This window comes from Pelobates fuscus, chromosome 6, assembly GCF_036172605.1.
Source record: "Pelobates fuscus isolate aPelFus1 chromosome 6, aPelFus1.pri, whole genome shotgun sequence".
NCBI classification, from domain to species: Eukaryota; Metazoa; Chordata; class Amphibia; order Anura; family Pelobatidae; genus Pelobates; species Pelobates fuscus.
In genome coordinates, this window is record NC_086322.1 from 104,080,488 (window position 1) to 104,224,666 (window position 144,179).

Consider the following 144,179-nt stretch of genomic DNA (forward strand, 5'->3'; position numbering starts at 1 on the left):
ACATTCAAATGTATTTTGCACCTTTAAAGTGATGTGTAAAGTTAATGGTAAAAATCCCAATAAAATCCATTTTAATTCCACGTAGTACACTACCAAATGTGTAAATGTCCAGGACATGTAATTATTTATTGCAAGGTACTGTAGATATTAACTATTTACATCCCAGTTGTTAATCTCATTATCATGTTTACACATTGAAGCAATACTAAGGATCAGGTACAGTAACTTTACGTTTGGCTCTCATTATTTCTTTGTTTTGTTTGGTTACATTTAGTGTTCTCCCTCATTTTGCTCCTATTCCCATAAGCATTGTACTATCCACAATAACCATTGACTCTTAATCTCTTCCTATACCATGGGCAGTGAGTCCACACAAAACTGGTTTGCCAGTTATAGTCATGAAGTGTAATAATAAAGGACTGGTAAAAGACCTGTTAGTAAATAAGTATGTGCCTTGTTGTGTTTGTTCTGTTTCTATAGAAAGCAGGTCAAAGGCCATTGTTGGTCAATTGTCTGTTTGATTGTACATGTTCTTGTGATTATGCATAATGGATGTTTACTTACAAATGTATCTATCTATATACACAATAACTGAGAAACTTCAATGGTAAAACACAAGTGGTTTATCTGATATAAAAAGGCTTACAGTTTATAGTTTACCTAGACAAGAGGTGAGCCAAGGGTAACTGACATCAGGGTGAAAGAGTTTTAAGTGCCATATATTGATGTAACTATATTGATTTTCCCTTTCCTCATCGTGTCCCTTCCCTTCATATGTATGCTCCTTTTATATAATCCATGCCTTTCATATTAAAGGGTATCATAAAAAACATAGACCTCAATTTAAATATTTTTGGATACGATGTATAAATTGTTTAATATTTTGGATAAACTCTTAAAAAATTTTTTTCAAAATATTAAAATATCAAAAAATGTATAATGCATAAAAAATATTCATCACAAAATATATAAAAAAATGTTTTTCATAATATTACATTATTTTAACGTCCTCAAAAATCTATAGAAACATGATCATTGGTAATGATGATTAGACATAACATTGCTGATTTGGTGAAGCCCACTTCCTCAAATCCAAGAGCAGTCTAAAAGTTCAGAATTCTTACATTTTCCTATTTGGTTTTGACAGAATCATATGTACCATCGGCGTGTGAAAAGAGTTAATAATGAGCCTGGCTCGGCAGAGGAAAGTCCGTATGTACTGGAGCACACAGAATCTTTTTTACTAAAGGTAACTGCCTACAATGGAGACAGAGGATAAAATAATCTAGAAAATTACTGACTTCACAAAGTGTCACATTCCAGAAAGAGAGGTGTTCAGAATTGAAAGTTTGTGTGCCGAATAACAATAGGCATGCATAAATCGATCAATAGAAGGATTTTATTGTCTGATTTTCAGATCACAATTATCATTGTAACTGACAAAGAAACTAATGTTAACAAACATAAGAGTGAAGAGATACCTGTTCAAATGAGTTTTGTTTTTACAATGTAACTAGTAGTTTGTCTTTTAGTATTGAGTATGGTGACTTACATGTAAGAGAAACATAGAATGTGACGGCAGATTAGAACCATTTGGCCCATCTAGTCTGCCCAATTTTCTAAATACTTTCATAATAATTATTCCCTGGCCTTCTCTTAAGTGTAGGATAGCCTTATGCCTATCCCACGCATGCTTAAACTCCCTCACTGTGTTAACCTCTACCACTTCAGCTGGAAAGCCATGTGACCACTGTGTTAACCTCTACCACTTCAGCTGGAAACCTCTACCACTTCAGCTGGAAAGCCATGTGACCACCCCACCTCTCTGTAAAGTAATACTTCCTGAAATTATTTTTATACCCGTGCCCATCTACTTTAAGACTATGTCCTCTTGTTGTTGTAGTTTTTCTTATTTTGAATATTATCTCCTCCTTTACTGTGTTAATTTCCTTTATGTATTTAAATGTTTCTATCATATCCCCCCTGTCTCGTCTTTCCTCCAAGCTATACATGTTAAGATCCTTTAGCCTTTCCTGGTAAGTTTTATCCTGCAATCCATGAACCAGTTTAGTAGCCCTTCTTTGAACTCTCTCTAAGGTATCAATATCCTTCTGAAGATATGGTCTCCAGTACTGCGAACAATACTCCAAGTGAGGTCTCACCAGTGTTCTGTACAATGGCATGAGCACTTCCCTCTTTCTACTGCTAATACCTCTCCCTATACAACAAGCATTATGTTAGCCTTTCCTGCTGCTCTGTTACATTATCTGCCTACCTTTAAGTCATCAGAAATAATTACCCCTAAATCGCTTTCCTCAGATGTTGAGGTTAGGACTCTATCAAAATGTGAGTTGCCACAACTCTGACCATTTTTCTAGTTTACCTAAATAAATTTGCTATTGGCGTATCCCTCCTGGAACATTAACCCTGTTGCAAATCTTGGTATCATCAGCAAAAATACATACCTTACCATCAAGACCTTCTGCAATATCACTAATAAAAATATTAAAGAGAATGGGTCCAAGTACAGATCCCTGAGGTACCCACAGGTGACAAGCCTATTTTGCCTGTCACTCAGCCACTGCCTTACCCATTCAAAAATATTGGAATCCAAACTTAAAGATTGCAGTTTATTGATAAGCCTTCTATGTGCAACAGTGTCAAAAGAATTACTGAAATCTAGGTAAGCAATGTCTACTGCACCACTCTGATCTATTACTTTAGTTATCCAATCAAAAAAATCAATAAGATTAGTTTGGCATGATCTCCCTGAAGTAAACCCATGTTGTCTCTGATCTTGAAATCCATGTGATTTTAGATGTTCAACAATCCTTTAACATGGTTTCCATCACTTTACCCACTACTGAAGTAAGGCTTACTGGCCTATAGTTGCCCGACTCCTCCCTACTCCCTTTCTTCTGAATGGGCACAACATTCGCTAATTTCCAATCTTCTGGGACTACTCCTGTTTACAATGATTTGTTAAATAAATCTGTTAATGTTTTTGCTAGTACACTACTAGCAGAGGTATGTTTTATATATCCACGTCTGCTAATGAAACGCTTGCATCCTTCCTATTTTGATAATAGAACAAGCAAGCTTTGCTGTTGTGGTATGTCAGAGACTGGTGACCTTCTCCTTTTCGCTGTTCGTACCCTTACCGTTAACTTGCACTTCCAAGACTTCTCCTTTGGTACAGTTTGCCTATCCCCATGTTGTTGTGTTTTTATACCCCACCTCTTGTTTGAGAATGGCCCTCATGAATCTGTTGTTCCTGTAACATTTTGTAATTGTCACATTTAATTTTAAATTTCCACCTTTATAATATTGCAAAACACTGCAAAATAAGTTTCTGCTAAATAAATGCCAATAATAATAATAATAATAACTGCCAGATTTTCTACCACGAACAAATATGTGTTGTTCCTGTCCAATTTCATCCATATATGTCCATAAGCATACTTTGCTTAACTTCCCCCAAAGCCCAACCTTTTATCCAGGGTCATCTAGGACATAAATCCAGACCTGCTTGATTTGATGCAGATCACTATCTGCTTCCCATTTTCCATTGATGTTTAACATGGGGATATGCAAACTGTACCAAAGCAGAAGTCTTGGAAGTGCAAGTTAGCGGTAAGGGTACGAACAGCGGAAAGGAGAAGGTCACCAGCAGAGAGGAGAGACCTACAAACCAGTGAAGAAATGTAACATGGATTAGAGTTGTTTAGAGCTTTATAGGTAAGGGTTAGTATTTTAAACTGGCTCCTATATGGCACAGAAAGCCAATGTAAAGATTGACAGAGGGGCGAGTTGTGAGAGGAGCGACAGGAAAGGAAAATCAGCCTGGCAGCAGGATTCATTACAGACTGTAGCAAGGCAGCACCGTTTCTGGGGAGACTAGTTATGAGAGAATTACAGCAATCAATACGAGAGATGTACAGCATTTAGAGTTTTGTTAGTTTGATATTCGGATATTTTTCTGCTCCGAATTCAGGAATTTTGCAGAAGGCCTGATAGGCCCAAATTTGATCGTATTGCACTTCTGTATGAAATTAATCTCCAAGACTAGTGATCATTGTCTTACCTGTAAGCCACTTTTGACAATCTGTCAGGAGTAATCTAGAACTGAGACTTATTTTCAATAGAACTCGAGCAAGTAAAAAAAGTGAATTTGTTTTTTACATTTTCTCATTTTGTAACAATTTACCCACCTGGGTATTCTTATGGTTTATACAACAATACTTACATCTTAGGTTACAAAATACCGTATTCTATATTATTCTAAATAATTCTATATTGAATGGTTAGAGCAAAACATCACTGTCATAGAAGCAGGAAATACAGGTTCGATTACCAGACAGACCACCACGCCAGTAAAAGTCCTTGGGAAAGAGTCTACTAACTATGTATTTGCCTACCTCAGATCCTCATAGATTGTAAGCTCGTTTGAAGAGGGTATTCTCTCACTTATCTATCATTGTAAAGTGCTGCAGCACTTTACAATGATATGTACATGCTAATGCTAATGCTAATTCTATGTACATGCTAATAATAATCCATTTCATATCCATTCATATGACCTTTGTGATTGAGTTGCAGTTCTGTCAAATAGTAATAACATTCTTGTATATGCAGCTTAACTCTGTGAATGTAATTATTTAGTCCAGACAGAAACCCACTGAAAATGAAACTGTTCTGAATTCTGAGGCCATTTCTGAGCCGCCAGACGAAGGTCATCAAGTTGAAGAGGCCATTCCGGAATCTTGGAATGGCACCTACATGAATACTTGGATGGAAACGACAAATGGCAATAATCATCCAAACAGCGTACAAACCAATGTTTATTCCTTATCAAATTACAAAGGAAAATACAGTGGAGATGACAGAACTGACTCTAGAGGTGATGAGATAGATACAACACCTCCATATAATTACAGAGAACACGCAGAACAGAAAGATGATACGTTAGAGCACTTGTCTGACACGGAGATCAAAATTATAAAAGGGCACATCAACCTGCCATATACAGCACAGAGGAAAATTTTTATGACCTACATAAGTGGAGGATACCAAGGTAAGATTGGTGATTCATACACAAAGTGTATGTAAAAGTGGTGTAAAACGTGTAAGATTTGGTGTAAATATAAGTATAGAGGCAGAGTCAATTAATATCTTTGTCTAGTAGGCAATGATGGACAGTGCTAATACGATGTATGACCTGATCTCCCTATTGTCTCTCCATGTTTACCTTATATGATTTACACAGTATCATAGTACTATACTGTATAATACATATATATTCAGCTAGTTCTATGATACTGTGTACATCATATAAGGTAAACATGGAGAGATAATAGGGAGATCAGGTCATACAACGTTTTAGCACTGTCCATCATTGCCTACTAGACAACGATATTAATTGTAATTGTAGAAAATAATCCAGGCACTTCAAATTGTTCCAAACGATAGGCAATTTTTATTGGACCCAAGAACCACACAACGTTTCGACCCCTTAGGGTCGACAAAGGCCCTAAGGGGTCGAAACGTTGTGTGGTTCTTGGGTCCAATAAAAATTGCCTATCGCTTGGAACAATTTGGAGTGCCTGGATTATTTTCTACAATTATACTTCATATATGGTCTCTTTGGTACTGTGACTGATCCAGCAGCACTCTGAGAGTCCAAAGCGAAGGGTTGAGTGCAGTTCCACCATCTATATATCAAAGATATTAACTGTGGCGTTCCAAGGCTGCCCATTAGTACTATAAGGGCTAATATAAAGCTGGCTGAAGTTGACCTTGAAACACTGAAGTCATTGAACTGTTAGCTGAGTAATTTAGTGGCTTGTGGCCTATTTTAATGTTCAAGTAGGGTTTAAAGAGTGACTAGGATAATGAGGATACACAGGAGATAATCCAAGAATCGTGTCTAGTTAAAAAAACAACTTGACATAAAAACTCAATGGTTTAGACCCAACATGTCTTTACAAATCTTTTGTAAGTCTAATGTGTCAGGATGACTATTTAAAGTAAAGTACCTGTCCTAGCAGATTTTAGATGTTTACATAACAAGCAAAAACATTTGAGGTCATCCTGCTTAATGTTCTATTTTTGTCTGTTTGCCTGGTGTCCTTGTCAACCCAACCACAATTTGTTTTTGCTCAAGTGTAGATCACCTACTGCTAAGAATATTTGTCATAATTAGTCAACTGATGTTATTAGATCTCACATCATTTTATTATTTATTTTTGATTTTGGAGTGTTCTAATATATGACACAAATCATTCTTTCTGTTTCGTGCAAGTCTGCGCATGAGACTCCAACTTGTAGGGACACTCTAAGCAACCAAACAAAGTTAGCTTGCTGAAACAGTTTAATTTTCAATTCTTTGCTATTTATGAATTATATCAATTTTATTTTTGTAGCCCTAGCCACACCTCCTCTGATTGCAACTCACACAGCCTCCATAAAAAAAGTTTCATTTTCAATCAGATCTTACATCGGAGTGTGCTTACTAGAATTTCTAGAGTTTACTAGAATTTCTTATCTCCTGTTTTGTTAGTTCAGTATATAAGAAATTTAATATTAAACCTACTGTGCACTAAAGGAAGCTTAAATCGTTAGACTTGTGTAGTGAGTTGTGTAGTGAGGCTGTGTTCGTCATTGCCAGGGGTGGTGTCTAGGACTGCATAAACAAACTTATTTAACACCTAAAGGGTAGAGAATTAAGCCAATAAACTGCTGGGGCATGATCTATACAGCAAACATTGCTAAATGAACACTTTCCTTACTTCAGACGATTTAAATTGCACCTTATATAGTCTGGCCCACCCTTACCAGATGCCCCATCATGCTTTCTCCAAACTCGTTTTGGACTGAATTCCTTATCTTTTCGTTGTTGATCTAGTGGTTCCTAACACAGTTCCCAAGATGCAACCACAATCCAGGTTTTGTCAGGATTCACATTGGAAAGCAACTAAGAAATGCTTAAATCTGAATTTGTTTGTGCCTTGTGTACACTGGGTTGGAAACAACAGGTTTGATTGATTTAGGTGGAAAATAAGGACACAAGACTATATTAACATTTTATTTAATTTATTTTTTTGCAGATTCACACCCAGAAAGAAATGCATTATTTGAAAAGGCATATCCAGATTTATATGTTTACTTTAAGGAGAGAGGGTTTGACTTCCGCATGTTTGATCTGAGATGGGGCCTTAGTGAAGGGATCAGCAATTACCATATTATGCCTTCTCTTCATCTGAAAACTCTTAGAAAATGCCAAGAAGAAGGGCAGACTGCATTTTTTGTAAGACTACTATATATTATATAATTTTCCCATTATCTTTACAGGTCTCTGTCACTTTAGCAATGCTGAATATAAAATTTTATCCAAGACAAAAAGTCCATTACAAACAGATTTTTTTTAATCAGAAAACATTTTCACAATATTTTATTATTATTATTATTATTATTATTATTATTATTATTAGTTCAGCTCAGTTTTCTAAAACCTTGTTTGCTATGGATACAAATATAGAACCTTCTAACCACGTGGTCGTTGGACTCATGGTTTATTTTGATGTGTCCAGAATATCTAAATGGTATTAGTTTTTCATAACACACAGCTAATGACTACACAAGTATATTCAAACAATAATGCACACTTTACAGTGTATAGTATGGGAGTCCTAATCATCATAAGGCACTTTTATAATATTTCCTGGCCGTTCGTAGATTAGTTGCTTTCCCAGACAATGTCTCCTCTCCCAGTAATGAAATAGCCCATCTGTATCTGTATCTGTATGAGCTCATCTCCCAGTCTTTCACTAAAGGGAGAGGCGAGGAATCAAGGACAACAGCCACAAAAGGCAGCTGATGCATGGGAGTGAAACTCATACCAATCTCAGACATATCAGGACATGTTTGTCCCAGGGTTGGTCTAGGATCATTGAATCCCAAGCCCTCATTAAAAAAACAACATTATGTAATATGAAGCATATATAATGCTGAACCGAGTGTTAGGGAAAAGTAATGCCATCTTGGGTTTTCGGAGACATTCATAAACCACTCAGTCTTACAGTTTATTATGTTGTCTTGATGTCTTCATATATAGATTTAAGGAAATAATTATGTACACGTTTCTGAATATGTTTCTCATAAACTCTCTCTCCTTTTATATATATATGTATATATATATTCTTTAATTTTGCAGTGCATTGCAGAGACTTATTTCATAGTTGACAAGAGTATAGTAAACATGCATGAAAATATGAATTGTACATATTAAAAAAACCAAGCCTTTTTTATATTTAGAAAAAGTAATGTCTTGGCCATGTACAACAGAGAAATGTATAGCTCATGAGAAATCACCAGGAAGAAAACATACACTCACTTGTCCCAGTTGTTAAGTACTATATATGCTCATAGAGGTAGCGCGGAAATATCTAGCTTAGGTAACAGCATTTATATGTTTGTAAATTCTAATATACGTTAAGTTTATATATGTAGGATGCATATGACGAGTGAACCAGGCGGGCAGAATGTGTGGTGGGCTTATTCAAAGTGAATTAAACCAGTTGGTAGTACACCTATATAAGCGGAAGTTTGTAAACTATGCATTTTTGAGAGATTAACCGAGGGGGTTACAAGAGGGAGAGGAAAAAAGTTGTCCCTTATTGATAACGAGATAATTAGGGACTCAATGCAATGACATTCTAGGTGGATTGTGGGGATATTTATGGGATGATAACAGTAAACAGTTAAGAATTGCCCACTATTTCAATTCTCAGATCCCAAAGATCGTTATCATGTAAGTGAAATGTATTCCATATAAATAAAATCACAATTTGTTATAAAAATAGATACAATTTATTGTGACAAATTAAATAATAATAATAATAAGTAACATGCGTGATAATAATCAATGAATATTCAGTATAACATGAGTATGCAATACAATGGCAATACACATTCCAATGGTTAACACAGTCAATTGTCAAGACAAGATTTATGAGGGGCTTCACAGAGAAAGAAAGTCTCCTTTCACACAGCGCAGCAGCGAAAGGCCATAAAACTTTGGCCTAGCAGTTAACTGAATAACTGAGTAACCCTTTCAATGCTGGTTAGATCTTTCTGGACATATAAGATCTATTCTCATGTAATTTTAAATAACATAACATTTAAACCAGCTCATTAGTCATTTTCTGGAACCATCCAATAAGATAAATCTACCAAATTCTATAAGCTGAATTTTAACTTGCCTAAGAACGATATCTTGTCTTAATTTAGAGCAAATCAATACACCTGGATAAATACCACGATATGCTAACATGTGATAAGTCACATTAATACATAATTATTCTAATTCCATCTGTACAATGGAATAGTTATAACTATATATTCTTTAGTTACTAAGATTTCTAAATATCGAAATCTGACCGTGATTTATCCAGTCATATATCATGCTATTAGAAAATTTTAATTAATTTATATTAATTAAATGAAACCAGCATATTTATCAGTTAAAGAGATGTTCTCATCAGATGTCATTAGGTAGTCTCAGGAACTTGTTTGTATGAGTGATTGCATGGAAGTATGCGAGTGTTACTTGAGTGTTAGCCTCAGAGTGAATGTCTGTCATAGATTTCTCTGCATGTCCGAATCTGGAAGCCCAAACTCCAACTTACTTCAACTCTGACTGCTCTCACTGCTTTTCTTTCTTAGCCTGCGATCCTGACTTCTTACGATCGCCTCCACTGCTCACTTCCCCCGACTCTTTGACTTAGCCCCTCTCTTCCCTTTGTCTTAACTTTTTAAAGGGAAAAATTCTCTGTTCGTCACTAGGTGATAGACCAATAGAAAACTGGAGGTGTGGTTACCTTCCAGATAGCAATTTAAGTATTTGGTCTATAGAGGGCAGTCTCGTCCCACTAAACATTCCTATCCAGGAAAGAATTAACTTTTCCTGGTGACTATTCTGATGTTATTTAGCTTATCTTTATGGCTGCCATAATTTTAAGTTACTTGTCAGTTCAAAGAGTTTCTTTGGATTTTGCCCAGACAGTGTGTCTACAATTCCTGCTGTAATTTCTAATATGACCGTTCATAAACTAAGTTTCACCTTAAACTTACAATGGGACCTTGTAAAATATCGAAAGTAAAATTTAATTATTTAATCTTCTCTGTCACGAGTGTCTGGGTTTAGAATTATTTCTATTCCATTAACATTTAGACAGTCTTCCATCCCCCGTTCTCATTTCTTATCACTTGGTTTGTATATACAATGCATTCTTTAGCTCCGGCTAGGCTAGTCACAGAAAGGATAGAAATTTGTGTCTTTGTTAGCTTGAAATCCAAAATGGAGTCTGCTCTGTTCTGAGTGATTCAGGCAGTATACACTTTTAATTTCTATCATAGCACAAAATGTCTGCCGATATAAATATCCTGACAGGATTGCCCCGATATTAAACAATGTGAGGTTTAAGCAAAGCTGGGGCCTGTAATATCGCACAACATGAAAAAGAAACAGGAGTTAGAACAAGAAAAATAAAACAGTTGCACGTTTAAAACTTTCAAAAGTAATGCTTGGGTTGCAAGTAGGCATCCGTCAAGTATATTTTAAGTTGTCCTTGGAGTTTAGGTTATATTTTTGTATTCAAAAAACAAAACTGAAAATCACTATAAGCTCAACCTGGAACGCACTAGATCCCTTTACACAAAGTGTTCCCTCCAACACTTCAAATACATTAGTCAAAAGAAAGAAAAATAGTAAAGGAATGAAAATACGTCCAACTCACACTAAAGTGTAAATATATAGAGATACAACCTGAATAAATTATATAGAAGATTCAGAGGAAACTATAATCTCCAAAATAGAAAAAAAATATATAAATATATATAGTATAATACCATCTCTGTATTGATGGTATTACCCTATATATATCTATATATTTACACTTTAGTGTGAGTTGGACGTATTTTTTTTCCTTTATTAATTTTCTTTTGTTTGACTATATTTTTTATTTGTTTGTTTAGTGTTTTTTAGGACAGAAATTCGACCAGATTACTCTTCTGGATACTGTAAATAAAGAAACATTTGAGGCCATTAAATGCTCAGTGGAATTGATGAAGAAAAGAACAAGCATACAAAAGCAAACTGATCCTGGTGTCATGGGGCCAAGGGATGGCGATTCCGGCCTTTACACGAATGGAGATAACCAGAGTAAGACCGAGGCCCACCAGAATACAATTGATCAAGATAAACTAATCCTAAACCATGTCGCTAATGGAACTGAGGAAAAAAACATTTTTGAGCCCATTTCAAAGAAATCCTCTCTGAAGTATGACAAAGATTTACAATTGCTTACCAAGTGGTATAGATTGGATGAAAACTGCAATCCTATGGTGTACAGGCTCCAACCAATCAGGTAAAAGAACAATCGGACATTATAAAGCAGGGAGATTTATTATATTCATTAGTTACGTGTTTGTATTTGATTTTAATTTCAGTTTTGCTTACCAGATAGTAATACATATAATAGATAATATTTGAATACTTTTTTAAAAATATATATTTTGGGGTGGTTACTCCTTCCCTCTGTACGTCAATCCTCTGATGGAGAATGCTCAAGCCTTGTATAACTTTTTGGACGAGCTGTGATTCTCTCAGCTGTTCATTGCCCAACACCATGACTGCTTTAGGAAACCTAAAGTAGCAAAAATAAGTAAATCCAAAAATAACTTTTTTTTTTTTATATAATATTGCCAGGGTTTGATGTTTGTGTGTGTATATATTATAATTATATATATAATGTCTTTGCCCCATTCCTTAAAGCAGATTTCTAAGTATGATTTTCTACACCAGCATGCCTAGTACTCTACTCTTTGTCAAGAGCTCTTGACAAAGGCGTATTGAAACGCCGAAACGCGCGTCGAGCGATTTTTTGAGCCGATGCTAATTTCTAATTTCTACCTTTATACTTTGGTTCCTATCTGGTTGGGCAAACATTTTGATTAATTGATTTTTTGTATGTGCTGTGTCTACTAAGGGGTGGGAGAGGCTTCGGCATAACATTTGGCATGCTGTATTTTTCGGGGAGTCAGGGACATTTTGAGGCTGCCTTGAAGTAGCAGTTAGCTCTGACACTCACAGATGTGAGTTAGACAGCTAGCCCAGGGCAAGTTTAAGACGTTTATGTGGTGTGTGGGAGAGGTGTGGATACTAGCTGCACTTTTTAGCAGCAATTTTCCTCCTGTATTTGGAGTATTATCCTCGTTTTTGTGCAGAGGTATATCTATACACTATATACTATTTGAATTTGTATGTAATCCTACCCTCTATACACTCACTTTGATATATCTGCTATTTGACAGTAACCACAGCCCTTTGACCTCCTGTGATAAATTAACCCTGTCAAGCAACGTACCTCTATGTATATAGTGCTCTATATACAATCTTTGTGTTAACACTTTGGATGCATGTGTTCACAGTACTTATATGAACATTTCCTCTCCCCTCTCCTGCCTCTCCCTACCTACTAATTTATCCAGGTACCTATATCCTGGAGATACTTTTTGACTGTTTATCAGCATTAATTCTACGATACTCCATTTGCCCACCATTTAGGTCCTATCCTCTATTGGTACATATATTTGCCAATTTTTAGCATACATTAATTATACTCTTTTCCTTAATAAAGGTTTAACCCCTCCCCCCCCCCTTTTTTTATGTGACTTTCACATTTTGAGGTATATATTTGAAAACGAATTTGGTCCACACCCATTGCATGGGAGTGTGTTTCCACATTCTGTTTTCATCTCTCCTTTTTTTCTCTTGACATTATTTGGGGTTAAGCCCCTTATATACCTCTAGTAACCTATTTGGAGTGTGTAGGAGCTGGTTAGTCCAACTCCATCCACTCTCCTTCTTTGATTTTTTTCTAAATTATTTCTGCGACTACAAGTTTTCATATCTTCCAGCTTAGATGTTAGGGATTCCAAGTGGAGTTGCTGAACTGGTAGCTTCGTTTGCAATTGGGAGGTGAAATCTTCTTGGTCATTGTGTCTCTGTTCGAGAGAGTCCAGACGAACTGAGTATACAGTGATCAGAGACATTGCCGTGTCTATGGATCATTTAATATTTTCTATTTTGGTGTCTACTTTTAGTCAAAGAGGTGATAGAAGCTTGTACACAATAGGGGGCACTGGCACAGGAGATGTAAGAATTGAAGGTGAAGCAGTACATTCTTCAGAGTCCGTAGGAGTGCCATACGTCAGAGGGAGTGGATCTTTTGTAGATGATTTTGTGGCCTTCAGACTTTTCTGGGAAGATTTTTTTTTTTGGCTGGACAAAGTTCTCCATAGTTAAGCATAATGTATGTTTTACCAGCACTAGAGATAATAGACTAACAATCCTCAGGAAGACTTATGCAGAACTAGCAGGTCAGGAGATAGTGCCAGCGGATGCCCTCAGTTTTAGTTGTGCATTGCCTTTGGGCAAAGTAAAACAAAACAGGAAAATAAAAGAAAGTGTTTAGAGTTTACTGAAGCTGTGTTCCTGGGGTTTGCCCCATGAACTCAAAGGGGGATGAGGTATGCATTGTGGCTCCTCTGATACAAAATATATACACCAAAGACTATGTCAGACAGTGTACAACAGGACAAACAAGAGACCAGTCCAGATCAGCAAATGAATTACTATTAGAAACAAATAAGGGCAAAAACTGGGAGTGCAATAGACAATAAAAGAAGATGAACCACTGCAGTTTGTTTAAATGTGGTTATGATGTGGCTATTCATCCTACTCACTGAGTATGTCCTAGATATTACAGCTCCAAAATGGTGGACAGGTTGTTTGGGCCTCTTTGTATACCTCCTGCTCTCTCGTCAGCTCAACCAGGACATGGGACTGGGAGCAAGGTCTGGAAGTGACTGGAGCGATGAGAAGCCCTTCTGGGGGCTCAATTGTGGTGTGTAGCTGGGCTGTCCGAGGTCTGTGTGTCTGCAGCTAGGGCTGGTGGAAAGCTGATAAATGTGGTCAAGTGGGCCTGCACCCCAAATCCCCCCCCCCACCCCAGGCACCCAGGTAGGGCTAAAGACAACAGGACACAATGTTAAGGAGGAGGCAATCTAAAATTAGGAGCATCCATACTCCTATTAGTTACTGTGTTGCCTCCTATCGGCAGTGACCTAGTCATGAGGCAGCTCAGGGCCAAGAATGCAATGTCCGGGGGCGAATACAGAAAGGCTAAAAATAATGCCATTGATATGCTTGCCAATAGCTTGAGCAGCTTGGGGTCACGGGTGGTAGCAGGATTATTCTTTGATGGACTCTGATTAGTTGCCCTTATTTGGAGCAGGCAGATGTTGTGGCCATACTCCTCAGAAGTCAATAAATCAAGGAATGGAGCAAAGGCATTATAAAGAGAATTATAATATATATACACATGAAGAACATGAAACCATGGAGATAAAAAAAAATAAAAAATCAAGGAATGGGGCAAAGGCGTTATAAAGAGAATTATAACATATACACACATGAAGAACATCAAACCATGGAGATATATAAAAAAAAAGATTTGATTAATTTATTTTTTTGACTGTGAAATCTAATGATGTATAATTTCATATATATGCCGCTTAAGATGGAATTGATATAATTAGCAAGTTTTATTTACTGTGATGTTATCAATGTGTTTATTTTAACAAGGATATTTTGTTCTGTCTTTAACTGCAGCACTTTCCATGCAGATATATTTAGCAAAGACCCATCACGCAGGCAACAAGCTAAAAGTAAATGGTTAAGCACACAGCAAACGCTGTATGAGATATTCCAAGAGTATATACCTCTGTCTTTTGGGAAAGATGCAGCTGCCACCCTTCTTAAAACAGGTGCGTTAAATAGGCATTATAAATATGTAAACCTAGAAATCTATAGCTGTGACTTAGTAACAAAGGAAGTTTACTAGTTACCGCAAAATGTATTTTGTTTTTGATTTGGGTTTTATCTGCGGCATGGAGTGTATGTAGATTCAGGGATGTATGTGTGGAGGGTCAGTGAGAGTGTGAATGCATGGGTTTATTAGTGTGGAGTGTTAATGTGTGTGTGTATGTGAATGCATGCAGGCGTTAGTGGAAGTCTAGTTTGTGTTAATGCAGAGGATATGTTCATGTGCGTGTGTGTTTTTGTGAATGTGTGTGAAAAATTATAAAATCACAGTTTTCAGCACATTCTCAGAAATGTGATACTTGTTTATAGATGCCTAAAAGGTTATGTTTTGTTCGCCTGTGACCTTCAACAAACCTAAAATGGGTATATGGTATTGTTAAATTGGTTTGTTTATCATTGTAATTTAAATGTAGGAAATTACATATGATAAATGGCTAATATTAATATAATATGAAGGTTAATAGAATCATTAATCTAGTCCTACAAAAGAGTAGGGATTTCTGATCTACAACAACATAGATTGGAGCTATCTGTTTGTAATCTTAGTACTGGAACAGGAAATAGACCAAGCCTTCTGCGTGGCTGGGAATCCAGAAAACCACTTCCATTGCTTTGAACGAATCATTACCGACATAAAACAAAACCTATCCAGCAAGCGTGCCTCCGAATACGTGGACATCCTCCCAAACAAACCTGAAATCAACCATGTGCTATTTGATGCACAGCAGCATGTGATCAAGGGAATTCATCAAAGAGTATGTTTAGCTTATATTACTTTCTACTTTCTATTGTTATGAACTTGTCATTCATGTATAGTTGCACAATGTTGAACAAGGCTTTGCTTGCCTGTCCACCTATCCATCTGATGTTAATAATGTTTTGTTAAGCTCAATATGTGAAATTGTATATTAATTAGTTTAGAATTTTTCACAAATTTCGATTGAACCGTTTGTTTGTTTGTTTTTTTTTCCATTATTGCGCTCATGAGACTCACCAGGATGAAAAAACTGTTTTTGCTAATGTGTTGTTGATCTACGTAAATCAACACTGCATAATTATCACATGTATAAAACACAAATAAGATGGCTCTGTAAATGAAGGCCTCAATTCCATTCTACTGAATCTACTGGTTCAGCTGATAATTTTTAAAAAAAATTGTGCTGTTAATCATTAAAAAAAGAAATTAAGTAAAAGTCAATTTAAATAACAAAGCAGGGATGATATAGTGCCATCCCCCATTGATGGCCGTTGGGGCTCTAATTAAATATACAAGAGGGGAGGATGTGCCCAGGGCCGGATTAACATAGGGGCTGATGTAGCTGCAGCTCCAGGCCCATGCCCATGGAATAGGCCATTTGTTAAACTTTTTTTAAAAAAACTTTTTTTTTAAAAAACTTTTTTTTTTTTTTTACTACTCTTCACATGCTCTTGCTTAAGTATGAAAACTTAAGAGGGATGTAGAAGAACAAAAATTGTGTGGACTGGCTGACAATGAAATTAGTTAAGGTAAAGCTGACTTTGTGCACGATACAAATGCTCTTGCTGCTTCAGTCTCTCTAACACTGTGGCATGTTCCCTTTCTTCTACACTCAATACATACACCTTTTCTCTGTCCCAGACTGAATAACATGAGCTTCTGTTCTTTTAGTAAGTGGAATGGACAAGTGAGTGCCAGGGTACAGTCCTTAGATAGCTTGAAGCGAGGGTATCATCAGACACATTTATGCCAAGCTCAGGGTGCTGTCTGCATTGTTTGCCCTTTGTTGGCCAGTCTGCATGATTGGCAGGGAGCCTGTCATGAATTTACACTAGGCTGACCTTCTAATTCTTCAGGCAGACATGCACCCTTTTTGGGCATGTTCGCTCCTTTGGACAGTTTGGTTACCCCACCCACCGACATTCTGCTTCACTGAATGGGCTGTTAGGGGGTATGGATTTACTTAAAAGATGAAAGCGAGAGATTAGCATAGGGATGTGTTTTCTGATAGCTATATCCTGTGAGTTTCCCTCCAACACCATCTCCACCAGATATATGGCGCTTGGGAGGTATAACTGTTTTAGCGTTTTCTGTCCATAAGATTCTGTAATTAGACCCATCATAATTGTTAGCACCAGGCACAATGGGCTCTTAAAGGGACACTCCAGGCACCCAGACCACTTCTGCTCATTGGAGTGGTCTGGGTGCCAACTCCCACTACCCTTAACCCTGCAACTGTAATTATTGCAGTTTTTCATAAACTGCAATATTTACATTGCAGGGTTAACTCCACCTCTAGTGGCTGTCTACTAGACAGCCACTAGAGGTCACTTCCTAGTTTCTAGCACAGGAAACCTGTGCTAAAGCGTTGCTGGACGTCCTCACGCTGTGTGAGGACCTCCAGCGTCGCTCAAAACCCCATAGGAAAGCATTGAAATGATTTTTCAATGCTTTCCTATGGGGAGACGTAATGCGCATGCGCGGCATTTCCACGCATGCGCATTAGGTCTCCTCGGCCTGTGGGCGAGATCAGTCTCGCCCACCGGCCGACACAATCACAAGGAGGAGTGTCGCGGAGGAGGAGACAGCGGCGAGGGACATCGCCGCTGCCTCAGGTAAGTCACTGAAAGGGTTTTCACCCCTTCAGTAACCGGGGATTGGTGGGTGGGAGGGAGAGTGACCCTCCAGTGCCAGAAAAACGGATCGTTTTTCTGGCACTGGAGTTTCCCTTTAATCTGACCCTGGATGTGCCATTATCCACGACCCCAAAATGCCCACAAGTCCCCTACACAAGCATCTAGAGGGTCGCAAGCCCTAGCCAATCTCGAATAAAATAAACTCTGCATACTCCCTCACCCTAATTATTCTATGGGACCGGGGCAATGAATCTATTACCTGTAAAAAAAAAAAAAATTTTAATTCATATTTACCATCAAATGTCTTAATCTTCATTTCTTCAGTCTCAGAAACCCCAATAAGACCCGATAAAACATATAATAAAAAAAAGAATACATTGCAAGAAAAAAGACAAAAAAAATTGCAACACCAAAAAAATTATCCATCTTTGGCCATCGAGGGCTCCACACAGACTGAGCTTTTATAGTGGGAAAAATCTTTATACGTGCTATGCAATTTCAGTCAGAAATTGTGTGGCTTCTAAGTCAACCAATCAGAGCACTCTGACAGGCTGCATGGGAAAATGTAAGAAAATTATGTATTTTGTCTGATTTCCATACATCATCACCAACAAACTTCACTATCAGTAACTACATACATTTATATTCCGATGTATCTTTTTCACTAGTAATTTGTTCTTGAATAATAATTGTATATGTATGTGCTGACAGCAATTGTGAAATAATTGAAATATGTGGTTAAAGAAATACTTCCATCATCTCCCATTATGCATCTTTCAGCTGCGGCATACGAATATCTACAAGAACAATGTCAGCTGGGGATGGGATGGAATAAATCCAATTACCAACAGATCTCATGCCTACTACCTTGATCGCCTTTGTCGGGATTTCCAAAGAAATGTTACTACACATTTCAACAGGTCTGCTTACAGGTCACCTTAGAGGCTAAGAATATCATTTGAAAGAATACATGATGATTTATTAGGGGAGATTTAAGACAAAATCATGTGCAATATGGGCCAAAGTGTTGGGTGTGTAATTTAATTGCCAAACCTTCATGCTTTGCTATGTTTCTCTAGGCAGGAGAAAGAGTACGTTTAGTTCTAACCCAAAAAGGGATTTGAAAACCACATTTGGGGCCGAATTATCCACTTTCTGGCTGAAGATGTCTCATTTTGCTAGTAGGAGGATGAAAAGGGAGATGTTCAGGGCACTGATTTTGAAAAAAAAAAAAGCCTCTTCATTTAGTGAAGAAAATGCTTCATATAAATACATAAATCAAAAAAGAAAGTATTGGAGAAGCTATCTTATATTTTCATCCTAGAGACACAATGCATACCTTGGCTAGCCAAAATTTAGTATTTTCATCTTTAGTTTAACTACAATTTCAGTGATTCCTCTTAGCCTATGACTGATAAAGAACCATAGAAGTGGCAGATGTGCACTGCACAGGACATACTAAATTAGAGCTACAGGTTTATTTACTAATGTGAGAATTAAAGGTGAATTGAAAGTGAATTTCAAATGTAAGGTCACAGAAACTGAAATAAAAGAATAGCTCACTTAGACCTCCAGTTCGTTAATTTGAATTACAGGGACACTATAGTCAAAAAAACAACTTTAGTTTAATGAAGCAGTTTTGGTGTGTAGATCCTCCCCCTGCAGTCTTAATGCTCAATTATCTGTAATTTAGGAGTTAAATCACTTTGTGTATGCAGCCCTAACCACACCTCCATGCATGTAACTTGCACAGCCTTCCTAAACACTTCCTGTAAAGAGTCATTTAATGTTCACACTCCCTTTATTGCAAATTCAGTTTAATTTAGAATTTTTTATCTCCGGCTCTGTTAATAGACCCTGCAGGATCCTCCTGTGTGTGATTAAAGTTAAATTTACAGAGCAGGAGATAAAAACTTTTTTAAGTAAGTTACATCTGATTAAAAAAGGAAACCATTTTTTTAATGCAGGATGTGTCAGTCACAGCCAGGGGAGGTGTGGCTATGTGTCATGGCCGTTACTTGCACTGCCTGTCTCTTCCGGGTTTGACGGACTGTAGCCACACCCCCTCTGACGCGGTCTCATTGCGCTACATAATGCGACCGCGCCAGGCAACAGATGCTGGATTAATGAACAGCGTACCGTGGAATTATACCGGCTGCAACTTTTCTCTTCAACCTTACCTGTGTACCGACCCGGACTCGTAAACGACTAGCCTCCTTCTCCTTCCTCGACCACGGCTAGCACTTGACTCCTCTCGACATCTCTCCACGGAACCGCTCCGGAAGGCACTCTGGAACCAACTTCAAATCCTCTGGAAGCTAAGTTACCTCGCTGTATTATACGAACTTTCCCTGACTACTGAGCAAGCTCAGCCTGCTCACACTTCCTCCTATCGTTATAGGAGTAATTCCTAATTATTTACCATTCTACCACCATATGAGATGTTTTCTATCAATTAAGCTAAAACGAATCTCTGCAAGTTAAAGCTACATTGTTCCCTTCATATTATTGCTTCAATTCATTGTATAAATTAATCTAAGAATCCACTCAGCAACTTGAACCATTTAAAGATACAGTACCTGTGTTTATTCAATCAAACTTATTAAAGACACAGTATCAGTTAACTTCCTGGTGAACAGTCATCTCTTTATTCTCTCAACTCCTCACATTCACATCTAATTAATCAGAAATCTGCAGTTGAGCTCCTTCAAACTCTATGTGAACGTGACAGATTAATCCAGCCTTGTAATGGATCCAGCAGATTTCGATTCAAAATTGACGATGCTGAATCAAAGAGTCGATACACTTGCTCAAGGCATGCAAGATCTCCAGGTTACAAATGAACGGATTCTTACTTATGTCAGAGACTTACAAACCCACACTCCTCATGCTGTTATGCACTCAGCCAGTGAACCTGCTGTCTGTAATCCTGAGAAGTTTTCTGGAGATAGATCAAAATATAGGGAGTTCCTAAACTCCTGCAAACTATTGATTGCTCTAAAACCCCGATCTTATCCCACCAAGAGATCTAAGGTTTGTTCAGTTATCTCCTTCCTAAGAGGTGAACCTATGGCCTGGGCCCACTCCTTCTTGGAAAATGATGATCCCATCTTAGACTCATTGGACGAGTTCTTTGAAGCTATGTCTCTCCTTTACGAAGATCCTAATAAACAGTCTACAGCTGATTTAACCATCCGAACCCTCCAGCAAAAGCATAGACCTGTTGAGGATTACATAGCTGAGTTCAAGAGATGGTCTATAGAAACTCAATGGAACAATATAACCCTGCGCAACCAATTTCGAATTGGATTATCCGAAGGAGTAAAAGATGAACTTTCTCGAACTGAACTCCCTGCTACATTAAACGCTCTTATTCAACTATCTATCAGTATTGACAGACGGCTTAGGGAAAGAAAGGCTGAAAGAACTCTCTCAGGTTCATCAATTAGGAAACCAGCTGCTCCTCCAAAACCAGCTGAAAAACCTTCATTGCCTAACGAACCTATGGAAATTGGCACTATAAGAAGTCCTCTCACACTAGAAGAAAAATCTAGAAGACGACTACTTAACCTTTGTATGTACTGTGCCTCACAAGACCACTTAATCCCGGACTGCCCTCTACTGAAAAGACCACGGAGTGGTAAGCATGCTCATTCCACTTCTATACTGAGTGCACTCCCTCCTAAATCATCCACTCAATTTTTCTCCATCTCTCTCATATTACAGTGGGACAAAGAAAGAATAACGACTGAAGCCATCGTTGACTCTGGGGCTAACGGAGTGTTCATCGATTCATCCTTTGTAATCAAAAATAAAATTCCTTGTGTCCGTAAAAGCACTTCTGTCTCTGCCAGAGTAATTGATGGCTCCCTCATAGCCTCGGGTCCTATCACAAAAGAAACTATTCCTATACGAACAACTTCACTTAACACTCATACCGAATACCTCATTTTCGATGTTATCTCTTCTCCCCTTTTTCCGGTCATCCTAGGAATCAATTGGCTAAGGGACCACAACCCTCAAATTACCTGGTCTCCCTTTTCTCTCGCTTTTAACTCTGTGTACTGTAAGGAAACGTGCTTACAACATATTCCACTCCTCCAAACTATCGAAGAACTATCTATACCTTCTTGCTATTCAGAATTCTCTGATGTATTCAGTAAAAAGGAAGCTGAGACACTTCCACCTCATCGTCCCTACGACTGCCCTATCGACCTCATACCTGGTGCCCCCATACCTTTTGGGCACATATACCCTCTCTCTGAATCTGAATTAAAAATCCTCAAGGAATACTTGGAGGAAAACCTCCGTAAGGGGTTCATCAGACCTTCCAGCTCACCTGCAGCCTCCAGTATGTTTTTTTGTGAGGAATAAGGACCAGACCATCCGTCCCATCATTGATTACAGAGCTTTAAATAAGATAACAGTCAAAAATCGCTATCCTCTTCCCCTGATAAACGAGCTAATTGAAAGGTTAAAAACAGCCACTATCTATACTAAGCTTGACCTCCGTGGGGCATACAATCTCGTTAGAATCAAAGCCAACGATGAATGGAAAACTGCCTTCAGAACTAGATATGGTCTCTACGAGTATCTTGTGATGCCTTTTGGCCTCTGCAATGCCCCTGCCACCTTTCAACATTTCATAAATGACATCTTCAGGGATCTTCTGGACGTCTGTGTTATCATTTACTTAGATGACATTCTTATATACTCCTATACACCTGAAGAACATAAAAAACACGTGAGATGGGTGTTATCCAGACTGCGAACTCATAAATTATACGCTAAACCAGAAAAATGTCTCTTTAATGTCAACGAAATAACCTTCTTAGGTTACGTTATCACTCCTCATTCAATTGGAATGGATAACTCAAAAATCAGTTGTATCCTCAACTGGCCCATTCCTTCTAACGTAAAAGAATTACAACGGTTCTTGGGCTTTGCTAACTTCTACAGGAAATTCATTAAAAATTACTCTGATGTAACTCATTCACTTAATTCACTTAACAGCAAAAAACATGCTTTCAATTGGAATGAAAAGGCCCAAAAGGCTTTCGATGAATTGAAAAGAAGGTTTACAACTGCTCCTATCCTTCAACTCCCTGATCCCACCTGTCTATATGTCCTTGAAACAGACGCTTCAGAAACTGCTCTCGGAGCTGTCCTTTCCCAACACAAAACTCCTCAAGATCCTCTTCACCCTGTTGCCTTCTTTTCCCGTTCCATGTCTCCGGCTGAAAAGAATTACCCTATAGGAGAAAAAGAATTATTAAGCATAAAATTAGCTTTAGAAAACTGGAGACATCTTCTAGAAGGAACCCAAACTCCTATAATAGTTTATACTGACCATAAAAACCTTGAATATCTTCACTCCAACAAAACTCTGTCTGCGAGACAAGTAAGATGGAACCTCTTCTTCTCCCGGTTTAATTTTCAAATCGTTTTTAGACCTGGGGCAAGGAACAAAAAGGCGGATGCCCTCTCCAGAATTCATCAAGAACCTGAAGTAGAAAGTCCCCATACAGTCATCGGAATTGTCACATCCCTAATAGATGACATAAAAGGTCTTCATCCAGATGCTCTTGACCTTCTTAAATCAACTAAATTATCACTGAAGGACGGTCTCTATTATTTTCATGATAGAATTTACATTCCTCCCTCGCTTAGGAATAAAATACTTGAATTCATTCATGACTCTCCTCTGGCAGGTCATCCAGGTATCAAAAAGACCCTCGAATTATCCAAAAGATATTATTGGTGGCCGCGTCAGGACAGCACCATTGAATCCTACGTGAAAAACTGTTCAACCTGTCAAAGATCCAAATCTGACCGTCATCAACCCTTTGGTCAGCTGATGAACCTACCAGTTCCAGAGAGACCTTGGCAATCCATCTCTATGGATTTCCTGGTGGAACTTCCCCCTTCTCAACACCATTCTACCATTTTAGTAGTAGTAGACCGATTCACAAAGATGTCCCATTTCATTCCTTTGAAGAAATTACCCTCCTCATCAGAACTTTCCAAAACATTTCTCGATAACATTGTGAAACTTCATGGACTCCCAGATGAAATCATATCGGACCGCGGAACCCAGTTTACCTCAAAATTCTGGAATGCATTATGTACTTCCCTTCGTATCCAACGTAAACTATCTTCCGCTTATCATCCTCAAACCAACGGGCAGATTGAAAGAGTTAACCAATGTCTGGAACAGTATTTACGTTGTTATTGTTCCCACCTACAGGATGATTGGATAACGTGGTTACCTATGGCCGAATTTGCTTATAACAACTCAGTTCATACAAGTAGCAAAATGACTCCCTTCTTCTCCAATTACGGATTTCATCCCTCCTCATTTCCTTCTCAAATCATTCCTTCATCTAACCCCACTGTCTCGGATCAAATTTCTCATATGTCCTCCTTATTTCGACAATTACATGAGAATCTTGAAGTGGCATCTTCTAACCAGAAGAAGTTTTATGATGCTAAGAGACAACCTTCCCCATCTTATAAAGTTGGCGATTTTGTCTGGCTCTCCTCAAAGAACATCTCCACCAACCGTCCTTCGAAGAAGTTGAGTTCCCTGTTTCTTGGCCCTTTTCAAATAACGTCTATCATAAACTCTAATGTTGTGAAATTGAAGCTTCCACCTACTTTTAAGCTTCACCCCGTCTTTCATGTGTCCTTGCTCAAGCCCTATCATCCTGATCCTTTTCAAAGAAATGTAATCACTTCTCCTGATCCTATCTTGGTACATGGTACTGAGGAATACGAGGTCCACAAAATTCTTGATTCAAGGATCCATCGTGGCTCTCTACAGTACCTCATTAGATGGAAGGGTTATGGAGTTGATGACGATTCATGGGAAGATTCCTCTGAGATTCATGCTGATAGGCTGCGTACAGCTTTCCACAAACGTTATCCATCCAAACCACGTGGATAGCACCCGGTGGGTGCTCGTTACAGGGGGGATACTGTCATGGCCGTTACTTGCACTGCCTGTCTCTTCCGGGTTTGACAGACTGTAGCCACACCCCCTCTGACGCGGTCTCATTGCGCTACATAATGCGACCGCACCAGGCAACAGACGCTGGATTAATGAACAGCGTACCGCGGAATTATACCGGCTGCAACTTTTCTCTTCAACCTTACCTGTGTACCGACCCGGACTCGTAAACGACTAGCCTCCTTCTCCTTCCTCGACCACGGCTAGCACTTGACTCCTCTCTGTCAGGGTACCTGTAGTCTCTACCTCAGAGGAGGTGAGAGACTTAGACGTTTATCCTCTCAGAGGGGTTGTTTCTTCCGTTCCTCGCGGTCCCCTCGGCCATTTACAAGCCGACCGCGAGGGATCCACTTCCTTATATGATGCGACGCTCAGTAGTCGACGTCATGACGCCAACCCGGGACGACCTGTCAGTCAAGTCCCGAGCACTAATCAGGATTCGTCGGGGGCGTGATTACCCTCTAGAATCAAGGTATAAAGTAAGGCTCTCGGCATCTGCTCATTGCCCTGTCGTGGTTATAGCCTGTCTAGTCACTCAGTGCTCTTGTATTCTAGTTGTCTCTTTGGTTCTGACCCGGCTTGTTTGTACTACCCTGTTTATCTCTGTTACCCTTTGACTCGGCTTGTCTCTCGCTTACCTGTCCTCTCGTTCCCTCGACCTCGGCTTGTTCCTAGACCATTCTCTACTTACTCCTTACGTTAAGTCCGGCCATTCTAAGGTCCGGTATACGTACCTACCACCTGTTTGTACTCTGCGTGTTGGATCCCTGTCCTGATCCTGACATTACGACAGGGCCAATGGATCCTGCAGGTACAAACACTCAGGTTGGTCCTTCTGACTCTAGGTTCGACGCCATGGATCACAGAATGGACCAGATGGCTCTAGCAGTACAGGCGTTACTATCTCGTTCTAGTAATCAACCAGAAGAGATGCGTAATACTTCTATCTCCCCTGTGAGTTCAGGTCTAGAGGTAGCCACTGTAGGTGCTTCTTCCCGTATTACTCCACCTGTACGTTATGGTGGTTCTCCAGAGAAGTGTTGTGGTTTCTTAAACCAAATAGGTATCCATTTCAAATTACAACCCCGCTCCTATCCTACAGATAGGGCGAAGGTTGGATTTATTATCACATTACTTGTTGAGAAAGCTCTGAGATGGGCCAATCCATTGTGGGAAAATGATAATCCGTTAGTATATAATTATAATGCCTTTGTAGCTGCTTTCAGAAGAACTTTTGACCCTCCAGGTAGAAAGGTCAATGCAGCTAGATTACTGTTGCGCCTTAGACAAGATAACCGAACACTTGTGGATTATGCACTAGAGTTCAGGTCCTTGGCGGCAGAAGTTAAGTGGAATGAACAGGCTTATATAGATGTATTTTTAAACGGGTTATCAGACGTAATCCTTGACGAGGTTGCTACTAGAGAGCTTCCTGAAAATTTGGAGGATTTAATTTCTTTTATTTCTCGCATTGATGAACGTTTAAGAGAGAGGCAGAACACTCGAGAGAGAAACCGTAGACCTTCCTTTAAACTAGCTCCCTCATTTCAAAGTTCTGAATCCACAACCTCACTTTTTCCAGAACCTATGCAGATAGGCAATACTCGCCTCTCAGAAGAGGAGAGATAGTACAGGAGAAGGGAGGGGTTGTGTATGTACTGTGGAGTCAGAGGTCATTTACGCCTAAATTGTCCTAATCGCTCGGGAAACGCTCGCACCTAAGTTTCTCTAGAGGACAGGCCTTGGGTGTTTCTATTTTGTCCTCTAATCATAATTATAAAGATCACAGGCTTCTGCTACCCGTTTCTTTAACTTGGGAGAAGGGAGTACTAGAAACTATGGCATTGATAGATTCCGGAGCTGCTGAGAGCTTTATCGACCAAGTTTTTGTTACCAAACACGCTATCCCATCCCAGTTAAGGGAAACACCCTTGGCCGTTGAGGCCATAGATGGTAGACCTTTAGTTGAGCCTGTTATTTTTCGTGAAACCATACCCGTTAAATTAACTGTTGGTATCTTACACGAGGAGGATATATCTTTATTGCTTATTTCGTCTCCTTCTGTTCCCATAGTCCTGGGGTATCCTTGGTTAAAAAAACATAACCCTATTATTGATTGGGAACTAGGGGAGATAGTCTCATGGGGTCAGGGTTGTCAGGACAGGTGCTTACGGACAGTGTCACCGCTTTGCGCAGTTAACACACCGATTAATTCTACCTACTCTACAGAGGTACAAATACCGCCCCTGTACCTGGATTTAAAGGCAGTATTTGACAAAAAGAATGCTGATACTTTACCTCCACACAGGTCTTTTGATTGTAAGATTAATCTACTACCTGGTACTATGCCTCCCAGGGGTAATGTATATCCTTTGTCCACTAAAGAGAACTTAGTCTTAGAGGAGTATATTCGTGAGAACCTTGAAAAAGGATTCATTAGGAGATCCTCCTCTCCTGCCGGGGCTGGGGTTTTTTTTGTTAAGAAGAAGGATGGTACACTAAGACCTTGCATTGATTATCGAGGTTTGAACAAAATAACCATTAGAAATGCCTACCCTATTCCTTTGATTACCGAGCTCTTTGATCGTCTAAAAGGCTCCAAAATTTTCACCAAGTTAGATCTCAGAGGGGCGTATAACTTGGTGAGAATTCAGCAGGGACACGAGTGGATGACGGCGTTCAATACCCGTTATGGGCACTATGAATACACAGTAATGCCTTTTGGTCTCTGTAATGCACCGGCAGTATTTCAGGATCTGATCAATGAAGTTCTTAGGGAATTTCAACATGACTGCGTTATTGTATATCTGGATGATATACTTATACACTCTAGAGAGATTGAGACTCACCACAGACAAGTCAGAAGGGTATTGCGCAAGCTTCTTCAACATGGCCTGTACTGCAAATTGGAGAAATGCAGCTTTGACCAATCCCAGATAAACTTTCTTGGTTATGTGATTTCTGGGGAGGGGTTTAAGATGGACCCGGATAAGCTCCAGTCCATTTTAGATTGGCCTTTACCCAAGGGCCTCAAGGCCATTCAGAGGTTTATCGGATTCTCCAACTATTATAGGCGCTTCATTAAGGGATACTCTTCAATTATAGCTCCTATTACCAATATGACCAGACAGGGGGCTGACACTAAGAACTGGTCTACTGAAGCCCTTCTTGCCTTCAAAACACTCAAGGAACTCTTTGCTTCTGCACCAATTTTAGTTCACCCTGATACGACTCTGCCTTTCCTACTCGAGGTAGACGCCTCCGAGACAGGTATAGGTGCTATCCTGTCCCAAAGGTTAGGTGTGGATAAGCCCTTACATCCATGTGGTTTTTTTTCCAAGAAACTATCAGGTCCTGAGAGCAGATATGACATTGGTGACAGGGAACTGCTAGCAGTTATCATGGCTTTGAAGGAGTGGAGACATTTATTGGAGGGCACCTTACATCCTGTTACTATTTTGACAGACCACAAGAACTTGTCCTATATTAGGGAGGCCAAGCGCTTGTCCTCCAGGCAAGCTCGTTGGTCTTTATTCCTCACGCATTTCAATTACGTGCTCACTTATAGACCTGGTTCTAAGAATTCTAAAGCCGATGCTTTGTCTCGCCAATATGAACCTTCTGCGATTTCTGAGCCGGTTTTGTCTTCTATAGTACCCAGGTGCAATATTATCGCCAACACGAGTCTCAAGATTCACTCTTCGTTGCTTGGTCAGATCATGAAGTTGCAGCATCTGGCGCCTAGACAGACTCCTGGGGCAAGGCATTTCGTTCCTCCTGAACTCCAACTGGAACTCTTACAGTGTTTTCACAACAGTAAGGCGGCTGGGCATCCGGGTATTCGCAAGACATGTTCCTTGATCTCTAAAGATTTCTGGTGGCCTTCTTTACGGAAGGATATTAGGGATTTCATCGGAGCATGAGAGGTCTGTATGAAGACTAAGCAACCTCATACGCTCCCATGTGGTTTGTTACATCCCTTGAACATTCCAGAGAGACTATGGTCCTGTTTGGCTATGGACTTCATTGTAGATTTGCCTGTTTCTAAAAAACAGACTGTGATCCTCACGGTGGTTGATAGGTTTACTAAGATGGCTCATTTCGTGCCCTTAACTAAACTCCCGACTTCTCCTGAATTGGCGGAGATATTCGCGAGAGAGATTTTTCGCTTACATGGGATACCTTCCGAAATTGTTTCCGATAGAGGTTCCCAATTTGTTTCACGTTTTTGGAGATCCTTCTGTTCTCAACTGGGCATCAAATTGAATTTTTCTTCTGCCTATCACCCTCAGTCTAACGGAGCTGCTGAACGTACCAATCAAAAGATTGAACAATATTTGCGTTGTTTTGTTTCTGAACACCAGGACGATTGGGTCGGTTTGATTCCTTGGGCGGAGTTTGCACACAATAATCTCGTTTGTGATTCTACTCGTTCCAGCCCCTTTTTCATGAATTATGGCTTTCATCCTTCCATTCTTCCCTCGGTCTCTCCTTCCCAAGGGGTACCGTCAGTTGATGTTCATGTTGCCAATTTGAGGAAGTTGTGGGATCAGACTCGACAAATTCTCCTACATAATTCCATGTTGTTCAAGAAACACGCTGATAAGCACAGAAGGGCGGCTCCGGTTTTTGTTCCAGGTGATAGGGTATGGTTGAGTACAAGAAACATTCGTTTAAAGGTTCCTTCTATGAAATTCGCTCCTCGTTACATTGGTCCTTACAGGGTTCTGACTCGAATTAACCCAGTTGCGTATCGCCTTCCAGCTGCCTTACGCATCCCCAACTCCTTTCATGTTTCCCTACTGAAACCGCTAGTCTGTAACAGATTTTCCTCCACTATATCCTCTCCTCGCTCTGTTCAGGTTGAGGGTCAGGAGGAGTATGAAATCAACTCCATCATCGATTCTCGAATCTCCCGGGGGAAGTTACAATATCTTATTGACTGGAAGGGATAGAGTCCTGAGGAGAGGACTTGGGTACCTCAGGAGGATGTACATGCTCCTCGCCTCCGCAGGGCTTTTCACTCCCGTTTTCCATCTCGCCCCGGTTCCTTCCGCCCGGTGGGCGTTTCTGAGAGGGGGGGTACTGTCAGGGTACCTGTAGTCTCTACCTCAGAGGAGGTGAGAGACTTAGACGTTTATCCTCTCAGAGGGGTTGTTTCTTCCGTTCCTCGCGGTCCCCTCGGCCATTTACAAGCCGACCGCGAGGGATCCACTTCCTTATATGACGCGACGCTCAGTAGTCGACGTCATGACGCCAACCCGGGACGACCTGTCAGTCAAGTCCCGAGCACTAATCAGGATTCGTCGGGGGCGTGATTACCCTCTAGAATCAAGGTATAAAGTAAGGCTTTCGGCATCTGCTCATTGCCCTGTCGTGGTTCTAGCCTGTCTAGTCACTCAGTGCTCTTGTATTCTAGTTGTCTCTTTGGTTCTGACCCGGCTTGTTTGTACTACCCTGTTTATCTCTGTTACCCTTTGACTCGGCTTGTCTCTCGCTTACCTGTCCTCTCGTTCCCTCGACCTCGGCTTGTTCCTAGACCATTCTCTACTTACTCCTTACGTTAAGTCCGGCCATTCTAAGGTCCGGTATACGTACCTACCACCTGTTTGTACTCTGCGTGTTGGATCCCTGTCCCGATCCTGACACTCTCGACATCTCTCCACGGAACCGCTCCGGAAGGCACTCTGGAACCAACTTCAAATCCTCTGGAAGCTAAGTTACCTCGCTGTATTAAACAAACTTTCCCTGACTACTGAGCAAGCTCAGCCTGCTCACACTTCCTCCTATCGTTATAGGAGTAATTCCTAATTATTTACCATTCTACCACCATATGAGATGTTTTCTATCAATTAAGCTAAAACGAATCTCTGCAAGTTAAAGCTACATTGTTCCCTTCATATTATTGCTTCAATTCAATTGTATAAATTAATCTAAGAATCCACTCAGCAACTTGAACCATTTAAAGATACAGTACCTGTGTTTATTCAATCAAACTTATTAAAGACACAGTATCAGTTAACTTCCTGGTGAACAGTCATCTCTTTATTCTCTCAACTCCTCACATTCACATCTAATTAATCAGAAATCTGCAGTTGAGCTCCTTCAAACTCTATGTGAACGTGACACTATGGCTGCATAAACAGAAACACCTAAATGGGTGAAACTTCAGAGACATGACTTTGAATTCTCTCCTATTCTGTGCCACCTAGCAAATTACAGAAACTAAGGAGACTAATAGGATAATAGCTTGTTTACCCCAACATATAACTAAAATAAATTACTTGTAGAAAAAGGTTGTAATAAAATAGATTGATTTAGAAAACGAGATTATATCTAGCATTCTTTACAAGATGAACACATAGAAACATTTAAATTATGACTCCATGTAAAATTCTTTGGAATGGCTTTTATATCAAATAGAATGCACATGTGATGTCTGGTATGATTTTTATTGTGGCATTTAGAGGGATAGACAGGAGAAACATTACTTAAAGGAACACTATAGTGTCATGAATACAAACATATATTCCTGACACTCTAGGTGTAAAACACCATTTAGTCCACCTTGCCCCTCTACCTTTTTCTGGCACTGTGTGGGTCTCCTTGAGACTCCGCCTCCTTTCCTGAGATCATCAGTTCTGATGATCTCAGCCAATCTAATGCTTTCCCATAGGAAAGGCTAAGGCACACGTGTGGCAAAACACTGTACTGCACCAATGAGCATCTCCTCGTAGAGATCCATTAACCCCTTAAGGACACATGACATGTGTGACATGCCATGATGCCCCTTTTATTCCAGAAGTTTGGTCCTTAAGGGGTTAAATCAATGCATCTCTATGAGGAATGTTGAATGCCTCCTTGCCGAGCATGGACACAGTGTGCAGAACTCTCTGAAAAGGCAGTGTTTACATTAAAATGCCTGCAGGGACATGCCGTAGACACCAGAATAAATACATTAAGCCGTAGTTATTCTGGTGACTATAGTGTCCCTTTACATTGAACTGTAAAAGACTGATTCTAAATAAAAGTGTTATCCTGATCTTTGCTTAGTGATCTTGATGACTAAAATTTAAATAATGGTCAGTGACTAAATAAAGCACGCATGAGAATAAACTAATTGTAGCTCCTAAAATACTGAAAAATACTTCCTGTAGCACAAACGATAAATATAGACAATTACATGAATTTTAGATCCATAGTTACTTGTTTTGGTTGTTCACTTGCTCGCAATAAATTATTTGATGTTATATAGTTATATATTATGTTATATATTTGTTTGTCCAATACCATAATTTCTCTATATATTTAATTTGTTTATATATTTTTTTTTTGCTTAGATCGACTTATTTGCAGAATTCGCCAGAGAAGACAAGGAATCGTTATCATGTTTTCAGAAATCAAAGAAACGAGGAGATTTTAGAACAAGCAAAGCACTGCCATACTCTGTGAGTCCAGTCTTACACGTTTCATTCTTTACAGCTTGGCATTGCCCATTAACACCCCTTTTCTCCTTGTTACATATCCTGTATATAGTTTAAATGTCATATGCAGTTGGTACTTTATCTTAGTTTTTGACAATGCAAAATAAGCCTGCATCAATCAACTTTATATCCATTTTAAGTGCCTAAAAGTGAAATAAGATAATTCTGGAAACTGATTTTTATCTCTTTCAAAATAAAATGGAGAAACAAGGAAATACTTCAAGCCATGATATTTAGATGTTTATTTGTTTCTATTTGTTTGTCTCTGTTACTTTACAGTGTGAACTGCTTTATGGAACGCGAGACATTCTTGCAGGAGGTTGAAGAGTGCACTAAGGCTGCTAGAGGATATGTCACTGTGATACAGGGAGAGCAGGGCAGTGGGAAGAGCTCCGTTATGGCCAAAGTGGCCTCCATGGCCAACCAGTGGATAACCGGGTATGTCCATGTCAAAACTAAACTCATGGATCTGTCATTCTTTCAGCAGTCAGTGGTAAATGTAAATGATGTTTAAGACTTTGCTATGTGCCTAGTCACAACACAAATCTAGAACACAGACGTTAAGTGCAAAGCCATTTTTTGTGACATAGATACATTAGAGCAGGTGACTGAAGCAATGGTATATACTTTGCTAATTATAGAGGAGATATTGATATTATGGAACACTATATACAGTGGAACGTTTGAGGTTCCACCAAAACATTTAATAGTTTGTTTCTCATAATAAGTTATTATATATACTTAAACATAATGTTTTACAAGCAATTCCTGGAAAGAAAACATGTTAATGCCAGTCATCAGCTGTATGGGGATTTAATACTGTAACTGTATCTTCTTGTCTAATCCATCTCAGTAAATAGCACAGTTTGCTCTGCTGCTTTCTTTTCACTATTTTTTTTTACATTTATCAATGATTGTGATATGATATAAAATCTTAACTGGAAGATACTTTAATCTATCTCATGGAGCCCCAAATATATAAATATATATAATGTAACAACAATAAACATATTGACAATCAATATTAAAGGGGAGAGAAGAATACGTACCTTGCAGAATTTCATAAAAATCACAGTAAACACACCCCACACTTTCTTAACACTTACACTACCCCTACTACCCCCTACAGCCCCCTAACCATTAACTCCTACACTATCTGTGTTATATTATATATTTTATGTTTACATTGCTGTAAACAGAGCCCCTCGTGGCATTATTTTCCTGTAATACTCAGTTCTCACTATGTATCTCTCTTGCTCTTTCTGAGATAAGTACAAAGCATTGCTCTCCTTTGTAACCTGTAAAATGAATTATTTATCAATAATAATAATACACAGACACATCAGTTCCAATATAGCAATGCTACTCAGAATTGGCATATTTGTCTTTAACATGATCATGTGTGTTATTGATTGCAACACTGATCTAAATAAAGTCCTTATACTCCAGGTTTTAAGCGATATCCCCAACGGAACAGTGAAACTTTCACTATTTGCAGGGGGAGACCAGGGACCACTGGCCCAGTGAAATAAGAATATTCTGTTTGATTACTTATACATATTACTATCTGATTTCTACTGATTACTTATACATATTACTATCTATGAAAATATCAGTATTAGTGATGCATCTCTTTTATGAATCTGGTAAACAACATTTTCTTTGAATACACTGTAACATAGGGATCTAAGGATTGTCACTCGGTTTATTGGCATCACTGGAGAAAGTCGAGATATACGTTTGTTACTACAAAGCCTTTGCTACCAGATTGCGGACATATACAACCTTTCGACACATTTCTCAGAGGTATGTTGAATTATTTCATTAATGGAACATCAAATGCTGCCTCTTTGAGCATAGGTTAAACTAACCTATATTACTTAAAAGAAAGAAGCTGTGGAACCTACTAGCACCTCCAAAGCTCTAACACAAAGATTTTAGATGGTATCCAGAGTCCTTTGTAACAATGTCATTTGTTGCTTAACCCCTCCAATAACTAAACTGAGTATAAACAGTTTTATTTTCATGTATTTAGCAGTGTGAAATCTAGTCCATAAAGCATCACTCACCCTTTAGTTAGGATTGCCAGCCAATAGAGGAATATTTTTATCTGCCAGAAGCCACTAGTCACTGATATAATGCCTGTAAATTTGCTGAAAATGTAAGTTCACCCTGTACTTTCAAACAGTACAGGAAGTTTCAGTATATCATATTATTCCTACAGTCAAGGAGGGGGAGGAGTGAAAGGACCATTTCACTGTTAGCATTATATTAGCAGTCCAAAGATTGATAAATATTGCCATAGTAATTTTAAATACATTTATTTTATAAATATATTATTTAACTGCAATTACTGTATGTGGGCATTATGCTCATATGCCGACATTCGTTTTACATTCTGATGCAATCTTAGTGAGCTGTATTGCTAATAATACCTTCATGGCCTACAGTATATGCAAGACATTTGACCCTTTTTGTTTATATAATTTTGTGACAGCTAGTGTATGTAAGAAAAATTAGCATTTTTGCTTTTATACTGGCATTTCAGACCATGCAGGTGACACGGGTCTGGTCGGGAAGGGGTACTGACCAGAGCTGCAACCTCTATATGTTGGAACCCAGCATACTCAAAAATCAAGGCAAAGACTAGTGTATTGTTATATACAAGGAACACAATGGAATTAAATACAAGAACAGATAACGCAATGTAAGAGAAGGAAGCCCTCTGAATACAGGGAGGACTCTGGATATCTGGAGCAAGGAGACCTCTGGATACAGGGAACCAGGAACTGAGGAACGCAGATAGCTCAGGAACGCAGCTAGCTCTGGAACTCAGGGAAGGCAGCTAGCACATGAACTCAGGGAAGGCAGCTAGCTCAGGAACTCAGGGAAGGCAGCATGTTCAGGAATTTAGGAAAGACAGACAGCTAGCTCAGGAACTCAGGAAAGACAGCTAGCTCGGGAACTCAGGAAAGATAGCTAGCTCAGGAATTCAGGAAGGAAGCTAGCCCAGGAACTCCGGAAGAAAGCTAGCTCAGGCCCTTAGGGAAGCAGCATGTTCAGGAACCCAGGGAATCAGCATGATCGGGAAACCCCAGAATGGTAGTGGCACTGTGAGGTACTGCACCAAACATAGTAAACAGAATTGTGACAGTGGGAAACATTGCAAAATAAAGGATACTGTATACAGTGTAAAGCTTATAATTTCCCAAATATTTTTTATAAAGGCTGAACGAATAAGTGAAAAATGGAAGTTGGGAAAACGTACATAATTTTTATTTAGTTGGTATGCAAAGCAATCTATAAACAAATTTGCTGTGTGATATGTTTATTTGCTAACTGTGCGTCTATTGCTTCAAATAAATGTTATGCTAATATTTCTTCAATTAGAAGGTGCTCAGTAGTAAATGGGCTAAAGAGAATCAGTTATAAGGTATCCAACGTAAGACAGCAATAGACAGTCCAAACATTTTATGGGTTTTACAGATGGTCTTATCTATAAGGCTCTAATTGAGTACCTCTTAATGAGATACTTCAAACCACCACCAACATATTTTTCCTAGTTCATAAAAGGACCACAGGGAGCTCTTCATCAGGTCTGGAGGCATATTTATACACTGACAGAAACTATACAGACATCATTCTGTAGGACTTTTTTGTACAGAAATAACAAGCGAGACTTGCTCTCATTACACACTAATCAAGCTCATGGGTTGACTACTGGATTAATGGATGGGTGGCGAAGATTGATTTTGGAGATTGCTAGTGTGTGGCATTGGTCTATTCAGTCTGCACTGATGGTCCAGGAATAGTCTGTAATCCAGACTTATTTTGGGTCGTTCTGTAAAGGTGTCTTCCCAAGGTCATGTAACTAGTCCTTGTAGCATAGAAAGGTATTGGTGAGGGCAAGTAACCAGAAAAGTAAAAAATTAAAGGTTGGATATACCTACAGTATATGCAAAAGCCAACTAAATACTCTTTGACCTATTGGACATCATTATGTAACATGCAAGGATCGTGTTGTTAGGGAGTTAGAAAAATGTAATTTATATATAAGATCACCTGACACTTGCGTTAATATGAGGTTTATGTGCTGTAAAGGTTTGAAATCCTTAAGGTAAGACATAATCTCATAATCTCCGTGTGTCTCATACAATGTCGTGTCTTTTGAATGAATAACTATATTATCTGTCTTCCTTCATTTTAAGGACTTAAAAGGACTAATAAATGAGTTTTCATCGTTGCTGGAGTTTGCCACAGATAGCATGCCTCTGATGTTGGTATTGGATGGGATAGACGAGTTATCAGAGAATGATGCTAAACTTTCCTGGTTACCTGTTATAATACCACAGCACATCTATTTCATTGTCTCAGCTTCCACAGAGTCTGACTGGGCCTCATTAAAAACCGTACAGGTAGTTACATTTTTATCAAGGTGTATACTGTACTGTGTAGGTACCAAAGAGAGAAATATTATTGAGGCCACAACCTACTCACACGTAAAGAATGGCCTAAGTACAACTTCACAATGTTGAGAAATTGTTTTAAAATGTCTGGCTCAAATATAAAAAAGTATAATGTGCATATTTCTAAATTAACTTTCTCATGTTGTTTATTTACAGAAACATTCATCACATTTCAAATTTCTTCAGATACCAGCCCTCAGTAGCGTGGAAATAAATACAATGATTGGGTCATGGTTGAGAAGGGACCAACGTAGACTCACCAGTCACCAAATGAATGTATTGTTAGAAGCATGTGTTACTTGCCCTTTACCACTTTTTGTGTTATGTTCATACACGGAGTCATGTTTGTGGACTTCCTACACTTCTGACAAAGATGCATGCCTTCAGACTAATCTTTCCAAAATGTACTCATGGATCCTAGCAAGGCTTGAAAGGAACCACGGAGAACAGGTTGTTAAAAAAACAACCTCTTACATCTCATTTTCAAGAAATGGTATTACTCTAGGAGAACTATTGGACCTTTTATCTTTGGACCAGATGGTTATGAATGAGATTAAGCAGTATCAGGGAGTTACTGTGTCTGTATTTCCACAAGCTCTCTGGTTAAAGTTACAGAATGACTTTGGGATCCATTTGGTGGAACAAAGGACAGACAACACTTATGTTATTAACTTTGCCCATGAACTTTTCAGGACTGCTTGTATAAACAAATATGTAAAGTCCAAGGATTATCAGCTTTCTATCCACGCTTCTTTTGCTGATTACTACCTAGAGAGTAAGAGCCAACACAGCTCTAATAACCATTTAGCACCGATGATGCCTCTGTCATGGTTGGCAAAGTCAGAGAACAAGACTGACCATGTGTTTAACCATCGTAAAATCTTAGGAATATCTCACCATCTCATTCAGTCTAACCAGATCTCACGACTCGTAACAGAATGCATATTTAATTATGAATACCTCCTGCATAAAGCATGGGCTACCTCCGTGATTAATATACAGGATGACCTAAAGGCTGCTGTCAACCCTGAAAGGTAAGGGAGGTAGAACAGCTTCTACAAGTATGAATAGGTTTGAATGGACAATTGAGAGTTCATGCATTCTTGAGAGTTAATGCTGACCCTGAGAATAAGTAAAAAAAATAACTTACCACATCTTGATTGGGAGCCACCACCCATAGGGTGAACTGTTTAGATTTTGTCCAGTTCTCTTATATTTTTTTTTTTTTCTGCTGTGGGAGATCCATCTACCTAGAAGGGTGGCCTTGATAGAGAGTATTTGGGTTTGGAATGTTATTTCCTGCAATTTTTTTCAACTTCCTTATCTACTTCCTCATCTCATTTATGAACACAACAATGTAGATGGTGGGATGGATGATAGGAATGAAAAAATCCACTGTAACTATCAGGCTCCATTAGTCAGTAAATAATTTTTACAAGGTGTCACAGTCTTTGCATATAGTTGTCTATATGCTATTTTTTATTAAAATCAAGTGTAACACATTTATAAAAAAAATTTGAGTCATTGATGTTGCAATGATCCGTGATCTTGTCTTTCTTGCAGGCCAATACAGGATTTGAATCTGTTGTCCGAAGTTTTGCAACTGTCCTATGACATTTTACTCCATGATCCATGTCAGTTGGCGTCACAGCTGATGGGACGTTTGCATCAGATAGAATCCTCAGATAAGCCTGTGGCTCCAGGTATGAATCAACTTGCATTAATATGTATTTGTCTTCCATGGCAAAAATACTGGATTTAAACCTTGTATATCCATCATATTAAGAATGATTTCTGACTGGAGGTCTGGTCCAAAAATATATTATAGGTTTCAGTGGGTACATGGCATGCTTGGGATATGGTGACATACATACTGCCTTGTTATAATCATCTTGTACATGGGATGTCTCTCTCTACCTGTCTGACAGGTGTGGGTTGTGTTCTTGTTAAAACCTAATTAACTCCAATTGTTAAGGCTAATTACAAGACAGGTATATGGATACAGCTATACAGGTATATGGAGTTCTATGGAGTTTGTGTCATGTGGTAGACAGTTTGCAATAGTTGATATGTCCATGTCACTCTGTTAACATGTTTCCTTATCTCGGCCCTCTTTTGTACTGTGAGATTTTATACTCCTGTCTTAATCTGTTTGTTGTAATAAGTTCTAGGCGTTTTCGAATTTCACAAACATGTAAAATACACATAAACCTGTGAAACACCATCTTAAACATTTCCTCACTCTGTCATTATGTCTATAAATGTGCCATTTGCACTGTGTGACTAAACAAGTTGTATTTATTGGCCCTTGTAAAGTGGTGTTAATGACACTAATACTGGATGAAGTGTCATTCCTATTACTCTAGAATTAGTTGAAGGTGCAAGGTCTTTCTTTAGAATGTTTTGTTATAAAGCTTAAAGGTAAAATTCAATGAACTATTGTATTTTCTTGCTTTAGTTTTGAGAGGTTATTGAAATATTATTATTTGTGTTATTTTAAAGAAAGTTTGGTATTATATATATTTTTTTCCAATTACTACACCAAGCTCAGTGTATCAACAGATCACCAAGTAATGTTTAATGCCTGGGTTTACAATTAAATTCACTGTTGACTAGTATACTTAGATTTCTATTTAATACTTTTTTTTATAAGCTTTTTAAATGTTGGCCATTTGTTAAAAATAAAACAACTTTTCAAATGATTTATCTACAGAAAGTCCCATAGACGTTAATGGTTACTTCTGTAGAAAAAATCATTTGAAAAGTTTTGCAAATAGATAGTGATCATTTTGATCGAGTTTATCCAAAAATATTTACTATCTTTACTAAGAGGTGAGAAAGTAAACACATTATTATACTTTATTCTATGCAATATATTTGTTTACTTTAAAAAAAATCTATGTAATACGACTGTAATTACTCAGTGATAGTTTCACCAGTTTCTGACGTAAAACAGCACTTAGTTGGAATGCATTGCCCAAAATGTAAAAATATTTTGAACACAAAACCTATACAATATTCAGGTTTGTGTGAAAATAATAACATTTTTAATAATATTTTATTTATTTTTAAACAAGTTCCAAAATAAAGAAAGTAATGAGCTATGGACAACACTGCTTGACAGCAATTAATACAAACAAAAATTATAATAACAAAGAAAAAATACTCAACATAAGGAACCGTGCATGGTAGCTAGCAAAGAGTTGACAGACTCGAAAGATTCTGTGCAAAAAGGTACAAGAGTAAGTGCCATGGAACTATGTGACATTCAACATAGGAGAGCAAATAATTGTATTGTCCAAGGCAATAGTGATAACCCGTTAGAAAGATAATGATACTGGAGTTGTTGTTACCATGAAAACAACTCCACGATGTTCTACAAAGAGTTGGGAGGGACATACAGTGCTGAAATGACAGGAAAGAACGATAATTCGGAGGGATGAACCAGGCAGTGCATATTCGGAAGTTAAAGTAATTGCTTAAAAATAGGGGTCAAGGCTAGACAACAAAAAAAAAAAACGTATGGTTTAAGAGGAGAAGAGCAGAGCTAAATAAAAAGAGTGGAGGGAGTAGACATGTGCAATTCGTTTCGGTCTGAATTAAAATTCGGCTGAATTTCAGGTAATTCGGACATTCGGGTGCTTCCGAATGTCCGAATAGTTGAATTGCCGAAGTGCCAAATTTACTAATACTAAGTAAAGATTACTTAGTATTAGTAAATTATGCCCCTACTCACTATACCGCGAGTAGGGGCATGTCTATTAAACAGTGAGCAGCCTATGGCTGCTCACTGTAAAAAAAATAAAAAAGGGTCCCCCCTCCCTGAGCGGGTGGGGGCCCTAAAGTAAAAAAAGGGGGGGAACCTAATGTCCTTCCCCCTGCCCCCACCCCTGAGCGGTGGGTGGGTGCCCTAAATACAAATTGGGGGGACCTAATGTCCTCCCCCCTGGCTCCCACCCCTGAGCGGTGGGTGGAGGCCCTAAATACAAATTGGGGGGACCTAATGTCCTCCCCCCTGGCCCCCACGCCTGAGCGGTGGGTGGGGGCCCTAAACACAAATTGGGGGGGCACCTAATGTCCTCCACTCTGGCCCCCACCACTGAGCAGTGGGTGGGGGCCCTAAACAAAAGTAAGGGGGGGGACCTAATGTCCTCCCCCCTGGCCCCCACCCCTGAGCGGTGGGTGGGGGCCCTAAACACAAATTGGGGGGGACCTAATGTCCTCCCCCCTGGCCCCCACCCCTGAGCGGTGGGTGGGGGCCCTAAACAAAAATAATGGGGGGGGACCCTTTATAAGCCTTGCCCCGCCCTGCAGAGCTCAGTCTGCGTGGAGCCCTCGCAGGGTGAAGAGGGATTTTTTTTTGGCGCTGTTTTTTTGTTTTGTTTTTAATTGCGGCGGTTATTATGGATATTTATTTGGCCTTTTTTGGGGCCACAGGCTGCTCACTGTTTAATAGACATGCCCCTACTCACGGTATTGCGAGTAGGGGCACAATTTACTAATACTAAGTAATTTTTACTTAGTATTAGTAAATTTGGCTGAAAGACCAATTTAGGTCTTTCAGCCTTTAGGTAGATAACTCCCTAATACCGTGGGAATTAGGGAGTTATCTACCAAGCGGCTGCAACAAAAGTATATTTTGCTATATTTTAATGGTAACACTGTGAGCTGGGAAATGAACATCAACATGCTCTTTTTTCTGCTTTTGCCTCTGTTGTCCTCATTTCAAACATATATTACTGAATACAATAAATACATTGACCATATTATTCAGTTTCCTATTATAAAGTGATCCTATATTTGTTATTGCAGGAGATCCAAGGAAGTATCCTTTTTTGCCATCTTTATTATCTCAGTGTACACAGTCATCGATCCCTGTGTTTGTGCCGTCATTCACCTGCCTTTTACCTCCTGGAGGACTTCTCTATGAAACTATAAAAGGTAAATTATAATAGAACGAGCGTTCCACTTACTTCTAAGAGCCCTGTCCTTTTAGACTATATTCACACAATGATTACATGCTATTGGGAATATTCATTTCGTGTGCAGTGAACCATTGCCTTTTACGCATGAACAACTTTAAAACAGTAAAGTATAATTATTATTATTAGCAGTTATGTAGCGCCAAAATTCTGCAGCATTTTATAATAATTCAAATGGGACAGTTACAAGTGAAGAAGACCCAGCTCAAACGGCCTTACAATCTGTAGCAATAATTAATCTGACTGATCCATTGTTGATCAGATAAGGGCTTTTAAAATTCAGAATGAGTTTAAGCTGTTATAGACATCGTAGACATATGCAGACTTGTCCTCGGATTCGAATACTAAAGGAGTTTATTTCCAATAAAACAAAAACAAAAAAGATTTGTTTTTTTCAAAACATTTTTTTTACTTAGTTTCAAGTATTTGTTAATTGTAATAATGATGATTTAGTCTCACCATACAAACCTAAAAGTATTTTTTCGACATTTCAGATTTAACCCATGGGTTAACATTGACATGTAAAACACATTTCATTAATGCAGCAGTTCCTGGTATTCTACAAAAATATTTATAAACATTCACTCCTTGTTATTTTTTATATTCTTCATATGTTTGTCAAAGTGACACTAACTGTTACTCTTTTCTGTATTTAACTATTGCTAAAACTGATCATGGCTGTCCACAGCATGGGACAAGAGAGGGCAAGTGTCTTGGGAATTGCATTTCAATTACAATTCCTAAATTTCTTAAAAGAGCCTATATAGACTATGGCTGTGCCCCCCAACCACCAGACATTTTTTTTTGTGGCTGTCACTGACACTGAATGCTGATTATTTCATATATGAATTGTTAGTCATACTATACAAAATGTACAAAATTGTGTTGAATCTTAGCATTAAAATTCAAATTTCATCATATGTAGGGCACACTGACAGAATTGTGTTAAATCTTGGCATTAAAAATCCAATTTCCTCATATGTAGGGCACACTGACAGTATTACAGCAGTTGCAGAAGCCCAAGATGATCTGCAGGTGATAACAGCCTCTAAAGAAGGCACCTTAAAAGTGTGGGACCTAACCACTGGAAAATGTGTTTTCACTCTTCATGGAGTTGGAAGAAACATTGACTCGATCACTGTCTGCATGCACAACAAACTGGTTGCCGTAACAAAAAAACACAGCCTCCAAGTATGGGATCTTCATCAGGGAAAAATGGTTTATGGCGCCAGTGACTTTTTGGACGTTCCAATTCTAACTTCAGCTTTGGATGGTCAGCTACTTTTGGCCTTTTTTGATGGAAGCCACTTAGTCAAGGTACGTTTTTGGTTTGGGTTTTTTTTTTTTCTCATTCAAACATTATTCTTTTTGTCCTTGGTACATTTATTCTACAGTGACTTTTTGCATGTGTGCCTAAATTGTTTTTAGTTTATAATTTTACAGTGAGCAGCCTGTGAGCAACCATGCCCCACGAGTGGGGGCTATTCAAGTAAACGGGGGACATAGGGTCCTCCTTGGCCTCAACCCATGAGCGGCGGATGGGGGCCCTAAATGAAAATGGGGGAACCTATTGTCCTCCCCCCAGGCCCCACCCCTGAGTGGCGGGTGGGGGCCCTAAATTAAAAATATAAAGCCTTCCCACGCCCTGCAATTAGGCTTAGAGCACTCTGATTGGTTGATTCCACTATGTCCCCCCGCTAGTTAATAGATGCCCAACCATTGTGCCATTTGTTAGAGGGTGAGGGCTTTTTTTTTTACAACAGGGAGCAGGCTGCTCACAGTTTAGTATACATACCCCTACTTGCGGCATAGCGAGTAGGGGCATTCGGGAGATTGTAATCTCCCTTATGCTATTATGGGGGTCATATTGACCACCATAGAGTGAGGGAGGACATGTGGGGCTTGGGGGCTTAGGACGTGCTTATAAAGTACTGCTCCCTGACGCTTCTATTTTTACATATTACAAGGAGGGAGCTGTGAGCTTTCTGACGAATGAATAGATGAAATTCCTGTTCGAATGCCAATGTGTTAAACTGGGCATGCGTGAGAATTTCACAGCGCTATCTAGTGTGGGCAGATGACAGGGACTTCATCTACCCACACAAAGATGGTCCGGGAACAAATAAAGATAATAAAGATGAAAAAATAGGTAAGCTTGGGGGCATTTGGGTGTGACTATGGGGACAATTAAATGTAGTGAAGTCGGGAGGGGGGTTAAAAGAAAACTGGATTCGGCCATGACAGTGCCGCTTTAACTGCATGTTCTCACTCTATTACAAACTGTAGTGCTATGTTACTATGTTACTGTCTTGCTTAGTTTGAGGAGCCTGTGTGTCTCGGTGAATTCAAATTCCTAGGACCTGCATGTCCTTAATTTCATCCCCTACCCATAACTATTGAAAACTCTAATAAACAGATATTCATCTAAAAATGTTAAGGAACATTATTCTGCAACTTGAGTAACAGTGCAATGCTCTTAACTGTACTACATCTGTTTGCTAATTTCCTATACATTTTATTTTAGGTGTTTGACCTAGCAGACTCTTGCAAACTTGTCTGTCAAGTTGATATTCCTGCTGATGAGAGGCCCATTCACAAAAATTATTCTATCCTGGTATCCAGAAATTCTGTGAAAGATTACATTCTATTTGCTTACAGGTAAGGCAAAATGCACAAATGGTAACTATACTTTTTTTACCTTAGTATAGCTGCAGTACACTAGGGATGTCCTGGATACCAGTGGACAAGTAGCCTCCAAATAAAATAAAACAATTAGTAAATCCCACCAACTTGCACCTTAAAAATGGCTTCCTGGAACATCAGTAATAGGAATAATTAAATACACTTAGCCCACAATTTATGCCAAAGTAACACATTTATTAGAAAAGGAGAAGGATATATGTACTGCCACTATGCTAATGAAAAAAAAAATCACATTAAGTAAAATTTAGCATATAGCAGCAGAACACTAGGGACATAGCAAGATCCAACAAAGGGAGAGTCAGTTCAAGTTGCCACGGCTTGAAGCATTTTATGACCTGAAAGATGCTTCTTCTAAAGAGAAGATGTCTAGCCTGTAATGACAGATCACTCATTACCAACCCCAATTTGGCCACCATGGAATGATGGCTCTTTTTATATTTTGAGTGTGCCTTTAGTATGAATGTCGATTTAATATTGGGATAGAAGACAATCTCTGTTCCTTAAATGAGACCTGACACCTCCCTGGATTTTCAATACTATTCTTACTTATGAGAAAACAAGAAATATGTATTTGTGCGGTGTGAAAAATAAATTAAATGTAGAAACCATCTCCTTTTAATTGTGTTAATTGGTATAGGAATAATTGGGGTGCCCCCATCTTAACTTTCTGTCAATCATCGTTATAAGCCTATAATATATATTTAGAGGAAAACTGAGAATCCTGTGAAAACGGATTAGAACAAGCTATAGGTGATATCAATATTTTGCTCAGTGGTTTAAAATTCAATGAAGTGATAGTTGCCCAATAAAAGCCTTTCGTTAGGACTTTTCTTAAGGCCCACTTCACATTTAGATTGTCGCACACTTACACACTCGAGCCACATTTTCTACTTTTAGAGCCGTAGCTTGACTTCACTAGAAAAAGGAAATGCCTTATAATGAGAGCAAGATATAGTAAGTAGTTTGCATGAATACTAAATACTCAGGAGAAGAAACATATCAATAGCACAAATGAAAATGCAGTGGGGTCAATCCATCGACAAATTAAACAAATGTTAACCAGGAATATAAAGTGTAATCAAAAGCCATGCTCTATACATTGCCCCTGCTATAGAGGCAGTATAGGAATGTGGGCTAACTGGAGGAGTTTAGAAGTATGCGCTCTGAGAGTCAATAGAGGTAATTGGGATCAAACTAGTAACTACAAATGTAAAAATGAATGCTACACAATGCAATACAATGGGATACAGAGTGTGTCTTATTTTAAAATATACATTATGTATGCAAATTATATTATGTTCCAACATGTGCAAACTGTAAAGAGACAAATTTAGTCCTGTAAATCCATAATATATTATTATTATTTTTTTAAAGAACAAAATGTAAGACAATGCTGCAGTCTGGTGGTATAGTAGAACAAAATAATGATTCCCGGTGTATTATTTTACCCTTATTACATATAGATTTAATGATAATTCACTACCCTAACACTGAACATTAACATGTTAAGGATTTTACAGAAGGCTTACATGTAAGAAAAAAGAAAATCCTTATTAACAATGTGATTAGAGATTTGCTCATATTTACACAGAGAAACAAAAGCTTTCAGCGGAACTGTGTAATTTTCTTGTTGAAGTGACTGTTGGCAGAAGAATGAGCCATGGATAAATCTTCTGAAATTCTATTGTGTGGTCTTTTTTTTTTTAAATCTTTGCAATAGGAGCGGTAAAGAAGCTATGGTGCTGAGTGCCAAAAGAGGGGCCGTTGTTGCAAAACTAACCACACAAAACCCAGTAGCATCTATTCAAGGAGTGGCCGTAACTAAGGAATACTTCTTAGTCATTTGCAGGTAAAAAAAAAAATCAGCTGCCAACAATGTGATGCAATTTTCTCTAGGATAGCGATATAGACTTAATTCTATCATGTTCCTTGGCACCTAGTGTTTTTTGGCATTGAGTATTATTAATAATCTGTAGTCCTTTATAGTTGGAGTACATTTATGGTTTACATGCTAGTTGTCCGAGTCTCAGTTGTAGGCATCTAGCCTAGGATGTGAAACCACCTGAGGATACATAAGGATTGATGTCCCTCGTATACCAAGGAACAACAACATATGTTTAGATCATTAAGAAAATGTAAGATTTAAATCTGCTTAGCTGGGCCATAGATGTTTTACCATCATCATCATTATTCTTAATCTCTATTTTTAATCCTCACGATATACTAATTATTATTAATGTAGCCCCTTGATTCATCAAACAATTTGGTGCACAATGTTGTCAACCAAAAGCAGCACTCATACTAACATAGAAGACTATCTATGTTTCTGTTTTTTAAACATGCAAATTAAAAAACGCTGGAGGTGAAGCAACCACTGCATGGAATGTGCGCATACTCAAAGCTGCAGCAAGAGTTGGTCATGGAGAATATGGAACAGTTAAGTTGAGAGAGGGCTCTTGTTGGAAAACTAGTTAAAGAAATGTAAAACACAATTCGTGGGATATGGTGAAAAGAGTTAATCAGTGTTCAAACTAATCAATCAATCCAGGATTTACCTGTGGAGTTTTATTGAATGAATTAGACTTCATAGGTAAATCAGAGCAAGGAAGAACTGTCTTTTCAAAATCTTAAGGTCATATGTCTGACGTCATTTTTTTTTTTTTTTTAGATTCTAGCCCTTTTACATTGCATAATCTATGTCCTTTTCTCTTATATTTTACAGATACCCATCTCTGAAGATGCATGATATTGTACACATAGAACTGTTCAGTGTGCACACGTTTGCTTACATTCGTACAGTGAAAGGGTGTGGGCATGATTTCATTACAAAGTTTGCTGTGAACCGACAAGGATCTCATGTCATTGCCTTTTCCCAGTTACCCAACACCAACATCACTGAAATATTGGTTTGGAATTTGGAAACTGAAGACCACAAGCATATGGCAAAATTCTCATCAGTTCCTAAAGGAGGTTGGTATTAATTTAAATTTACCAAAACCCTTTGGACTTTTCATGTGTACATTCAATGAAAAGTATCATCATCAATAATCAATCTTCAATCAGTACTCTATGTAAATGTGATCATTTCAAGTCATGTGTCTCTATTTCTGGCTTTTTATGAAAAAATAAAGACTTACATTTCCCATTTTGTAGGATTATGCTTTGACCTTCGATACTGCCTGGCTTTCTGTGAGGGAGAGAACTTCTTGCGATCGTGGAACCTGGCCAGCCGTATAAATGATCAGTCTCTTACAGTGAATATTAATAAAACAAAAAAGACTGATGGAATTCAAGAGGTTATTACTATGAAACATTTCCCTAGGTAAGTAGAGTTGTTGTGTTAACAGAAAAATCATGAGTACCGAATAAATCTTTTTAAAAAAGTATAGCAATTTCTTGTTGACAGACAAAGTTCTGTACATTCATTAATATAATGCTGAGGAACCACTTTCCCAAATTCTTTCTACCTCTCTACTCATCCATACATTGCTGAACACAGTAGTGACAGTAGTGAAATTCTAATACTTGATGGAATTAAAACACCATTGTGGTTCTGCGATCCTTACATTAACAAACATATGCAGATTAGTTGTTTATTGGCATGATACACAGCCTTGAGCAGAGGTGAAAGTGCCAGCAAGAACCCTTAAGTAGGACAGTCCTAATCCAATAATTATGTGTTTTCTGTTACACATTATATCGCCAGGAAATTCATAATTGGTTCTTCTATACTTTTTATTTTCAAAAATTCACACCTTTACCAAGATAGCGCAAGAAGTTGGAAAAAGGGAACTCATTTATGTCCTTAAATACATTGCAAGTTAGGTTTCCCAAAACCTCCATATTATTAATCATCCACTAAGCACAAAGTCAATGGTATACATCGTAGATTGCAAAAATGATCAAAAAATGTCAAAAACATCTTAAAATAACAGTCTGTTTCCTTAGGTTTGGTTCCAGGCAGACCTGTGGTTAATTGCACAATATAAACTACTTAACTACACAGAGCAATGTTATATCAAACTTTGTCCCCTAGGACAAAGTGGTCCTAGGGGTCATTCCTCGGGTGGCTACTAGAGGCGCTTTCTGGGGCAGTGCAGCACAACATTCAGTGTCTCCACCCTCTGCATAGAGACACTGAACGTTCCTCATAGAGCTGCATTAATTCAATGCATCTCTATGGGGAGATGCTGATTAGCTGTCAGGGTACCTGTTGTCTCTACCTCTGTGGAGGTGAGACACTTGGACGTTCTTCCTCGCAAAAGGGTTGAATCACTCGTTCCTCGCGGTTCCCTCGGTCGTTTACACGCCGGCCGCGAGGGATCCACTTCCTTTTATGACGCGGCGTTCAGTAGCCGACGTCATGACGACAACCCAACCCGATCTGTCAATCAAGCCCCAAGCACGAATGAGGATTCGTCGGGGGCGTGATTACCTGTTTGGAACCAGGGTATAAAATAGGGCTTTCTACATTTGTTCATTGCCCTGTCGTGGTTCTAGCTTGTCTAGTCACTCAGTGCTCTTGTATTCTGTTAGTTTCTTTGGTTTTGACCCGGCTTGTCTGTTCTACCTTGTTTACCTCTATTACCCTTTGACTCGGCTTGTCTCTCGCTTACCTGCTCTCTCGTTCCCTCGACCTCGGCTTGTCTCTAGACCATTCTTTACTTACTACTTACGTTAGTCCGGCCATTCTAAGGTCCGGTATACGTACCCTGTACCTGTTTGTACTCTGCGTGTTGGATCCCTGTCCCGATCCTGACATTACGACAGGGCCAATGGATCCTGCAGGTACAAACACTCAGGTTGGTCCTTCCGATTCTAGATTTGATGCCATGGATCACAGAATGGACCAGATGGCTCTAGCGCTGCAAGCTTTATTATCTCGATCTAGTAATCCACCGGAAGAGATGCGAGCCACGTCCATCTCCTCTGTAAGTTCAGGTCTAGAAGTAGCCACTGTAGGTGCTTCTTCCCGTATTACACCTCCTGTACGTTATGGTGGTTCTCCGGAGAAGTGCCGTGGTTTCTTAAACCAAATTGGTATTCATTTTGAATTACAACCTCGCTCTTACCCTACAGATAGGGCAAAGGTTGGATTCATTATCACACTCCTCATTGATAAGGCTCTGAGATGGGCCAATCCTCTGTGGGAGAATGATAACCCGTTAGTCTATAATTATAATGCCTTTGTCGCTGCTTTTAGAAGAACTTTTGACCCTCCAGGTAGAAAGGTCAATGCAGCTAGATTACTATTGCGCCTTAGACAAGATAACCAAACCCTTGTGGAGTATATAAAGATCACAGGCTTCTGCTACCTGTTTCTTTAGCATGGGAGAAGGGAGTAATAAAGACTATGGCATTGATAGACTCCGGAGCTGCTGAGAGCTTTATTGACCAAGTTTTTGTTTCTAAACACACTATCCCATCTCAGCTAAGAGACACCCCCTTGGCCGTTGAGGCCATAGATGGTAGACCATTATCTGAACCTGTGATTTCTCATGAGACTATACCTGTTATTTTGACTGTTGGTATCTTACACGAGGAAGGTATATCCCTTATGCTTATCTCGTCCCCTTCTGTTCCTATAGTTCTGGGGTATCCATGGTTAAAGAAACATAACCCTATTATTGATTGGGAGCTAGGGGAGATAACTTCATGGGGTCAGGGTTGCCAGGACACGTGTTTACAGAAAGTCTCACCACTTTGCGTAGGTAATACACCGGTTAACCCCACCCAGTCTACAGACTTACAAATACCGTCTCGGTATATAGATTTAAAGGCAGTCTTTGACAAGAAGAATGCTGATACTTTACCTCCACACAGGTCCTTTGATTGCAAGATTAATCTCCTACCTGGTACTATGCCTCCGAGGGGCAATGTATATCCTTTATCCACTAAGGAGAACTTAGTCTTAGAGGAGTATATCCGTGAGAATCTAGACAAGGGATTCATTAGGAGATCATCCTCGCCTGCCGGGGCCGTTTTTTTTTTTGTGAATAAGAAGGATGGCACGTTAAGGCCTTGCATTGATTACCGAGGTTTGAATAAAATAACTATCAGAAATGCATACCCAATCCCTTTGATTACTGAGCTCTTTGATCGTTTAAAGGGTTCCAAGATTTTCACCAAGTTAGATCTCAGAGGGGCGTATAACTTGGTGAGAATTCAGCAGGGAGACGAGTGGAAAACAGCGTTCAATACTCGATATGGGCACTATGAGTACACGGTAATGCCTTTTGGGCTCTGTAATGCACCGGCAGTATTTCAGGATCTGATCAATGAAGTTCTTAGGGAATTTCAACAGGATTGTGTTATTGTATATTTGGATGATATACTAATACACTCTAGAGAAATTGAGACCCACCACAGACAAGTCAGAAGGGTATTGCGCAAACTCCTACAACATGGGTTGTACTGCAAATTGGAGAAATGTAGTTTTGACCAATCTCAGATAAACTTTCTTGGTTACGTGATTTCTGGGGAAGGCTTTAAAATGGATCCGGATAAACTCCAGTCTATTTTAGATTGCCCATTACCCAGGGGTCTCAAGGCCATTCAGAGGTTTATTGGATTCTCCAATTATTATAGGCGCTTCATTAAAGGATACTCTTCCATTATTGCTCCTATTACCAATATGACCAGACAGGGGGCTGACACTAAGACTTGGTCTACTGAAGCTCTCGTTGCCTTCAAGACACTTAAGGAACTTTTTGCTTCTGCACCAATTTTAGTTCACCCCGATACAACTTTACCTTTCCTACTCGAGGTAGACGCCTCAGAGACAGGTATAGGTGCCATCTTTCTCAAAGGTTAGGCGTAGATAAACCATTACATCCATGTGGTTTTTTTTCCAAGAAACTATCTGGGACTGAAAGCAGATATGATATTGGTGACAGGGAACTACAAGCTGTTATCATGGCTTTAAAGGAGTGGAGACATTTATTGGAGGGGACCTTGCATCCTGTTACTATTCTGACGGATCACAAGAACTTGTCTTATATTGGGGAGGCCAAGCGCTTATCCGCCAGACAAGCTCGTTGGTCCTTGTTCCTCACCCATTTCAATTACGTGCTCACTTATAGACCTGGTTCTAAGAACTCTAAGGCCGATGCTTTGTCTCGCCAACATGAACCTTCTACTATATCTGAGACGGTTTTGTCTTCTATAGTTCCCAAGTGCAATATTATCGCCAACACTAGCCTCAGGATTCATTCTCCGTTGCTTGCCGAGATTATGAAGCTACAACATCTGGCTCCTAGACAGAGTCCTGAGTCACGGTATTTTGTTCCTGCTGAACTCCAACTAGAACTGCTACAATGCTTTCACAATCCTGGCATTCGTAAGACATGCTCCTTAATAGCCAAAGATTTCTGGTGGCCCTCCTTACGTAAAGATATTAGGGATTTCGTCGAAGCATGTGAGGTCTGTATGAAGACTAAACGACCTCAGACGCTTCCATGTGGGCTTTTGCATCCCTTGGAAATTCCCGAGAAACCATGGACCTGTTTAGCTATGGACTTCATTGTCGATTTACCTGTTTCTAAAAAACAGACTGTGATTCTCACGGTGGTTGACAGGTTTACTAAGATGGCTCATTTCGTACCCTTACCTAAACTTCCATCTTCTCCTGAATTGGCTGAGATATTCGTTAAAGAGATATTTCGTTTACATGGGATACCTTCCGAAATTGTTTCTGATAGAGGTTCCCAATTTGTTTCCCGTTTTTGGAAGTCATTCTGCTCTCAAATGGGTATCAAATTGAATTTCTCTTCTGCCTATCATCCCCAGTCTAACGGAACTGCTGAACGCACTAATCAAAAGATCGAACAATATTTGCGTTGTTTCGTTTCCGAACACCAGGACGATTGGGTTGGTCTGATTCCTTGGGCAGAGTTCGCACACAACAATCTCGTTTGTGATTCTACTCGTTCTAGCCCCTTTTTCATGAATTATGGCTTTCATCCCTCCATTCTTCCCTCGGTTTCTCCTTCCCAAGGAGTACCGTCGGTTGATGTTCATGTTGCCAATTTGAGGAAGTTGTGGGATCAGACTCGACAAATTCTTCTGCATAATTCCATGTTGTTCAAGAAACACGCTGATAAACATAGAAGGGCGGCTCCAGTCTTTGTTCCAGGGGACAGGGTATGGTTGAGTACCAAAAACATTCGCTTGAAGGTTCCTTCTATGAAATTCGCTCCTAGTTACATTGGACCTTATAAGGTCCTGACTCGAATTAACCCAGTTGCGTATCGTCTGGCTCTTCCATCTGCCTTACGCATTCCTAACTCCTTTCATGTTTCCTTGTTAAAACCCCTAATATGTAACAAGTTTTCCTCCACTGCATCCTCTCCTCGCTCTGTTCAGGTTGAGGGACAAGCGGAGTATGAAATCAATTCCATCATCGATTCTCGTATCTCCCGGGGGAAGTTACAATATCTGGTTGATTGGAAGGGATATGGTCCTGAGGAGAGGTCTTGGATACCTCAGGAGGATGTGCATGCGCCTTGCCTCCGCAGGGCTTTTCACTCCCGTTTTCCATCTCGTCCCGGTTCCTTCCGCCCGGTGGGCGTTTCTGAGGGGGGGGGGGGTACTGTCAGGGTACCTGTTGTCTCTACCTCTGTGGAGGTGAGACACTTGGACGTTCTTCCTCGCAAAAGGGTTGAATCACTCGTTCCTCGCGGTTCCCTCGGTCGTTTACACGCCGGCCGCGAGGGATCCACTTCCTTTTATGACGCGGCGTTCAGTAGCCGACGTCATGACGACAACCCAACCCGATCTGTCAATCAAGCCCCAAGCACGAATGAGGATTCGTCGGGGGCGTTATTACCTGTTTGGAACCAGGGTATAAAATAGGGCTTTCTACATTTGTTCATTGCCCTGTCGTGGTTCTAGCTTGTCTAGTCACTCAGTGCTCTTGTATTATGTTAGTTTCTTTGGTTTTGACCCGGCTTGTCTGTTCTACCTTGTTTACCTCTATTACCCTTTGACTCGGCTTGTCTCTCGCTTACCTGCTCTCTCGTTCCCTCGACCTCGGCTTGTCTCTAGACCATTCTTTACTTACTACTTACGTTAGTCCGGCCATTCTAAGGTCCGGTATACGTACCCTGTACCTGTTTGTACTCTGCGTGTTGGATCCCTGTCCCGATCCTGACATTAGCAAGGTTGGCCTTTGGCTACGCCCCCTGGCCCACCTTCTTGGTTGAGATCACCAGAATTGGTAATATAAGCCAATCCATTGTCTTTCTTCTGATGATGTCAGCCAAGGAGGCAGATCAAATTTTACTATATTTAAGAGGGGAGCAGGGGGACAGTGGGGCTAGATAGTGATTTAAACACTATAGGCACAGGAATACATGATTGTTTTCCTGGCCCAATAGTGTTCCAATAGTGTTCCTTTAAGGCTTTGTTTGTAATTTCAAAATCAGAACCATTTATTCTCATAAAAGGGGTTGACAGTATGATGCGAGTATTTATGGGACAATTACAAAGTTATTCCCTACAAAATTTCTAAAAGTCAGATCCTCTAAAGATTGGGTGTATTGGGATTTGCTATCTCGGACCCCCCAAAAAGTTTGTTTTCATTTGTTCTTCCAAATTTTAATAAAATGTATACTAAAACGGTCTAACAGCAACGGGGCGGATGCTTTATTAATATAAAACAGAATTATCTGAATATTGGAGTAATGTTTGTTCTCTGATGCCAAAATGCAGTTTACAGTTGGTATTGTTTTTTTATTACAAGGTATGCAGTTTGTAGAAGTGTGAGGCCCGGAGTAATTACAGTTTGGAATATTGTAAAGTCAAAATGCAAAGGTAGTGCCGTACGAGTGGAGCGTGGATTGGTGGAAAACACTGACGTGGTACTAGTGAGAGACATGAAACTCTTTATCCTTACGGACAGAGGCATGGCATCCTTCACAGACACCCCAAGACCAATTTTTCAGGTATGCAGTATTGATGGGTTGAACATGACACTTTAGGATGTAAAGGGTATTTGTCTTAACAAATTCACTCCATGTTGTAATCAATCCTTGTTGTACAGAAGGTTTTAATATATGAGTAGCAATTCAACTGAAAGCAGTAGCAAGTCCGGGATGGATTAAGATATTAAGATGTCTCAATCAACCTCTTCTTGGATGAAATGCTCAACTAAGGAAGAGGATCAGAGTCTAATGATGGACATTTAGAGCTGATTGCTATTATGCTTCTATTTATTTAAGCACTTAATCTGCATAAGTCATTGACATAAATAATATACACCTTGAAGTGTCCCTTTAATCTGCATTATATATACACCACCTTAGGTTTTCAGTCTTTGTTGTAAATATATACATAGAGAGAGAGACACAGACAGACACACACACACACACAGGAAAATAATACCAGGTATTTAATATAAAAAGTGGGTGAGCAAAGCATGTGTACAAACAGATTAATTCACTAAGTGACGTAAATAGCCCTGCTGCTGTGGAAACCAGTTATTTAGGGAAGTTAGTTCAAAGATCCATGACCATCACAAGTTGAGAGGCTGATACTGAGTGTAACTGAGCTCGGCAGGTGTAAGCCTGGCAAGTATAGCTGTACATAGTGTCACTGTTTGCAACTATAATTAGTGCAAATAGTAAACAAACAAACTTGCTAAGTCAGTCTGTGAGACCTTAGCATGTCGCAAGAGAGGCCAGATTAGCTCGTACACTGTAGCACAAACACTGGTAAAAGGGCTTTTTTTTAACCCATGAACCCATGATGTCATTTAACTAATACCTAATAGTATTGTTGTTTCTATGATTTAATACGGTGTGTTTGCGATCCGGTCACAATACTTTATTAATTGATGTAGCATGAAAAGTTACACCAATTGATGAATATTGCCTTTGCTGTGATCCACAAAGAAAAAAAGCCCTGCAGGCCTTAGCAAATTGATGTGCTTGTCAACAACTTCCCCTGGTATACAGTTTCAAAATAAACAGATAATTATATACACTAATTGTTCCAAACACTGCTTACCTTCAGGTTTACTTTTTTTACTTTTCCATGTAAATCAGAGTAGAATGATAATGCAGAATAAATATATGAAAAATGTATATTCTCTTTCTAGGTAATATCTTTCTTGGTGTAATGTCTGAAGCACTGGGTCAGTAATTTATGTTTTAGAAACTCAAGTGGTTTGTAAATCCTAATCATGTTTAAATATTGATCTGAAAATAAATAATAATCAATCTTGTTTGATGTCCATAGATGTGTTACTCAAAAAGCTGTCTTTTTTATATCACAGACTCTACTTACATATGATTTGCTGAAAAAGAAATACATCCGTAAACAGACAGGCCTGTACGTGATACCGTGTCCAAAACATGAATATAGGGTGCTTGAGGGGGGATTGCTACTGGGGCTATCTGAAAATAGGTGAGTCAAATACTGCTTGTTCTATATTCAGTAGTACAACAGTGTTATTCACTAAATAGCTTGGATGACAACGACATTCAGTGATGATCTAATAGTTATAAACTCCCTTCATTATACTGAATGGTTTGCTTTTTCATGGGATTGTGGTTTCCTGGTTGGAAAGAGTAAATTTTTTTCAGGTGGGGCAAACCATTTAAGGACCATTTAAGGATTTTCTATTCATAATGGAGTGCTGTTTCCAGGGCAAATATTAAATGGGCACTATAGTCACCCAGACCACTTCAGCTCAATGAAGTGGTCTGGGAGCCAGGTCCCCCAGGTTTTTACCCTTCAGATGTAAACATAGCTGTTTCAGAGCAACTGCTATGTTTACATAGCAGGGTTAATCCAACCTCTAGTGGCTGTCTTCCTGACAGCCGCTAGAGGCACTTCTGCGCCAAGGGAGTGGGGTCCTGAGGGTGGGAGGGGGGTGAGAGGGTTGGGGTCCTAAGGAGTATATAGTGTCAGGAAAACAAGTTTGTTTTCCTGACACTATAGTGATCCTTTAATAAATTTCATTTGGGTTTAATTGTTAGAGACGGATTTGAAGAGACTCAACAACCAATGTCAACATATCTTTAAGGGCATTGAAATGGAAGCACAGGGCCCTCAGTATCGGTTGCATTGATTTATTAAAGTGTTTCTCCGAGCATCTTTTACACAACAGCCCATGATAGTGGTTATTTGGAGTACCCTGACGTAATTCCCTGGTAATGGGGCAAGCTATTTTGCAAGGTTTTGTCTCTTACCAGGGTCCTGCTGGTTGCTGAGCATCTCTGTATGGTGACTGAACCACATACGTGGTTCTGCATAGCTGTAGATTTCGGATGCCAATCCAGCTGCTCATTCATTGGCTGAGAGTGTCAGCTCAGTACACTCAACCTATGAATGAGCATCTGTGAATAGAATATGCACTGAATTGACATTAGCCAGCCAGGAACTCTAATGATGGTTCTGGGGATGGAGTTAGGCCTCTAGCAGGTAGCCCAAATTACTCTGTATGTGCACTGTTGAAAACAAAATAATGCACATACAGGCTGTTTGCACCATGACCACTTAAAATCACTGATGTGTTAATGGTGCTTGCAGTTACCCTTTAACCCCTTAAGGACACATAACATGTGTGACATGTCATGATTCCCTTTTATTCTCTGAGTGATCTGTGTTTGATCATTTCTATGCGATCTTTCACATGTATACTTGCACGCATAGATACATTACTAGCCAGTCACACACAATAACTGACAACACACTCACAAATATATGCATACATACAAAAATTCATACCTCAAGGTGAAGAAGGGGCTCGGAATAGAACATTTGATTTTTGCAGCATGGATCGTAGTCTCTAGAGGAAAATGACCTGTCTCTATGATGCAGTATAGGAAACATTTTCTTTTTACGATTCCCCTTGCACACATGAGCCCTGTATTAAGTTTGCCAGGAGGATGACTTCTCATGCCCCCTTCTTCTCACTCTCTGAGACACAATGCCATGTGGGAGTGAAGGAAAGCTGTCTCTGCTGCCACAGCATGCAGAGACAGCATATTTCAACAAAATGTATTGAAGAGCTTCTCGAACAAACTACATTTCTGGGCAATTAAAAAAGGATTTGATTTTCCCCATATTTCTCTCCTTGAGAGTCATTATAGATGTGAAAGGAGGGGACATAGCCGGGGCATCCTCAATGCTCCTTGCTTAACAGGGAATTCATTGAGCACTACAAATATTGCAGTTAAGAGATTAATCCCAATTATGTTTATTTATGCTGTATTATTGTAAATGTGAATTGTTACGAGAAAACGTAACAAATTAGACTTTTCTAATGTAATATACTCTTTCCTGTAGGGACCATTTTGTTATTTGGGATTTGGAGACTGGCTTTATAAAGCACCGCTTAAGGCCACAATTTAAAGACAAACCTTCTTCTTTAGACCATGATGTTTATAAGGAGAATCTACAAAAACAAGTTTTATTGCGAAGACAGAAAAGAAAGGACACAGGTATTTTATGAAAGGCTGAACTTGATTGACTTGAGTCTTTTTTCATCCAATATTACTATTTATATATGTAAAGTACCTGCATAATATATGTTTCACTAGGATAAACAAACCCATGGAAATTTTAACGTTTAGAAAGTTTTTTTGTTTTTTTATTGTTTCCTTACAAATTAGAGTAGAAAGATAGATGTTCATAATAAATGGTCAGAAAATGTATTGACTTTCTAGACACTCATCACATTTTCTGATGTGTCTGATATTTTATAAATTTTTTACAAAATTTTATTAAGAGAATTTTGTAGAATGTTAACATACTTCACACATTACTTATATTATTGGTTACTGTTATCATCCATTGCCTAATGATGGAACAACTGTCACAAGTCTAGACAGAGTCCACAGATCTTGGAGTTCTGAAGGTTCAAGACAAAAGAGATAATTTTTGAGAAATCTCAATGATTGTAATGGCTTTTAAACATTTATAGGCTGGTGAGCTAATGCATCATCAGTAGAATCTGTTCAACCCTTGGGTCGCAGGTTCGAATCCCGGCAGGGTTGACTCAGCCCTTCATCTTTCCGAGGTAGAGAAAATGAGTACCATTAAATTGGGTAATAGTAACAGCCCCTGTTACTATTGGGCGATGTTGGGCTAAGGTAATATCCCCAGGAGTAATCTGAATTTACCTTTCCTGGTTAAATACTTTGTTATTATTATTTATAATAGAATAAAAGGGGATGGGATGGAAGAAACATGTGGCAGTGCAAATTACTCTTTTGATAAATATATTTAAAAAGTTTACAAAATGAAGTAATATCTTAAAAATACACTAGAGGGCGCAAGACACCAGGCATATAGAAATAGTTACCAATCTTGTAGCTGTAAATGCATACCATACTTAGAAGTTAAAGCAAACAATTTATTCCAGTACCATCAAACATGTAAAATAACCAAAGTCCAGGACCAACTACTAATACTTAAACCAAACTGCAGTAGAAGCCCCACTATTTGTGACTCCTCGGGGCTGTTGTACCTTAGTATAAAGAGTAAAAAGTGGTGGACATCGAAAGTCTTGTGCAGAGTGTTCCATTTCGCTCAACGCATTGGGTTCCCGTTGCAATCACGACTTCCTCAGGAGTCAATTCCAAAAGTGTGTGATTAACTTAATTGTAAATGAAGTAAGGAATATCATATGGAGGGATTTATTTTTTTAGAGTTTTGTTACTATATTACGTGCAACAACGTACTCATAAGCTATACAATGCATGTTTGTTTATCCAAAAAAATACTTATTTCATTATGGACGTCTGTTCTACTACTGGGTTCTGAGAAAAGAAAAATGAATTTTAAACTTTTCTATGGCTTTTTCCCATGTTGAGTTGGATCATAATTTGAAATTGTAAAAGCCAAGGTAACAGGCGCACAAATTGGTAAAAATCTCTTAATTGCAGATTACAGGAGAGAAACCTATACAATACAAAATATAAAAAACATCATAGTGTAGTATGTTCAGATATATTAAGTAAGTGAAGAAATTAGAGCACTCACAAATTTAAGAGCCATTTAGAAGCTGGCTCTAACTTTGTAGGCGTTTTCTCAATATTGAGTTGATGTTTCAGAAGTCAGGTCCCATCAGGTACACCAGTTTCATATGGACAGGTACTCAGGAACCAGTATAGTTGAAAAAAAAACCTTTTATTTCAAAGTTTAGGTAACTAGGTCTTCATCAGGTGCATTTAACAGAACAGTGCTTACAACTTAATATATGCAGAAAATAAATAAGCCTAATTAGGTCCGGGTGCGTTAATTACTTCAAATTAATGCCCCTTACCATATATGGACAAATTCCGATCACAATTTGCTGTAATAAATTATCTCACTTGATAAACACAAATTAATATCTTTTTCCAATTCCTAGTTCTTCTCACTCCATGGGAAAGACGTAACGAGACCAAAACTGCAAAGCGGCGGCGTCAGGAGATGGAGGTTCAGCAGGAAGTGGAGAAACTTTGGCAGCTGCTCAATGAGAAGAACAATGCTATCGATCAGTACTTGCTTAGTGACAATGAAAAGGTGATGAAAATTCTAGAAATCCTATTGTCTTGTCGTGAATAAATAAATGGCATATTCTAAATTATTTATACATTACAATCTCAGTGGATACATAGGACATTTTCAGTGATTGTGTCATAAGGAGAAAAATTTATTTGTTTTTAAATGACAGTCCACATTTTTACTTCACTGATCATATTTTTTATTTTTTTTCCAGAAATTTGTAGACTTGTTTCATAAGTACTTTGTATGTGAAAGCTAGTTTGTGCATGCCCATTATCACAGAAAGAAATACAACTGCTCTTATGGATAGACTGACTTTTAAAACATATTATTCCTCCTCTTTTAACACATAAATCTAACATCAATGAAGATTACCGAGAAGATTAGTAGTTTGTAAGTGTCCTTAAAGCGGCACTGTCATGGCCGATTCCAGGTTTTTTTTTTAACCCCCCCTCCCGATTCCACTACATCTAATTGCCCCCCTATTCACACCCAAATGCCCCCAAGCCCCCCATATTACCTATTTTTTAAATGTTTGTTTTCTGCCTGGACATAGATCCTGGGCGCCGCCATCTTTGTGTGGGTAGAGTAAGTCCCTGTGGGACTAGATAGCGCTGTGAAATTCCCACGTATGCCCAGTTAAACACTTGGGCATTCGCTACGGGAATTTCGTCTATTCATTCATTCGTCAGAAAGATGAATGAATGAATAGAAATTTCAGCCGAACAAGCAAACATCGTTTTACTTGCTATTAGTAAAGTTGGCTGAAAGACCAATCTTGGTCTTTCAGCCTTTTGGTAGATAGCTCCCTAGTACCGTGCAAGATGCAGCCGCAGCATTCAAATAAAATTCAGTTCCAAACAAAAGTCCTGAATTTTGTTCTAACACGAATGGACAACCTGCTCTCATTCTGCTAGGGCAAAATTCAGTAGTTTTGCCGGCATTCATGAATACGGAAAGGAAGCATCGCGAGAACACGGGGGAAAGGTGAGAATTGTTGGAAAATTGCTCTGACTACCAGAAATGAAGCACACTTTGCTCCACCGCTGCTCATAGATGGTCAGGCATAGGAAACCTACATAAGGGTTCAGGGCTATCCCAGAGATGTATGTATCATTTTTGTAAAATAACACAATGGTGTCAACTGTCCCTAACCAAACTGACTCCTAGTTTGTAGATAGTCACTTCTATGCATAAACAGCTTAGCATTAGTGGAAAAATACACAGAATACTTGCTATCTAAACAGAAGGGGCACAGTCTCTCTACAGCCTGCTAAAACAGACTGATATTTAATCTGAACGCTGGTCACAATTCAGTCTTTCATAAATGTAATCCAAATAATAAAGTACCAATGTCATGACAGTAAAACATACTTGTCAACCATATTTTAATATTCTCTGAGCTTTTTCATTGCCATTGAAAAAGCTCAGAGAAGAGTGAAACATACTTTGTTGAACCAAGTGAATACCAGCCATTTAGCAGCCTGGGATCAGATACACTTTTATACAGTGTTGCCAATCAGACTGTTATTTTCCATCTCTCGCACCCATGGATACCATGACATCACACAAGCATGCTCAGTGCCATCACGGCTTGCCATAGAGAATCATTTCATTCAAAGATTCTCTATGATAAGATTTTGATTGGCGGTTCAAGCTCCTATGGTCCTCTATGAAGTACATTGGACTATCATCCTGGAGGTACGGCTCCAGAATGACGTCATTTAAGGTCAAGCCTCCAGGACCTCAGAGGGAGACTTAGCACTGGAGAAAAGGTGAAAAAAAGTATATTTGAATTTCAGTGCAAGTGCGCCCTTTGTTTAGATTGTAGTTTATATTGGATAGGTTTCAGGGCATTTTCCAGTCATGGCATCCTTGCTGCTATTATTATATTTTTTCTTTCTTTTTTTAAGGTGCTACAGATTGACATGTTTTATGTTTACCTCGTATTTACTAGATAGTCTTACTGTAAAACTTTTTTGGGTTATGCCTTTATGCCATTTTTATGCTGCAGTAGATTACCTGACTATATAATGTAGTAAGACTAAACTGTATTGGATTCCATTTACTATATTTTCAGGTGATTGTGTGCTCATATTATGCGCACCATCTCTGTGTATTTAGCCTGGAGACCATGAGCCATCTACATACGTTGGAAGACAGAACGTCGATGCTCTTCCTTCATAGTGCAGCACTCACATACAATGGAAGTTTCCTCGTTCTCTCCAACTACTGTGACACTGAAAAGATCAGTTATGTGACCTTGTGGGACCTTCACAATGGGCTGGTAATAAGTGCAATAGGATTGTTACTTTGTAATGAAATATGAAGACAAAAGCCATAGAAACCAGTGGTTCTTACCCCTGGGTTGAGGCCTAAGAGTGGATCCCCATGATTTTTCAGTTAGTCCACGATGTATACAACATGCTTATCATATTCATGAGGTTGCAGTCAACAGCTCGACAAACTTGGGTTTTTGTAATGCTTCCATGTAACCAGTTGTTCAAGCATAACACATAATACATTTTGCGTGTTATAATAGCAAAGTAAATTTATCCGTAATATTTTTTTCTACCTGCATACTGGGACTTCTGTTGTTAACACAAGATGGCTGCCTTATCGATACTGAGTTTGGAAATCTTACATATTTATATGAAGAAAAAAATGCATATTTTGGCCACATAAACAAAAATGTTGCCTGTGTTACTTAAATTATTGGTCAACTATAAATGAAACAGGCATGTGCTCCATCTGGTGGCCGCAACACTTAATGTTATCCACTAACTAAGAGTTTAACTATTTTAACTTAAAGCCGCACTGTCATGCCGAACTTACCTTTCCTCAATCTCTTCCTTTTCTCCCCCTCTCTCAGGATCTGTTATTCTTTTCTTCCTGTCTTCTTTAGTTTTCTTTAAAATCATAATTTTTATTTTTTTTTACTTACAGGTGAAGAAACGACTAAAGAACGAACCAAATGTTTCTTGTATGGCACTTACTGATGATGCAAGTCGAATTGTTTTTGGTGTGTCCTTGGGAAACATGTAAGCCATAAATATAGAACATGTCAATTTAGATACTATTGGTGGAGGGAAGCTATTTTCCTTTAGTTTCATTTCTCATTTTAGAGAATTAATTCCTGGAAGCTGGCTAGGTTACAGGGGACGTTAAAGGGAAACTCCAGTGCCAGGAAAACAATCCGTTTTCCTGGCACTGCAGGGTCCCTCTCCCTCCCACCCACCAATCCCCAGTTACTGAAGGGGTGAAAACCCCTTCAGTACCTTACCTGAGGCAGCGGCGATGTCCCTCGATGCTGCCTCCTCATCTGCGCCGCTCCTCCCTGTGCTTCCGTCGGCCGGTGGGTGAGACTGATCCCGCCCACCGGCCGAGGAGACCTAATGCACATGCGCGGCAATGCCGCGCATGCGCATTAGCGCTCCCCATAGGAAAGCATTGCAAACAAATTTCAATGCTTTCCTATGGGGATTTGAGCGACGCTGGAGGTCCTCACACAGCGTGAGGACGTCCAGCGACGCTCTAGCACAGGTTTCCTGTGCTATAGAGCAGGAAGTTCCCTCTAGTGGCTGTCTAGTAGATAGCCACTAGAGGTGGAGTTAACCCTGAAAGGTAATTATTGCAGTTAATAAAAAACTGCAATAATTACACTTGCAGGGTTAGGAGTAGTGGGAGTTGGCACCCAGACCACTCCAATGGGCAGAAGTGGTCTGGGTGCCTGGAGTGTCCCTTTAAGACACCTAGAACACGTCTGCTCACTTGTATGTAGTTTGGCCCTATAACACCCTAAAAAATTCTGCATGTGATTTTAAAGTATTCAGTTTTTTACAAGCCCCTAATGTTCTACCTGCTATTCTTAAGCTCAGTGGCCAACAGGGTAATTTACTGAAGTGAGAATTAAAAATGAATTTCACGTTTAAGATCAGACTAGCTGAATTGAAAGCACAGTTTACTTAGAGATTTTTTTTTTCCAGTTTGTCTATTTTGAAATTAAATTTGAAATCCATTTGTGAAATGTTTTCCTCTTTTTTACATTTTGCAAAAATTGCAGATTTCAATAAAAATGTACACTTTTATGAACTTACCTGGTTACACTCCACTGGCTTTCACGCAAGAGTAGGTCCTGTTACTTCCTGGTTTGGTTGGCTTTTTTGCACTGAACTCAAGAGGCAACGACTCCAGTCTGTGATTGGACAGCCACAGAAAGTGCGGGCGGGGTTAGAAAAGGAGGCTTTGCAAAGGCAGCAGGCAAGATATCTGCAGTTTTTGCAAGCTGTTTTTAGATATAACTCCAATGAAAATATATATATATTTATATGCGGGCAGGTTTTCATTTGGGGTATCTACTAAAATGAGATTTAAAAAAAATGTATTTTGTATTTGGGCAGTGGGGTGTCCCTTTAGCTATACTGCCTGCAGTGTCACATAAGACCATCATGCTCCCCCATCCGTGCAACTGTCTCATAATAAATTAGCTCATATCTACCATGTGGATTAGCTCAAAACAGCTGTTTCTACAGAAAAACACACTGGTTAGTTCTTCAAACTTTGGGAATATATATCATCCAACTAGACATTTCAACTGAGCGTGTCTGACTGTCTGCTTGTAACTGTTTGTGTGACTCTCTGCCTGTGCCTGTGTGTGCCGTGCCGTGAAGACTTTTCGCACAGGGCGCCTAATGGCCTAAGGCCGGCCCTGTGTGTATAATCCGCAACACTAAAAGTACTATTCAAAAAGTGCAACTGGTTAAACTCTTGTTTGCACCTAATGCAGAATGGTAAATTAATGACCCGCTAAGAATTCTACTTTGCTTGTGGGGCGTAGGATTTAGGCAGAGCAAAAGTCAGGAAATGTGTCGTTTTCAGTATATGAAGACAGAGTTTGTAATTGTATTAGCCTTGTGATTACCATGTGCATTTTCAGTACCATGGACAGGATAAGAAACAGGCATACCTAAAGGGTTAGTCACTGAAGTGTAAATTCACAGTGGATTTCAAATTTAAAGTCAAAATAGCCAAACTGGAAAACATTTTCTAAGTCCAGTTTGGCTAGTCTGGTGTTAAATTAGAAATTAACTTTTAATTCACTTTAAATTCTGACTTAAGAAAATAACCCTGTTAGTGCACTCACCGCTTAGAGCTCTTATTGATGTGGAAATGTGCACACAATTTCATTGTCTGCAAAAAATTAACAATCCAGTTATATGTACAACTATTTTACAAATTAGAAAGATAATCTAAAATTAAGTGAATAAGGATTAGAAACTTGCAGATTTATCACAAAAATCTGAATAGATTAAGAATAAAATTGCAATAGGAATATATTAAACTACTGGATCATTCTACAAATATATAGACAGCTCTTATGTTCCTTTGATTAAAAAGAAAAGAAAAGAAAAGAAAAAAAAACATTTTCTAGGAGGCTGGTCTTCTTTACACGAAGCTCTACTGTTAAAGAGGTTAAAACAGATGATGTATCTGCATTTTGATGAGGAGTGTAGTCAACTATACATCGGTTTGCAAATTTGCAGTAAACATACATAACTACAAATCAAGATCAGAAAGAAGCCAATATAAGTTAATTATTGATAACTGTGTTTAGTACACAAATTATAGAATGTTGTATTAAACAAAGCATACCCGAGTGTTAATTGTAGTAGACATTGCTCTTGAGAGGTGCTGTGAGCTGTTACAAAGTCTATATGTAATCTACAAATAAAGAAAGTCTAATTTTTTTTTACATTTTATTAATTTCCATGTACTCTGGTCAATTTTTAGCCTTAAGGTCTGGGATCCTTTCAGGCATAAACACAAGATCATCCCTGGGTATGACAACTTACATCTTACCATTGACAGCAAGCTTCACGTTATAGAAGGAGGATCGAAGGCAATCTTGCTAGCAGGTGAGTTAATCTTAATTATCATATCCAAATGTCGACTAGGCAAGGAATATTTAACTCTTCTAGATGTTTTATTATTTCATAACTTACAAACATGTATTCCTAATTCTATAGGGTCCTACTACGTATTTAGGTGACTGCCCAGTAACTTCCCCTGTTTGCAATTAAAAAAATAATTGGGAGGCTAATGCTCATGCGCACAAATAATCACGCTTCGTCAATCAAACGCTCTCTATGAGCAGCATTTGATTGAGGACCAACTCTGAAGAAGGCCATTAGAGGTTTTAAAACAGCAGAGGTACTGCACCCAGAACACTTCAATGAGATGAAGTAGTTTGGGTGCCTAAAGTGTACCTCTGATAATATTTTATCAAGCATGTGACAACGAGAGGCTGATTTGACATTCCTGGGAAATTATACCTCTAATTTTAACATTCTGCAGCTGGGATCCTAACTGCTGAGCTGTATGTCTAACATTTGCATTTCTCTGATCCAATTGCAATGCATAAGGATTATTGCACATCATATTGCCTTAATTGTGGGGTTATTTACTCAACTAGGAAATGTGGGTAAATGATAAAGGAATTGCAAATTATAGACCAAACTTGTAAAATAGCGGAGTTCAAATAATAGCAAAGTTGTTTGAAATAAGAATGTTTCCAATAAGGATATTTAGGGTCTAAATTTGTAATTACCCTGCCAGTTCTCCCAAATTCACAGTTTAGTGAATAACTCTGAATGTGTCTGTGTGACTCTAGATGCTATCCCTCCTGACTAAAGGAATGTTAGGGTGATTCTGTTATCCAGTGTTACACAGTTAGTGTACTAGGCTTTATATAAAGCACATCCCTCTTAAAAAAATTAACATTCCAGATACTACTGCATGTTCTCAAATCTACTCTTACATGTGGAATACAAATAAAAAGAACAGCATTGGCTCGTGATGATATAACAGAGCATTAATCTAATCGTTTAAATATACCTTTTTGAGAAGTCGTGTGACAAATAAAAGTACATTTTTCAAAATAAAATGAATCCTTATTTTTATTCTTATAGGTGACGTTAGCTTGTGGGACCTGGATAATGGAACACTAGTGTCTGTCTTTTCCCCTGACAGCACAATTTGCTGTTTGTCTTTAGCAACGGACAGAAAGACAATACTTGTTGGTATGAGTGATACCCCTTCACTCATCACTCTTAAGGTAGCAGCACAAGACCGAGAAAACACCTATTCCGTGGGCGCTGACTTATTTGGAGAGGAATCAACCAGCAGTGAAGATGAGCCTGATGACAAGGAGCAACCTTTAAGCATTTAATTAGAACATGACACTTAAGATGGCTTTTTCAACATTTACATGTTGGAACAAGTAAGGATCTAGCAAAAACTCGATTTGCATTTTCTGCGAACATTAATCCAATCTGCCACAGCACGATTTATACCGTGAACTTTGTAGTATCTTTATGAAAATGTAACTTAGTTTAGGTGATCTACCCCACCACCTAAAACTTATATGTGTGAGTGCAGCGCTTAGAAAGTATTTAAGTCTTACCCCATATACATGAAAAAAAAGGTAAAATAAACACAATATAGTGAAGAATTGTTACTATGTAGGTAGTTGGATAGTAATAGATATATATATCCAACTCACATGTAATAGAGCCTTTTCACATTATAGGCTCTAAACAGTGTGGCTTTCGTGCCTTTCAATAGGTGGCAGCATTAACCTTTTTCTACCCAGCTGGTTTGGATTGTCTTCACAGTAACTTGTATAACATAAAAAGAGACAGAAAACAGATCTGGGTGCAATCAGTATGTTCAGGTGAGGGAACCATAAGAAATGATAAAACTTGCTCACCTGGTTAAGAGCCTATTTTAAAATGGGCTCAAAACTTGAAGTTATATTTGAGGGTGACACTCCCTTCTTTGGAACCAGGAAAACCAGGATACTTCAAACAATGTACAATAAGGTGACTTTAAAAGGATTTATTTTCCAATATAAAACAAAATAAAAGCAGTGTAAACACAATTAAAATCAAAGTCTATTCCTTATCTTTGTCCACTCTCCAAGACGTGTTTCGATGATGGGGCTTTTTCAGTTTGTGAATGCTTGGTTTTCCAATTTCAGAATTTAAAGGCTTAAGACCACTCCCATCTGTACATGTTACCCAATTGACAGTGTTTTTTTACAGGAGTTTGTCATCTTAATTGATTAAAGGGACTGTCTCTCTTCATTGCGGCTGGAATGAGGAAGTTATCTGAATTTTTTTCCGGAAATCGTCACTTACATTCTCGCGTCTGTTACTACCAGTCTCATAAGGCCTAGTGGCGATATGTCATTTCCGGTTTTCGATCGTAAAAGAAAAGAGTTCAATGTTTCACAGATTTGATGGCCATGTTTGGGAAAAGTGAATAAATGATATATAAAATGGGATTAACATATGGAATATTTTTCAAATCATTGCATATATAGAACATGATATCTGTAAATAACCATTACATAATCCATAAGATATCTATAAAAATATATATCATCTAAACAATATCTTAAAAAGTACATGTATATTAAATAATGCAATATATGTAAACAATGTAAATATAATGAGTAAAAATATAGATCAATTTATAGGAAGTGATACAGCTCAAAATCTTCATTTAAACCTGAGGGACTTAGTGTGTTTAGATTAAAAATCCACTTCATCTCACACATTCCTAAATGTCTTATTATGTCTTATTTCCTCCAGTTGGTTTTAATTATCTGTATAACAGTAAATTTAAAAACATTGTGGATCACTATTATTTACAGATTTAAAATGTCTTGAGATGCTGTGTTTCTCATAGCCCTTTTTAATATTGCGCACATGCTCCTTTATTCAAATGTGTAGGGGACGTTTAGTTCTCCCCACATAGCACAAATGGCATGTACAGGTTAAAAGGTATATCACATTCTTGGAAAAACAAGTGCTCATTTAATGAATTTGTATCCTTTGTTTCCATGTGGGTCCTCAAAGGTTTTTATATGTCGTTTTTTACTTTTTGTACTACAACAGCCAAAAAAAACTTTTTGTTGAAGAAAATTATCTGTTTTGTTAATCTTAATATGATTTTTTTTTTTTTTACTAGTCTCTTTTTTTAGACTAGGAGCTCCCCTGTATATTATTTTTGGTTGACTTGGAAGAATTGATGTCATATAGGATCATTTCTTAAATTTGCCCAAATTTTTTATATAATTTGTCTTACTTTTTTACTATTGTTCTTATAATTACAAATAAAGAGAATATTTATATTGTCATTACTATTTTGTGTTTTAAATTGAAGAAGGGATGTACGATCTATGACACTGATTTCTTCTATAGTATCTTCTAAAGTGGCTATATTGTAGCCTTTTTCTACAAACTGTTTTTTTTTTTATTTTATTTGCTTGGGTGTGGAAAGTGTCGAGGTCTGAACAGTTTCTCCTCATCCGGAGAAACTGGGATCTCTGCACGTTCCTCAGCCAAGGGGAGAAATGACAGCTGTTGATATGTTTGAGTTTTAATTTGGTTATGTTCAATATAAATATAAATATCTAAAAAATTGACTGAACAAGCACTAAAATTGGTTGTTAAGATAATACCCCAATTGTTAGAATTTAAAAAGGCTAGAAAGGATGTTAAATCTTTGTTGCTTCCATTCCAAATGAAAAAATGTCATCTGTATACCTGTGGTAGGAGACTATGTTTGCACTCCAGCTATAGTTGTGATAGACAAAAAAAATGTTCCCGATATGCCATGAATAAATTGGCATAGCTGGGTGCAAACTAAGTCCCCATTGTAAGATTCTGTCAATATACTCTGATAGTCGGCTGGATATAGAGTTTATCCCAGAGACTATCGGCCTCCCTGGTGGGTTGAGTTGATCTTTATGAATCTTCAGAAGATGGTAAAATACCGGTACTTTTGGAAATTTGATGTCAAATATGACACAAAGTTCAAAGTTTTGAGCCCATTTTATAATAGGCTCTTAATCAGGTGAGCAAGTTTAATAATTTCTTATGGTTCCCTGACCTAAACATACTGATTGCACCCAGATCTGTTTTCCGTCTCTTTTTATGTTATACAACTTACAAAGATAAGGAATAGACTTTGAATTTGTTTTTAATTGTGTTTACACTGCTTTTATTTTGTTTTATATTGGAAAATAAATCCTTTTAAAGTCACCTTATTGTACATTGTTTGAAGTATCCTGGTTTTCCTGGTTCCAAAGAAGGGAGTGTCACCCTCAAATATAACTTCAAGTTTTGAGCCCATTTTAAAATAGGCTCTTAACCAGGTGAGCAAGTTTTATCATTTCTTATGGTTCCCTCACCTGAACATACTGATTGCACCCAGATCTGTTTTCTGTCTCTTTTTATGTTATACAAGTTACTGTGAAGACAATCCAAAACAACAGGGTAGAAAAAATGTAATGCTACCACCTATTGAAAGGCATGAAAGCCACACTGTTTAAAGGCTCTATTACATGTGAGTTGGATATATATATATATATATATATAAAACCCCTGCACTCCAACCATAACAAAAAGAAAAATACCTGGTGTTCTGGTGGCTGAACCATAATAGAGGAAAAATACCGGCACTCTAGGATTTCATATAGTTAAATCTTAATTTATTGCGAAGAGAAAATCGACGTTTCATCTCCTCTAGGGAGCTTTCATCAGGACACAAAGCTCCCGAGAGGAGCTGAAACGTCGATTTTCTCTTCGCAATAAATTAAGATTTAACTATATGAAAATCCTAGAGTGCCGGTATTTTTCCTCTAATTATATATATATATATATATATAGTAATATATATATATATATATATATATATATATATATTACTTTCCAACTACCTACATATTTATATAACTGATATAACTTGTATATGTTAATATTTTATTATATTCTGTGCAATAGTCCAGATCTGTGTTGGGCCTAAACTTTATAACTACTAAATCGTTTTAATTATTTCCCTATTAAGCTAAATGTAAAGTAATTTCTCACAATTTTTATTTTTCATGGAAATCATGTCATATAATGAATAGCATTCAACTAGGTAAGTACAAATATATATTTGAAAAACAAACAAACACTAAGGGCTTAACCCCAAAATTGTTTGGTTATCCTTTCCTAAAGTCCCACTCATTCCCCATCCCCAAACATCACCCATTAACACGTGTCTTTACAAACTCACAATTACTTACTGACTCACACAGGCACACACAAACACACATGTACAAAGACAATCAAGGGTAACAGACACACACAGATAGGCAAATAAACAGTCAGTAACACGCCGGCATAAGCTCACACACAGGCACTGACAGACACAGTTAGACACAGACAGTCAAACATACACAAATGGACACAGAGGGATACACACAGGCTTTGGCAGACACAGATATGCACATACAAGTACATTTAGTCCCACACAGACACATGTAGGTAGTAGGTACATATAAGCAAAGACAGATATACAGTTACACACAGACAGGCATATATAAACAGACACACACACACACACACACAGAGATACATACAGAGCCATACATAGGCAGATAATGAAATACTTACACCATACAGGATACTGGCTGCCTTGGAGGTAGTGATGGCTGGGTAAGGGCTGCTAATAACTGTTCCAGGCCAGAGGTTGTAAGTCTCCTGTACTTTCAGCCAGGAGGGGAAACAGCAAAAGTAATAGAGATGCTAAAGCCAATGAATATTATAGTGTCATATTCCCTGTATCTATCTATTGCTCCCGGCAATACCCCATATAAGGATTATGGGCAGGGTAAGCAGACAGACAACAATATTTGCAGTTACAGGGACTCACATTCGGTTTGGCCGCAATCATCCACCCCACTCCTTACGATATGCTTGTTTAAAAACGAAAAAAATCTAAATGCACCTGCTAAATAATTAGGCATTAATGTATCTTTATTATGTCTGCTTACATTTACCAGGTGGATTAACCAAATGGGCACATATTTACAAGGGTTATACAACCTTTTGGTAGTGTTGTGCCAAAGTAATACTTGGAAGTCTCTACAGTGATACCCCTATTTTCTTTCAAAAATGAATGTGTGTGTACGTTAGTGAATTCCTTTGTTATATGTGGGTGTGATTGCAGCTTTGTTTGATTGTATGTGTGTTGGGGAGAGGCTGCGTGTGTATGTGTGGGCTATTTCTGGTGGTTATGTATGTGTTTTGAATGTTTGCAGTGGTGTTAGGAGGAGGGACTTTTTAATGCGACAATGTTTAACAAATGTTTCTAATAAAAAATATTTAATACAAAATTTTAGTAAGGTTTTTATGACTCCTTACCTCCTGCATACCTTTGCCCTGAGATGATGACGAAAATCTATAATGATCACACATGGTCTGATGGGTGGAGCCTGTAGTCTTCAATCCTGGTACCTCAATCCAGTTGGGTGCATCGCACGGAGTCAGATAGTGGCCATGGTAACCAACATCAAGAGGGAATAGTACAAATTGCCTATACATGCTGTGGGAGCAGATTCCTTTGTGCTAGCAGAGCTGTCGGATATCTCCTGCAGGCCTATTTTGTTTTGGCAGCTTTGTGTGCCATGGGTTTCGGATCCCTACTGTACCATTAATTTTCTTTTATGGCATAGTGAGGCATCCTCCTTTTGGATTACAATTTAAAGACTGTGAATGGCCAGGGACCCTTATTTACTGTTAAACTATTTTAAGACTGAGTGGAAGGACAATTCCAGGCACTATAACCAATTGAAAGAGATGAAATGTTTATAGTTACAACAGTGTTTCTTTAAAGAAAGGGGTATAAGTCCTACTGCTTCAACTCCAAGCCTTCCAATGGTATAGTATGAAACTCTTTCTGTTTACCACTGAAATTGTGAAATATATATACAGTTGTGGTAGTTCTTTCTCCTCAAAATGCAAGCATATGTATTTTTCTTTCTTTCTTTTAAAAAATCTTTATTTTGGTAGTGCATTGGTATCACATTTTTGACAAGAGATATGCGAACAGAAAATATAGAAATAAAAGCAAGATATACAGATTATGAATTATGCACAATTTTTAAAAATAAATAAATAAACTAGTGATATCAGAGTCACATGTGAATCTAGTCCCTCAAAAGTGAGAGGTTAATGTGGTCATTGAGCTTCTTTAGCAGGAAAGCGTCATAGGATAGGAGAAATTAAACCAAATGCTCAACAACATACACAGTAGTATAAAAACTTGCTAGAACAAGCCATAAACCTATGGTGCATAAAATAAATGAGCTTGATTGGCAAGTAGGATATGCATCCAGACTAAGTATCCTTGCCCAAGGGGGCAGTGGGGTGAAATGTGGGCCATTTATTTTTCTAATGCTGCCTTGATATGCCCTGGTCAAGAAAGCCCCCAATCTGAACTACGCACTTTTCATGCAGAGCGACAACCTAATATTATGCAGAACAATAAATGAAACAAACACTGGAATTAACTTAAAAGGGGTCATCGTAAGCATTAACACATTTTTAATGTGGATGTCTAGGTCGTGTGGATGCGGTTGGGCAGACTGTATTCTTCTCACTACATAGTAGTTATATAGTTCCTAGATTCAAAAAGGGTTCAAAATCCTTGCCTGAAAATTTTAGACCTGTAAGCTTAACTTCTGTGGCTGGGAAAATATTTGAAAGGTTATTAAGGGATAATATTCAAGAATTCCTTGAGAAGAACATGGTTATCAGCAAAATCCAGCATGGTTTTATGAAGCACAGGTCATGTCAAACGAACTTGATTGCATTCTACGAAGAAGTAAGTAGAAGTATAGATCAGGGTGTTGCAGTGGATGTGATCTATTTGGATTTTGCCAAGGCATTTGATACAGTTCCACACTATAGATTAGTGTTCAAACTCAAGGAAATCTGTCTAGATGAAAATGCTTGTTTTTGGGTAGAACATTGGCTTTAAAATAGAGTACAAAGAGTTGTCATTAATGGTAAATTTTCAAGCTGGACAGAGGTGGCAAGTGGTGTCCCTCAGGGTTTTGTTCAGGGACCCCTTCTATTTAACATCTTTATAAATGATCTTGAAAAAAAGCATTGAAAGTCATCTTTCAGTGTTTGCAGATGACACAAAACTCTGTAAAGTAATACAATGCGAGCAAGATATTACTTTGCTGCAGAGGGATTTAGATAGACTGGGGGACTGGGCACTCAAATGGCAGATGAAATTTAATGTTGAAAAATGCAAAGTTATGCACTTCGGCGTAAAGACTGCACAAGCAACGTACAGGGAGTGCAGAATTATTAGGCAAGTTGTATTTTTGAGGATTAATTTTATTATTGAACAACAACCATGTTCTCAATGAACCCAAAAAACTCATTAATATCAAAGCTGAATATTTTTGGAAGTAGTTTTTAGTTTGTTTTTAGTTTTAGCTATTTTAGGGGGATATCTGTGTGTGCAGGTGACTATTACTGTGCATAATTATTAGGCAACTTAACAAAAAACAAATATATACCCATTTCAATTATTTATTTTTACCAGTGAAACCAATATAACATCTCAACATTCACAAATATACATTTCTGACATTCAAAAACAAAACAAAAACAAATCAGTGACCAATATAGCCACCTTTCTTTGCAAGGACACTCAAAAGCCTGCCATCCATGGATTCTGTCAGTGTTTTGATCTGTTCACCATCAACATTGCGTGCAGAAGCAACCACAGCCTCCCAGACACTGTTCAGAGAGGTGTACTGTTTTCCCTCCTTGTAAATCTCACATTTGATGATGGACCACAGGTTCTCAATGGGGTTCAGATCAGGTGAACAAGGAGGCCATGTCATTAGATTTTCTTCTTTTATACCCTTTCTTGCCAGCCACGCTGTGGAGTACTTGGACGCGTGTGATGGAGCATTGTCCTGCATGAAAATCATGTTTTTCTTGAAGAATGCAGACTTCTTCCTGTACCACTGCTTGAAGAAGGTGTCTTCCAGAAACTGGCAGTAGGACTGGGAGTTGAGCTTGACTCCATCCTCAACCCGAAAAGGCCCCACAAGCTCATCTTTGATGATACCAGCCCAAACCAGTACTCCACCTCCACCTTGCTGGCGTCTGAGTCGGACTGGAGCTCTCTGCCCTTTACCAATCCAGCCACGGGCCCATCCATCTGGCCCATCAAGACTCACTCTCATTTCATCAGTCCATAAAACCTTAGACAAATCAGTCTTGAGATATTTCTTGGCCCAGTCTTGACGTTTCAGCTTGTGTGTCTTGTTCAGTGGTGGCCGTCTTTCAGCCTTTCTTACCTTGGCCATGTCTCTGAGTATTGCACACCTTGTGCTTTTGGGCACTCCAGTGATGTTGCAGCTCTGAAATATGGCCAAACTGGTGGCAAGTGGCATCTTGGCAGCTGCACGCTTGACTTTTCTCAGTTCATGGGCAGTTATTTTGTGCCTTGTTTTTCCACACGCTTCTTGCGACCCTGTTGACTATTTTGAACGCTTGATTGTTCGATGATCACGCTTCAGAAGCTTTGCAATTTTAAGAGTGCTGCATCCCTCTGCAAGATATCTCACTATTTTTGACTTTTCTGAGCCTGTCGAGCCTATACAGCTTGGAGTAAGACAACATGCATAAAGAGGATGATGTGGTCAAAATACTCATTTGCCTATTAATTCTGCACTACCTGTATACCCTTAATGGAAGCGAATTAGGGATAACAACACACAAAAAGGACTTGGGGATTGTTATAGACAACAAACTATGCAACAATGTGCAATGTCAATCAGCAGTGGCTAAGGCCAGTATGTTATTGTCATGCATGAAAAAGGGCAATCATTCTCAGGATGAGAATATCATTTTGCCAATTTATAAATCACTGGTAAGACCACATATTGAATATGCTGTGCAATTTTGGGCACCTGTTCTAATGAAGGATATTATGGCACTAGAAAAGGTGCAGAGGTGGGCTACAAAATTAATAAAAGGAATGGAGTATATCAGCTATGAAGAAAGGTTAACAAATTTAAACCACTTTAGTTTAGAAAAACGTCGCCTGAGAGGGGATATGATGACATTATACAAATACATTCGGGGCAAATACAAACCATTGTGTGGAAATCTATTCACAAACTGGACTTTAACATAGGACACAAGGTCGTGAGTTTAGACTGGAAGAAAGAAGATTTCGTCTAAGGCAAAGGAAAGTTTTTTTTACTGTAAGAACAATAAGGATGTGGAATACTCTGCCTGAAGAAGTGGTTTTATCAGAGTCCATATAGATGTTCAAACAGCAACTAAATGCATACTTGCAAAAACAGAATATTCAAGGATATAATTTTTCAATGTAGGGTAATAGCTGCTTGATCCAATGATAAATCTGAATGGGATTTTTTTTGCCTTCTTTTGGATCAACAGCAAAATACAAATGTGAGGAAGGCTGAACTTGATGGACGCAAGTCTCTTTTCAGCTATGTAACTATGTAACTACTGGTGCTTACATGCCTTCGTCCCTTGGGACAAAGGGGATGATAGTGGTAGGATCCCAAGAGTCCTCTGGGGACCTTGCGTTTGGAAGAATAAGGCCCAGTTTCAATAGGAAAGGTGATGCATCTCCCATCAAGTTGAGGATGGGCGTAGTCATAGAGTGGATGACCATCAGCCACTGCCTCCCTCCCCCATCTGTAGGACAGTCCTATTGAACGGAGTTGGTTAGTAACAGGTCCATAGGACTTTATCCAAAGTTGAGTAGCTCTAGTGAGATCTTGATTAAAAAAAAAATATATATATATATATATATATATATGCTAGAGTAGAGTCCTCAAAAGACATAGGCGTTATGTCTTTCATGGCGGTCATGTTTTCACTTTTCATGATGTTAATTGCAAACTTGTGCTGCTATTCAAATTAAGTGTAATTTACCAAACATAACTACTACAATTTATGACAAAAATAAGAAAGCTGAGAAAGCATCAATGGTGCAACGGGTGCTCTTTGGAGAACAATCAACAAACAATGAATACGAGCCTGCTGACAAGGACCAACTTTTAAGCATTTAATTGGAACACAACATTAGGTTCTTTAGATAGCTTTGTTGCCATTTACAGGTTGGAACTAGTGAGAAACTTGCAAAAACTTCTGTGAACATAAAGTCAGTCTGTTCCAGAGTGTTTTATACCATGAACACTACAGTGTCTATAGTTTTCTTCAAAATGATTGGGATGGCATGGTGACAAATTTTATGGAGTCATTTCTTATTTTGCTGCCCAAAGGTAAAGCAACCTTTCAGAAGAACTTTGCCCAGTTATCCCTTACCTTTGCCCAGTTATCCTCTATGTCATGGAAGAACTTGAACTAACAATAATACATGAGAACTCCTCACTGCCTCAGATCAAGTTAAGAAGATGGGCTTTTGGTGATGGGAAATCCTTTAGATTATGTCAAACCTCTTAAAAAAAAAAGCTTGATAGATGGGGCGTGGCTTGGAGCTTGAACTGACTTGCCGCACGTATGGGAAGCTCCCGTAGCTCGTTTATTAAGGAGCCAAAATAAACGGAGTTCCGAGCATTCTAAAGCTACAAAAGCACACACTCACCTTCCTCATGTTGCAGAGAAGTAAGAGTAAGCTTTCTAAAGCGGACAGAGCCTCCTTCTTCCTAATGCGAACACCGGCGGGGAAAAGCATAGAGGGCCGCAGCCCAATCAAAGATGCATCACCCTCCCCACCTCTGGCCTCTCCAAGCTCCATCTCGGAAGAGGGGCACCTCACTGCAACAAGGATGAGAACCTTGATGTCTGAACTTACAGACACAATGCAAGCCACTATTAAGACACAGATCCAGGCCCTGACCACAGATCTCCACAGGGAACTGCTGGATATTGGGCACAGAACATCGCAAGTCGAACAGAAAATGGATGACATCGCAACGGCCCATAATAGTCTGGCAGACAAGCTCCAAGAGATGGATGCCATGCTGGAAACACAGAGACGAATGATTGCCAACTTGGAGGACAGGTCCAGGAGAAATAGTTTCAGCTTCAGAGGTATACCGGAGACAGTCCAAAACTCTGACCTACTCAACTAACGGATTTTTTCCAAGAGCTGACACCAGCTACACATAGATCAACTGGTGATAGATAGGGCCCACCACCTTTCGCAGATCCAGCCACTTACCTGCCACGGTCATGCAGGACGTGATAGTAGCATCCATTTTTACCATGTGAAGGAGTGCATCACCAAGGCCTGCAGAAACGCTGCCCTTCCTGAGCCATACAGAAATATAAAATTATTTCCAGACCTGTCTGCAACCACTCTGCAGTTCCGTAAATCACTGTCACAAATCACTGCCAGCACAATTAATAGCAAGAAGATGGTAGTCTCCTATACCTCCCACAAAAAGGACCTGATTGGGGACTTGCATAAACAACGGGTATACGAGACTTCCTATACATTCCTTTTCCCTCCTTCCACACTTTACCAAAAAACATGGCAACTCTGGCGCACATGGAGATCAGGTAACCCATGATGACTGTAATTTCATGTGTACAATAAGGACCTACTTTTGACCTTACCTGCTATGTTACTGGAGCGGGCCATTTACACCACCTACTTCCAACATCTACGTAACATTTTGACAATGAACAGTAGAGGAAACTTCATTACTTTACTGGAAAGTATAACTCGTGCACTGCTGCTCAGTTGTAAGAGTAATGCACTGAACCAGATGTCTCTCCTCTCCCTCACTCCCCCAATTTTTGTTTCTGTAGCCAGTTCCTATCTTTACTTGAAATTAAAATAACAATTTCAAATGGAAAAAAACAAAGCTTGATAGTTTGGGGGGAGAGAAAACAAAATGATGCACTTATAACCTAGCACAATAATCGTTACAAAAAGCTGTGTTGGTTTATGCTGCTTGGATTGTCCCTGTGAAATAAATGATCAGTTCAGCAGTTTGACCTCATTTATTAAAATTCACTACTACTGGCATGCTCTCTAAACATAATCAAAAAACGCAACATGTAGGTATTTACGGTGTAATTGTTTTACGTTGGTTATAAGTTGCTCAAACTCACAGATAGGTATGTTTTGGTAAAGACTACAATGCAAGCCAGTTTTTGATAATCTTTATTTGTGGAAATATAGAGTAGACACTAGTCTCTTTATGTGGGTCCAGTTTTAATGTGTACCTATTTTAGTGTATTAATGGTAGTATTGAACAGTTATTCTTCAAGCAAAGCCTATTATCTGGATGGACAAAACTAAATTGAAATGGCCAAACTGACCAGAATGGCATTTCTCAGGTTTACTAAAGCCAAGTCAGGTCTGAGTTTGCTTGGGCCAACTAAATCTGAAGCAATTGGCTGGATGCTGTTGTTGTCCAGATTAAAGTTAGCTAGCTAGCAATGTTTTAAAAACTCTTGGCAGTGCAAGGATTAACCATGTCGTAGGTGCCAGTACTTCGCACCAGGGAGAACAACTGGTTTCCTCTAGCATTACCTCCTGAATTATATTGTTTGACTAACATACTGTAAGTTCCATTGTGGTGGCTTATGACACTGACAACTTTATATGATCTAAACCAGTTTTGTTAAAATTATAGGAACACTTTTATGCTAGAAACGCAAAGATGTATTTCTAACACTATGTGGGGGAAACACCAAATGTGCAGTGAGTAGCGCAAGCCCATTAGGCCTTCCCCAATGAGAAGCATTGACTCACTGCTTTTTTATGAGGTTTTGCTTGACACTGGATGTCCTGCTTCTTATCTCAGTGCTGCACCTTCATTCAAGGTGCACCCCGCTCTGCATGGTGGCACTGAACGTTCCCTATTGAGATGCATCGCTTCAATGCATCTCTAGTAGGAGATGCTGAATGGCGCAGCGTTTTAAGCATATGTCGTAGCCTCCCTATGCTTTCCTATAGGAAAGCATTCGGTTGGCTAAAATACTCAAGCTTGATTATCTCAGAGGGGCCAGCCGCGGCGAGACCAGTACGGCATGGGAATAAAGGCGAGTAAAAACACTTTTCACATACGATTGTAGGGGGGTCCAGTGACCTAAACAGATACACACACTGAGAGACACGCGCACTGGTAGACAGACACACACACAATTGGTCTTGTTTTTAATTCTAATTTAAGTCCACCCAGCTTCCCTACCTTTGAGATGGCTGGAGTGGATCCTACCCCTGTGGTCCAGTAGAGATTGTGTAATCTTCAAGCTCTTCATGCTCTGCTCCCTAGACAGAGGGACAGAGTGATGTCATAACCGGTTCCTGTCATCACAGCAGGGCACTTGAAGTTGCAGAAGATTTCAGCTCCCTCATTGCCCATCCGCTACATGCTCCAACAGCCTCCTTGTAGTGAAAGGGATAACAAATCCCAGGTGACAGGACAAAGTTTCTAGTTGCCATGGCGATCTGGGATTTGTCTTGGTGTGGGTTAAACACAAACACTACAGAAACATGCCCTTAACAAGATATAATAAAATCATATAAAACATCCGCACTATATTTTCACACTGCCACCTTTACAGACAATTCCTGCTTCACAACACATACTTGTATTTATGTGTAACAGAACACACCTAAACAAATTCTAAACACGATTCACTTCACAAATACACCACATGCTATTACACTTTTCAAACCCAGCATCCTGAAGGTTACTCGCTAAAGTGTGCATTGCAGTGAAGAAAATAAAACCATAACTGACTTGTACATTTTTTTTTTTATATTTTGGCCAATAATTTAAAATGTACTCTGTAATTCCCAATAATGAACACAATTTAGGGAACAACCCTGGCTGAATGCAACACTAGGACATCCCACAGCTATTTACCTATATCCTACAAAATGTAGGAAGGAAATGAAGCCCTGGAGCTTCGGCAACTTTTCGCCATCACGTCTAACGCAGTGGTGAAAGCAAATGTGATTATATGGAGAAGGGAAAATCATAAAAAGACGACAAAAAAAAAACAAAAAAAAACCCAAAACACTGCAGGCACTAACATGACATATGCATTTTATATCTTTTGGCACAATTACATGTGTTTTTTCCATATTCAATCTGGTAATTACTTCAGCATTCTGTATCGGACAATGTTATTCACTAAGGTGAGAATTTATAGGAATTTAAAATTTAAAGTCAAAATAGTTAGTCTGAAAACAGAACAGAGAATTTTCCTCACCTATTTTGGTATAGATTTTGACATCCAGTTTGCATTTCCAACAATTCTCACTTTAGTAAATAACCCTCCAAACTCCTCCTTCACCACTGCTGCTTCCTGTATTAGCGTACAGCTCCCATTTGCCAATCCCTCCAAACACTGTTCAACAACACCAGTACATTTCATTAAAAACAACAAAGCTTTTCTTGGGAGTTGTAGTTCAGTTTTAGCCCCCAATTTACTGTTTTTAGATGAGCTTTTTTTTTTTTTTTAATGAACTTGTTTTAATTTTTTAAAAATATTTTCTGATATTGATATATTTCATAATTAAATATTTAAAAAAAAATTTTTTTTTTACACATTTATCCAAAAACAGTCAATCAAGGCTTTTATAAGTAGACAACTGATACCTTAACTACAACTTTCAGAAAATCCAGCTCTGAGCAGTAGAACAACTGTGCACACAAAGCTGTCAAATCCACTAACCATCCATCACGTACTTCAACCAATGCAGTGCTGGGTCAAAACCGTCTACAGATCAGAATAGGATGCTCCTTGCCACTCTACTTCATAGTGTTGACAAGTTCAAGGCAGATAAGAACCATTCGGCCTATCTAGTCTACCCAATTTTCTAAATACTTTCACTAGTCCCAGGCCTTATCTTATAGTTAGGATAGCCTTATGCCTATCCCACGCACTCCTTTACTGTGTTAACCTCTACCACTTGAGCTGGAAGGCTATTACATGCATCCACTACCCTCTCAGTATAGTAATACTTCCTGATATTATTGTTAAACCTTTGCCCCTCTAATTTAAGACTATGTCCACTTGTTGTAGTAGTTTTTCTTCTTTTAAATAGTCTCCTCCTTTACTGTGTTGATTCCCTTTATGTATTTAAATGTTTCTATCATATCCCCCCATCTCGTCTTTCCTCCAAGCTATACATGTTAAGATCCTTTAACCTTTCCTTGTAAGTTTTATCCTGCAATCCATGAACCAGTTTAGTAACCCTCTGAACTCTCTCTAAAGTAGCAATATCCTTCTGGAGATACGGTCTCCAGTATTGTGTACAATACTCCAAGTGAGGTCTCACCACTGTTCTGTGCAATGGCACAAGCACTTCCCTCTTTCTACTGCAAATACCTCTCCCTATACAACCAAGCATTCTGCTAGCATTTCCTGCTGCTCTATTACATTGTCTGCCTACCTTTAAGTCATCTGAAATAATTACCCCTAAATCACTTTCCTCAGATGTTGAGGTTAGGACTCTATCAAATATTCTGTACTCTGCCCTTGGGCTTTTACGTCCAAGATGCATAATCCTGCATTTATGCACATTAAAAGGTCAGTTGCCACAACTCTGACCATTTTTCTAGTTTACCTAAATCATTTGCCATTTGGCTTATCCCTCCTGGGACATCAACCCTGTTACATATTTTAGGATCATCAGCATTACCATCAAGACCTTCTGCAAAATCACTAATGATGACATAATGTGAGGGCATTTGCATAAAACAATGATATTTATTTGTAATCTTTGAATCGGTTGTTTGTGAAATTATAGATCAATTGCAACATTAACACTTCATGAAGAAATGTAAAGCCTAGATCATAAATCTACCTCTCGTGATGGAAGTCCTGGCTGGTCATATATTAAGACTTCCTCCCACGCCAATGAAAACATCTATCCCAACATTAAAGTAATCACTGTGAATTATTTGATAAAGAATATGCAGTGTGATTGTTAAGAGTGTCATATTTATGATTCTAGTAATACACGCCCTTCAGTTTTAGCTGTAACAATTTTGTCAGTCCTCCTACTCATGGGGAGTGAAAGTCAGGGACAATAGGGGACCCACTGCCACCAGTGTATTTTTATACAACAAACATCTTTCTCTGGAATGTCATACAAAACAAAGGCGTGAATATAAAAAAGGGGATCAAGAGTACAGCTCAGATGTAAGTTCGCACATGTGCTTCAGGGCAGTTCTTGATATTTTCAAAACCATCTTAGTAACAATCTAACACTCATGAGCAATGTTTCCCAACCTTTCCTTATAGCCACCAACAATCCAGAACGGAGGATATCCCAACAACATCCAGATGGCAGAACTAGCTCACCTGGTTTAAGTAGGGATATCAGTCTTCACTGTATATTCTGAGAACAAGTTTGGTTAACTTGCTCTCAGCAAAAACAGACTGAAATTGTGCCTCTCTTAAAGATAAACCGTCAGATAAGTATCTACATCAAGTTTATGCATCAAAATTAAAACCTCTGAAAAGCCAAGAACTAATAGGCATGTGGCAATTCGCTGGCCACTTCTACTTGCATGATTCTTCAAATCTCTGGCTACATTAGGAGACCTGTATACTCCAGGATTTTTTGGAAACATATAAATTGATGACTATTCCCTAGGTATTCTGTCCTGCTCTATTTTGAGTACACAAAACATATTTACACTATATTGCAGAGTTAAATCCACCTCTAGCCACAGGAGGCACTTCTGCTTCACTGACCGAGTTAAAGTTAAACTGCCACGTGATGTGGAACCCATAGAAAAGGATTGAATACAATGTTTTCTTACAGGGAAGGTTTGATGCACATGTGGCGCTTGCTGTGTATGCGCATCAGTACCCAAACGCTCCTCTATGGGACCTGTATAGGACTAGAGACAGAGACGCTATAGCGTTAGGAATACAAGTTTGTATTCTGAATGCTACATAGTGTTTCTTTAAATCAAAAACTGTCCTTCTGTATAATTTTGTCATAAATACTTTAAAGTTAATATATGCTCACTGCATCTATGGGCTACAAGTTGCCCTTCTTAACACCTTAACCCAATGACTGAATTATTCCATTATGGCAGTCTGTGCCAAGAGGACCCATGGCAGAATAATTCACTCATGTACTAAAATTAACGTCAGATCAAAGCGATTTTATTGGTTACTGCTATTGCTGGGTGCCTTGATGTCCGAGGCAGATCAGCAACAACAAATAGTGCTGTCCCAGCACATGATCATTGTGACAGCAGTCACAGCACTGCTGGCATATATGATCCGCCCCCCTCGAGAATTACTTTGTGTGCTCCTGGTGATTAAATTGTATCTGAAAAGTGAAACTCCTATTTGTTCTCTAAACCCATATTTAGAACATTTCCCTGCCCTTTGACCACTACTTACAGTTATCAGAATACAGATCATAGTAATTTACAGTGATCTGTTTGTGTTTTTTTTATTTTTTATTATTATTTATTTTTAATTGTGATTTAGTTTGCTTTGGTGGGTGGAAGTTAGTGGGATCTTGGGAAAGTTAGCGTTAGGTTAGTCAGGGGTTAAAAGAAAAAGGGGAGAAGAAAAAAAAAAGTTTAAACAAAAACATGTTTTAAGGTTTTTTAGCTGTAGTTACAATTATGTATGCAAATCCTAAGGCTCAGCGCAGAAGAGGCTTATACAATTTTATTGATTCAGAGGCTACAGATAGTGCCTCAGAGAGTGACACATTTGACTGTGAATATGTGCCTGAGCTAGAAACAAGTGTAGATTTCCCTGACGCTGCCCATGATGCAGATGACTGGGTACCTCCCAATGACTTTGCCCCGGACATCCCTATCTTTACTGCTACACCAAGTATACAGGCTGACCAGTCCAGCTATGGCCCAGTGGAGTTAATGCTGTTCCTAGGGGAAGATGTATTAGGGAAGATTGTAATGCAAATCGATCTTTATGCCAAGCAGTATCTTGTCCAAAAACCTACGTCATTTACAGCCAGGAAAGTGGCATGGTAACCCACCAGTGGCCCTGAATTAAAACAATTCTGGGCACTCACAATGTAAACCCTAATATTAACTTGTATCAGACAAAGAATTGTATCTGTGTGGTCTCTTATATAGCACTAGAATTTCACAAGATAGGGTCTACGGGGAGGAGGGAGGTATCACAGTGGCACACATTAGATTTACAAAATGCCAAGCAAAAATGCAATGTGCATGGAAAATGGTGGCACGTTAAGGCACAATTAGATATTTAGTAGTGTCAATCACAAATGGTAGGCCTTTGTGGGTTAATTTGAAGAAAGGAACAAAAAAAAAGTCTATAATGCCCCAACATGACACATAGGGACATCAAATCCATTAATCAAAATTCTAACTGTAAAAATGCAAATGGTCAGGTCTACGTCATCCATTGGGGGTAAATCGCTCTACTCAGAAGATGTAGCTGAACACAATATTTGGTTTTGTACATGAGTAGCACACATCAGGTTAACAAAATAAACACACAAAAAACAAAACACTTCTATGTGTGTATGTATACAGTATATTGTAAAAAAAAAGTTTCAATATATCCTTAGGTAAATAACTTGAGATTAAAAAAAAATAAATAAATACAAAGATAGGATAACCAATTGAAAAGACTTATGACACAATCCAAAGTTGTGTCCAAGTGTTTCCAATTATCCTAGGCACCAATGAGAGACTCCAGGGGTCCATCAGGGCATAACCCTTGATAATATTGAAGAACAAACACAGTATATAGGTTCATTAATAGTAAACCTGGAGAAATTAATAGTAGTAATATGTAATTTAGGTATTGAATAATAAGCCTGTAGCAAAGTAAATATCTTAACAGATTCTACAGTAAAATGCTCGATATAGAATTAAGTAACACCCTTGTAAGGTTACACTCCTATGTCAAAATAAAGGATGTAGAGTATCCAACATTACTAATATAGAGGTAATAAAAAGAGCTTTATTGAGTATGGCTCTATATGTGCACTCAAGCCAGCAAATGTTAATGTTATTGAGTGTTACAAGGGAAAGGGGGGAAAAAAAAAAAGGGACAAAGTATGCAATGCAAAAATAATAAATGCCTGTGGTGGGCAAGTAGGAATACACAGGAGAAAACTCCTATCCACAGTGACAGCTAGACCAGTATATAGGGATAAGGGGATAAAAGGTCTGTAGAGGACAATCCTCTGACGTAAATTCCCTATGTATAGCTATAGTTGAGGTATGCAAGATCAATATATATCTGAATCACACCAAGTAATTTCCTTAGCAATGTATAGGTGAAAAAGTAGCTCACAAAGTCTAAAGAGGATACTAGAGAAATCAAAATTGATTGACAGGTAGCCAAATAGGTATAAACAGTATAGAGAAAGAAAGGAAAATTTCCTTTTTGCACTAATAGTTAGCATGTTGCTTTGACCGTTTTTTTTTAAATTTCAATTTTACTGTCCTCTACATACTTTTTATCCGCTCATCCCTATATAATGGTCTAGCTGTAGATAGTGAGTTTTCTCCACATAGGCATGTATCACGTTTGCATTGCATACTTTTTCTCTTTTTTTGACAATTTTTGATGCCTAGCCCAGGGCTTGACAAATTTGTTTGGAATCTAGGAGCCAGCAAAAAAAAAAAAAAAAGTTGATAGAAGCCATTTTTTTTTTTTTTTTAAAAAGGGACACTATAGTCACCAGAAGCACTACAGCTTAATGTATTTTCAGAGGAAAGGCAGGGTTTACATTGCTGCCTGCCAAGACCTCTAGTGGCTGTCACTCAAACGGCCATTAGAGAGTCCTGTGTCAGTGCTCTGCATGGACGCGCTGCATGTTACCCATACAGAACATACGCAATATCCTCCAAATGCTTTCCTATGTGAAAACCATTGGCTTAGCTGAGATCATAAAGATTGATGAACTCTGCAATGGAGGCGGGACAAGTCATGGCAAAACCTGCAAGACGTGGGGAAAAAAGGTGAGTAAATCCACCAATCATGTGATCAGAGGGGGGCAGGTACCTAAGCAGACACACACTTTCTCAAACACTCAAATTTACATTTTAATTCACCCAGCCTCCCTACCTTTGGAAGAGTTGAGTGGACTTTCCCTGGTGTCCAGTGGGGCTGCTCTCTCTTCCGGTGTGAGAGGGAGCAGAAATCTAGCATACAGCTACTCTCTGCTCCCTGTGATGCCAGGGCCGGAATGACGTCATATTCCGGCTCCCGGCATCATTAAACAGTGCAAGGGAGCAGAGAGGAGCTGCAGGAAGATCGCTGCTCCCTCGCACGCTGCCCCAGCCAACCGCCATGATGCTCCACTCAGCCAGCCGCCTCCATGAAGCCCAGGGTGGCCGGCTAAAACGCTCACTCAGCCAGCCGCTTACATGCTCCCGCAGGTGGACGACTGGCTCCAATATTTGCCCAGCGTTTTAGATTTAAAAAAAAAAAAAAAAAAACTAGGTGCCCTGGGATTTGTCAAGCCCTGGCCTAGCCTCCCTTCTCTTGTAATACTCATTAACATTTGCTGGCTTGAGTGCACATATAGAGCCATACTCAAAGCTTGTTTTATTACCTCTATATCAGTAATGTTGGATACTCTACATCCTTTATTTTAACATAGGAGTGTAACCTTATATGGTTGTTACTTTATTCTATACCTAGCATTTTACTGCATGATCTCTCAAGATATTTACTTTGCTACAGGCTTATTATTCAATACCTAAATTACGTATTACTACTATTCATTTCGTCAGGAAGTATAGTAGGTATACTTTTGGTGAACCTATATACTTTGTGTTTGTTCTTCAAATAACTTGAGATATCTACTTTCTATAAATACACTTTTGTGTACAAAACAGGTCAGCTGCTTAAAAAAAAAAAAAAAAAAAAAAAATATCGCTTCACCCTAAAATTTAATTTTATGCCTTGTATTTGGTGATCTGTAACTATGAAAAATAAACTGAAATCCTAGACATATGATGTGCACTGTATATCAGGACAAATAAATTACTGAGCTGCGCTAATTATGCATTCTTGCCAGATCTGTGAAATAAAATAAGTGTTCTTTTTTTAAATAAGAAATGAGAATGTATATGTCACAACAAATTGAAGCCCTTTTGTCCATAAAAAAAATAAAAAGTATGTGTGTTGGTGCAATAAATGAAAACAAAAAGAATACATGAAAAAAAAACTACATTTGTTTGATCCTTAAGTGAAAAGCAGGCAAATAAAGTGTGGTCCTTAAAAAGGGTTAAGTCCTCTTTTTATATAAACACGAAAAAACTGAAAAAAACAAAAAACAAACAACACACCCCCCTAACCAAAGAGAATGCAAAGATGGCCATTACCAGAAAACAAGGGTAAGCTTACATGCACTGTAAAATATGTATTTACTTCTGTGTACATTACAAAATATGTATTGTCTACAATACATGTAATCATCCATTAAAAAAATAAAAATAAATAAAAACATGACAATTTTTCTTTAGTTACATATGATGGATATCTATGCAAAAATAGGTAGAAATTATAAATTAAAAGAAACATACTGGTGTTCTCTAAATATTGAGGGTAATGTATGTATTTGCCGGCAAGATAACCACAAAGCTTCCTGCAACATTGCTTTATGAATATCCAAATAAAGAATTCACTTCGTCTGTTTCCTTGAAGAGCAGTAGGAACCAACACCATGCGAAAAACCAGATGAGACCCAATTAAAGTTCAAAGAGTGATTATCATGAAGGAAGAGAGGGAAAGGGGGGGGGGGGGGGCACAGAACAGAATACCAGTTAATGGGAAGTGTATTTATACAACACTAGGAAAAGAAAATCTATATTAAACAAAAAACTATTTTCAATTAAATGAGTCAGGCCGGATTATAAAGTTAAGAAAAAGTCAATGACCATGGGAAAGAAACCCAAACTTAAAAAAAAAAAAAATCCAAGACATATTTTAATATTCCAATTCTATTAAAAATTGTTGCATTTGACCTAAAACACTATACAAAAAAACAAAAACAAAAACACATTCTCCTGCACTACCTAGAGCGCCTGTCCCTTTTTGTTTTATCCATATTTTTGTTCATTGTCTTTTCATTGTCTCCTCTGCAGTCAGGGCAGTACCATTTACCTTTTGGTTTATACGTTAGTCCAACACAAGAAAAATGGAACCACTCTATTGCACACTCCTCATTGTCACATCCTATCATCTCTCCGTAGGATACTTGGTTGCACAGACAGTATGTGGGTTCATTGGGGTCAATTGCAAAAGGCACAGGAGACACCTCTCTTTCCTGCTTGGCTTTGGAACGTTTCCTCTTTTTGGAAGATTTTGTCTTCTTTTCCTTGGGTGGAAGTTCCTCCCCCTCATCTATTCCATTGACCAAGTGACACAAGTCCCGACTTTCGCTGTTACGCTGTCTACGAGGTCTACGAGTTGACCTTTCAATGGAGTTAGTTTCAACCTTTATTTTTTCTGCAGACTTTTCACTTTCCTCTGGTTCAAACAAACACCTACTTTGGATTTCCATCTGCTTGATTCTGTTCTCTGCCATTTCAAAAATCTGTGTAACTACCTGTATTTTATCATCCCCTAATTCCTGAGTTACAATCAGGGCCCTCTGAAGATGCTGTAAAAGACGCTTCTTTTGATTTGGGTCACTTTCATCTTTATATTTGTCAAAAACATCATCGATTTCTTTAAGTGTTTCTGCAAGTAAGGAAAAAATAAAATAAAAATCATTAGGGACTTAAAATGTATATACATATAAAGTTTAACCCCTTTAAGGACCACTATAGTGCCAGGAAAACAAACTTCACCCCCACACTCATAGCCCCCCCTCACGCTGGGATGAACGAGTTAAAACCCATTCAGCCACTTATCTTTCACCAGCACCGGGGAACTCTCCTCCTCCTGCCGACATCAGCGCAGAATGCACATTCACAGCAAGAGCCGGGTGTGCATTCATACCGCCCATATGAAAGCATTACTCAATGCTTTCCTATGAACGTCAGCGTCTTCTCACTGATTTTCACAGTGAGAATCGCGGAAGCAGCCTCTAGTGGCAGTCAGTGAGACAGCCACTAGAGGCTGAATTAACCCTGAGTGTAAACATTGCAGTTTCTCTGAAACTGCTATGTTTTCAGCTGCAGGGTTAAAACTAGAGGGACCTGGCACCCAGACCACTTCATTCAGCTGAAGTGGTCTGGGTGCCTATAGTGGTCCTTTAACCCCTTAAGGACGCAAGACGGTTCAGGACCGTCATCGGCATTTTTCCCTTGCCGACCGACGACGGCCCTGAACCGTCCTAAATTTAAAATGTACTTACCCGATCGCCGTCGTTCCCCCGGCGGCGATCGGCGTTGCTCCCGGTGTGGGAAGACTGCCTGCAGCCCAGACAGTCTCCCCATGGCGGATTAGGACCCCTGGGGCCATGTGATCGCCCAACAGGGCGACCACATGGTCACAATAGGTGTCCTAGTCTCTGCCTGCAGGGGGACTGTCTGTGCTGACAGGCAGTCTCCCTGCAACTGTAAAATCAGAAATAAATTTAAAGTGAAAGTTAATAAAAAAAAATATATTATTATATATGTGTATATATATATATGATATATAGACATATATTATACCTATATAATATATGTCTATATATCATATATAATGTCATGCTAAGTGTATTTTTATATTAATATGTACATATATTAATATAAAAATACACTTATAATTAATTTACACACGTATATATATAATATATATAATAACTATATATATATATTGTATATATATATATATATATATATATATATATATATTATAAAATACGAATAATAAATAATTTAAATTAAATTAAAATAATTAAAAATAATAATAAAAAAAAATTATATATCTATACGAAATGTTATTCTAACTGTATTTTGATATTAATATATATATATTTATATCAAAATACACTTAGAATGAAATTGTATATATATCTATGTATATATAAATAAATAAAAAGAATACGAACTATTCATATGTCCATTTACAAAATTACATAAATAATTATATAAATATACACGTAGACTTCAAATATATAAATATGCACATATATTTAAATTCTACGTGCGTATTTATGTAATATTTTTACATAATTAAGTTATTTTATTGATTGCAATTTAAGGGACCTGCCTGCCAACCCAGGCCGAAAGCCCAGAGAATTTAATTTGCTAGCACTGTATTTTACCCTGTAACGTTCTACGACACCCTAAAACCTGTACATGGGGGGTACTGTTTTACTCGGGAGACTTTGCTGAACACAAATATTAGTGATTCAAAACAGTAAAACATATCACAGCGATGATATTGTCAGTGAAAGTGACTTTTTTTTGCATTTTTCACACATAAACAGCACGTTTACTGATGATATAATTGTTGATACATTTTCCAGTTTTGAAACACTAATATTTGTGTTCAGCAAAGTCTCCTGAGTATAACAGTACCCCCCATGTACAGGTTTTATAGCGTTTTTGAAAGTTACAGGGTCAAATATATGGGTCAAATATTTTTACATTGAAAATGGCCAGGTTGGTTACGTTGCCTTTGAGAGCGTATGGTAGCCCAGGAATGAGAATTACCCCCATGATGGCATACCATTTGCGAAAGAAGACAACCCAATGTATTGCAAATGGGGTATGTCCAGTCTTTTTTAGTAACCACTTGGTCACAAACACTGGCCAAAATTAGCGTTCAATTTAGTTTTTTACTTTTTTCACACACAAACAAATATGAACGCTAACTTTGGCCAGTGTTTGCGACTAAGTGGCTACTAAAAAAGTCTGGACATACCCCATATTGAATACCCTGGGTTGTCTACTTTAAAAAAAAAATATGTACATGTGGGGTGTTATTCAGCGATTTATGACAGATAATAGTGTTACAATGTCACTATTGATACATTTTAAAAATATATGTTTTGAAACCGCAATATCCTACTTGTACTTATAGCCCTATAACATGCAAAAAAAATAGCAAAAAGCATGTAAACACTGGGTATTTTTAAACTCAGGACAACATTTTGAATCTATTTAGCAGTTTTTTTCATTCGCTTTTGTAGATGAATAAAAGATTTTTCACATAAAAGTCAAAAAACATGTATTTTTTTCAATTTTTCATCATATTTTTTCATTTTTTTTTTAATTAAATTACATGAGATTATATAAATAATGGTATGTAAAGAAAGCCCCTTTTGTCCTGAAAAAAACAATATATAATTTGTATAGGAACAGTAAATGAGAGAGCGGAAAATTACAGCTAAACACAAACACCACAAAAGTGTAAAAAGATGCCTGGTCGCAAATGTACAACATCGCAAAAAAAGTCCAGTCCTTAAGGGGTTAAGGATGGAGGTAATTGTCCAAGTTCTGAACCAAAACAAAACCTATAATTTGAGCTTATATATGTCTTTTTAACCACAATTTTCTGCTTTCATATTAAGTGCTGCCACAAATTATAGATAATTTTAGATTCAGAAGAAATAGGGCTTTCATTTAACATCAAAAATGTATATATGAAAACAAGGGATAAAAATAAAAATAAAAAAAGGAAGGGGGGGGGGGGGGTTATAGCTACAGAATCTAACCCCACATATTGACCATAGGGAAAACAAAGGATTGGCTAAAATCAGCAATGAAGTAAGACGTGACCAAACGCTGGCCAATTAGCACCTCCTCATTAAGATGCATAGAATCAATGCATTTCTATAAGGAAAATTCAGCGTGGGGATGCTAAACGGCAGTTCTGCACACTGTGCAACACTGCTCCAGGAAGCACCTCTAGTGGCCATACGAGAAGTGACCACTAGAAAGGCAGTTCACATGAACATGTGTGCAGGGAATGAATATACTCACTGGAACAACTACATTAAGCTGCAGTTGTTCTGGTGACTAGTGTCCCTTTAATTGGACACTGTAGGCACCCAGACCACTTCAACTCATTGAAGTGGTCTGGGTGCAAACTCCAATCACTGTTAACCCTGAGCATGTAATTATGCAGTTTTTATAAAACGGACGGCTGACGAGGAGAGTGTGTGGAGCTGAGCCAGTGCCGAGGGACATCAGCGCTGGACCCAGGTAAGTGACCGGGTTATTAACAAGTTTGTTTTCGTGGCACTATAGTTTCCCTTTAAATCACTTTGTTTATGCAGCCCTAGTAACACCACCCCCGCATGCGAAACAGCTTTATTAAACACTTCCTGTAAATAGTCATCTAATGCTTACACTTCCTTTATTGCTAATTATGTTTAATTAAGAATGTCCTACCTTCTGCTCTGTTAATAGCTTGCTACACCTTGCAGGAGCCTCCTGTGTGTGATTAAACTTCAATTTACAGAGCAGGAGGTAACTTAAATTTAATTACATCTGACTGAAAATAAAACCAATTTTATTTGCCATCCAGGCTGTGCAAGTCACAGTCAGGAGAAGTGTGGCAAGGGCTGCATACACACACAAAACAACTGTAACTCTTAAATGGCAGACAATTGAGCAGTGAGACTTAAAGTTCCCAGTTACACAATAAAGTGATGATGGGGATAGCCATTACAAACCCTGGGAATTGGCAGGAGGCTGCTCTATGACAGGGACTACATGCAGGCTGTTACTGAGCAATGTGCTTAGAATGTAGCAGTCGGTTAGGCGCAGGGATACAATAAGCTTGGAACAGGACTTCCGTGATGTTTAGCAGTGTTAGTGCGCATGAATACACGGCTCCTGGTAACCCGGATACACATCTCTAGCGCGAGCTCACACACACAGCCCCAATGACAGCGATCAATGGCCCCGCCCACTGACGGCTCCGCCCCGGATATGACGCTCAGTTCTCGCTATACTCACTGACAGCATCAGGCGCTTCCCTAACAGTAGCCCTTGGTACGGCCATGGGAGCGGGTCTGATCACCGTGTGTCACACTGTAACCCACAGTATAGTAACTCTCATCACTACCTACAGTGTGCAACTCACAACACTAACACACAGGGAAAGCTCCTGAGAGCGCCGTGCATATCATACATGATACAGCACTGTACCCATAACCGCTCTCCCTCACAGTATAACAGCTCACACTACTCCCGATATTCACAGCCATCCTGAGAGTCCCCCGATACAAAGCAAAACACACCGAGTCCAGCCCGGGATCAACACATCCCCCCCCCCCCCACCAAGTCCAGCCCGGGATCCCCCCCCCCCCCCACACACACACACACACACACACCGAGCCCGGGATACTGCCCACACAGGGACACCCACCGAGCCCCAGCCCGGGATCCCCCCAAAAACACACCGAGCCCGGGAGCCCCAGCCCGGGATTCCCCCCCCCCCCAAACAAACCGAGCCCGGGATCCCCCACCCAAAAAAAACACACCGAGCCCGGGACCCCCAAACAATAACAGCACTTTCCAAGCACGGTGTCCGCCTCGTATAAAGTCCCCGGTGTGTCACGGTGAGCTCCCCCCCTCTCCAAGATGGCTGAGGTAGCTGTTCGTTCGGTATAAGAAAGGGGGGGGGTCTCCCTGTAAAGCAGACACCGAGCTGTCTGTCTGTCTCCCCTCCCCCCGGTCTGATCCAGCCCCCCCTCCCCCCGGGGGGCAGTCCGCTCCCGGTGTCCCCGGTGACAGCTCCCGCCTTACCCCGGTATTTGGTGTCGATCTCCCGCAGTAAGGAGACATTCCTCTGGATCTCCAGCGGCACGGACTCCACGCACTCCAGGTACTCCTCCACAAAGCCGACCAGCTGGCCCTCCTCCGCCAACCCGCCGGTCACACTACTCCCGGGGGAGTATAGGAAATGCTGCTGCTGCTGCCCCAACATGCTCCCGGAGTCCGAGCATCCAGCAACAAGTTCCAGCGGATAGAGTCAGGGGGCTGTGCCGGGCCGGGGGGCGGAGCCTGGTCTGAGGAAGAGCCGGCCCCGGTGGTAACGTGCTGCTGGCTGGCTCGTGCCCTCGCTCTGTGCCCGCATTCCAATCCGGAGCCCGGCGGTCACCGCGCGCTCTCTGCGCAAGCGCGAACCTGCCCTCACAGCGCCTGACGTCTTAATTTTTTTTTCTACTCCTCTTTCAGGGTATTTAGATTTTCCCGCATTTCACTACGGCCACGCTGATTGGAGGAGGTACCTATAAAGTGGGCGGGGTCCGTGTTGGAGAAGGCGTGGTTAACTTTGTTTGGAGTCTCGCCCTTCTTTGCCTTTTCGGTTCTCTGACGCCCCGCCCCATATGGCTGCCGTGTGGCACATTGTTATGATGGGATCACAATGTACACACGGTGACTGACCGACTGACTGTGTGATAGACACAAACCTAGTCAGTCTATACCGCCCCAACCCCAACTATACTGCCCCGGCCCCTCTACCCCAACTCCCACTATACTGCCCCGGCCCCTCTACCCCAACTCCCACTATACTGCCCCGGCCCCTCTACCCCAACTATACTGCCCCGGCCCCTCTACCCCAACTATACTGCCCCGGCCCCTCTACCCCAACTCCCACTATACTGCCCCGGCCCCTCTACCCCAACTCCCACTATACTGCCCCGGCCCCTCTACCCCAACTCCCACTATACTGCCCCGGCCCCTCTACCCCAACTATACTGCCCCGGCCCCTCTACCCCAACTCCCACTATACTGCCCCGGCCCCTCTACCCCAACTCCCACTATACTGCCTCGGCCCCTCTACCCCAACTCCCACTATACTGCCCCGGCCCCCTCTACCCCAACTCCCACTATACTGCCCCGGCCCCCTCTACCCCAACTCCCACTATACTGCCCCGGCCCCCTCTACCCCAACTCCCACTATACTGCCCCGGCCCCCTCTACCCCAACTCCCACTATACTGCCCCGGCCCCTCTACTTCAACTCCCACTATACTGCCCCGGCCCCCTCTACCCCAACTCCCACTATACTGCCCCGGCCCCCTCTACCCCAACTCCCATTATACTGCCCCGGCCCCTCTACCCCAACTCCCACTATACTGCCCCGGCCCCTCTACCCCAACTCCCACTATACTGCCCCGGACCCCTCTACCCCAACTCCCACTATACTGCCCCGGCCCCTGTACCCCAACTCCCACTATACTGCCCCGGCCCCCTCTCCCCCTACTCCCACTATACTGCCCCGGCCCCCTCTACCCCAACTCCCACTATACTGCCCCGGCCCCCTCTACCCCAACTCCCACTATACTGACCCAGCCCCTCTACCCCAACTCCCACTGTAATGCCCCAGCCCCCTCTACCCCAACTCCCACTGTAATGCCCCGGCCCCTGTACCTCAACTCCCACTGTAATGACCCGGCCCCTCTACCCCAACTCCCACTATACTGACCCGGCCCCCTCTACCCCAACTCCCACTATACTGCCCGGCCCCCTCTACCCCAACTCCCACTATACTGCCCGGCCCCCTCTACCCCAACTCCCACTATAATGGCCCGGCCCCTGTACCCCAACTCCCACTATACTGCCCCGGCCCCCTCTACCCCAACTCCCACTATACTGCCCCGGCCCCCTCTACCCCAACTCCCACTATACTGCCCCGGCCCCCTCTACCCCAACTCCCACTATACTGCCCGGCCCCCTCTACCCCAACTCCCACTATACTGCCCCGCCCCCTCTACCCCAACTATACTGCCCCGGCCCCTCTACACACCTGCAAAAACACCCTTGATAGAAAAACAATAAATAAAAATCATTTGACTTGCACTCCCCACAGACTCCATGCATTTTAATGTGCTGTTACTCTACAATTATAATCCCTTGCATTTGGAGGCAAGGCTTTACATAGGTTTGATTACAATGAGTACTAACTTTTATGCCTGTCTGGTAGCAGACAGCATATAATTGTGAGCCCTGCTCACACCATGGCATGCCTCCCAATTGTCCCTTTTTGTGACGGATAGTCACAGTTTTGCCTCAAATCCCTGTGTTTTCCTTCTCTAGGAGCTCAATATTTTTGGTGTGCCTGGGTGTATAAAAAAGTGTGTTCTCAAAAATGGTCTAAGAAGTCTAAAGTACTAACAGGGTCATTCATTATGAGAAAAAAGTGAAAATTCAAATAGAATTTCAAATTTAAGTTCAAAATACCCAAAGTGGAAAAGTCCGCTATGCTTTAATTTCTGCCAATCTGGTGTTAACATTTAAAATTCAATTTGAATTCTCAGTTCAGTGAATAACAGTGTATAGTAGGGCAGACAAAACAGAAACTGTTTAAATAAGCAAGCACATTGCATTGGTGACTGTCCCTTCTCATGTTTGCACATAACTATCAGACCAGGCAAACTTCTCCCATTGCTCCATGGTCCAGGTCTGACGGGCTCACGTCCCCATTGCAAGAACTTTTGGTGGTGGACAGGGGTCATCATGGGCACTCTGACTGATCTGCGGCTATGGAGCCTAATATGCAGCAAACTGTGATACATTGTGTTTTTCTTTGATTGTCAGCATTAAAGGACCACTCTAGGCACCCAGACCACTTCAGCTTAATGAAGTGGTCTGGGTGCCAGGTCCAGCTACCTTTTACCCTTTTTTTTTATAAACATAGCATTTTCAGAGAAACTGCTATGTTTATACTGAGGGTTAAGCCAGCCTCCAGAGCCTCTAGTGGCTGTCTCATTGACAGCCGCTAGAGGCGCTTGCGTGCCTCTCACTGTGAAAATCACAGTGAGAGCACGCAAGCGTCCATAGAAAAGCATTATGAATGCTTTCCTATGCGACCGGCTGAATGCGAGTGCGGCTCCTGCCGCGCATGCGCATTCAGCCGATGACGTCGCGAGGAAGAAGAGGAGGAGGAGGAAAGCTCCCCGCCCGGCGCTGGAGAAAGAGGTAAGTTTAACACCTTCCTCCCCCCAGAGCCCGGCGGGAGTGGGTCCCTGAGGGTGGGGGCACTCTAGTGCCAGGAAAACGAGTATGTTTTCCTGGCACTAGAGTGGTCCTTTAAGTTTTTCAGCAATTTGAGCTACAGTACCTCTTCTGTGCGATCAGATCAGATGGGCTACTTTGCTCCCTATTTGCATTAATGAGCCTTGGGTGCCCTTGATCCTTATACTAGTTCAACAGTTGTCCTTCTTTGCCTCACTTTTAGTAATCACAAACCATTGTATTCCTGGGAAAACCCCACAAGACTTGCCGTGTTGATGCTATGACCCAATCGCCTAGCCATCATTATTTGGCCATTGTCAAAGTCACTCAAATCTTTTTGCTTTCCGATTTTTTTTTTTTCTTCTTAAATTCAAGAACTAACTGTTCACTTTCTGCCTAATATATCCCACCCCTTGACAGCTGCCATTGTAACAAAATATTCAATGTTATTCACTTCACCTGTCAGCAGTGGCGGATCCAGAGGGGGGGGCAACGGGGCAATTGCCCCTCCCCCCCGAGAAAACTGACGGTCTCCCTCTCCCCTGCCAGCACATGCAGGCGCTAGCCCTGCAATGTTCCTTCGTGGACCGGAGGGGAGATCAGAGATCTCCCTCCCCGGTCTGCAGGCACAGTGCTGGCAGCCGGGAGGAGAGAGAGAGGACCCGGAAGCTCTTACCTGCAGCTCCTCCGGGTTCTCCTCTCTCGAACACGGAGCGTTGCCGCGGTTACCACGGCAATGCTCCAAATCTCGCAAGAGTGAACTCTAGCCCTGGAGCTACAGGCTAGAGTTCACTCTCCCCACTGGGCCACCAGGGATTCCCACTGGGACCACCAGGGATGGAGAAATGGAGGGGGACATAAAGAATATTTATTTTAATTAAATAAAAAAAAATATATATATATATTATATAAAATAAAAAGGCCCCCTACCCTTCTTATCACACACACTCTACACACAAACACTACCCCCATACACACACACTGCCCCCCCATACACACACACACTGCCCCCCATTCACACATACTGCCCCCATACACACACACTGCCCCCATACACAGATACTGCCCCCATACACAGATACTGCCCCCATACACACACTGCCCCCCATACACACACTGCCCCCCATACACACATACTGCCCCCCATACACACACACACTGCCCCCCATACACACATACTGCCCCCCCATACACACACACACTGCCCCCATACACACATACTGCTCCCATACACACATACTGCTCCCATACACACATACTGCCCCCATACACACACACTGCCCCTCATACACACATACTGCCCCCCATACACATACTGCCCCCATACACATACTGCCCCATACACATACTGCCCCATACACATACTGCCCCATACACATACTGCCCCCATACACATACTGGCCCCATACACATACTTCCCCCATACACACATACTGCCCCCATACACACATACTGCACCCATACACACATACTGCACCCATACACACACACACTGCCCCCATACACACACACTGCCCCCATACACACATACTGCCCCATACACATACACTGCCCCCATACACACATACTGCCCCATACACATACACTGCCCCCCATACACACACACTGCCCCCATACACACATACTGCCCCATACACATACACTGCCCCATACACACATACTGCCCCATACACATACACTGCCCCCCATACACACACACTGCCCCCATACACACACACTGCCCCCATACACACATACTGCCCCCATACACACATACTGCCCCCCCATACACATAATGCCCCCATACACACACACTGCCCCATACACACACATTGCCCTACACATACACTGCCGCCCCATACACACACATTGCCCACACTCACACATACACTGCAATACTTACACACAAATATGTCCGACACATACACTGCATCCCTGACATACACTGCCGCCCTCACTCACACACTACAACCTTCACACACACACTGCTCACACACTGTCCCCCTCACACACACACACACACACTGCACCCCTTACACATTGCACCACTCACACACACCACGGCTCCTATGCCCTACTACAGCCCCATTTTCCAGCAGACCTCAGGTAAGTTGTCAAACTGTTCTTAAACGGTTTGACTACTTACTCTGGGAGGGGGTCCCGGCACTATTGACACCATAACCACTACACTGAGCTGTAGTGGTTATTGTGTCTGGATAATTTCTTTAAATAATCTACAAGTGCCCCTCCCGAGACCAGACTCTGGATCCGCCACTGCCTGTCAGTAGTATTAATGTTGTGGATGATCCATGTATATGCAAGTGAACGTGCACATTGCTGCTGGTTCTCTTTGTATGGGTTTATTGTAGAAAAAAAATACAATGGAAAAGGCACATTTAGGCCAAAATAGAAGAGCTGGAAAAAAAGCTATGTTAAAGAATTCTTCTACTTCAACTATTTTCAATTCTGCCCAAATAGCGAATAATCCCCATAGTGATAATGTAAGTAAGACAGTTCCTTTAATAGACTTTTTATCCTGCAGAAAGAACAGTACCTATAGGCAGCATTTGAGTTATTCACAAAAAGTGAAAATTGTTGGAAATTCAAAGTGAATTTAAAATTTTAGGTCAAAATAGCCAAATTTGAAAAAATATCTAAGTCAGTCCTGTTTGCAGTTTGGCTATTTTGGACTTAAAGGACCACTCTAGTGCCAGGAAAACATACTCGTTTTCCTGGCACTAGAGTGCCCTGAGGGTGCCCCCACCCTCAGGGTCCCCCTCCCACCCGGCTCTGGAAAGGGGAAAAGGGGTAAAACTTTTTTCCAGCGCTGGGCGGGGAGATCTCTGCCTCCGATCCTCCTCCGTTCCGCCCCGTCGGCTGAATGCGCACGCGCGGCAAGAGCTGCGCGCACATTCAGCCGGTCGCATAGGAAAGCATTTACAATGCTTTCCTATGGACGCTTGCGTGCCCTCAATGAGACAGCCACTAGAGGATTTGGGGGAAGGCTTAACCCATTAATAAACATAGCAGTTTCTCTGAAACTGCTATGTTTATAAAAAAATGGGTTAATCCTATCTGGACCTGGCACCCAGACCACTTCATTAAGCTGAAGTGGTCTGGGTGCCTAGAGTGGTCCTTTACAGGGACACTATATGCACCAAAACAACTTTAGCTTAACAGAGTGGGTTTTGGTGTATAGATCATGCTCCTGGCGTCTGTTTAATTCTCTGTCATTTAGGATATAAATCACTTTGTTGCAGCTCTAGCCAAACATCCTCTGCATGTGGCCTACACAGTCTCCCTACATATTCTTGAAAAGAGAGATCTAATGTTTAAACTTTCTTTATTGCACAGTGTGTTTAATTTAGAATGTCTTATCTCCTGTTGTTAGTAGCCTACTATAGCCTACATGAACCACCGGTGGGTGATTAAAGTTCAAGTAACAGAGCAGGAGACAAACCAAACAAGACTATGGTGCTCAATAGACCACTGACCAGGACGCGCAAAGAGAAGGTATACCGCCATATTGCCAGCAATAGACCACCTGTGGAACTCAAAGAACTCCACAACTGATCAATGAAAACTGTGTAGCTAAATAGAGATTATGGGAAAGACTTGCCGGGTGTGGTTGGGAAAGAGGCAGTCAAGTTGGGTTAATAGGGGAGAGACATGGGGGGTGCCAGAGGAACGAAACATGTAGCATGATGGGATAGAGACAATGTGGATGGGATGGAGACAAATCATTTGTGAATATTGGGAAGGACAAGTGTGGGTGATGAAATAGACTTGTGTAGTGAGATCAGACTCATACAAGTGGTCAGAGCCAGTGGGGCTGCTGGGCGGCCGGTCCTGCAGACGGCGAGGGAGCACTGATCCTCCTGTTCAGCTCCCTCGCGTGCCGCTTACTGATGCCGGAGCGGAAGTGACGTCATATTCCGGCTCCGGCAACAGTGAGGTTTGCGCGAGGGAACTAGGCAGAGAATGCTCCCTTGCGTGCCCGCCCGGTGACACCACTGCCAGCCTCAGCGGGCCCTGAGGTGGCCAGCTCCTGGGCCCGCCAGGAGAAGAGGCTGGCAAACTGGCGTACATACCCGGGTCGCAGGGCGGCAACCCCTGCGACCGCGGTATGTACGCCAGTGGTTCTCTGCATAATTATTTCTTGTCTTTTAAAAGAACACATCAAGCATCATAACCACTATGGCCCACAGGAGTGCTTATCTTGCCAGAAGTGATGTCCTCTTACCTTAAAGGACCACTATAGTGCCAGGAAAACATACTTGTTTTCCTGGCTCTATAGGGTCTCTAGGTTCCCCCCCTCCAGTCGGGCTCTAGGGGGTGGAAGGGGTGAAATTTACCTATTTTTCCAGCGCTGGGCGGGGGACTCTCCTCCTCCTCATTGGCTGAATGCGCATACGGGGCAAGAGCCGCGCATGCACATTCAGCCAGTCCATAGGAAAGCATTCTCAATGCTTTCCTATGGACGCTGGCGTCTTCTCACTGTGAAAATCACAGTGAGAAGCGCCTCTAGCGGCTGTCAATGAGACAGCCACTAGAGGCTGGATTAACCCTAATATATCTGAAACTGCTATGTTTACAGAAGAAAGGGTTAATCCTAGCTGGACCTGGCATCCAGACCACTTCATTAAGCTGAAGTGGTCTGGGTGCCTATAGTGGACCTTTAAGTAGTCAAACAGCTACATTTAAAGCCGCATTCTGAGCAAAATAAATAAAATATGCATTGTGAATTGAATAAAGGTTACATTCTGAAATCTGGCCTAAATAAATAATTTAAGTAGCAGTGAGAATGAGCCAGACTGCATATTAAACAAGCTGGGGCATTATTAATAATTATTTAAAAAAAAAAAAAAGTAAGAATAAGCTGGGTTCTATAGCTAATAATAAAATCAGCATTCTGAGAATGAGCCCCGTTCTGGTCACGTGAGATCACCCCCCACGCTACTTGAGTTTCTATGGTAACTGACGAGAGGTCCCAATCCCTGCTCAACCCGCTCGGCTCCAGGAGCTTCTTGGCGGAGTGTGTGAGTATAGGGCGGGATTATAGCGCGCCGAATAGGCGTGCGGCACTCTCTGCCCGAGGTCCGGGGACTTTCCCCTAGGCTGGGGTAGAGGGAGAAACAGTGTTCTCAGTGTGTAGCCTAGACTTCAAGTCTTCAGAATGCGAACGTATTAGTTGAACTATGACGAGTTCCTTATATGACTATCTGAACGTATAATTTTTAAGCTATGAGTGAAAGCAAGTTATTTTAAGTTACCACATTAGTAAGTCCTACGGCTAAATATATATTTGTGTTGCTCTTCAACATCAACTGATTGTCACTACAACTGCTATACTGTACTAACTTTCCTTTAAAATACACACATTGAAAAAGTGAAACCAGTGCATTGCTTGATGGGAAAACGAATCATGCAAATATTTCTGTGCTGACTCCACCCCTTTTGTTAGATAACATCGATTCGCTTTTTAGGTGGTGCAAGTGCTAGATAGGCACAGTAGAGTTGCAAATGTAGTGCAGATTGTCGCCCGTATTGCGCAGGTCTTCACACGTCTATGGTATTATGACGTGTCTTCCGGTGTTTTCAAATCCTGTTCAAATCCGGCAGTATGGCGGCTTGTTTGAGCATTGTCAGCACCCATACTGTGTAAAGCTGTGTATTCCTATCTGACTGCTAGTGTGAACGGCTCATTGAAGTTATATCCTATTGGTTGTGGGAGTGTATTATTATTATTTTTTTTTTTTTATTGAGTAAATTGGTATTTTGTCATTTCCTTTTCAGAGTGTGCCTGTATCTTGCTGGATAATTCATATATATAGTGATTCAATGCCAGTGCTGGGTAATTGCCTATGTATTTTAAATACAATGTAAGTTTATGGTGGAAATTAAACTTGGGAGCTTCTGCAGTGCTGTTGAGCTAATCCCTGCTGTTGTGCCATTTTTATTTTATAGATGGTATTAATACATTTGTTTTAATTTATCATCTTTACATCCTGGTTCTACATTCGTTATTCTGCATATGGTAGTGCAGTCCCTAATCTGCACAATGCTCACATACAGCGTCAATTTAGACTCCTTGCTTGTAAGTACCCATTTGGGAACCTAACTTTATACCTTATCATCACAAGCGATACTGCGCAATCTTTTGTGTATTCGTTCCCCTTCAGGACAAGATATACATGAACAGTATATATACATGAACTCAGGCTCTAATTATAAAGGGTACTTGCCGGGTGCTCAAACCTGGGACTTTCAATATCCAACAAGAAGTAATGATGGTAGCACTCACGGTCTTCAGTTTAAAAATATTTATTTGACAAGAATTAAAACGTAAGGTCTAGGATCAACGTTTCAGTCCTCTCTCAGGACTTTCATCAGGATCCTGATGAAAGTCCTGAGAGAGGACTGAAACGTTGATCCTAGACCTTATGTTTTAATTCTTGTCAAATAAAGAAGATATTTAAACTGAAGACCGTGAGTGCTACCATCACTACTTCTTGTTTTATATCAAAAGTGAGATAGTGATGGCTCTGATTCAGAGGTCAGAAAAAGTGGCCAATGAATAAGTGCCAAAAAGCCCTAAAGATTACTCTCCCAGAATAGGGAATAACCCTCAGATATTTGCAAGAAAAAAAGAAAGAGGGCTAAAGGAAGCCCATGTGGAGAGTAATTTAGTAAAGGGAGTCCCTACCTTTTAATAATCCTAAGGGAAAACACAGGTAAATAAGATATAGAAAGGTGTAGGTGAAGCGCTAGTAACATGTAACCTGTGATATCTAGTGCGGAATATAAAGCAATACCTCTACCTTAGAGTATTTTAATACAGGAGTCCTAATGGAGGTATGTTGTACCTTAAAAACAAAAGGCAAAATAACCACACATAGTGTATACTGATATGAATAAGTGGTGTATAAAAAATAGGGAAATATGCCCACTCACACTTTCAGGAGCTAATTATGTATAGCTCACTGTAATCGCCTGTAGGGTCCGTGGAGGCGACCCTATCCCTTCTTGGGTGGTTGTTCCTTTGTCACTTGTTTTCTAGATTAAAACACAGACATCTATGGTGCAATATTGTGGATTCCAGTGGTGATATTCAAAAAGTAAAATATGTACTTACAAACCCAGAGCCCTCCACATCGGCTCTGGTCTGAGGGTGTATGTAGTTAAGGACTACAAGCCTTCTTTGTAAAAATAGCAGGAGATGCCACAAGTGGTATAAAAATAATAAACAATTTATTGTATCATATATTAAAAAAAGTATTAATAATATAATAAAAAATCAATACATAAAATACCACTAAAATGGCCAAAAAAAGTCCAAATGTCAAAGTCTCTTTCCTCACAAGGTCCCCAGGACGCGTTTCGCCGATCTGGCTTCTTCAACTGGTGTTTGGAGAAAAATCTTTGTTCCTTCTTTGGACCGGCTCCTGCTATAAAGTACCCCTTTGTGGGTATTGTGATTGATTTCCGGCTTGTTGAATCGCGGGCGTTCACCATGGAAACGGTGACGCCCTGCGTTCCAAGCCTCGCTTTCAGTTCGCCTTTTGATCCGCCCGTCACTTCTGGTTTCCGTCTGTGCCGATACGTCATCACTATGCGCTCGGCACTCACGATCTCTGCATTGTCGGTTGGCATGGCAACGGGGGAATTGGTACACATAATAACATATAATTACATTCTTATATTAAACACATTTGCTTTATATCTTTTGAATAAATGGTCTCTCTTTCGTCTCTCAATTTGGTATATTGCTCCTAAACTCCAACCTTTCCCATAGGGATATTGTTACTATTTACAAAAGATTAGAGTTTAGCATGGGGGGTAATCCAGCCCCTAAAAGTTTCAATTTAAACAAATCTCTATATGAGAAAGAATTGGAAATATTGTAGGGGATAGTACAGTCTATAGGTACTCAAATTCAATAATACAATAGATAAAACCATTATCTACAAATTCAGCTGTGCTGATGTGCTGCATAAAAGGAAAAAGAATAGTGGTTTAAAAAGTTCTCAAATACGGTCATAAGAAATAGAGAGAGAAGGGTAGAGTCAGCATTCCCATTTTAAAAACCTGTCATCCTAAAATCCTTACTTTAAAAAATGGCACATCTCAAAATCCGCATTGAGACCGTAGGGGATTAAGGTGTTTAATTTAAAAATCCACTCCATTTCGTTTTTACTCATCTTGGTATTAAAGTCACCTCCTCTCCAATCTCTTTCTCATTTTTTTATACCTAAAAATTTGGAGTTTTTTGTTTCACAATTATGGTATCTTTTATACTGTGCAGAAACGCTGTGGTTCTTAAAACCTTTAGTGATGTTTCTGCCATGCTCTTCTATGCGGATATGTAATGCCCTTGTGGTTTTTCTAATATAGTATAATCCACAAGGACATATCATTAAATAAATTAAATTATTGGAGTAACAGGTTAAAAGGTCTTTTATTTGATATTCTTTTCCATCTTTATTTGTAAAGCTTTTTATATGTCTTTTTTTATTTGTTGTCCTCCTGCATGCCAAACCGCTTCCACACCCATAAAAACCTTTATCTGTATTTAAGAATGTTCTGTTATTCTTTTTTTCTTTTATAAAGCTAGATGTAAGGGTGGTGCGGAGATTTTTAACTCCTCTATGGATAAAGTGTGTTTTTTCTGGGAGAAATTCCTTTACTGCCGGATCCTGCAGAAGGATGGGCCAGAACTTGGAGATTATCTTTCTAACTTTATGGTTATCTGTGCTGTAGTTACATATGAAAGGCATTTCTTTTAACTCATTTTCTTTTTTCTCTCTATATTTCAAAAGGCCTTCTCTTTCTATTTCCTCCACTTCTTTTCTAGTTGACATCTGGATCCAATATATCCCCTACTATATGGGGATGATTTTTTGTTGGAAACAGTACATTGATGATGTACTGATCATCTGGACCGGCAATGAAAAAGACTTTGAATCTTTTGTAAACCTTCTCAACATAAATGATCTGAATCTAAGATTCACTAGCGAGATGGGTGGCAAACAACTCAACTTTTTGGACATAACAATAACCATCCAGCCGGGAGGAGGTGTCTCAACAACCCTCTTCAAGAAACAAACGGCTACGAATAGCTTTTTGAATTGGCAGAGTCACCACCCTCACCCCCTAAAAGCTGGTATACCAATAGGACAGTATTTAAGATTAAGACGCAACTGCTCTTCCCTAGATGACTTTAAAATTAAAGCATGGGAACTCAGACGCGCCTTTAAGGATAAGGGCTACCCCAATAGGGTCTTACGGAGAGCCTATACCAGAGCAATCAGTACCGAACGTGAATGTCTCCTTACTGATGACACAACACAGAAACAAGACGAGAAATTAATTCGATGTATCGCCACATTTGATGCGGGTTGGGACTTCATGATGGGAACCCTAATACGCTACTGGCCAATCCTGACATCGGATCCAGATATCAAACAAGTAGTCGCGACATTCCCCTCTGTGACAGCACGGAGAGGAAAGAACCTACGGGACACTTTGGTACACAGCCATCTAGCCCCCCTAAAAAGAGGAGGCAAAGATTATTTACCAAAGGGAACATATAAGTGTGGACACTGTAGTGCATACGAATTCATAGACCAAAAAACAAAGGAATTCACTGACAGTGAGAATAGGGAATCCTTCCCGATACGCTCCTTCTTTAATTGCAGGACAGAGGGCGTTATCTACCTACTCACTTGCTCATGTGGCCAAAAATATGTTGGCAAAACCATCAGACCTTTTAAACTAAGGATAAGAGAACACGTCAACTCGGTCAGAAGACCTTTAGAGACTCCAATCTCACGCCATCTCAAAATTCACCATCAGAATTCCGCTGACAAACTGAAATTCATAGGGATAGAATATATCCCACAAACCGTACGGAGGGGAGATTGGGATAAAAAATTGAGACAACGTGAATCATATTGGATTTACAAACTCAAAACCTTAGCTCCTGCAGGCCTAAATGAGGGCTTCTCCTTTTCAGCCTTTCTTAAAAAGTGCTTAATCTTTCTGCACTCTCTCATTCAGGATGTTAATAAATTATAGGGACGTCCTCACTAGTCCTGTGATTTGAATACATTACACTGTAAATAAATACACTACTTTTTGCATTTATATTTATATGTATATATTTACTTTATAATTTTTGTTATGTTCTTTCGCAAGTCTATACCTTTAAATTAGGTACCATGCGACTGACATGACACTATTATAGTTCCATTTATGGGCTGCATGATCTTGTATCCTTTAGACTAACTGTTACCATAAGTACACCTATTAATACTGATGACTATGTCCCCTAATGACACTGGGGCATTATACATTAATCATAGGTTTCTTTTTGCCATCACCATGGACCAAGTCCTGTTTCCGATTTTTGGGGGCGGATACTATTCCACAACTGTGTGTGGACACGCCTCTCCGCCCACGTCAGATACCGCGTATTATGACGCGACTGACAAGGGGCGCGGCTAGAGACGCCCGACGCACACACTCCCCACCCTTGGCACTACCTCCCGGTCCGCGCCATATGACGCGACCAGCGGGGAGGCGGAACCCAGTGAGTGACAGACGGACGACCCACGTGACCGCACACAGCCAGCAATAATCGTCGTTATATGTTAAGGTATTTAAACAGCTACAAGGACCACTATAAGTTCATTGCTCCTGACGACGGCGTGCTGAAACGCCGAAACGCGCGTCGAGCTAGCCTTTTATTTATTTATTTTGCACTTTATAGGTAGCACTTATGAATTAATTTCCTTTTGATTTATTTGTTATTTAGACAGGCAGGGACTTGGACTCTGGTAGGCACTAGTGGATCATCCACTGTGCTGAGGTACTTAGGGACAGTCTACCCTCTACAGGGGCCTCTGTTTGGGCTTAGCAACTTGGGGTTTATTAGGGTCTCTCTTTAGAGACTGCTTTTTTCTCAAGTCCTACCCTATTAAGTTCTCTCAACTACTTTGTACCATTTTACTGTGAGACTTTACATCTTTTGGGGGGATTACTTTCTACCTTTAAATTAGGACATTAATCAGCTTGCTTCATTTTTAGTGAGCAGCTGCTTTTGTATATATTCCCCTATGACTGGCCTATCACTACCTTCCTGTCTATCTATTTTATTTACCTGTGTTTTCCCTTAGGATTATTAAAAGGTAGGGACTCCCTTTACTAAATTACTCTCCACATGGGCTTCCTTTAGCCCTTTCTCTTTCTTTTTTTCTTGTTATATATATATATATATATATATATATATATAAATATTCACCATTTTGCTATCTACCATCTACACTATGTTTGATTATCTTTTATAGATTTCAACTTATTTGAGACCAGTGAGAATTTACCTCCTATGCAAACTAAAAGGTGATCATTTGTTTATCCGCTACATACTTTTTCTTTTTGTATATTTGTTTAGTGATATTGTAAGGAGTCACACGAATGTTTAGCTGCTTTTTTACATACGATTGTCCTACATACATTGGTATATTATACAGTTAGAAACAAGTGCTAGTCCCTATCCACGTTTTGCATAATCCCTGCTGTTCTAGGCTAAATCATTGGCTGAGAGTGCCCACTCCAGGCTCTTTTTCTTCTTTACAGGAGAAAGGTTGTGGCATCCAGCAGACCTCTGGTAAGATGTAACTGTTTGACTACATATGTTAAGGGGTGCCGGTGGAGTGGTTATAGTGCTTGCCGTGTTCCTTTTAAAATCAAAGTGGACATGTGTTATAGCCTCTACACTGGTTAGCCACAACATAAAACAGGTGAAGTTAATATCATTACAGTGACACCTGTCAAGGGGTTGGAGATATCAGGCAGCAAGTCAACAGTCCGCTCTTGAATTTCATTTGTTGGAAGGAGGGAAAATGGGCATACAAAAAAGATCGGAAATGGGCGAGCAAAGAAGAGAGACTTTGACAAAGGGCCAAATAGTGATGGCTCATTGATGGATGCAGGGAGCGATGGCTAGCCCGTCTGGTCCAATCACACAAGTGCCACTGTAGCTCAAATTGGTGAAATACTTAATGCTGCCCATGTAAGGTTTCAGAGCACACAGTGCCTTTTAACATGCTGCGTAGCTGTACACCAGTCAGAGTGCCAAAGATGACCTCTGTACACCACTGAAACCGCCTTCAATGGGGACATGGGCATCAGAACTGGACCATGGAGCAATGAAAGGAGGTTGCCTGATCTGATGAATCATGTTTTCTTTTAGATCAGGTGGATGACCATTGCATTCTGTTGCCTTTTCTTTACCAGGGAAGAAATGGCAACAGGATGCCCTGTGAGATAAAGGCTGGAACAACAAATGCGATCCATAGAGGCCCTAGATCGCAACTTGTACGGCTTAAAAGGATTTGCTGCCCAGAGAAACCAAAAGATAATGTACGTTCACAATTTTTAAATCAATGTATAAGACCAGTATGCACTATGGGACCGTTTCAGACGTTAAAGTGGTTCTGTTACTTTTCAGTATGTAACAAAGATAAAATCTTTATGAAATACTGATGCTGACTGCGTTGGAATTTCATTGAAATTCTAACTCAATTGCATGATACCATAAGAGAAAGAAGGGACTTATGGACATACCTGATGTTGAAAAGAGGCAGAGCTTTGCAGACATCGCTTGTCCTATCCCAGCAGCCATCAAAGTGACAGCTGTGGGATGCAGACATTGATCTATGGAGGTCTTGTGGGCCTTTCCATAGACCTTAGTGTTGTACTCTTGTGTATGCGCAAGACAACAGCTTTGGCAGGTGACGCACAAGAAACTGAAGAGGTTCCGCAAGAATATGATGGCAGCCGCCATGATTGACCACTTCAGGTAAGTAAAACCTGTACCCTGCTTTAAAGAAAGGTTCCAAGATCCATTACCACTCTTGCACGCTGTAGTGTTTATTGTGCCAAGGGTGCTCTGATGCCCCCATTGTAAGTGTATGTGTGTGTGTGTGTGTATAAATATATATATATATATATATATATATATATATATATATATTTATTACTTGCAAAACAAAAAAGGTTTTGTTTTGCAATTACTGCATGCTGATCTGAATGCTATGTTTAGATATCTTTTTTTTTTTTTTTTTCCAATTCTTTATTTATCAAGTCATGCACATATTTGGTACAGAAGAAAAAGCATCATACGTATAGAGTCGAGTAAACAGTGAAGCATATTAGATTGTTTATACATGGGTATCTGCCAAAGGTACATTGTAAGACATGCACAAAGAGAAACGCGAGAGGGTGAGAGATAAGAGAAAAAAGGAGGGGTGGGGAGAGGTATGATATGAGGGGGGGTAGGTCTGCTGGAGGCGGTCGGAGTTACTGCTGTCTGCCTATGTGTGTAGGCAAGGCTCACAGGTTTGTGTTTGTATAGGTTTATGTCATTCAGCGGTTAGTGTAGTCTTCCCATGGCTCGTCTGGCAGCTAAATTTATTTTGTTAAAGAGTATATGTTCTTTGTGTGTATGGGCATCTAGTGGTTTTGCGATAAGGAATGTCCCCGGGCCCAGTTGGATATGTTTGTGTAGCACTTCTATCTGGAGTTTGACTATCTCATCCCAGAAATTTTTCGCTTCTGGGCATGTCCACCACATGTGGAGGTACGTTCCTTTGTCCCCGCTCCCTCTCCAGCACATGTCTGTAGTTGTTTTACCCATTCTGCAGAGTTTGACTGGTGTGGTGTACCACCTCATTAGTGTTTTGTAACATTGTTCCTGGTGCAGTACACAAATGGAGGCCTTTGCTGCTGCCTCCCAGATGTCTTGCCATTCCCCGCTTTCTAAGGGTTGTTGTAGGTCTGCTTCCCATTGTGCCACATATGTGGGTGTTTGTGTGTTGCTTGTCGGTGCACTCAATTGGGTATAGAGGAGTGTGATGATGCCGGTACGTGGTCCCTCCACGGCCCATAATGTTTTGTAGAAGGTGAATTTGGACATGGCGGCTTTGCGTACTTGCGGTTGCCCTGCAAAGTCTCGTAGTTGCATATAATGAAAGTAGTCTGGCATTGAGGTCCCCCCCCCTAGAATTAGTATCCCCCTCGGGAGGTCCTAAATAAGAGTTTCAAGGTTCGTCCAGAACTGTGGGGTAGGGGTGTTCGGGGCGTACACATTAATGAGGTGGTAGGTATTAGCGTGCATCGTGCCTGAGATTACCACGTACCGGCCTTCAGTGTTTGTGTGCGTCCCCGTAATTTGTATGGGGCATTTTTTGTGTATCAGGATTTCCACACCATTTTTCTTATATGGTGCTCTAGAGGCGTATGCCCTTGTAAAGATGTGGTTTGTTAGCTGCATCTTAGAGGAGCGTGGTATGTGGGATTCCTGTATGAATGCTATGTCTGCTTGTTGTAGCCTGCGTTTGTTGGGGGTGTTAAGTCCGTTAACATTCAATGAGGTCAGCTTTAAGTCCATGTTTTGTCGGTGCGTGTTGTGGAAGGTTACTCACGCTGTGCTTGGATGCTTACTGCGAGTCTGAGGCTTATCTACCAGTGTCTGGTACGTCCGCTTCTTCTTGGGTGTTGCAATTCCTCCGATGGGGGGAGGGGTTAGGGGATAGTAAAGATGAGAGAGCAGTAGGAGGGAAAAGAATAGGAGAGGGGGTAGTAGACGATAGGTTGTCTGCTACCTAAGAAAAAGCAATATACAACTTAGTATTCTTTTTGTAAACGATTCAACAATATGACAACAAAAATCCTTGCACTTGGTGCAAGACTGCCATTAGAAATTTTGGGCCACCCTGACACAGGCCAAGGTATGGGGGGCACCACCAAATCCGCCTGCAGAGCCCATTCTGAGTTCCCCCATGAAAATGGTGTGTGTGTGTGTGTGTGTGTGTGTGTGAGTGTGTTTGTGTATATATATATATATATGTGCTGGGAATTTATCTAATACATAATGGAATGTAGAAGGAGAAGCAAAGTTGGTTGAGGTGTGCCGAAACCAACGTACGAGTAGGCATGTAAAAGAGGGCCCACAAAGGTGAATTGTTAATATAGATGGGTGTAGGTGGGTGGGGACAAACAGCTTGCACGACAAATGTAAGTAGGGGGGGAGGGTTTATATAGGATCATAACTCCTCCCACAAATTCAGGCCAAATGGCCTTCCAACTTGTGCTCGGAATCTATCTAATACGTAATGGAATGTAGAAGGAGAAGCAAAGTTGGTTGAGGTGTGCCGAAACCAACGTACGAGTAGGCCTGTAAAAGATGGCAAAAAGAGGATTCAAAGAAAACACACTCTATGCAAGTTAAATACAGCGTTGGTACTGAAAGATTGTAAGGAGCTTTTACGCTGATTTCGGTATATACGAGTGTGTGTGAGTGTGTGTCTAGTGAATGCAGAATGTGTGTTTGTGTAGTGGATGCAGGGTGTATAGTGAATACCAGGGCCGGACTGGGACAAAAATTCAGCCCGGGCAATTAAAGGCAGAGCAGCCCACTATTAGGGGCGGGGCCAGAAAGGGGGCATGTCATGTCACCACCATTGACACGCACACCCCCTTCCCCCCCCACCAAATGAGTATGTTAATGTGACTGCTCCAGAGCATCCAGTGCTCCTGGCTAAAATAAATGCCAGGATTTTTTTGGGGGGGAAGGGGGGGGGTTGAGTTTGTGCTGCGTTTGCTGGCGATTTGTCTCTGGTGTCCTCAATAGTGGGATACCAGAGATCAAAACAGGAACCGGACTGTTAAAGAGTGTTGTGCATGTGTGGGGATGTTCCTTGTGTTGTTGTAAATGTTTGGACGTTGCATGTGTGTAGAGCAATTGTGTGTGTGAAGAGGTCTGTTTGTGGCGTACTACATGTGGCTAGTGGCTGTAGTGTGTGTGTCTCTGGGTTGTAAAGTATGTGTGTTTGTGTGTGTGTATTTATATAGGGCCTGTGGAGTGTGTGCATGTAAGGAGCTGTACTGTGTGTTTGTGAGTGTATCTAGGGGCTCTAGTGTGTGTATGCATATGGGAGCTGTAGAGCACATGTGTATAGGGGGGATAATGTATGCATAGGTGGTGTAGTGTGTACAAGGGGTGCAGAATATGTATTTATAGGGGATATAAATTAGTGTGGGTGCATGCAGGGGGTGTGATGTGTGTGTTTATAGGGGTATAACGTATGAGAGTGCAGGGAGTGTAGTGTAGGTTTATGGGGTATAGAGTGTGTTTAGTGTGTGTATGTGAGTGTCAGGGGAATAGTGTGTATATAAGGGGTATAGAGTGTGTGTAGTGTGTTTGTGTGTAAGTGCAGGAGGTGCAGTGTGGATATAGGGGTATAGAGTGTGTATTGTGTGTTAATGCAGGGGCTGTAGTGTGTATGTAGGGGTATAGAGTGTATGCAGTGTGTTAATGCAGGGGGTGTAGTGTGTTTGTGTGTTAGTGCAGGGGGTGCTGTGTGTGTAGTGTGTTAGTGCAGGGGGTGCTGTGTGTGTAGTGTGTTAGTGCAGGGGAGCAGTATGTTTGTGTGTTAGTGTGTTAGTGCAGTGTGTGTTAGTGCAGTGTGTGTTAGTGCAGTGCGTGTTAGTGCAGTGCGTGTTAGTGCAGTGTGTGTTTGTGTGTTACTGCATTGTGTGTTAGTGCAGTGTGTGTTAGTGCAGGGGAGCAGTATGTTTGTGAGTTAGTGCAGTGTGTTTTAGTGCAGTGTGTGTTTGTGTGTTACTGCAGTGTGTGTTTGTGTGTTACTGCAGTGCGTGTTAGTGCAGTGTGTTACTGCAGTGCGTGTTAGTGCAGTGTGTTACTGCAGTGTGTATTAGTGCAGTGTGTGTTTGTGTGTTACTGCAGTGTGTGTTAGTGCAGTGTGTGTTAGTGCAGGGGAGCAGAATGTGTGTGTGTGTTAGTGGTGCAGTGAGTGTTACTGCAGAGTGTGTTTGTGTTTTACTGCAGTGTGTGTATTAGTGCAGTGTGTGTTTGTGTGTTACTGCAGTGAGCGTTAGTGCAGTGTGTGTTAATGCAGGGGAGCAGAATGTGTGTGTGTTAGTGGTGCAGTGAGTGTTAGTGCAGTGTGTGTTTGTGTGTTAATGCAGGGGAGCAGAATGTGTGTGTGTTAGTGGTGCAGTGAGTGTTAGTGCAGTGTGTGTTTGTGTGTTAGTGCAGTGTGTGTTTGTGTGTTAATGCAGGGGAGCAGAATGTGTGTGTGTTAGTGGTGCAGTGAGTGTTAGTGCAGTGTGTGTTTGTGTGTTAATGCAGGGGAGCAGAATGTGTGTGTTAGTGGTGCAGTGAGTGTTAGTGCAGGGGTGCAGTGTGTGTAGTGTGTTTGTATGTGTGTAATGTGTGTGTGTGTGTGTATATGGCCTTAAATTATTATTATTATTAAAAAGTAAAAAAAAAAAAAAAAAAAAACAATTTATTCCCCCTTTTAACTTTTATGTGGGGGAGGGAACATTCACATACCTGGTGGTCCAGTGAGGGGGGGGGGGGCTACGCCACACACACATCCCTGGCGGTCCAGCGGCAGGTAATTCAGTCTGTACCCCGCAGGGTACAGACCATCTCTCTCTCTCTCCCTCTCGCGAGCGCCGTTTTTTCAGAGCGTTGCCGCGGGTTACCATGGCAACGCTCTGATAATCTCGGAGCTCGCGAGAAGAAGAGAACGGAAGCTGCTCGCCGTGCGCGGAGGGAGACCGGCTCCCTTCCCGATCTCCCCATCGGCCCATGATGGGATAGAACTCCATCTTGGGGCCGGTGCTGCTGCGCATGGGCCGGCAGGGGAGATCTCTTGATCTTTCCTGCCGGCCTCGGCCCATGGCCATCGCGGCCCACCGGGCATTTGCCCGGTTTGCCCGATGGCCAGTCCGGGCCTGGTGAATACAAAGTGTGTATTTGTAGAGTGGATGCAGTGTGTATAGTCAATGCAAGGTGTGTGTTTGTGTAGTGGATGCTGTGTGTGTGTAGTGAGTGCTGTGTTTATCGTGAAGGCAGAGCGTGTGCTTGTGTAGTGAATGCTGTGAGGATAGTGAATGAAGAATATGTGCTTGTGTAGTGGATGTGTGTGTTTGTGTAGTGGATGCTATGAGTATAGTGAATGCAGAATGTGTGTGTGTGTAGTGGATGCATGGTGTATAGTGAATGCAAAGTGTGGTTTGTGTAAATGTTGTATAAAATGGGAGCTGAATTGTGTGGGAACAAAAAAAAGCGTTTTTTTTTTTTTTTAAATATGTATTTCAATACATTTTATATCCACCTGCCTACCTCTTACCTGTGACCAGAGAGGGGGGATATTACATTACCTAGTGGTCAGGTGGCATGGTGCAGGCCCCCGGCTACCTGTATACTGCAGAGAGGCTCCTCACTCCAACTGTCGCAATCCCGGTTTGTGTGCCGCACAGAGCGTTGCCGTGGTAACTTGTGACAGCACTCTGATGGCTGGGGGGCTTGTGTGAGTTAGTGAGATGAGCTGTAAAGTGAAGACCGTGTGCTGAGCCCGTCTGCCAGGGCCCGCTGGTGCACATATATATAGCATCAAATGACAATGGGACTTGAGGGAGCTCCACGTACCCATGTGGTTTTAGGTGATTGGGGATCTCTACCATGCACTTTGAAACCCTGTGCCAGATCAGAGACAATCCGTGTCCTGCTGAACTTTGTACTACTGTCTAATTCGGGCTAGACCTATCCGATCTGGGCTTTTTGGACAGAATGGGCGCTCCAGAGAGACCTTTCCAAGATGTATGGCATGTGGGGGTGCTCCGTGCTATTATATGTGTTTTGGGGGAAAGTTCTGTTGTCCACTTTCTGTATCTGGGAGATAATCAGTTTATCCGAGAGCTGACGCAATTGAAGACTTAAAAGTGAAAGACCTGCTCTGTAGCAATGAAGAGAAAAGCTACCCCAACATATGTATTAAAGCAGCCTACAAAAGGACTTTAATTTCACACACAGCTGATTTAATTCAGGAGGAAAAAAAGAAAGGACCAATCAGATGTACAGGAAACTTTGATGCTAATTGGAATACAGTGACAAATATTTTGGAACGTACAAAACCAAAGAAACAATGGAATATGGGTGGATTGGCGCTAGTTACAAAATGCAAGTGCAGCTCTCCTAGAGCCTATAATCACTCACAAGACACTTACAGTATAATAACACAAATAATACAAAAAGGGTATAATAACCACCAACACACAGTGAGATATATCTATAGAAAAAAATCTGATGGTATACCTCTGATTAATCCGATTTCCTTTCTCAGGGAAACACTGACACCCTAATCTAACAGCTGTGAGATAGGAGGCAGATAAACCTGAGACTCTCAAGGAAAAAGGGTGACAAGTCATAAGATGGTCCCTGTGGAGGAAGAGACTGTAGTTAAGGATGCCAGTGTTAATATTTTGGAATGCTACTGGCAGATTTTGAACCAAGATTAACATCTTAAAATCGTCCTTATTCCACATATATCCAAAACGACAAGACATGGGTGGAATCTTCACAATATCTTGGTCACAAGCCACTGTCAATCTTCCATACCATAACAAACGTGGCTAAGATCTGTCATAACTGGCAACAACCAATGTTGCAAATACATCCTGAGAAATTCTAAAATCTTCAGAAGTAGTGATAACACAGCCACTTTTGAAACCAAATAATTTCTTAAATGTAATACTTTAGGAGTAGTCTATTTGCTCACATGTAGTTGTGGTATCAAATATGTGGGCAAGACTTTTTGGCCCCTGAAGTTATGAAATTTGGAACATGTGAACTTGGTTTGTATCTGCGATACACCGGTTGCAAGACACTAAAAGACACTTAAGGTCCCAGCCAGGTGGATTTTCTGAGGGAATGTGCTTCTCGGGCACAGAACTGGTTAAACTCAGTCAGAAAATGTCAGGGTACCTGAAGTCTCTACCTCGGAGGAGGTTAGACTTTCAAACGGCCGTCCTCTCAGGGGGGCTGATTCACCCAATCCTCACAGCTCTCATAGCCGTTTACACGCCGGCCGCGATAGCCCCGCTTCCTTTTATGACGCGGCGCTCAGGAGCCGACGTCATGACGGCAATCACGTCCCGACCTGTCAATCTAGTTCCGAACAACGAATCAGGGCTCGGCAGGGGCGGAGTCATCAATTAAAGAGCCAAGGTATAAAATAGGGATGTGTGTAATGGTTCATTGCCCTGTCGTGGTTCTAGCTTGTCTGGTCACTCAGTGCTCTTATTACTGTTTGTCTTTTTGGTTCTGACTCGGCTTGTATTTTCGTTCCTGCTTAACTCTCGTGTCCTTTGACCTCGGCTCGTCTCTCGCTTACCTGTTCTCTCGTTCCCTCGACCTCGGCTTGTCTCTGACCATTCTTTGCTTTCTCCTTACGTTAGTCCGGCCATTCTAAGGTCCGGTATACGTACCTAGCTCCTGTTTGTATTCTGCGTGTTGGATCCCTGTCCCGATCCTGACATTACGACAGGGCCAATGGATCCTGCAGGTACAAACGCTCAGATTGGTTCTCCTGACTCGAGAGTTGAAGCCATGGACCATAGGATGGACCAGATGGCTCTGGCGCTGCAAGCATTGCTATCCCATCCCAGTAATCAATCAGAGGAGATGCGTACACCATCCATCTCTCTTGTTAATACAGGCCTAGAGGTAGCCACAGTGGGAGCCTCTTCCCGTGTTACGTCCCCTTTACGCTATGGCGGTTCTCCAGATACCTGTCGAGGTTTCCTAAACCAGATAGGGATTCATTTTGAATTACAATCCCGCGCCTACCCTACAGACAGGGCGAAGGTTGGATTCATAATCTCGTTACTCATTGACAAAGCTCTTAGATGGGCTAACCCTCTGTGGGAAAATGATAATCCATTAGTCTATAATTATAATGCATTTGTCGCTACTTTTAGGAGGACTTTTGACCCTCCAGGAAGAAAGGCCAATGCAGCTAGACTACTATTACGTCTTAGACAGCATAGCCAAACCCTTGTGGATTATGCGTTAGAGTTCAGATCCTTGGCGGCAGAGGTCAAGTGGAATGAACAGGCCTATATGGACGTATTTCTGAACGGATTATCAGATGAGATCCTAGACGAGGTTGCCACAAGAGATCTTCCTGAAAATTTGGAAGAATTAATTTCATTTATTTCTCGAATAGATGAACGCATGAGACAGAGGCAGAACACTCAAGATAGAACTCATAGACCTTCCTTAAGACTAGCTCCCGCATTTCATAATTCTGAATCTACAACTCTAGCTCTCCCAGAACCTATGCAAATAGGTAACACTCGTCTCTCAGAAAGTGAAAGACAATACAGGAGAAGGGAGGGTCTGTGTATGTATTGTGGAGTAAGAGGTCACCTACGCCTAAATTGCCCTAACCGTCCGGGAAACGCTCGCACCTAAGTTTCTCAAGAGGACAGGCCTTGGGTGTTTCTATCTTGTCCTCTATATATGATTACAAGGATCATAGGCTTCTGTTACCTGTTTCTTTAGCTTGGGAAAAGGGAGTACTTAATGCTATGGCATTGATAGATTCCGGAGCAGCTGAAAGCTTTATTGACCAAGCCTTTGTCACGAACCACTCTATCCCATCTCAGCTAAGGGATACACCCTTGGCCGTTGAGGCCATAGATGGTAGACCATTATCAGACCCTGTTATTTTTCGTGAGACTATACCAGTTAAGTTAACCATTGGTATTTTACACGAGGAGGGAATATCTCTCATGCTTATCTCATCTCCTTCAGTTCCAATAGTCTTGGGGTATCCCTGGCTTAAGAAGCATAACCCTATTATTGATTGGGAACAAGGTGAGATAGTCTCCTGGGGTCAGGGTTGCCAGAGAGGTTGTTTACAGAAAATCTCACCGGTTTGCGTAGTTGACGCACCAAGTAACTCTAACCAGTCCACAGATTTACGGATACCATCTCAGTACCTGGATTTAAAGGCAGTCTTTGATAAAAAGAGGGCTGATACTTTACCCCCACACAGGTCCTTTGACTGTAAGATTAGACTCCTGCCTGGTACTATGCCTCCGAGGGGTACTGTATATCCTCTATCCACTAAGGAGAACTTAGTCTTAGAGGAATACATACGGGAGAACCTAGACAAGGGATTTATTAGGAGATCCTCTTCTCCAGCCGGGGCCGGTTTCTTTTTTGTAGATAAGAAAGACGGCACTCTACGGCCTTGCATTGATTATCGGGGCTTGAATAAGATAACGATCAGAAATGCTTATCCAATTCCCTTGATTACTGAGCTATTTGATCGCCTGAAAGGCTCCAAGATTTTTACCAAGTTAGATCTGAGGGGAGCTTATAACTTGGTGAGAATTCAGCAGGGTGACGAATGGAAAACGGCCTTCAATACCCGGTATGGCCACTATGAGTATACGGTAATGCCCTTCGGGCTTTGCAATGCTCCTGCTGTATTCCAGGACCTAATTAATGAGGTTCTTAGGGAATTTCAACATGAATGTGTTATAGTTTATTTGGATGATATACTAATACACTCTAGAGAGCCTGAGACTCACCACAAACAAGTCAGAAGGGTATTGCGTAAGCTTCTACAACATGGTTTGTACTGCAAATTGGAGAAGTGTAGCTTTGACCAATCTCAGATAAACTTTCTTGGTTACGTTATTTCTGGAGACGGGTTTAGGATGGACCCGGTTAAACTCCAATCAATTTTAGATTGGCCATTGCCCAAGGGACTCAAGGCCATTCAGAGGTTTATCGGATTCTCCAATTATTATAGGCGCTTCATTAAGGGGTACTCTTCTATTATTGCTCCTATTACCAATATGACTAGACAGGGTGCTGATACCAAGACCTGGTCTCCTGAGGCGCTTGTTGCTTTCAGAACACTCAAGGAACAGTTTGCCTCAGCACCGATATTAGTTCATCCTGACACCTCTTTGCCTTTTTTACTCGAGGTAGACGCCTCAGAGACAGGTATAGGCGCTATCTTGTCCCAAAGGCTAGGTTTGAATAAACCGCTGCACCCATGTGTTTTTTTTTTCCAAGAAATTGTCTGGGCCTGAAAGCAGATATGATATTGGTGACAGGGAACTATTAGCGGTCATTATGGCTTTAAAGGAGTGGAGACATTTGTTGGAAGGGACTTTACACCCGGTTACTATTTTGATGGATCACAAGAATTTGTCCTATATAGGGGAAGCCAAGCGCTTGTCCGCCAGGCAGGCTCGTTGGTCTTTGTTCCTTACTCATTTCAACTACGTGCTCACTTATAGACCTGGTTCTAAGAACTCTAAGGCTGATGCATTGTCCCGCCAACATGAACCTTCTACTATATCTGATATGGTTTTTTCTTCTGTAGTTCCCAAGTGTAATATTGTTGCCAACACGAGCATCAAGATTCACTCCCCGTTGCTTGCTGAGATCAAGAAAGTACAGCATCTGGCTCCCAGACTTGTTCCTGGGGATCGGTACTTCGTTCCTCCTGAACTCCAACTGGAACTGATGCAATGTTTTCATAACAGTAAATTTGCCGGACACCCTGGCATACGCAAGTCGTGTTCTCTGATTTCTAAAGATTTCTGGTGGCCTTCGTTACGTAAGGATGTTAAGGACTTCGTCGGGGCATGTGATGTCTGTATGAGGACTAAACAACCTCATACGCTTCCATGTGGGCTTTTGCACCCCCTAGAAATTCCCGAGAAACCATGGTCTTGTTTGGCTATGGACTTCATTGTCGATTTGCCTGTTTCTAAAAAACATACTGTTATCCTCACGGTGATTGACAGGTTTACTAAAATGGCTCATTTTGTACCCCTGCCTAAATTGCCCTCTTCTCCCGAATTGGCTGAGATTTTCGCGAGGGAGATTTTTCGTTTACATGGTATTCCTTCTGAAATTGTTTCTGATAGAGGGCCCCAATTTGTTTCCCGGTTTTGGAGGTCCTTCTGTTCTCAATTTGGCATCAAATTGAATTTTTCTTCTGCCTATCATCCCCAGTCCAACGGAGCTGCCGAACGCACCAACCAAAAGGTTGAACAATTTTTGCGTTGTTTTGTTTCTGAACACCAGGACGATTGGGTCGGTCTGATTCCTTGGGCGGAGTTTGCGCACAACAATCTTGTTTGCGATTCTACTCGTTCTAGCCCCTTTTTCATGAATTATGGCTTTCATCCTTCCGTTCTTCTGTCGGTTTCCCCTTCCCAAGGGATACCGTCGGTTGATGTTCATGTTGCCAATCTGAGGAAGTTGTGGGATCAGACTCGACAAATTCTTCTTCATAATTCCACGGTGTCCAAACGACACGCTGACAAATGCAGACGGGTGGCTCCGGTTTTTTCCCCGGGTGATAGGGTATGGCTGAGTACCAGAAACATCCGCTTGAAGGTTCCTTCCATGAAATTTGCTCCTCGTTACATAGGTCCTTACAGGGTTCTGTCTAGTATAAACCCGGTTGCGTATCGTCTGGCTCTTCCGCCTGCCCTGTGCATCCCGAACTCCTTTCATGTTTCCTTATTGAAACCTTTGGTTTGTAACAGGTTTTCCTCCGCTGTGTCCTCCCCTCGTTCTGTCCAGGTTGAGGGTCAGGAGGAGTATGAAGTCAAGTCCATTCTCGATTCTCGGGTTTCTCGGGGGAGGGTGCAATATCTTGTTGACTGGAAAGGTTATGGTCCTGAGGAAAGGTCTTGGGTGGTCCGGGAAGATGTGCATGCCCCTCGTCTCCTCAGGGCATTTCATGCTCGTTTTCCGTCTCTCCCCGGTTCCTTCCGCCCGGTGGGCGTTTCTGAGAGGGGGGGTACTGTCAGGGTACCTGAAGTCTCTACCTCGGAGGAGGTTAGACTTTCAAACGGCCGTCCTCTCAGGGGGGCTGATTCACCCAATCCTCACAGCTCTCATAGCCGTTTACACGCCGGCCGCGATAGCCCCGCTTCCTTTTATGACGCGGCGCTCAGGAGCCGACGTCATGACGGCAATCACGTCCCGACCTGTCAATCTAGTTCCGAACAACGAATCAGGGCTCGGCAGGGGTGGAGTCATCAATTAAAGAGCCAAGGTATAAAATAGGTATGTGTGTAACGGTTCATTGCCCTGTCGTGGTTCTAGTTTGTCTGGTCACTCAGTGCTCTTATTACTGTTTTGTCTTTTTGGTTCTGACTCGGCTTGTATTTTCGTTCCTGCTTAACTCTCGTGTCCTTTGACCTCGGCTCGTCTCTCGCTTACCTGTTCTCTCGTTCCCTCGACCTCGGCTTGTCTCTGACCATTCTTTGCTTTCTCCTTACGTTAGTCTGGCCATTCTAAGGTCCAGTATACGTACCTAGCTCCTGTTTGTATTCTGCGTGTTGGATCCCTGTCCCGATCCTGACAGAAAAAAGGGGATTTGGACGAATGGTTTGAAAGAAGGGGGTGCTATTGGATTTACTGCTTGAATACCCGATCAGCTTGTAGCAGAATGGAGGCCCTAACTAAGCGTTTATTCCCTTTTGTTTGGCTGTCCGTACACCCCCGTTCGTTTATCGAACCAACTTTATGTGGTCCGCTGTTAACACCTCTCCATCACCCACCACCCCTGGCTGTTAACCACAAATTGCTTATTGGTTCAAATGTTTCCCCTGTGTGGCCGCCGTTCGTATAACCATAGAAACATAGAAACATAGAATGTGACGGCAGATAAGAACCATTCGGCCCATCTAGTCTGCCCAGTTTTCTAAATACTTTCATTAGTCCCTGGCCTTATCTTATAGTTAGGATAGCCTTATGCCTATCCCACGCATGCTTAAACTCCTTTACTGTGTTAACCTCTACCACTTCAGCTGGAAGGCTATTCCATGCATCCACTACCCTCTCAGTAAAGTAATACTTCCTGATATTATTTTTAAACCTTTGTCCCTCTAATTTAAGACTATGTCCTCTTGTTGTGGTAGTTTTTCTTCTTTTAAATATAGTCTCCTCCTTTACTGTGTTGATTCCCTTTAACCAAACACGTGTGCTCTAAGAAGTGGCGTCAATTCGGTCTCCCTAATGCAGGCAGTGGTACATGGTTGTCAACGGCCTGGAACTATTTTCGAATATGCGACCCCGCGAACACCCAGGAAACTAGTACTGCTGCCCATCCAACTTCCTGAACAGTTACAAGAACAGAGTTCAGGAGACATGAACTAACGAACAGGGGGGGCATTTGTCTGTGTTCATGTGAGAACCCCCAAAAGATGACCGGTCGTTGCTTTGCTTTCCATGGAACTTTTTTGGGGGCATCTCCTCGTGGCCAACCCCTCAAAACTTCATTTGAATAGCATTTCTAAACCATCGAAGGGATCTGAGTGCTATTTCGACATTTGCACGCTCGGACCCAAGCTATTCGGGGATATGACTTTCGTGGGGTTTCTATGTTATTAAAATGTATTTATATGGAAAATTTTAAAAATTATATATGTTTCCTGTATTTGAGATATAATTGAGTTATAGTTTTCTCACTCAATTATCTCTCAGAAACAGAGATACTTGGGAAGAAAACCCATGTGATTTTGATGTGGAGGCCCCATGCTAGTGTCAGTCCTAAAATGCATGTGTGGTCAAAGTTAACTCAGTTGACTCCCAGAACTATGTGTCGTCTAGTTACTGGGGGGAAATGGTCTTAAATTATTACAGTTAAGGCCTCACGTCTGAAATGTTGTTTATATATATATATATAAATATATATATATATATATATATATATATCATCTCCTAATAAACCTATTTGATTATTCACCTTATGCTGTGTTGCCTGAGGCTCTTCACCTTTGGATATATTTTGGAGATTAGCAGACCTCTACCATAGAGCTCCATTATTAGTAATCCCAGTATGCAACACTATACTACTTCTCTACAATTATGTTACCATTCCTTTACAATGTTATGAATTCAACTTGAAAATCCCTCCCAATACCATTCTCCTACAAATGCAGCATAACTGGCAATTAGAAGTTTGTAGCCAATATGCAATAAACTACATTATCAGTTAAATACATTCATGAATTATTGCTATATAAACACCAACAAAACACAGCTAAGAGTCTGGTTTGTGTTTCCACCTTCCCAACACTTAGTATGAGTGCCGCGCTGTAGTGTTAACAGAAGAAAAAAAATATTCTGGTGTCTGTCAATTCCCTAGTCGTGGCTGGGGTGGCCCTTTGTTTATGTTGTAATTCTATTTTTTTTTTTGGGGGGGGGAGGGGGGTGTTTGAATGTATTTTGGGTTTTTTATAAAAATGTGTTTTTCTGCCTGGAGATAATTGAGTTAGTACAGTCCATGACTCAATTATCTCCCAGGCACAGAGTAGGGATTAACCTATTATGTATGGGAGTGTCCTGGATCTGAGAGCCAATGTAGTAGTGTATGCTTTTCTACTGTGGTTTACTCTCTGGTCCAGGGGGGAGTGTGAGTGCCCTTTGCATGGGGACTTGCACATAAGGCCTTTTGTGGCTACCATTAAACGAGTTCCTGCCTAACCTCAACATAGAGCCTCGTCTCATGTGTGGGGGGAACAGCTGTATCTGCTCTGGGGATTGCTATACCTTTATACTCCATTGGGTTATAATCACTTGCTCTTGTAAGAGCAGCCTGCTACACTCTCTGGAGAGGTCTGCCTACTGGAAGCTAGATCCTGGTCTTGGGTACAGGGTGGGTGGAGGATGGCGAGACCCCAGCCAAGCTGTAACGCTGGAAGTGGGGACTACAGTGCTGATGGTGTCTGGTGGAGTGCTTGGAAGTACTCGGAGGTACTAGGAAGCAGCGACTGGCAGAGGCACCCAGGTGATCTGCCACAGGCGGAATTTCCAAACTCCTGAAGACCGGACAACAAGCAAGGGACAGCATATTAATTGAAAAAGCCAAAAGCGAGACCAAACGCGTTTTGGTATAGGAGAAGAGAAAGAGGACTATTATATATTGCACTTGGTTTTTTATTGTTTTAAAGTGTATATACCTATGTATCTTCATCTCCAATTTGCACCTTGGATCCGGTAAGGGTATTGTCACCCTGCAAATTGACACAAAGCCTACAAACTTAGAGCCAGTTACTGAAAGGCCCTACAAAAGGTGAGCACCCATCTTTTATTTTTTTATACAAAAACCCATAACTGAGTCAACTGAGTTTATTTTGGCCAAACACAGCATTTATACACTGACCTTAGCAAGGTGATTCCACATCAAAATCACAAGGGTTTTCCTCCCAAGCGTCTGTGTTTCTGAGAGATAATTGAGTGAATTGAGTGAGAAAACTATAACTCAATTATCTCTCAAATAAAGGAAACATATACAATTTTTTAAAATTTTCTATAAAAATACATTTTAATAACATAGAAACCCCACGAAAGTCATATCACCATTTTTTTCCCTCTGTGAACACTTATACAGCACTGCACACATACGAAGTGTTGGGCAGGTGGAAACACCAACGAGACTCTTAGCGTTTTTTTGTGTTTATATATTGTAGTGGGATTCTGGAGTACCTAAAGAGTGTAATCAGCAGCTATACTAAATAATAATTTATGTACCAAAAGTGCCACTCTTTCCTGGTCCACGTTCCCGTTCTTGAACAATTTTGAAGTCGAACTAAAATTTTGCGTTAAAAATGTCTTTGTACGCGAACAATCCTTTGTACACGAACACATCACGTGGCATTCACAGAGGGACATACGTTTGGGGAAGCATGGGATACAAGTGTGAGATGAGGAAATTTGGGCAGATGAACTATGTAAAGGGATAGAGGGGAATATAGGGAGAGGAAAACCAGAGGGCAGAGGGACACATGTAAAGGGTAAAGGGATATGGACAGAATTATTATGCAAGGAGAAAGTGGAAAATATGAGGAGAACAATACCAGAGAACAACGGGACACGAGTAAAGGATTATGGACATAAAGATACAAGCAGAGGAACGAGGGGTATTAGATATTTGGAACCTGATACAGCCATTTTATATGCTTTTGTATGTAATGCCAGAAGAACAGCAACCATGTAATTTTGGGGGTCTGGAACGGATTAAACAAATTTACATTAATTCCTATGGGATACCGTATATACTCGAGTATAAGCCGACCCGAATATAAGCCGAGGCCCCTAATTTTACCCCAAAAAACTGGGAAAACTTATTGACTCGAGTATAAGACTAGGGTGGGAAATGCAGCAGCTACTGGTAAATTTCTAAATAAAATTAGATCCTAAAAAAATTATATTAATTGAATATTTATTTACAGTGTGTGTATATAATGAGTGCAGTGTGTGTGTATGAGTGCAGTGTGTGTATGAGTGCAGTGTGTGTATGAGTGCAGTGTGTGTGAGTGCAGTGTGTGTGTGTGTGTGAGTGCAGTGTGTGTGAGTGCAGTGTGTGTGTATGAGTGCAGTGTGTGTATATGAGTGCAGTGTAAGTGTGTGTGATGCAGTGTGTGTTTGTGTATGTGTTGCAGAGCCTTGGTGGGGGGTGGGCATTTTTATTATTATTTTTTAAAATTATTATTTAAAAAAAATTATTATTATTATTTTTTAATATTATTTTATTATTATTATTTTATTTTTTTTCGTCCCCCCTCCCTGCTTGATACATGGCAGGGAGGGGGGCTCTCAGTCCCTGGTGGTCCAGTGGCATGGGCTGTGTAGGAGGGGGGCTCGCAGAGAGCGTTTACTTACCTCTCTTGCAGCTCCTGTCAGCTCCCTTCTCCTCTGCGCCGGTCCGGTCAGCTCCCTCTGCAAGTCCCAGTGTAAGTCTTGCGAGAGCCGCACTATGACCCCGCGGCTCTCGCGAGACTTACACTGGGAGCTGACAGAGGTGCTGAACGGACCAGCGCGGAGGAGAAGGGAGCTGACAGGAGCTGCAGGAGAGGTAAGCGCTCGCTGCCAGCCCCCAGTCTGTATTATGGCAATGTAAATTGCCATAATACAGACATTGACTCGAGTATAAGCAGAGTTGGGGTTTTTCAGCACAAAAAATGTGCTGAAAAACTCGGCTTATACTCGAGTATATACGGTATGTTGATTCGGTTCTCGAGTTCCGAGGTTCCATTGTGTTTGGATCTGCAATTATCACTTGAAATTAAAAATTGTAACACACAATTGATTAAATAACATTATGAGCTATCATAATGACATCATAATCTCAGTGCCATGATACATAGTCTAGTATTTTAAAGGGATACTATTTAGGCACTAAAGCAACTTTACCTTAATCCCTTAACGACTGAGCCAAATGTAAACGTTGTGATCAAAACAAAACGTAAACAAAACCTTGAATTTGACTATATGTCTGTTGAGGCGTAAGTCATCTCTTTCATATTATGTGTACCCACACTTATTATATATAATTTTATTCCGGGGAAACAGGGCTTTCATTTAACATCAAGTATTTAGTTATGAAACATAATTTAATATGAAAAAAATGTAAAAAAATGGGAGAAAATAAGATTTTTTTTTAGTTCTACGTGATATTTTAACTGTGAATGTCATAATACCGTTTGCTTTTAATGCAATAAAATACACATATTTGTATTCAGCGATCTCACATGTAAAACAGTACCCCCTATGTACAGGGAGTGCAGAATTATTAGGCAAGTTGTATTTTTGAGCATTAATTTTATTATTGAACAACAACCATGTTCTCAATGAACCCAAAAAACTCATTAATATCAAAGCTGAATATTTTTGGAAGTAGTTTTTAGTTTGTTTTTAGTTATAGCTATTTTAGGGGGATATCTGTGTGTGCAGGTGACTATTACTGTGCATAATTATTAGGCAACTTAACAAAAAAACAAATATATACCCATTTCAATTATTTATTTTTACCAGTGAAACCAATATAACATCTCAACATTCACAAATATACATTTCTTACATTCAAAAACATAACTAAAACAAATCAGTGACCAATATCGCCACCTTTCTTTGCAAGGACACTCAAAAGCCTGCCATCCATGGATTCTGTCAGTGTTTTGATCTGTTCACTATCAACATTGCGTGCAGCAGCAACCACAGCCTCCCAGACACTGTTCAGAGAGGTGTACTGTTTTCCCTCCTTGTAAATCTCACATTTGATGATGGACCACAGGTTCTCAATGGGGTTCAGATCAGGTGAACAAGGAGGCCATGTCATTAGATTTTCTTCTTTTATACCCTTTCTTGCCAGCCACGCTGTGGAGTACTTGGACGCGTGTGATGGAGCATTGTCCTGCATGAAAATCATGTTTTTCTTGAAGGATGCAGACTTCTTCCTGTACCACTGCTTGAAGAAGGTGTCTTCCAGAAACTGGGAGTTGAGCTTGACTCCATCCTCAACCCGAAAAGGCCCCACAAGCTCATCTTTGATGATACCAGCCCAAACCAGTACTCCACCTCCACCTTGCAGGCGTCTGAGTCGGACTGGAGCTCTCTGCCCTTTACCAATCCATCCATCTGGCCCATCAAGACTCACTCTCATTTCATCAGTCCATAAAACCTTAGAAAAATCAGTCTTGAGATATTTCTTGGCCCAGTCTTGACGTTTCAGCTTGTGTGTCTTGTTCAGTGATGGTCGTCTTTCAGCCTTTCTTACCTTGGCCATGTCTCTGAGTATTGCACACCTTGTGCTTTCGGGCACTCCAGTGATGTTGCAGCTCTGAAATATGGCCAAAATGGTGGCAAGTGGCATCTTGGCAGCTGCACGCTTGACTTTTCTCAGTTCATGGGCAGTTATTTTGCGCCTTGATTTCTCCACACGCTTCTTGCGACCCTGTTGACTATTTTGAATGAAACGCTTGATTGTTCGATGATCACGCTTCAGAAGCTTTGCAATTTTAAGAGTGCTGCATCCCTCTGCAAGATATCTCACTATTTTTGACTTTCTGAGCCTGTCAAGTCCTTCTTTTGACCCATTTTGCCAAAGGAAAGGAAGTTGCCTAATAATTATGCACACCTGATATAGGGTGTTGATGTCATTAGACCACACCCCTTCTCATTACAGAGATGCACATCACCTAATATGCTTAATTGGTAGTAGGCTTTCGAGCCTATACAGCTTGGAGTAAGACAACATGCATAAAGAGGATGATGTGGTCAAAATACTCATTTGCCTAATAATTCTGCACACAGTGTACATGTTTTATGGTGTATTGGGAAGTTACAGGGTCAAATATAGCAAGTTTTTCATTTTTTTCACATTGAAATTTGCCAGATTGGTTACGTTGCCTTTGAGACTGTATGGTAGCCCAGGAATGAGAATTAACCCCATGATGGCATACCATTTGCAATAGTAGACAACCCAAGGTATTGCAAATGGGGTATGTCCAGTCTTTTTTAGTAGCCACTTGGTCACAAGCACTGGCCAAATTTAGTGGTAATATTTGTTTGTGTGTGAAAAAGGCAAAAAACTAATTTGAACGCCAATTTTGGCCATTGTTTGTGACTAAGTGGCTCCTAAAAAAGACTGGACATACCCCATTTGCAATACATTGGGTTGTACATAGGACGGCGGGGACGTGCTATGCCGCCCCCTGGCGTTTAGAGCCGGGTCCCCAATGACAGCATAGCACGTCCGCCCGCCAGGGGTTAATGTAGCAGTTTCACTGCTTAATTCTCTGCCATTTAGGAGTTAAATCTCTTTTGTCTCTGTTTATGCAGGCCTAGCCACACTTCCCCTGGTTGTGACTCATACAGCCTGTATTCAGATGTTAGCTTGCTTTATAAGTTTTTATCTTCTGCTCTGTAATTGAATGTTATTCACACACAGGAGTCTCCTACTGGATTCAAAAGGCTAAATTAAACAGAATGTGCAATAAAGGAAGTTTAAAAATTCAATTTCTCTTTACAGAAAGTATCTGGGAAGATTGTGTAGGTCACATGCAGAGAGGTGTAACTAGGCCTGTATAAACAAAGTGATCTAATTCCTAAAAGGTAGGTAACTGAGCAGTGAGACTGCAGGTGCATGATGTATACACCAAAACGGATTAATTAAACTAAAGTTGTTTTGGTGGCTATAGTGTCCCTTTCACTCTTAGTTACACTCAGTGGAGGCTCGTCCATAAAGACAGCTAGGGAAGCACCCCACTAGTTTTTCTTGCAGAAAAATAATAATTAAAAATTAAACTATATAAAAAAAATTCTCTTGGGTTTGTAACTTTTTTTTTTAACTCAACACTTTTAATATGTGTCTGTGATAAATTTCCTCAAGAGAATATTTTATAACTATAAAGTTGAATGCAGGCTATCTGCCAATATATTTTAATTTCTTCCTATTTCCTCCTCCTACCTCTTCCAGCACTCTTTTAGTGTATCTTTCTCTGGCTGTGCCTTTCTTCCCAACCCCTCTCTGTTGGTGTTCCCAAAGGTTCTGTCCTTAGTCCCCTATTGTTCTTTATCTATACTGCCTCCCTTGGTGAACTCATCAGCTCCTTTGGTTTCCATCATTTCTATGCGGATGACACGCAAATCTATCTGTCCTTTCCTGATCTCTCTCTGCCCCTCTTGACTCTTGTGCTTGGAAATTTTGGTGAGCTGTATACTAGAAATCTAACTAATCTATGATGTAGATTATGTGCAGTCGATCACCAAAATCCTGCCGCTTCCATCTCAAAAGCATAGCCCTTATTTAACACCAGATGCAGCTAAGGTGCTGGGCCATGCTGTTGTTCTTTCTCGCCTTGACTACTACAATCCCCTTCTCAGTGGTCTTATGAGTTCCCAGATTGCACCGCTGCAATCTATATTCACCCAATCTGCAATCTATATTCACCCAATCTTCACTCCTTCAAAAAATCTTTCAAAACACACTTCTTAAGGAAAGCATATCATTTAAACGGTTAGTGGGTTTTCATTGCCCCCCCCATGACTCCTCTCCTGCAACTGTCAAAAATAACCTACTAAGTTCTCAGTGATTACTTTTCTAGCAACCTATTTCATTACCTCTACCTATAACCTTTGTGTCACTATACCCCACTCCCTCTAGCATGTAAATTCATTGATCAGGGCCCTCAACCCCATCTGTTCCTGTGTGTCCATTTGTCTGGTTACAATTACGTGTCGGTTAGTCCACCCATTGTATAGCGCTACAGAATTTGCTGGCGCTATAAAAATAATTGTCTCTGACTGCCTCTCTGTGATTTCCAACTGGGTGGCTGCTCACTTCCTTAAACTCAACCTGCTTAAAACAGAACTTATGGTCTTTCCTCCCTTAAGTGTTGCTACTCCCGTGTCTGTCTCCATCCAAGTCAACAGTGCTACCAACACCTCTACCTCGCAGGCTCACAAGTGTTCTCTTTGACTCTGACTTCTCCTTCACCCTTCATGTCCAGTCGATCGCCAAATCCTGCTGCTTCCATCTAAAAAAAACATAGCGCACATCAGCCCTTATTCGCCGGACACGACTAGGGTGCTGGTCCATGCCTTTCTCTATCACTGTGACTACTGCAATTTTCTTTCTCAGTGGTCTTACGTGTTCTCAGCTTGCCCCGTTGCAGTTTATAATGAATGTGCCGGTGAGGCTCGTCTTCTTGTCTTTCCACACCTCTCCCCTATTTTGGCTTCCTGTAAAATATAGGGCTCAATTTAAGATTCTGGTGCTTGCTTACAAGTCTCTACGTAATGCTACCCTAGCCTACCTATCCTTTCTAAAACACAAGTATGTCCCATCTTGGCTCCTGCGCTCTGCCGGAGACCTACGTTTAACCTCTGCTCTTACTCTTACCTCTCATGCTCGCCTTCAAGACTTCTCCAAGGCTGCACCTTTTCAGTGGAACTCCCTTTTCATTCTCCATTAGACTTTTACCCATTCTCCATTCCTTAAAAAAAATATTGAAAACTCTCTTCAGGAAAGCGTATCAATTAAACTTTTAACAGCTTTCCCTCCCTGCATCATGATTCATCTCCTACAACTGTCAACAATAACCTACTAAGCCCTCAGTGAACACTTTTCTAGCAACCTACATTTCTACCCCTACCTTTACCCGTTGTGTCACTATACCCCACTCCCTCTGGCATGTAAGCTCACTTAGCAGGGCCCTCAACCCCTCTGTTCCTGTTCGTCCAGCGTGTCTAGTTACAATTACGTGTCTGTTAGTCCACCCATTTTAGGCGCTGTGGAATTTGTTGGCGCTTTATAAATAATAACAGTAATGCATTTTACTGTAAAAAAATAAATAAAGTAAACGTTATCTTTTGGCGACATCTTGTGGCCCAAACTATGTATTACACGTGTAATTCGAGTTTAGTCTCAAAATAGACAATTTATGTCACTCATTAAAGGGATACTATGGTGTTAGGAATAAAAATGTGTATTTGTAACACAATAGTGCAATAGAGTTTAAACAATAGGGTTTAAACAAAACAACAACATTACTTACACACCTAAATACAGCGTTGATGTCCCTCGGCTCTGGGTCAGCGATTTGTCTCTTCTGATATAATCCAACAGGAAAACCTAATAGGAATGCATGGCGGATGCCACGCATGCGCATCTAGCCCTTCCCATAGGAAAGCATTGAATCAATGCTTTCCTATGGGGATTTCACTGATGCTGGATGTCCTCATGCAAAGCGTCACGTCTTCCAGGTAACGGTAGACGCCTACGAAACATGCACTTTCGTTCCACACTGCACGGCTGGAACACATTAACCAATGCTCACCTCTATGGCAACCCCAGTTGATTGAGAGCCCCATACACCAATAGGGTGTTATGGAGACTTGTTAAGTAGGTGTGCTTTTTTTACGGCACCTTATTTAGACCTAGAACAGCTGAGCTCTCATTGCTCCATTGTACTGTGCTAGCTTCCTGTTATTACCTGCATTCCTGATCTCCTGAATTCCTGTTTTACCTGACCTTGGACTGCCTTACTGTTGTTGAGCCTCTGCTGTCTGGATTTTTAAACCTTTAAGGAAATCTACTACTTCCAATTCATACTACAAGATTTGGAAAGCCTATTGTGATTGGGCAATATCCCAGGCAGTGTTAATTTTGTTGACTAACAATTTTAGTCAAATCTTAGTCGACTAAACATTTTGAGATTAAGTCGACTAAAACTAGACTAAAAGTTAAACAAAACACACGAGTAAAACTAGACTAAAATAGGGTGAAGTGGTATTTTATGAGAAGGGAGAAGGAGGAGTCCACAGTGGTTTGTTTTGAAAAAGCCAATCATTAGCACTTGTGGCTTAAATTATACTTTGAAGCCCAGTGAGGCGCAATGGAGCATTTGCGATTAGACCAGTGGTTCCCAAACTTTTTAGGTTAAAGGATCTTAACATGTATAGCTTGGAGGAAAGACGAGACAGGGGGGATATGATAGAAACATTTAAATACATAAAGGGAATCAACACAGTAAAGGAGGAGACTATATTTAAAAGAAGAAAAACTACCACAACAAGAGGACATAGTCTTAAATTAGAGGGACAAAGGTTTAAAAATAATATCAGGAAGTATTACTTTACTGAGAGGGTAGTGGATGCATGGAATAGCCTTCCAGCTGAAGTGGTAGAGGTTAACACAGTAAAGGAGTTTAAGCATGCGTGGGATAGGCATAAGGCTATCCTAACTATAAGATAAGGCCAGGGACTAATGAAAGTATTTAGAAAACTGGGCAGACTAGATGGGCCGAATGGTTCTTATCTGCCGTCACATTCTATGTTTCTATGTTTCTATGTAAGGTGCCCTTAATATTTCAGTATTTTTCCAAGGCACCCCAAGTCAAAATGTCTAGGTTGCATATCTGTACAGTGCTGCGGCATTTACTGGCACTATAGTTTAATGTACAGTGTTGGTGTTTAAAGGGGTGCTTGTATATAGTTACTGTGTTTTAATACAGGGGTGTGTTTGTATGTAATATTGCGTTTGATTGCAGGGGTGTGTCTGAATGTAATGTTCACTTTTAAATGCAGATGTACATTCGTTTGAAGTATTTGTGTTTGAGTGAAGGGGTGTGTTTGTATATTTTGTTTTAGTTTGAATGCAGGGGTGTGTATGTAATATTTGAGTTAGATTGCAGGAGAGTGCTTGTATGTTGTGCTAGTATTTGACTGCATGGATGTATGCACGTACACTACCACATACATACATACCCAGGGCCGGCCTTTGGGGTGTGCGAGCTGTGCGGCCGCACAGGGCGCCATGGCAACAGGGGCGCCGGGCGGCCGACACAGCTCGCAGTCGCTCTGTCACTGGCCGGCCCGAGATTGTGAGAGCTATGCCGCGCCCGCGGTCAGTTTCCGGAGCGTGGAGGAGGAGCTTGGGGGCGCAGCCGCACAGGCGCAGCGTCCAAGTGCTGCGCCTTCACAGAGAGCCGCAGAAGGATCCGCTCAATGTGTGAGGGCGGCGCGGCGGCCGGTGCTCTGCAGACAAGGAGAGGAGGGAGCAGGCGAGCAGCAGCCTTCAAAGTAAGTACCGCTGTTCTTATTTATTTATTTCTTATTTATTTCTTTTTAAGCCAAACATCTTTTATTAAATGGGGGCAGGGTCTAATTAAGGGGGGCAGGGGACTAGGTAAGGGTGACCCTGGTGGGTCTAATTAAGGGGGGCAGGGGACTGGATATGGGTGACCCTGTCCCTGGGTCTAATTAAGGGGGGCAGGGGACTGGATATGGGTGACCCTGTCCCTGGGTCTAATTAAGGGGGGCAGGGGACTGGATATGGGTGACCCTGTCCCTGGGTCTAATTAAGGGGGGCAGGGGACTGGATATGGGTGACCCTGTCCCTGGGTCTAATTAAGGGGGGCAGGGGACTGGATATGGGTGACCCTGTCCCTGGGTCTAATTAAGGGGAGCAGGGGACTGGATATGGGTGACCCTGTCCCTGGGTCTAATTAAGGGGGGCAGGGGACTGGATATGGGTGACCCTGTCCCTGGGTCTAATTAAGGGGGGCAGGGGACTGGATATGGGTGACCCTGTCCCTGGGTCTAATTAAGGGGGGCAGGTGACTGGATAAGGGTGACCCTGTCCCTGGGTCTAATTAAGGGGGGCAGGGGACTAGGTAAGGGTGACCCTGGGTCTAATTAAGGAGGGCAGCATGGGACTGGGACTGGATATGGGTGACCCTGGGTCTAATTAAGGGGGGCAGGGGACTGGGACTGGATATGGGTGACCCTGGGTCTAATTAAGGGGGGCAGGGGACTAGGTAAGGGTGACCCTGGGTCTAATTAAGGGGGGCAGGGGACTGGGACCGGCTATGGGTGACACTGGGTCTAATTAAGGGGGGCAGGGGACTGGGACTGGCTATGGGTGACACTGGGTCTAATTAAGGGGGGCAGGGGACTGGGACTGGCTATGGGTGACCCTGGGTCTAAATAAGGGGGGGGCAGGGGACTGGCTATGGGTGACACTGGGTCTAATTAAGGGGGGCAGGGGACTGGGACTGGCTATGGGTGACACTGGGTCTAATTAAGGGGGGCAGGGGACTGGCTATGGGTGACACTGGGTCTAATTAAGGGGGGCAGGGGACTGGCTATGGGTGACACTGGGTATGATTAAGGGGGGCAGGGGACTGGGCATGGATGACAGGGTATGATTAAGGGGGGCAGGGGTTTGATTAAGGGAGGCAGGGTCTGATTAAGGGGTGCAAAGGGTTAATGAACGGGTGCAGCCTTGGGATTGAAGGGTACAGGGTCTGATAAAGGGGGCAGGGGTTTTATTGAAGAAGTGGCCAAGGGTTTTGGTGAAGGGGGTGAAGGCGGCATATTGTGTGCCTGAAATTGTCTAGAGGGGGCCAAACAAAGACGTGGGTTTAAGAAATGAGGGAGAGGCTATACATGCCTAGTGTTTTAAAATGGTTAAATATAGTGTACTGACAACATTGCTCTTGTTTCTACAATACATAAACTGACTTTGTGGATTATACTATTAAAGTGGCACTGTCACGGTCTGGGAATTTGCCAAATGTGCAAAGACCCCCGACAGTGACATTGAAGCTGATCTATAGTTGATCTATATCTTCACTACTGTGTTAGCATTTGATTTTTATGTTTGTTTAGTTGTTCTACACATGTAATGTTATGTTTCCATGTGTTATGTTATTTAATCTATACCTGGAAATACAAGGTTTGTCTTATTCATTTGATGAATACCTGCAATGCTTATTTATTTATCTATACTTTATTTGGCGCAAATGTTGGCGTACTACATTTAGGAAATTCATATTATCTGTACACTGCTGCTGCGAATCTTGCACTTATTTTGTATCTATACTTAAAAGGGCCTCTCTTTTAAATATATATTTTTTTTATTATATCGTGTAGCAGCATTATGGGTCCCAAAAAACTGTCAGGTGCTCAGAATCGAAAACGAAGGGCCCTTATGGATTTTGAGGACCAGAAGAGTGCTGGAGTAATCAAAAAATATTTTGGAACACCAACACCTAGTGGTTTACAAACCACAGAAGAAAAAGATGAAGAAAGCTGCAGTAGCCAAAGTGATGTGCATCTTAAGCTCAGTGAGCCTTCAACATCCAGAACATCCTTGGAAGAGGATTCTAATACACCTTCTGGCTCGGTGGCTTTTGACGAAACAATAAGCACATATGAAAACTCAAGCTTCACAGATCCCGCTTTGTGGCCAAAATTGATTTCTAAGAATATTGATGGTATTTTAGATGTTGGTCCTGTACAGGTACAAGATGTTGATTTTAAAAAATATGCTTATAATCTGCACTTTTCTTCAGCTTTCTACAAAAGAAAATTAGACAGTGGTGAAGAACAAACACGGCGATGGTTGGTATACTCCTCATCTGCCAATAAAGTATTCTGTTTCTCTTGTAAATTATTTGATAAGAATCCTAAAACATCGCTTGCCCTTGGAGGATCAGATGACTGGACACATATGTCAAATATTTTGAAATCGCATGAAACCTCCAGTGGTCATTTTACAGCCCAGCAGATGTGGACTGAAACACAACTGAGACGGAAATCAAAACACGCGATTGACCAAAACTATCAAAATCTCATGAGCCGTGAAAGGCAACAATGGAGATCTGTGATGGAGAGGTTGTTAAATATTGTCCAGTTTTTAGCAGAGCGTAATCTGGCCTTCAGAGGCTCTTCAGATCGACTTTTTACAACCAATAATGGAAATATTTTAGGTCTCGTGGAACTATTAGGAAAATATGACAGTGTGATGGCAGAACACTTACGCAGGGTGGTATCAAAAGAAACTGCAGACCACTACTGCGGAAAAACAATTCAAAATGAAATAATAAATCTTATGGCAAAACAGGTAATAGAGGACATTTTACAACGCTGCAGAAATGCAAAATATTTCTCAATTATCCTTGATTGCACTCCAGATATTAGCCATAAAGAGCAGATGTCTTTTACAATTCGATTTTTGGAAGACATTTCTGGAAATTTTCAAGTAAAGGAACATTTCCTTGGTTTCAATAAAGTAGAGGATACAACTGGAAAAGGATTAAGTGATTTACTCCTTGAATTTCTTTCAGGAAAAAATTTGGACATTGATAATTGTCGTGGACAAGCAGGGCCGGCCTTAGGGGTGTGCGAGCTGTGCGGCCGCACAGGGCGCCATGGAGCAGGGGGCGCCGTGGATTTAAAAAAAAAAAAAAAAAAAAAAAAAAAATTATTTTTTTTTTTATTTGCAGCGGGGGCGGAGCTTACCGTGCGGCGGGGGCGGAGCTAAAAGCGCCGGAAAACTGCTGCAGGGGAAGCAGGAAGGAGTCCCTGCTTCCCCACCAAACAGTCACCAGGAGCTGCACTGCCTCCACAATGAACTCCACAGGTAACTGTGGGATTGTCAGGTGAGTGTGACTCTCTGCCTGTGTTTATTACTGTCTGTGTGTGTATGACTGTCTGCCTGTGTGTGTCTGTGTGTATGACTGTCTGCCTGTGTGTGTGTGTCTGTGTATGACTGTCTGCCTGTGTGTGTGTGTCTGTGTATGACTGTCTGCCTGTGTGTGTCTGTGTGTGTGTGTATGACTGTCTGCCTCTGTGTGTGTCTGTGTGTATGACTGTCTGCCTCTGTGTGTGTCTGTGTGTATTACTGTCTGTGTCTGTGTGTATGACTGACTGTCTGCCTGTGTGTGTCTGTGTGTGTGAGACTGTCTGCCTGTGTGTGTCTGTGTGTATTACTGTCTGCCTCTGTGTGTGTGTCTGTGTGTATGACTGTCTGCCTCTGTGTGTATGACTGTCTGCCTCTGTGTGTATGACTGTCTGCCTCTGTGTGTATGACTGTCTACCTCTGTGTGTGTGATTGTGTGTATGACTGCCTCTGTGTGTATGGCTGTCTGCCTCTGTGTGTATGGCTGTCTGCCTCTGTGTGTCTGTGTGTATGGCTGTCTGCCTCTGTGTGTCTGTGTGTATGGCTGTCTGCCTGTGTGTGTCTGTGTGTATGACTGTCTGCGTGTTTGTCTGTGTGTATGACTGTCTGCGTGTGTGTGTGTGTATGACTGTGTGTGTCTGTGTGTATGACTGTGTGTGTCTGTGTGTATTACTGTCTGCCTCTGTGTGTGTCTGTGTGTATTACTGTCTGTGTCTGTGTGTATGACTGACTGTCTGCCTGTGTGTGTGTATGACTGTCTGCCTGTGTGTGTGTGTGGATGTCTTCCTGTGTGTGTGTATGGCCGTCTGACTCTGTGTGTGTGTGTGTGTGTGTGTGTCACATACAACCAATACACGCATATCACACACTGTTAATACACCCATTACAAATATCACACACAGTCATCACACCTACTATCACATACACAGACAACACAAACATTACAGCATACATGGATGACGGGGGGGGGAGGGGGGGGCGCTGTGAAGATTTTTCGCACAGGGCGTCAAAATGCCTAAAGCCGGCCCTGTGGACAAGGTTATGACAATGGAGCCAATATGGCAGGAAAAAACAACGGAGTTCAGTCCAAAATTTTAAACATAAACCCATGTTTTGTACCGTGTGGCTGTCATTGTCTTAATCTTGTCATTGGAGATGCAGTACGCTCCTGCAAGGAATCGATGCTACTATTTGGGATCATTCAGCGCCTTTATGTTCTATTCTCAGGATCCGTAAAGAGATGGAAAATTTTATCTGACCACGTTTCTGGCCTCACTTTAAAGCCTTTGTGCACCACGCGGTGGGAATGCCGTATAAATTGTCTAAAACCGCTAAGACATAATCTCGGTGAAATACAAGAAGCACTAATTGTTTTGTCTGATGAAACCCACACTGAACCGAACATTTGTCATGAGGCTAACACACTATCTCAGCAGATTGTGGAGTTCAAATTTATTGTGTCATTGTGTGTTTGGTATGAGATATTGTACCAAGTTAATATTGTGAGCAAAGCTATGCAGAATGAGGCTGCTGATATCATTTTAGTCTCAAACCTTATCCAGAAATGTCACAAATTTTTAATACATTTCAGAGAGTCTGGATTTGAAAGCTCCTTCCAGCTTGCAAAGGAACTAGCAGAAAAAGTGAATGTGGAGCCTGTTTTTAAAAAGCCTTCTCGTATCCACAGAAAAAAAGCCTTGTTTGATTACGAAAGCCAAGATGAACCTTTAACCGATCCCACAAAGAAATTTAAGATTGATTTTTTTAATGTTTTGGTTGATACTGCTGCTAAATCTTTGGAGGAGCGTTTTACTCAAATGGAACAACACAACAAGGTATGGAGATTTCTATACAACATGAGACATCTTCCAGCAAGAGAAAACTTAAGAGACTGTTGCCTGCAGTTCAGTGGTGTATCCTGGTTTTGTGCTGACAAAACTCAGGCGCCCCCCCCCCCCCCCCCCGGCGCGCGCCCCCCCACCCAACCCTTTCCCCCCCCGTCCCGCCTTCTAAATACACACACACAAATTCACTGACAGATACGCATACACTAGCTAACAGACACACACACACACACTCACTAGCAGACACACACTCACTGTCAGACACATACACTCTCTGATATATAATATAATATATATATATAATATAATATATAATATATATAATATATATAATTTAATATAATATATATAATATAATATAATATATATATATAATATAATATATATAATATAATATATAAATAATATATATATAATATAATATATAAATAATAATATATATAATATATATATATAATAATATATATAATATAATATATATAATAAATATATAAAATATATATAATTATATATATATATAAAATATATATAATAATATATATATAATAATATATATATATAATATATAATAATATATATATATAATATATTATATAATATAATATTATATAATAATATATTATATAATATAATATTATATAATATAATATAATATATATATATATAATATATATATAATATATATATAATATAATATATATATATATATATATATAATATAATATAATATATATAATATAATATATATAATATAATATATATAATATAATATAATATATATATATAATATAATATATAATATAATATATATATAATATATATAAATAAATAATAATATATATAATATAATATATAATATATATAAATAAATAATAATATATATAATATAATATATATACCGTATTTATCGCTCCATAAGACGCACTTTTTTTCCCCTCAAAAGTGAGGGGAAATGTCTGTGCGTCTTATGGAGCGAATATGATGCTTTACTTACCTGTCTTGCAGCGTTGGCCGGCAGCACAGGGCGCACCGCGGTAGTGGAACTTGAATTTCATGTTCCGGTTTCCGGCGGGACTGAAAGGAAGTGCGCACAAGCTGCAAGACAGGTAAGTAATTATAGGACAAGAGGAGGGGGACAGTATGGGAGGGGGATGAAGTCTATGGGGAGGGAGGGGGATGGAAGTCTATGGGGAGGGAGGGGGATGGAAGTCTATGGGGAGGGAGGGGGATGGAAGTCTATGGGGAGGGGGGGGGATGGAAGTCTATGGGGAGGGGGGGGGATGGAAGTCTATGGGGAGGGGGGGGGATGGAAGTCTATGGGGAGGGGGGGGATGGAAGTCTATGGGGAGGGGGGGGATGGAAGTCTATGGGGAGGGGGGGGATGGAAGTCTATGGGGAGGGGGGGTGGAAGTCTATGGGGAGGGGGGGATGGAAGTCTATGGGGAGGGGGGGATGGAAGTCTATGGGGAGGGGGGGATGGAAGTCTATGGGGAGGGGGGGGATGGAAGTCTATGGGGAGGGGGGGGATGAAAGTCTATGGGGAGGGGGGGGGATAAAAGTCTATGGGGAGGGGGGGGGATAAAAGTCTATAGGGAGGGGGGGATGGAAGTCTATGGGGAGGGGGCGGGGATGAAAGTCTATGGGGAGGGGGGGGATGAAGTCTATGGGGAGGGGGGATGAAGTCTATGGGGAGGGGGGATGAAGTCTATGGGGAGGGGGGATGAAGTCTATGGGGAGGGGGGATGAAGTCTATGGGGAGGGGGGATGAAGTCTATGGGGAGGGGGGGATGAAGTCTCTGGGGAGGGGGGGATGAAGTCTATGGGGAGGGGGTGGATGAAGTCTATGGGGAGGGGGTGGGTGAAGTCTATGGGGAGGTGGTGGGTGAGGTCTATGGGGAGGGGGTGGGTGAAGACTATGGGGAGGGGGTGGGTGAAGACTATGGGGAGGGGGTGGGTGAAGACTATGGGGAGGGGGTGGGTGAAGACTATGGGGAGGGGGTGGATGAAGTCTATGGGGAGGGGGTGGGTGAAGACTATGGGGAGGGGGTGGGTGAAGACTATGGGGAGCGGGTGGGTGAAGACTATGGGGAGGGGGTGGATGAAGTCTATGGGGAGGGGGTGGGTGAAGACTATGGGGAGGGGGTGGGTGAAGACTATGGGGAGGGGGTGGGTGAAGACTATGGGGAGGGGGTGAGTGAAGACTATGGGAGAGAGGAGAAGACTATGGAAGGGGGGGACACTATGGGACAGGGGAGAAAAAAAAATATTCTGTACAAACTGTCCCATAGTAAGAAACACTATGGGACAGTTTATTCAGAATATTTTTTTTCTGGGTTTCTTCCTCTAAAAACTAGGTGCGTCTTATGGTGAGGTGCGTCTTATGGAGCGAAAAATACGGTATATATAATAATATATATATATATTAATAATATATATATAATAATAATATAAATATATATAATATATATATAATATATATATATATATATAATATATATATATATATATATATATATATATATAATATATCATTAATTTAACCTACCCCCCCAGCCTCCTTACCTTTGGGAATGCTGGGGGGGGTTTCTTTACCTCCCTGGGGTTTAGTGGGGCTGCCGGTCGGGCTGCTGGGCTGGTTGCTGGGCGGGCGGCTGGCGAGGGAGCTCTTCCTCTGAGCTGTCTGCTCAGCTCCCTCGCGCGCCGCAGAGTGAGGCTGGGAGCCGGAAGATGACGTCATCTTCCGGCTCCCAGCCTCACTCTGCGGCGCGCGAGGGAGCTGAGCAGAGAGCTCAGAGGAAGAGCTCCCTCGCCAGCCGCCCGCCCAGCAACCAGCCCAGCAGCCCGACCGGCAGCCCAGTTAGCCGCAAGGCTAACAAGGCATTTGCCCTGGGCATTTGGGGGCGGCGTTTTTTGCCGCCCCCTGGAAAATGCCGCCCAAGGCAAATGCCTTGTTTGCCTCGCGGCTAATACGCCCCTGCTGCAGTTACAGAAGGCATTAGAGAAGAGCAGCCAATCGGACATTAATGGTCTAGATCTTTCAGAGGAGCTTTGGCATATTCAAAGCCTACTACCTCAAGATGCCACAGCACCCCGCCATATACTCAATTTCATAGTGAGAAATGGCCTGACTGACACATTTCCAAACATTTGGATAGCGTTTCGGATTCTATTAACAATTCCTGTTTCTGTGGCATCAGGAGAACGCAGCTTTTCCAAGTTAAAACTCATTAAAACATATCTGAGATCATCAATGACTGATGACAGACTAACCTCTTTATCAGTATTATCAATTGAAAGCGATGTTTTGAAGACGTTGGACATGAACAACGTGATTGATGAGTTTTCAAAGACAAAAGCACGTAAAGTTGTATTTTGAGCATCAGATTAAATGGACACTATAGTCACCTGAACAACTTTAGCTTAATGAAGCAGTTTTGGTGTATAGAACTTGCCCCTGCAGCCTCACTGCTCAATCCTCTGCCATTTAGGAGTTAAATCCCTTTGTTTATGAACCCTAGTCACACCTCCCTGCATGTGACTTGCACAGCCTTCCATAAACACTTCCTGTAAAGAGAGCCCTATTTAGGCTTTCTTTATTGCAAGTTCTGTTTAATTAAGATTTTTTTATCCCCTGCTATGTTAATAGCTTGCTAGACCCTGCAAGAGCCTCCTGTATGTGATTACAGTTCAATTTAGAGATTGAGATACAATTATTTAAGGTAAATTACATCTGTTTGAAAGTGAAACCAGTTTTTTTTTATGCAGGCTCTGTCAATCATAGCCAGGGGAGGTGTGGCTAGGGCTGCATAAACAGAAACAAAGTGATTTAACTCCTAAATGACAGTGAATTGAGCAGTGAAATTGCAGGGGATCTATACACTAAAATTGCTTTATTTAGCCAAAGTAATTTAGGTAACTATAGTGTTCCTTTAATATTACTTGTCAGGAGTTGTAAATTTTGTTTACCAGTGTTCCCAGTTATTATTGCATTTGCACGTTATATTATCTCTAAAAACCAATGTTAAAAAGATTGCAGTTAGCTGTTTTTTTCTGTATTTAATATATATTATTGTTACCAGTCAATCCAGTTATTTATTATTGTACTTGTTTGCACTTGCACTTAAATCATCTGTAATTAAAAAACAGTTTGTTACAAAGACTGTTTTCCTCTTTGTGTATGATTAGGTACACACAGACACATACACACACATAGACTCACACACATGCACCCTGACACAGACACACACACT

The 144,179-nt window shown here is 40.8% G+C and overlaps 2 protein-coding genes across 2 annotated transcripts; one reads left to right on the top strand and one right to left on the bottom strand.

Moving 5' to 3' along the window:
* The first annotated feature begins 5,016 nt into the window (after positions 1-5,016).
* Positions 5,017-67,149, top strand: LOC134615479 (uncharacterized). The gene is made up of 26 exons (XM_063460003.1): positions 5,017-5,074; positions 7,107-7,306; positions 11,035-11,426; positions 14,735-14,889; positions 15,494-15,702; positions 18,341-18,480; positions 31,910-32,017; positions 32,333-32,491; positions 33,736-33,859; positions 36,262-36,468; positions 36,676-37,553; positions 38,083-38,222; positions 41,332-41,460; positions 42,487-42,818; positions 44,026-44,159; positions 45,925-46,053; positions 46,927-47,174; positions 47,358-47,526; positions 53,947-54,148; positions 55,480-55,610; positions 57,498-57,652; positions 59,566-59,720; positions 61,783-61,989; positions 62,649-62,743; positions 65,493-65,617; positions 66,671-67,149. Exons 1-26 carry the CDS (start codon positions 5,047-5,049, stop codon positions 66,928-66,930), a joined length of 5,211 nt encoding a protein of 1,736 aa, XP_063316073.1. The 5' UTR covers positions 5,017-5,046; the 3' UTR covers positions 66,931-67,149.
* Positions 67,150-87,931: 20,782 nt separating this feature from the next.
* Positions 87,932-94,654, bottom strand: ING2 (inhibitor of growth family member 2). The gene is made up of 2 exons (XM_063460004.1): positions 94,219-94,654; positions 87,932-89,266 (listed from the first exon to the last, which is right to left on the bottom strand). Exons 1-2 carry the CDS (start codon positions 94,397-94,399, stop codon positions 88,596-88,598), a joined length of 852 nt encoding a protein of 283 aa, XP_063316074.1. The 5' UTR covers positions 94,400-94,654; the 3' UTR covers positions 87,932-88,595.
* Positions 94,655-144,179: the final 49,525 nt, after the last annotated feature.

What these genes read in the sequence shown, in the direction of transcription:
- LOC134615479 (XM_063460003.1), top strand. Translation starts at nt 5,047, where the DNA reads ATGACCTACATAAGTGGAGGATACCAAG. An exon ending in TTTCGACACATTTCTCAGAG is followed by an intron (nt 33,860 to 36,261) that starts GTATGTTGAATT and finishes CTTCATTTTAAG; the next exon opens with GACTTAAAAGGACTAATAAA. An exon ending in TACTTCTTAGTCATTTGCAG is followed by an intron (nt 46,054 to 46,926) that starts GTAAAAAAAAAA and finishes TATATTTTACAG; the next exon opens with ATACCCATCTCTGAAGATGC.
- ING2 (XM_063460004.1), bottom strand. Translation starts at nt 94,399, where the DNA reads ATGTTGGGGCAGCAGCAGCAGCATTTCCTATACTCCCCCGGGAGTAGT. An exon ending in GATCGACACCAAATACCGGG is followed by an intron (nt 89,267 to 94,218) that starts GTAAGGCGGGAG and finishes CCTTACTTGCAG; the next exon opens with AAACACTTAAAGAAATCGAT.